The sequence below is a fragment of the Magnolia sinica genome, chromosome 11 (assembly GCF_029962835.1).
Source record: "Magnolia sinica isolate HGM2019 chromosome 11, MsV1, whole genome shotgun sequence".
NCBI lineage: Eukaryota > Viridiplantae > Streptophyta > Magnoliopsida > Magnoliales > Magnoliaceae > Magnolia > Magnolia sinica.
The window spans coordinates 82,516,494-82,660,672 of NC_080583.1; the positions used below are offsets into that span (position 1 = coordinate 82,516,494).

The 144,179-nt window shown below is 40.0% G+C and overlaps 3 protein-coding genes across 13 annotated transcripts; 2 read left to right on the forward strand and 1 right to left on the reverse strand.

Moving 5' to 3' along the window:
* Positions 1–8,973: 8,973 nt before the first annotated feature.
* Positions 8,974–72,519, forward strand: LOC131219523 (phosphatidylinositol 4-kinase alpha 1-like). 7 transcript variants are annotated; one of them, XR_009158245.1, is made up of 15 exons: positions 8,974–9,481; positions 12,907–13,266; positions 24,276–24,481; positions 36,248–36,488; positions 36,685–36,812; positions 36,963–37,116; positions 42,916–43,182; positions 43,661–43,738; positions 43,824–43,886; positions 48,844–49,019; positions 49,101–49,296; positions 66,004–66,144; positions 67,043–67,259; positions 67,622–67,791; positions 71,961–72,098. XR_009158245.1 is itself a non-coding variant. In XM_058214713.1 (15 exons), the coding sequence occupies exons 1-15, from the start codon at positions 9,332–9,334 to the stop codon at positions 70,618–70,620; spliced, it is 2,655 nt and encodes an 884-aa protein (XP_058070696.1). In that variant the 5' UTR covers positions 8,976–9,331; the 3' UTR covers positions 70,621–71,432. The 7 variants fall into 7 exon arrangements, 3 of the variants coding, with proteins under 3 accessions (XP_058070696.1, XP_058070695.1, XP_058070697.1); XR_009158244.1 differs by lacking the exon at positions 71,961–72,098 and adding an exon at positions 70,497–70,555 and having other exon boundaries at positions 8,975–9,481; positions 67,051–67,259; XR_009158243.1 differs by lacking the exon at positions 71,961–72,098 and adding an exon at positions 70,497–70,555 and having other exon boundaries at positions 8,976–9,481; positions 67,630–67,791.
* Positions 72,520–75,724: 3,205 nt separating this feature from the next.
* LOC131219524 (transcription termination factor MTERF9, chloroplastic) lies at positions 75,725–86,799 on the reverse strand. 2 transcript variants are annotated; one of them, XM_058214715.1, is made up of 5 exons: positions 86,162–86,793; positions 84,756–84,852; positions 84,497–84,681; positions 83,210–83,902; positions 75,725–77,086 (listed from the first exon to the last, which is right to left on the reverse strand). In XM_058214715.1, exons 1-5 carry the CDS (start codon positions 86,423–86,425, stop codon positions 76,769–76,771), a joined length of 1,557 nt encoding a protein of 518 aa, XP_058070698.1. In that variant the 5' UTR covers positions 86,426–86,793; the 3' UTR covers positions 75,725–76,768. The 2 variants fall into 2 exon arrangements, with proteins under 2 accessions (XP_058070698.1, XP_058070699.1); XM_058214716.1 differs by lacking the exons at positions 84,497–84,681; positions 84,756–84,852 and having other exon boundaries at positions 86,162–86,799.
* A 27,107-nt stretch (positions 86,800–113,906) lies between these two features.
* On the forward strand, positions 113,907–134,516 carry LOC131219525 (uncharacterized). 4 transcript variants are annotated; one of them, XR_009158247.1, is made up of 6 exons: positions 113,909–114,246; positions 114,663–114,712; positions 122,144–122,225; positions 122,394–122,435; positions 133,952–134,114; positions 134,194–134,516. XR_009158247.1 is itself a non-coding variant. In XM_058214717.1 (5 exons), the coding sequence occupies exons 1-5, from the start codon at positions 114,018–114,020 to the stop codon at positions 132,328–132,330; spliced, it is 438 nt and encodes a 145-aa protein (XP_058070700.1). In that variant the 5' UTR covers positions 113,907–114,017; the 3' UTR covers positions 132,331–132,753. The 4 variants fall into 4 exon arrangements, 1 of the variants encoding a protein (XP_058070700.1); XR_009158246.1 differs by having other exon boundaries at positions 133,952–134,095; XM_058214717.1 differs by lacking the exons at positions 133,952–134,114; positions 134,194–134,516 and adding an exon at positions 132,296–132,753 and having other exon boundaries at positions 113,907–114,246.
* The last annotated feature ends 9,663 nt before the right edge of the window (positions 134,517–144,179 follow it).

Sequence of the window (144,179 nt, forward strand, 5' to 3'; positions counted from 1 at the left end):
ACAAGTAGTGTACAAAGGAGGGAAGAACGTCATAGTATACATCACTTGTCTTAATGATGCCACTCCTGCTATCCTCCATCTCGTTCTCCAGCATCTTTAAAATTTGAAGATTTGCTTATCCATACAAGAAGCTTCGAACAAGTGTAGCTAGACAAATGCATTCAAAAAGTTCTATCTGAATACAACTTCAAGGCTAACCAAACAACCCCAAGATAAACATGAATTTCGTATAAGTGCTACATATGCATGCCACAAAAGCACTTATACATGCATGTGCACACATAAAGACACTAGCATGTTGCATCTACGAAAACTTACTATAGTCTGTCATCGTTCAATACTTTCAGTACTTACAAGGAACGAATGCTATCCTTAATTTCCTATAGATGATTATCATCCTTCCAATGAGCTGTTGCATCAAGTCACAGATGACCAAATATTAGAAGGTATATGAAAAAACTAAGAGATCATCTTGACCTGATTCAGAATGCCAGCTTCCAACAATCCAAAAGAAAATCGACACAGGATAAGGCCACCAAGTATTACTACATAAAAGAGGAGAGTCAGGGGTCCACCTTAGATTACGTAATTTACTATGGTGTGGCCCACCTTAGATTTGGATCTGCCTCATTTTCGGATTCAAGCTTGAAAATGAGTTGAAAAGATGAATGGTGGGCTTGAATAAAATACATTCATTATGTGAGGAAAATTTTGGCCCGCTCAGTTTTACATTTCTTAGCTTAGTAATTCCTTAGTTTCTAGGCAAAATAAAAAATAAATCAGTTCTTGGTTGGTTTTTACATTTCCCATGAATTCCTTTTGGTCATAAATCTTGCCCCAACTTCTAGGCGGGGAGTGAAAAATATGGGGAATTAAAACATGATCTTAGACTCTTCTAAGGTTTTCCCAGACTTTCATGAATATAGTGGCACAAGTGTATGTATAGATAAAATAAAATAAAATAAAATAAAAGGCAGGTTAGATGGAAAATCTCCTAGTTTTGGTTCGTTGGGACTTTCTAACCTAGTCTTTATCCGTGCTTTGCTATTCTTGATCGTTGTCGCTGCCATCGGCATCATCATTATCTTATTCCTTCTCATAGTGATTTGGGATTGGCCCTTAAATGGCAGATTGTCGAAAGGGTGAGGGCAAGCAAGCAAAGTAGGATCATGGAACAGCAGTTGCCAAACAAACGGCCAACCACAAAACACCCACACACAAGATATGCCATGCTTAGTAGTTGGTAGCACAAAATAGCACAGAACCCACCGATGCATTATTGCCAACTCACATGCAAACACAATTAAGCCCACATTTGATTACCAACTCAACTCACATGCAAACATGATCAGCCCCACACCATTATTACATGATCATCCAATTTTTAGGTTCGCCACAAATCTGAACAGTCCTCTCGTCCCTATACTTGGACTGCTTCGAATCCCTATGTCGAACAATCACTGTCCCGCGTGGCACCCCAGAAATCCTCTTAATGTCAGTCACCTTAAAGGGTATCAGGGAATTTTCGAATGCTAGGTCAAAGGTCAGTGACTTTATGTTTGGATTTCAAATTGAAGTGTAGAAATGCCGCACAGTCTCAGTGTCAGCATTGTTGTAGGTTCCCTCGCTCAATTTCTAGCTTTCCTCGCTCAAATCCTAGATTGTCTCGCTCAATTTCCAGTTTGGCCTGCTAGAATTCTAGTTTGTCCCGCTCATTTCCATGTTTGCCCGCTCAATTTCCAGTTTATCCCGCTCATTTTCCAGTTTGGCTCGTCAAATTCTAGTTTTGGTTTCAGTTGATTGTGGCCCTTTTTAGGTCTTTTCTTATTTTTATATTTTTAGAGATTCAATTGTGTTTTTAATAGCTATTGGTTGAGCTAATATAGTATGCCATGTTTTGGTTTTTGAAGTGTTTGTTAAAGCTTATACAACATGCCATTCAGGATTTAAGGAGTTCTACATGTGGGGGCCATTGTTCAGTTATCCAAACTGCTGATAGTTGCCTTTAGGACCCACGAAAGTGCTTAAGATTCCTTAATTACCAGTTTGGCCCGCTCATTTTTCAGTTTGTCCCGCTTATTTTTCAGTTTGGCCTGCTCATTTTCCAGTTTTTCCAGCCTCGCTCAATTTTCAGTTTGGCCCGCTGAAATTCTAGTTTGTTCCGCTCATTTCCATGTTTGCCCGCTCAATTTTCAATTTATCCCACTCAATTTCCAATTTATCCCGCTCAATTTTCAGTTTGTCCCGCTCAAATTTCAGTTTGGCCCACTCAAATTTCAGTTTGGCCCGCTCAATTTCCAGTTTGTCTCGCTCAATTTCTAGTTTGTCCCGCTCAATTTTCAGTTTGTCCTGCTCATTTCCATGTTTGCCCACTCGATTTCCAATTTGGCCCGCTGAAATTCTAGTTTGTCCCGCTCATTTTCATGTTTGCCCGCTCAATTTCCAATTTGTCCCGCTCAATTTCCAGTTTATCCCGCTCAATTTTCAGTTTGGCCCGCTCATTTTTCAGTTTGGCCCGCTCATTTTCCAGTTTGTCCCGCTCAATTTCCAGTTTGTCCCGCTCAAATTTCAATTTGGCCCGCTCAATTTCCAGTTTGTCCCGCTCAATTTTCAGTTTGTCCCGCTCATTTCCATGTTTGCCCGCTCAATTTCCAGTTTGGCCCGCTGAAATTCTAGTTTGTCCCGCTCATTTCCATGTTTGCCCACTCAATTTCCAGTTTGGCCCGCTTAATTTCCAGTTTGGCCCACTCAATTTTCAGTTTGGCCCGCTCAATTTCTAGTTTGTCCCGCTCAATTTCCAGTTTGTCACTTCATGGTCATTTCCATGCATTTCACGGGCAATCGATTCCGTTTCATTTCACGGTCATTTCCATGCATTTCATGGTCAATCCCGACGATTCCGTTTCATTTCACGGTCAATCCTGGCGATTCCGTTTCATTTCACGGTCATTTCCATGCATTTCATGGTCAATCCCGACGATTCCGTTTCATTTCCATGCATTTCATGATCATTTCCCTTAACTTCACGATCATTTCCATGCATTTCACAATCAATCCTGATGATTCCATTTCATTTCACGGTCATTTCCATGCATTTCATGGTCATTTTCATGCATTTCCTGGCAATTCCCGAGACCTCAACCCAAGCCCAACCCAAGTTTTATCGAGTTGTTGTCATTTTCATGCATTTCATGGTCACTCTTTTCTAATCTTGCTGGCTAAAAGATAGTCTCTTCTTTGTTTGGTTGAGTTATCAGTGCTAGCAACAAAGAGGTTCATTTTTTTTACTGGATTTCATGATTTTGTTCATCATCCACATGATTTAGTGATTATGTTGTTGTGGTACGATGCAATTAATAGAGAAGGTGAAACTCTCATGGCATAAAGCATCAACATGTCTATTTTTACGCAAACAAGCAAATGGTTTTAGTGGAGGTTAAACACATTAAACCAGATTTCCTAAACCTAAACCTTAACCTAAAACCTAAACCTAAACCTATAACCTAAACATATAACCTAAAACCTAAACCTAAATCTAAAACCTAAATGTATTCTTAAATCCCTAAACGTAAACCTACACCTACTCTTAATCTCAACTCCCTAACCTAAACCTAAACCTAAACTTGAAAACTCAAACCTAAACCCGATCCCGAACCCGAACTTGATTGATGTAATAATGTAGCCCAATCACATGGCAACAAACAAAAAAATCTTGCTTTGTTGGCAAGCATACTCGAACTCAAGCATCACAATGCATCAATTTCCATCTCCACTATCTCTTATAGCATAGTTTATTTGAGATTTTGGATTTATCTCATTTTTAGAGTCATGTCCTAACACAATATGATAATATTAATAGGCAAGGTGGATTTGTCACCAACATTATTCCAAGACCCATATAACTTCTCCTTATAAGAAGTTGGGTAAGGCACATGCAGCTTGAACCATCAAAGGAGATAAGGATCACCTCTCATATGTTCTCTCTCTTTTCATTTATTTTTTCCATAGGATTGTATGTATGTATATATATACACATACTCACCATAGGATGCACCTGGCCATATGCGAGTGCACACAGACTCACCAAGATTTGTATTTTCATCAGTATTGTAATTGTACTTGTAATTGATTGAATGAAGGATTGTAATTGATTCATTATTAAACGAATGATTATAATTGTAAGTTTTAGTCTGAATGAAGGATTGTAATTGATTCATTATTGAATGAATGATTGTCATTGAATGTATATATAATTATGCAGGTGGTAATTAAATGAATGAATGATTATAATGTTTTTAAATGTAGGAAATTGCCTGCTAGTCACATGTGGGATTAACTTTTTATAAATATGTGTTAAGAGAAAATATAGGTAGAATAAAATTCTCCATCTAAAAGAAACGAAAAAAAAAATCAGGGTATAGTTATAGCTACGGTTATAAACCGTAGCCATAGATCGGGGAACCTCACAGCGAGTTGGGGTGGAATCGCCAAATCCGCGATTGATCTCCGATCATCACAGCGACTTGCGGTGGAATCCCAAGATCCGCGATTAATCCATTTTTTTGACATGGAGAATTTTATTCGTATCCATTTCTTTGACATGGAGAATTTTATTCCACCTACACATAGTTATAATCAATATGTATATATAAATATATAAACAAAATTTTATCTCTTTTTTCTCCATTTCTTTCTTTAACCATATAACAAGAATATCCTCTAAACCAAAATTAGTTACTTGATGTATCATATAGGATTTTATGGCTGAAAGTTGGGCGGGACAAACTAGAAAATGAGCGGGCCAAATTGAAATTTGAGTGGGACAAACTGAAATTTGAGCGGGACAAACTGGAAATTAAGCGAGCCAAACTGAAAATTGAGCGGGACAAACTGGAAAATGAGTGGGACAAACTGAAAATTGAGCGGGCCAAACTAGAAATTGAGTGGGACAAACTGAAAATTGAGCGGGCAAACATAGAAATGAACGGGCCAAACTGGAAATTGAACGGGCCAAACTAGAATTTCAGCCAGCTAAACTGGAAATTGAGCGGGCCAAACTGGAAATTGAGCGGACCCAACTGGAAATTGAGCGGGCCTAACTAGAATTTGAGCAGGACAAACTGGAAAATGAGCGGGCCAAACAGGAAATTGAGCGGGACAAACTGGAAATTGAGCGGGCCATCCACCTCCAGAGCCATGAACAGACCTGAACAATGCATGGAAATTACCGTGAAAAGATACGAAATCGCCGTAATTGACCGTGAAATGCATGGTAATGACTATGAAGTAAAGACATCATTCACAACAATATACAGCTCCTACAAAATTAACATCAAACCTAAGACAACTCGGATTGAAAGGCCAACTCGAGGCGAGTAAAGTTGAGTTCAAGCCGAGTTCGACCATGGTGTATTGCAACTCGACTCGACTCGAACTCGACTTGACTCAGCATGGACGAGTCAAGCCGAGCTTGGCCCACCTCGACACGAGTCGAACTCGACTTAATCCATCCATCATGAAGGAAAGAAAATTTAATAAGAGGTCCCAACTTAATGACTCCAAAAACCCACTCAGCTACTTCTTCTATGTACAACGGCATGGGCTTGGATATGTGTATGGTTGTATGAAACCCTCCCATACTCTATGGTTTTTTGCATAAACCCAACAATAAGGCTACCAGTTCTGGATATGTGGGACCAATTCCAATCAATGGAATTTGATTGGATATGTGGGCCTCAAATTAGACCTTAAATCATGTCCTGAGTCTACCACTAGCCAGCCATGGGACCAAGTCCTTCATTACATAGACAACATTCTAATGGCTATGTTGCTGAAACTGCTTAGTAGGAAATCTTCATCCTTCCCTATTGTCATTTCAGGGCTTTTTCCTAAAAATATGAGGGATATAAATCTTAGATGTACCACAATACAGGAAAACAATAGTGATTGGATATCCATCATTTAAATCCTCCCGAGGCCAATTGTACTGTTTATCTGAAATCCAATATGTTTATTATATCATAAAGACCCAGATGAAGGCTAAAAACAAAGATCAGCTTGATCCAATACTTTTATGGCCACCAAAAGGTTTTTAATGGTCGATGTTCATTAAACATTGTTTCCTATAATGTGGTCCAATTGAGATCAGGATATACCACATTTTTTTGTATAATATCATAAAACGATATATAAAAAAGACGGACAGCATGGTTGAAACACATACATCATGATGGGGCCCACAGAGCACCGAACACCAGCCATTAGCTGGTGGTAGGGGGAGTAGTCAATCCGTTTCATGTAGTATATCAATGCCATCGATCTGTTTTTCTATCTGATTAAGGGGTTGAGCCCCAAATTGAAGCATATCAAAATATCAAGTGGATCATACCATAGGAAACAGTGGGCATAATGATTTTCTAGTTTGCCCCGCTGATTTCATGTTTCCCCTGCTCATTTTCCAGTTTGTCCCGCTCATTTTCCCGTTTGTCCCGCTCATTTTTCAGTTTGTCCCGCTCATTTTCTAGTTTGTCCCGCTCATTTTCCAGTTAGGCCAGTTTGGCCTGCTTAATTTCCAGTTTGGCTCGCTCAATTTCTAGTTTGGCCCGCTCATTTTCCTGTTTGGCCCGCTCAATTTCCAGTTTGTCCCGCTCAATTTCCAGTTTGGCCCGCTCATTTTCCAGTTTGTCCTGCTTAATTTCCAGTTCGGCCCGCTCAATTCCCGGTCAATTCGCTTCACTTCACGGTCATTTCCATGCATTTCACGGTCATGCCCGGTGATTCCGTGTTGATTCACGATCATTTCCATGCATTTCACGGTCAATCACGGGGATTCCATGTTGATTCACGGTCATTTCCATGCACTTCACGGTCATTTCCCTCACTTCACGGTCATTTCCATGCCTCGCTGAATTTCTAGCTTCCCTCACTCACGGTCAATTCGCTTCACTTCACGGTCATTTTCATGCATTTAACGGTCAATCCTGGCGATTCCGTTTTGATTCACGGTCATTTCCATGCATTTCATGGTCAATTTCCTTCACTTCACGGTCATTTCTATGCATTTCACGGTCAATCCTGGCGATTCCGTTTTGATTCACGGTCATTTGCATGCATTTCACGGTCAATTTCCTTCACTTCACGGTCATTTCCATGCATTTCACGGGCAATCCCGGCGATTCCGTTTCATTTCACGGTCATTTCCATGCATTTCGCGGTCAATCCCGGCGATTTCGTTTCATTTCATGGTCATTTTCATGCATTTCACGATCAATCCCGGCGATTCCGTTTCATTTCACGGTCATTTCCATGCATTTCACGGTCATTTCCTTTCACTTCATGGTCATTTTCATGCATTTCACGGTCAATCCTAGCGATTCCATTTCATTTCACGGTCATTTCCATGCATTTCATGGTCATTTCCCTTTATTTCACGGTCATTTCCATACATTTCATGGTCATTTACATGCATTTCATGGTCATTTTCCTTCATTTCACGGTCATTTCTATGCATTTCCTGGCAATTTCCAAGACTTCAACCCAAGCCCAACCCAAGTTTTATTGAGTTGTTGTTTGTATGGCCCAACCCCAAGACCAAACTCGATACATCTTGACCAAGCCCAACCCAATGTCAGGTCAGTCACAAGTTGGTCGGGTTGAGCCCGCCCAACTTTCAGCCCTAAAATTATATATGGTACGTTAAGTAACTAATTTGGGTTTAGAAAATATTCTTATTATATGAATAAAGAAAGAAATGAAAAAAAAAAAGAGATTTTTTTTTATATTCTTATATTTACATATTTATATAAATATGTGTTAGAAAAAAATGTAGGTAGAATAAAATTCTCCATGTAAAAAAAAAAAAAAAAAAAAAAAAAAAGTGTCTTGGGATACGGCTATAGCTACGGTTATAGCAACGGTTATAATCCGTAGCCATAGATCGGGTGGATTTGCAAGGTTTACGATTAATCGCCAATAGGGACAGCAACTTGTGGTGGGATACGGCTATAGCTACGGTTATAATCCGTAGCTATAGATCGGGGGGTGGAATCGCAAGGTTCACGATTAATCGCCGATAGGGACAGCAACTTGCGGTGGAATCCTGGAATCTACGATTGATCGCCGACTTACTGCTATAGCTACAGATTATAACCGTAGCTATATCCTTATCGCTGTCCACACGCCATTACCATTCTACTTGAACGTCTACCGTTGAAACCCTTTTAGGGGCCACACAAGTTTTGGATCATTATGAAAATCGTTTTTCCTCTTCATCCAGGTCTCTGTGGCCTTATGGATAGATTGGATGGAAAATAAATGTTATGGTGGGCCCTACAAAAGTTTTAACGATGAAAATCAATTTTCCGCTGCTCTGTGTGGTGTGGCCCAGTTGATCATTGGATATGATTTTCTTTTTTTGAATAATGCTCCGAAATGATCTCGAAATATGGATGAACGTTGTGGATATAATAAATACATAGCTGTGGGGCCATGTAACTTTGATCTCTTTTAAGCCGCTCGCACAACTGTCAGTTGGAGGAGCGTCAGCGCTCGTCTTCGCAGTGAAAGTGAAAAGGAGGGGTAGTTTCGTCCTCAACGTCGCTGTCCGCACGTGCTAGTCTAAGTTGGTAACTTAAGTTTGTATTCCAACATAAAAACCGCTGGGTAAAAGGTTTTGTCTACAGTGGTCATTTTCTCGTGGGTTCGCTACTGAATACTTCCGTAGTACCCAATCCGGCAATCCGCGCGCCCTAGGAAATAATCCTGAAAACGTGGCATATCGAAAACTCAAGTGGGCCACACCACGATAAACAACGGTTACTAACTGCCCCACCATTAAAACCTTCGTGGCCCACAGAAGTTTAGATCAGACTGATATCTGTGTTTTCCCTTCATCCTGATGGGGAATTACCTTATAAACGGCTTGGATTTAACATAAAACATCACGGTGAGCCCGAGAAGATTTCAACGGTGTCCACATCCATCCCCACCGTTTCCTACAGTGTGTCCCACCTTAGTTCTGGATCTACCTCCTTTTTCACGTCGTTGCGGAACTGATGGACGGTGTGGAATTCACAGGAACGTTTCGGTGGGCCCCACAAAGCTTCCGTCTGCAGGGACTCCCTGTAGGCCGGAGGTTAACTGGAAATTCGCGTCCCGCGCTGCGAAATTCCCGCAAGCATTTTCGATTTCCTTCGATTGAGAAAATCCTCAACGAACGAATGTTGGAAAACGGTGAGGGGGATGTTTGTAATAAAATAAAAAAACAGGGAGGGAGGCAGAGAGATTCTCGTAGCAGCGATTCCTCGTCGACGAGGACGACGACGACTCTGCAATGGCAGAGGCTTCTGATGCGAATCGGATCGTCGAATGTGGTCGTCTTCTCCAGCGGTTTTTGGACACTGCCGAGAAAGGCGGAGCGGTCGACGAGGGTTCGTTTCGCGAAACCTGTTCTGAGGCAATCTCATTGCTTCTCTCGAATCAGGTGAAAAAAAATAATTCGAAATTTCATCTTTTGTTGTCTGCGCGTTTGATGTTTGCTTTTTTTACCAAGTAAGAACTATTTGGAGGAAAGAACCTTAAGAAGCCTGAAATTATTTTTAAAAGGCCATGATTATTTTGAATTTTTAAAAGGATCCTCTGCCTGTTCGGATCGATGGCAGAATGACCAAAATGCCCTTTGTATTTTTTAATTAATTTTTTTAAATTTTTTTTTCAAGTGATGTGGTGGATCTGTGTGGGACCGTCCAAAGGGTGAATCCAGGCCTTGATGATCAGATACTCCCAAAAATTGGGCTGATCCAAATTGGAAAATTTGGGAAGTGTTTGTTGTTTTCTATGATGTGGCCCACCTGATAATTGGATCAATCTGTTTTTTTTTTGGTTTTATGATAATCGTGATGGGGTCCGCATGTTTCATGGGTTGGATGTCATGAACACATCACATGGGCCCCGCCCACAATGATAGGTCTTGCCATTTTCCTTAAAAGAAAATAAATGAAGTATATTTTGGTTAATTTACCCTCCGTCACTCATCATTTTGAAAACTATAAATGGTCAATGCCCTTTTTTCCCACATAAATTCATGTTTTTTGAGTTTTTTAAATAAAAATTCCTTGATTTCGTTATACATCCAATTTTTATTTATGTACCAGGCGGTGCAGGTAGTACCACAAGAAACTGTGGGGCCCAGGTGCTGTTTGTATAATATCCAAACCATCTAATTGCTTTGTCCCATCGAGATGTATGCAGAACGCAAAAATCAGGCCAATCCAATCATCAATTCAACCACGCCTTAGAAAACAATGTACAATCGCCCATCATCATTGGCATCACCATCCAAACCTTATTCCAGCTAAGTGGGGTGAGCGACATGGATCCTGCTCCCCAATTCCACTTAGGGGTTGTTTGGATGTCTGTAAAATTTTCTAGTTTTAGAGGCATTACAAAATAGTGTTTTGGATGTGAAAATTTGGGTGTTTTAAGTGTGTTTATAAATTGTAAATATGAAGTTCAAACACTTTCCAGGTAAACATTCAATTTGTTTTTACCCAGCCAAAAAAACCCATGTTTCATATTACTGGATTGCACCTGCAAAGACATCATACATAGCAGAGCATGATGGTTGATATGCATGCACTGTTTGTGGAGCCTTCTGTAATGTGTATGTCACATCCAATCCATCCATCATGTGTGTCCCTTGATGCTCCCCTATGGCCCAGGAAAACAGGCTGATTGATTCACCAGGTGGGTCACACAAAAGGAACAGTTGGGATGGAATGCCCACCATTAAAAAGCTTCCAGATTGTGTGTGGGGTGTCCCCCACCCAAGAAAAAAAAATCGATTTGAAGATTTTGGTGGGATTTACCGCTCCAAGTTCTGTTTGATGTGAATATAAACTTTCTACATGGTAAACAATACTTGTTAAACTCTTTAATGGTTCACTAGGCAAGTAAATAGTTTACCTTTGTGGTGTATAAGTGTTTGTAACTAAAACATTTACAAGCATCCAAACAACCCTTTAGCGGTCATTTGGATGCTTGTAAAGGGCTTAAGTAGGAATCTGTTGACATGTAATCAGATTATAGGGGCAGTTTGGATAGGTATATCTGCCTGTAATAAGATCGCAGGCTATAATCGATTACAACTTTTAGCTGTAATCTGAAACATGAGAAAAAGTCACGTTTCATATTACATATAAAGGGATTTCAGGCAACAACTATAATTTTTGAAAAATTTCAAAGTAGGGAGAGTTGCCGATCATCTTCCAATGGTTACAAGGACCCAAAACGAAAGAAGTGGATGGAGAAGAAGAAAAAGAAGACAAACCTCTCCCCCTCTCTCTGTTACTGTTGCTAGGGTTGAAACTTCTCATACATTGGGATGTTATCAAACCTCAGCGTTGTGTTTGAATTAGTGGGTCCACTTCTGTGGCCCACCAAATGATTTGTTTATCATAAAAATCGGCCATAGGCTTTATTGATTTGGGCTTATCCCAATAATCTATCTTACATAAAAACTTTATATGTCCTTTTAACTATGTTTAAAGGATTTACCACTCCAAGCTGTGTTGTGAATAGTGTTTGAAGTATTGGTATTGCTACAAGTTTCGCTGGCCAGGGATATAGAAACAATATCGATATCGCTGAGAATATTGTTGATAACAAAAAATGCAGAAAAACAGGGGGAAAAATAGTGGAATTTTCAATGAAACTCCAGGACATGTTAAAATGTATATATTTGCATATTTATAAATAAAAAAAAATTACAAAAAGAATGCATTCATAACAAGTTTTCATTCAATGGGGCCTTAAAAGCATGTGCCTTTGTAAGAAATCAGTCCAACCATCCCATCCAACCTTTCATCTGAACATCCATCGATATTGCGAAAATCTCAACAACACATGATATTTCACCAAGAAATCATCAACAATTGGAAAGGAAATGAAAGATTGTGTTCTCAATATCGTGCATGTTGCGATATCAATAATATCGAGATATTATTAATATTATCAATGACAAATTGAACACTACATACAACCATGTGCCCATGAAAAAAAAATTGAAATAAATTTTTTTCTAATAAACAAAATTCTGATGATATCAATAGGTTGGCAATGTTATTGAAATATCGTCGATACACTTATGATACAAGCATTACCTAAAATTTACATAGTCGAAAATATTGGTGATACATTGTTGATATTTATGCATTGGCAATACAAGCGACACTAAAATTTACGTAGTTGAAAATATTGACGATTAGATTAGCGATATTGATACATTGGCGATACTTAGCGATACATGGCTAATACCTGGAATTTCTGATACTATCAGCCTTATCGGTATCGCTACCAGTATTATAGGTATCACTGAGCTGGAGGTAAAGATAATATTGGAGGTATTTCGATAATATTGGAGATAATTCGAACATTGGTTGTGAGTGAATACCTAAATACAGGTTTTAAACAGATTTCAAGTTATCCAAGCACAGACTGCATGCAAACAAAACTGCTTGCAAACACTTTACACCTGTAATCAGAGTAATCGCATTACAACTTAATGACTTTACAGGCATTCAAACGACCCCTTATTGGTTCATATCCGAGTTCAAGGTGTGGGTCCCACATGCTGTGCATGGAATGCAACCTGTCCAGCAGTTGTTCATTGCAGTGATGACAGGACTTCCTAAAATCAGGCCATCCAGATCATCTGGTGGGCTCACCACTTCAATTCTGAGACCTTCACGGGGTATTTTGTTGTTTTCTATGGTGTTGCCCACCTGTGTTCGATATTTGCTTTTCTACCATGTTTTCCTAATAGGAAAGATTTTGTCATACATCAATTTTATTTTTATTTTTATTTTATTTTTTAAAATTTCTGAATCCAGAGCTGTAATGCTTGTTCAGGGCTCTGATTCCAAATCAAATAGAGAAGGCTTGTCACAGCTGTTGCATCTTCTTTGCTGGTGTCCTGCTTACATTTTAACACCAGAAGCAATGGAAACTGGAGTATTTAATTGGACTTCGATTCTTTCTGCAGCACCTCAGTTGGGGTCTGATCTCCTTCAAGAGCTTGTTGGTGCATGGCTGTGGACTATAAAAAAAAGACGTGGTTTATTTGCATGTGGAATGAGATATTCTGGGCCTGCTGGGAAATTGAGACCTCATGTTACACATGGGGAGCCACAAACACCACCTGAAAAGGATCCCGTAGATGGCATAATGGCTCATAGATTATGGCTTGGGTTTATCATTGATCATTTCAAGGTTAGAACAATAAAACCTTCTTCTCATGTTAGTATATTTTTTTAACCTGTCACTTGTGTCATCTAAAATCATTATCTATTTATGCATGCATGTGAATGTATGTATTTACTTTGTAAGGTTGTTAAACTCGATAAAGATTTATATATCATACTGAACACCATTATTCTAAGTCATTTTTCAAAAGATAATGATAATTTATTTAATAAAGGGAGCCAAACAAAAACATGTAATTTACAACAACCGGGGCCTAATGTAAGGGAGCAAGATCACAATCAGCTAAGGACTCAATACATGAGGCCCAACCCAACACATACACCTTAGACCATGTAAACACTTACAACACCGACCTTATTGTAAGTTGTACCTATTATTCCTGAATTTTGAGGCCTTATGAAGGTAGTGTCAGAGGTTGTGTATATCTCAGACCATGACAAGTCCTCAATGTGCACAATTTTTGGTTGCTAGTTGGTAGTTTAACAATTATGGAGGCATCTAATAGTTATCTAGTGCGTGGTGGAGTCTATAGTGTATTGCCACAGAATATTTAAGGTGGTGATAGGAATCTAGGAGCACGTGAGTTTTATGCTATCAAAAGTGCACTCGTATGGATATTCAATAATGGTGAGAAACATGAGTTTGCTATTGTTTATCTAGCATACTATCTGTTGCTCCCTTTTAATCCTTCATTTTTTTAAAGCATTAACAAAGACAATTTATTGCAAAAGGCAAAATGCTAAAAGATATTAATACAAATACAAACCAAACAACTACCTAACAAGACGTAAAAATTGGGACAGCATCAAACAACAGAGAGATCCCCAATGCCTTACATCCTTTCTCACTTTTAAAATGACCTTTGAAGCTTCCAAAGAGGTGTTCCGAAAATAATGATTATTTCGTTCACCCCACAACTCCCAAAGACCCAACAAAAGGGCCATTTTCCACTCAACATGCTCATTTTTGCCAAATCCTCCTTCACTCCACGCGCACATGAAGCTTTGCATAGATCCAAGGCTCACCCATTTCATCCCAAAACTATGAAGGAAGCTATTCCCACATCGTCCTAGCAAAAGGACAATGGATAAAAAGATGGTCCATTGTTTCCTCATTGCACAAGCATAATGAACACATATTGACATGAGACATGCCTCTTTTCCGTAAATTGTTGATCGTGAGCACCTTCTTCCAAGCAACCAACCATGCAAAAATTGCAACTTTTGCAGGAGCTTCACAGTGCCAACAAAAATAAGTGTGCTCATGAGTGGGATTTGAAGGTAATCCTTCGGATAGGTTATAAAAGGATTGCACCGAGGAAGTTCCTTTTTTATGAACGAGCCAAATGATGGAGTCCTTAGCCAATAACGAAGAACTTATTCTTGAAAGCCACTTTAGCAAAGGATAGAAATTCCTCCTGCAAATTCCTTCTACACTGCGGGGTCCACACCCCATTGGTCTCCAAAGACGACCAATATCAGTCCACTGTGACCTCTCCATTGATGGCAATACTTGCATACCGTAGGAAATTCTCCCTAAGGCTTCAGTTCCCCACTTAAACATCTTCTCAAAATCTAATCCGTCTACCATCCCTAAGAGCAAAACCAATGGCTTCCTTAAACCACCCCCCTATACTCATTATGCTCTTCGACGAACCTTTCGTTCACCAACCCCTCATCTAAACGATATTTTTTAACTATGACTTCCCTCCAAAGACTATCATTTTCAATGCCAACCCTCCATAGCCATTTCCCAGGATGTGCTACATATATGGTAACCAAATTTTTTCTTGTGTTTCTCTTCCGCACCCTGCCATAGAAGATCCCTTCTTAGCTGATCTAATATTTTCACAACGGATTTGGGACATATTGAATATGGATAGAAAATAGATCGGTAAGTTTGATAGAGCTGCTTTAATAAGGGTTAGGGCCTGCTTGTTAACGCTGAATTTTTGCACTTAATGCGGAATTAGGAAAATGTTCCGTGTTTAGTGGTGTTTGTTAATGCGTCGTTAACGCGGAAGAAGGAAAGCGCTAAGAGGTTTTTCACTATTCTTTCTGTAATAGGAGTCTGGCTTAATGGTGAACGCATAATGCACTAAGTAAATTTTTCATTAAACAAAATTTTTTGCTTCTAAAATTACCCCTTTTCAAGTTACTATGGCAATTTTTTCTCTTTAAATTGTTTATGCAATACAAAATCAACTTTTAACCCGTGAAACTTCATTATGCCCCACCATAATGCATGTGTTTCATCCATTCCATTCATCCATTTTTAAAGATCATTTTAGGGCTTGATACAAAAAATGAGAGGAATATAAATCTCAGGAGGACCATACCACAAGAAAACAATAGTGATTGGATATCGACCATTAAAATTCTCCTAAGGCCCAATGTACTGTTTATTTGACATCCAATCTGTTGATTAGGTCATATAGACCTAGATGAATGGAAAAAATGAAGATCAACTTGATCCAAAATTTTTATGGCTCCCAAAAAGTTTTTAATGGTCGACGTTCATTCAACACTGTTTTCCTATAATGTGGTCCACTTGAGATTGAGATATACCTCATTTTTGGTCTCATACCATAAAATGATCTATAAACATAGATGGACAGCATGGATGAAACACACATCATGATGGGGCCCACATAACACCGACCATCAGCCATTGGTTGGTGGCAGGGGAGTAGCCAATCTGTTTTTGCGGACGCGGATTGGATACTGACAGGTTGAGTAGCGAGACTCGCTACCGAAGTTACGTGGGCCCCATCATGATGTATCTTTTGTATCCACGCCATCCATCCATTTGGAAATATAATTTTAGGTAAAGATCCAAAGAATAAGTCAAATCCAAACCTCCAGTGGACCTCACCACAAAAAACAGTGGGGAGAGTGACGCCCACCATTAAAAACTTAAATAGGCCACAAAAGTTTTTGATCAAGCTGATATTTGTTTTTTCCCTTCTTTCATGTCCGTGTTAACTTGTGAAAAGGTTGGATTTGGATTTCAAATAAAAATCACGGTGAGCCTTAGGAAGGTTTCAACGGTAGGCATCAATCTCGCCAATGTTTTTTGTGGGGTCAACTACATATTTGGATCTGCCTCATTCTTTAACTCATGCTCTAAAATTAAATCTCCAAATAGATGGACGGTGTAGACAAAGCACATACATCATAGTGGGCCCATGGAACTTGATGACGTCACTTCGGTAGCGAATCTTGCTATTCAACCTGTAAGTAGCTAATCCATGTCCAAGTAGGATGCGGTTTGGTTGGTGCACCTCACACCAGCTATATAGCTGCTGCATTGATGTCAACAAGTTTTGTGGGTCCCATCATGAGGTATGTGTTATATCCAAACCATCCGTCCATTTGGCGAGCTTGTATTAAAGCTTGAGACGAAAAATAAGCTGCAAAAAGCGGCGGGGGATTGAACGTCTACCATTGAAACTTTTTTTGGGGTCACAAAAGTTTTAGATCAATATGATTTTTATTTTTATTCCTCTTCATACAGGTATTTGTGACCTTATGAACATATTGGATAGAAAATAAACTTAAATAGGCCACGGAAGTTTTGGATCAATATGTTTTCACTTCATCCAATTGGGAATGACCTTATAAACGGTTTGGATAGCATATAAATATAAGGTGGGCTTATTTGAAGGTTTTGTTGCTACTGGTGTTCAATCCTATACAACACATAGTGACAATCTTCCCGCTAAGAGGAATTGAGGGCCTTATGATGATATTTTAGTTTTTTATTAAGTATTTCAGTTTATTTAAATTAAATATAATGATTTTATTTTCATTTAATAAAAAATAATTTCTTTATAATGTAAAACATTTCCAAATGAGAGATAGGGACAAATGTGTCAAATTAACATATTTCAGACATTTAAGATGTTTGTTAACAAACAGTTTGTTTAAGATTCAGTACTTAATTTTTGGACTTCAGCCATAATTATCAAAGAAGTTTTTTTACTTCAGATTTCAGATTTCAAATTCAGCCTCTAGACTTCAGATTTAACAAACGGGGCTTTAGTCTACCCCCCAACCATAAATGACGCCGCTTCCATGATAATTGCTTCCTTTCTACTTTTTCAACCACTTTGTCCCACATATGGAAAGTAGGCTTCCCAATACAAAGCGGCAACCCCAGATAAGTTGAAGGAAAGGATTCCTCTTTGCAATCGAAAACCTTTGCAAGTCTACAGGTTTTGCCAAGGAGATGCCCATTCCCAACATTTTGCATTTATTTACATTCACCTTCAAGCTTGAGACTATTTCAAAACAGAAAACAATCTTCCTCAAGTTGTTAACTTGGTGACTGTCCACCTTACAAAAAAAGGACAATGTCATCTGCGCATTTATCCATCATCATGCTAAATACCTCCATAACTGCCAACAAAAAGAAAAGGTGAAAGCAGATCCTCCCTGCCTTAACCCCTTAGATGATTTGCAAAAAAAACTTGTGGAGAAACGTTGACTAAAACTGAGAAATTTTCTGATCAAGTGCATTCTTTGATCCACTCCCTCCATTTCTCACCATAAACTAACCTTTTCAACATATAGTTTAGAAAGTCCTACTCTACGTGGTCATTAGCCTTCTATATGTCAAGCTTGCAAACTAAACCTGGCTTACCTTCTTTAGCTCAGACATTGATACATTTATGGGCAATGAAGGCACTAACTAAAATTTGAGGACCTTCCACAATGGCCCCTTGAACCTTGGAAATCACATACCCTAATGAGGCTCGAAACCTTGTAGCTAGAATTTTTGCTACAATTTTATAAGGCGAACCGAACCTATCAAGCTAATAGGTCTAAAATTATTGAGATTCTCAGCAATTGCTCTTTTTGGGATCAAGACAATCAAAGTCGGACCCAGCCTAGAAACTAACTGATTACTTATGAAGAAGTTGAATACAAAGGCCTTTACATCCTCTTTAACCAAATCCCAAAAACCTAGAAAAAGGCCAAGGGATTAACCACCCGAGCCTGGCACTTTATCTCTACCAAGCGCATCAATTGCCTCTTTAGTTTTGACTTGGAGGCTAACTTTTCAATATCTTCCGCTACCCCCTTTGGAATCCTTTTGAAGGAGAGATTGTCTAGCCTAGGCCTCCACACTTCATCCAATAACAGTTTGTAAAATGTAACCTTCTCATCTCATACTTGAGATTTTTCCCCCACCTTTTCCCATTCACCTCAAGGGATTGGATCCTATTTGCCCTTGTCCTCACACTCAATGTTTTCATATCATTATCGCGTAATGTATCACACCCTTGGGATACAGATACATATCAGTTATCACATGGGATATACGGTTGTATTGTGTAATGTATTGATGTTGTTTGGAAACATGAGGAAACATTGGGAAATTGGTCGAATTTTTCAATAGAACTTTATGGATTGTTAAAAAAGACATCAACACACACTTAGAAATCAAAACATCACAAAAAACAAGTGCACATAATATGTTTCCTTTGTATGGGTCCTAATCTATGTGTTGTCTGATAATGCAAGTATATTCAAAATTAATTCATATAATTTATAAATGTAAGAAGACATGTATGAAAACACAAGCAATACATTCAAAAGTAAAAGAAGTGTAAAACTAGAAATATGCCCATGAATAATGTGCGTGGTTGTGGCTCAGACCCACATAGAGCTACACAGTGGCTCTAAATAATCATCAACATCTCGACGGGGTGCTGCTCTACAAACTGACGGTATCAGCCCAGGTCATTGTAGAATGATATCAATGAAGATACTCTCTAACATAACGCAAGTACTCATCCTCTCCAATTTGAGAAAATTAGGGGAAATTTCAAAATTTCCCCAATTTTTTGTAAATTGGCCCTTTTATTTGAAATCCCTAAATTAGAGTGTATTTGACAATGATTTCATCAAACACTCTTAAATAATCTAAAATATGGGGCCAATTAACCGTTGATCGAAGGGGTTTGGATTTTTATTTTTTTCAATTTTCTGCCTGTAGATCTGGACTTCCCACACATTCATGCAAAATATCTATCGATATCGATAAATATCGTTGATACAAAGTTTTTTTTTTTTTTTTTAAATATTATTTATTATTTATTTAATGATTGGTTGTGATATTTCGTGATATCTGCGATACCATGCGTTATATCCTACGATACAAAAAATTTTAGACACTACCTATGCGTTTCATTTCACATGGGTGGGATACAAGATATATCATGAAATATATCAGCCGATATCATCGATACTAAAAACATTGCTTGCACTTGCCATGCTATGAAAGAATTTCGTGTTCTTGTCCCCCTCCAACCATACTTCCCTAGACCACTGCTTCCATTTTTATTTTTTTTCCTCCTTTAGCACTGCACCTTTTACAAATGAGTAGGTGTAGGATCCATAGACCCTTCTATTAGATGTATCACTTCCGGTTAGATGTAGCGGACCCACAAAAAGATGAAGAACTTTCATATTACATTCTAAAATGGGTGACTTCTAGTGAATGTTTCATTGTTGATTTAAGAGACAATTATTATGTCTATTTTGATTCAAGATGCATATAGTTACATGAATGTAGTGAACCCAACTATTTTGGATGGTTAAAAGCTTTGAAGGAGCCTATGAAACCATATAGGGATGTTACTTATGGAATCCATTTCAAAGCTTGTTTGCATTTTTTGGTATGAGGTGATTGCTTGAAGCAGTGTGATTGGTTGTCATTGGCATGATTGTCCATATCCAATAGTAGTGTGCTTGCTCTTTACGTGAAGCATGACCCAAAATTATTAATGACACGAACTTGGCTAAAACTCTCTTGGTTGGATTAAGGGAGGTTAGTAGTTTCATAGGCTTTCCTAATCATGGGACTTGAGTCCTTTAAATCTTAGATTACAATCTCATGTCTAGCAAATGCTTTGATTCTAGAATTAAGAGTGGCAATGCAGGGCATTCTTTGCAATTTTGATATGGAAAAGGCTTATAATCACATGGCTTATGATTTTCTTGGTTATTCATGAAAGAGGATGGGTGCTGCAACAACTTGAAGAACCAGAAGTAAATTGCATTAAATATAAAAATACATACAAAATCAGGGCTTCTAATATTCTCTAAACTGCCATAATTGAAATTTGATTACTCTGCTATTAGTGAATAAACAATGCATTTTTCCATGCAGCTGCCTACCTTTTCGACTATGGACTGAAATCCTCCTGCTTTAAAACTATTTCTCAAAACCCGCCTGCCCATTTCATTTACGTCTTGCAGCCGCTTACACTAGTGGATGCTTAACGGATGGAGAGCCGCTAACTACAAAAATGTCAGTTTTACTCCTTGTTGATTGTAGATATTACTATCTGACCCCTCTTTTGGTTTTACCCTTGCCAAATGATGGCACATCCCTCCTTTTTGCCCCATCTCAGCTGGTATGAATGTCATTCCATGAGGATGGGTGGGGTCCACATGATAGGGCCCATCATAATGTTTATTTGCACGAGGACGCATGCCAATCAACGTGCAAGCATGAGTTTGGTGGACATTTTTCTAACGCGGAGGGGAGGGTTGCTTGACCATAGGTGGGGCCCATCATGACTTTTGTGACAAATCCAATCTGTCCATTTGTTTTGCCAACCTCATTTTAGGCCATTGGCCCAAAACTGAGGCCAATATAAATCTCAAGTGGGCAAAACGAACATGAAACAATGGGAAGTAAACGCCTGTCATTGAAACATTTGTGTGGCCACATGATGTTTGTGACAAATCCACTGCATCCATCTATTTCTCCAAATCATTTTTGGCATGGGCCCAAAAATGAGCCCGATATCAAGCTCTAGTGGGCCACACAACAGGAAAGAGTGGGATGGAACGCCATTGTTGAAACATCTTGGGGCCATCTGGGCCCACTTTGAGCTTTGGATTTGCCTTATTTTTAGGCCTAAGCCCTAAAATGATATAAAAAACATATGTACGGGGTGGATTTCTCACAAACATCAAAGTGGGCCCCATGTACAATCAAGTTAGGTTAGCATGGCAATCAACGTCCATCAATGCGCGAATAAGAGGATTGATGGACATTTAAATCTAGAGGGCGAGGGTTGTCCGACTTAGGTGGGACCCGCCATGATGTTTGTGACAAATCCACTCTGTCCATTTGTTTTGCCACCTCATTTTAGGTCATGGGACCAAATATGAGGCTGATCCAAAGCTCAAGTGGGCCAAATCAACATGAAACAGTGGGGATTAAACGCCAGCCGTTGAAAGATTCGTGTGGCCACAAGCAGTGTTTTAAATATCAACGATATCGGCCGATATATCCCATGATATATCTTGTATCCCAACTGTGCGATACGAAACACACAAGTAGTGGGATATATCTCACATGTTCGATCCGGCAAACATTTTTTTTTATTTTCGATCATTTTTTAAATGTAAATCATGTTAAATCAATGCCAAATTGTTAAAAATCCATGACTTTTCATCTTTTGCATGAAAAATCATGGATTGGGAAGCTTTGATTTCAAGATTTGGAGAAGGACCGAGTTGCGGAAAATTGAATAAAAATTTCTCGCAAATTGGTTACAATCTATGTCCGAACATAAAATCAAACATGTATGTAACCTAATCTAGTGATTCTTATTTTGCTTTTGAATGTATTGCTTGTGTTTCCACACGTCTTCTTACAAATTATATGAATATACTTGCATCAATTCAATTAGACAATGCATAGATTAGGACCCCATACAAAGAAAACCTATTATGTGCACTTTTTATATATATATATATAATTTTTTGATTTGTAAGTGTGTATTGATGTTTTTTTTAACAATCACAGAAATTTCATTGAAAAATTCGACCAATTTCCACTGTTTCCATAACAGTGATACATTACGCGATATAACCGATATATCCCATGTGATAACCGATACGTATCCATATCCCAAGGGTGCGATACGTAACGCGATACCAATATTTCGAACACTAGCCACAAGATGGTTGTGACAAATCCACCCTGTCCATCTATTTCGCTGGATCATTTTGTGCATGGGCCTAAAAATGATGCCAATACCAAGTTCCAATGGGCCAAACAACTAGAAACAGTGGGGATTGAACCCCATGGTTAAAACGTCTTTAGGCCATTGTGAGGCCTATTTTGAGATTTGGATCTACCTCATTTTGGGGTGCTTACCCTAAATGAGCTGGAAAAAACAGATGGATGGGGTGGATTTCTCACAAACAACAAGTGGGCCCCACGTACAATCGGGGTTAGGGTGGCACACCCATGGTTCCAACGTAATGGGGAGATTGCCAAGTGTAGTAAAGTGAGGGCAATCTAGTTAATACCAAAAATACAGAAACCTATGTTCAGGGAACTAACAACAGGCGGTTTTATGTATAACAATGAAAACTATGGGCGGAATTTGGGAAATAGTTTAAAAGCAGAAGGTTTTCAGTGTGTAGCCGAAAAGGCAGGCAGCGATAAGGAAAAATCCCAATAATCAATAACGATAAAGGAGAAGGATTGAAAAGTTGAACCACTTCACTCAAACTCAATGGCATGTGAAGGGCTCTAAAGGCATCCCACAAGTAGATTATTGAATCCCATAACAGGAAACAACAAAGCAGCCTAGAATAAGCTCATTTAACTCAAACCAACTAATTGACCAACCCCAGTTAGTTGGGATGAGGCCTTGTTGATGATGATGTTCAATCAATAAGCATCAACAATTCATAAATGATGAGTCTTTAAATGTTTATAAACTTCTCCTCAAAAGGAAAAAAGAAACCTTGAAATAATCCTAAATAACCATCCAAGACTTCTAATCTTAACGATATATTTCAATAATAAAAGAAAAAGACTAAGCATACTTGAATCTTGTCACAACCATGCATACTCTCTTTAAATCGGTTGTAAATCACTTGGCTGATATCAAATTTCTATAATCTTAGGCTCGTTTGAAAGCTAACTCAATAGGCTTTGAAAGAGACCAATTTCATGAAATTGAGACATTGTTTGATACCCACATAAGTGGCCCACAGCATAAATGATGTAAATTCTAAAGGGAAACTCGTTTAACAAATAAATGTATCTCTATCAACTAATTAAATAAGAGGTCTCAAGTCCAACTGGTTAAACCACAGTTAACAGTCCACCCAGTGGATTACTTCCAACCTGTTAACTGCTTGTGACAACCAATCCTCCTAATCGGTTGGCCCCACCATGAGGATCACCTAGTGCAAAAATCAGCCCTATCCAATCATCAAGTGAGCCACACCATACAAAACAGTGTATAGCCATTGATAAATAGCAAAATACAAGTGTGGTCCACTTGGTGAGTAGATGGAGCTGATTTTTGCATGAAGTGTTCCTCATGGTGGGGCCAATCTATTGAACGGGTTGGATGTCCCATGCACTTAGCAAGTTAGAAGTTATCCGCTGGGTGGACCATAACCTTTGGTCCAACCTGTTGGACTTGAAACCTTCTCATTAAATAATTAACCCTATAGACTTGTAGATAGCTTAGTCCAACTTGGCCATTGATTTAGGCTTAGATCTCTCATAATAGCATGGATCTGATACTGGTTTCTCATTAGGCCAATCTGGACCCTTTATGATTCCCAAATCTTCAGTTTGGACAAGTGTATGGTCTAGGTACTCAATTGGATGGTTGAATTTTAACCAAGAGTCTTGAATGGGACTGTTCATGGCTGCTCTTCAATCTGATCCTCTGACCTTTGATCGACCTGCTTTTGGGGTCCATCTGTAACCAATCTGATAGATGGGTGGCCTGGATGCATCAATGCTCATGGCTTGAAAATATTGTCCTCACATTGGAAGAAGGTATTGATCCAATGTGCACATTTACCTTTATGCCGCGTTTTCTTCTGCTTTAGCGGCTGTTGATGATACAATTCCATGTGCCAATTGACATCTCTTGGGTAGGATGGCATCGTAGATCACACCACTTCTTCTCAAATTAACTTCTGTTTCTTTATCTTTTCCCTTCTATTGTGTAGGTGGTTCAAAATGATACTTTTGAGTTGCTTCTGAAAATGCTAAAAGAAACTATGGAACCCACAGATCATTTCTCACGACATCCTGCTGCTGCCGGTACCTTTTTCACTGTCATGCTTCTTGGACTTGAGATCTGCTCATGCCAACATCTGAAAAATTTGCAGAACTGGGGAACTGAACTTCATTTGCTAGAGAACCTCATCTATCGGTTGATCACATTCTCTTTTTTCCTTCTCAATTGATTTTGATTTTTCAGATAGGCTATTTGATCTACGTGTGATTTATGTTAACCTTATTAGAATTTCTTACTGAAAATTTTCTGCTGGAATAACTTTTTTCCTCTTGGTTTGAAATACACACACACACACACATACACACACACACATATTGTTGTTCCTTCAAGATATACGTATATAATTGGATGCATGCTGATGCAGGACAATTAACCACTTGCTCTAAAAGCTCGAACTGATAGAGCATGGTGAATTAATCCCTTTTATCTCATAGCCTAGGCCCCACATTGCATGGGTTAGGACCTCAGTTGAACCACCCTCGTGGGCCCCACATCACATAAGTTCCGCCTCACACGAGCCACCCACCTCACACAGGCCGCCCACCTCGAGTGTGCCCCTGCATCCCATAGGCAACCCCACTCGAGCCCGGTGTGAAAATGCCCCTGTATTAATCACCCACGGTGAGGAGTCTCGAACATGAGACCTCCCGCTTTGATACAACTTTGATGCAGGATAATTAACCATTTGCTCTAAAAACTTGAACTGATAGAGCATGACGAATTAATCACTTTTATCTCATAGCCTAGGCCTCATATCGCATGGGTTAGGACCTCAGCCGAACTCCCCTCATGGGCCCCAGATCACATGGGTTCCGCCTCACACGGGCCGCCCATCCCAAGTGTGCCCCTGCATCCCACAGGCAACCCCACTCGAGCCCAGTGTGAAAATGCCTCTACATTATATGCTTAATGAATCTTGTTATTCATGGTCGAATTGACAGCTGAATCTTGTACTCATGTTTATATTTAAATATGCAGACATTTTAATGCATGAGCATCTATGTACAATCTATTTATCATATTGATTTTAAAGTGATAGGGCTCTAATGGGATTGAGACAATTGATTGAAACATAGAGATAAGAGTAAGAATCAACACCTGGTTGAGGGTTCGAGTACCCATAGGTGGTGAAATCCCACCATGGCGTGAGTGTGTGGTGGTGTGCTAAAAAAAGAAAGAAAAAAAGAGTAAGAATCAACACATGGTTTTTGTAGATCTTTAGAAAGCATACAATGGAGCTATTACGTAGGTTATGTGGTGGGTGATGAGGAGGAAAGGATCCAAGGAGTATATGCAATGCAACAAAGGAAATGTACAGGGATGTTGTGTGAAGTGATGAGGAGGAAAGGATCCAAGGAGGATATATCAATGCAACAAAAGAAACATACCGGGATGTTGTGTGAAGTGATGTGCCTTTGGAGTGTTGTGTGACAGCTGCATACCACAAAATTTATAAGACACCTATTTGATTGGCTACACTATTGTATGGGGTGTTGAGCCAAGTGTTGCAAAGATGGTCGTGTTGAGATCGCTTTGTGGGAAGACTGGGAAGAGTAGAAATAAGAATGCGGTCATCTAAATCATTGGAGTTGTCCCAATAAAGAGATAAAATGATGGCAAGCATATTGATATGGTTTGATCATGACATGGCTTTGGTAAATAGGGGAATATTGATTAGGGTTGAAGGTCCTGAAAAAAAGATTAGCCAAAGACATAAAAGGTCTTGGATTGGTGGTGAGGGGGGAATATTAAAGCTTGTGTACTTACAAACAATGTTCGAAGTATCAGTATTGCTACAAGTTTCGCTAGCTCGGGATACGGAAACAATATCGATATCACCAATAATATCGCCGATAACCGGAAATGCGATGTGGGAAAACATGGGGAAAACGGTGGAAATTTTCAATGAAACTTTAGGAGATGCTAAAATACATATATTTACATATTTAGGAATAAAAAATTTGCAAAAAGAATGCACATATAATAAGTTTCCATTTAATGGGGGTCTTAAAAACATGTGTTGTTGTAAGAAATTTGTCCAACCATCCCATCAATCTCATCTATCCATCCAATCATCCTAGCTTCCATCCAAACATCCATCAATATTTCAGAATATAGACAACACACGATATTGCACTGAGAAATCGTCACAAATGAAAAGGAGACGAAAGAATGTGGTTGCGATATCGCCCATATTGCGTTAATGATAATATCGTCGACAATTTGATCACTGCATACAACCATGCTCCCATAAAAAAATTGAAATAGATTTTTTTTTAATAAACAGATTTTTGGCGATATCGATACATTAGCGATATTGTCGAAATATTGCCGATACACTAGTGATACAAGTGATACCTAGAATTTACACAGTCGAAAATATTGGCGATACATTGTAGATACTGATACATTGGTAATATAAGCGACTCCTGGAATTTACACAGTAAAAAAAATATTGGTGATACGTTGGTGATATTGATACCTTGGTGATACTCTCCGATATCTAGAATTTCTGATACTACTAGTGTTATCAGTATCGTTGAGTTGGAGATGAAGATAATATCGAGGATATTTTGATAATATCGGGGATACTCCGAACAATGCTTACAAAGGATATGCCCTTAGGATTGATTGTAGAATCAAGATTTGTGAAGGCCAACCCAAGTAACAAGGACAGGGTTATGACGACAACAACGGAAGTCTAAACCTACTTGGCTCTTCATCTAATCCTAATATCTGTGCAACATGCAAATCTAATATTTGAATAATCACATTTAACTTATGTCCATCTCCATGATTTCCAAGATGTAACGTTCTGAAAAATGTTCAAGTTATGTTTCCACCCTAAATTCCTAACAAGCTGCAGCCAATAATAATACATGTATGTCAATCTATCCAGCTAGGGAACCCTAACTGTTCATGAATTTAACAAAAGGGTGAAAATATCAATTAGCCACGGTTTATTCTAGATCCTTAGAATATCACCTGAATGTGAAAAGGATAATCATCATCATCTAACCCTTATCCCAACTAGTTGGGTTCAGCTACACTATTCTTGTTCCAACATTCCACTTTGTCAAGGACAATATCCTCATTTAAACCATAGGTCATTAAGTATTTTCTTACTACCTTCAACCACATCCTTTTGGGCCTTCCCCTTGCCCTTTTAAAGCCTTTCACTCGAACCAATTCACTCCTTTTTAAATGGTGTAGTTCTTTGTTTTCGTTTCACATGGACAAACCGCCTTAGTCTACTTTCACCTTATTCCCTCATCTTATTACCTAGTGATGTTGTTCCTAAGTTCTCTTGAATACTTTATTTCTAATTATATCCTTCCTTGTCTTGCCACACATCCATCATGACATCCTCATTTCAGCTACACTCACCCTCATAAAAAATGGCTGGTCTTATAGTTATCCTACAAAAACTCCTCTTCAGTTGATTAGTATGTGGCAATCACATAGAAACCCAGAGGCACATTTCCACTCCATCCACCTAGCTTTAATTCTATGAGAAACACTCTTCTCAATCTATCCACTCTCATGAGTTATCAACCCAAGATATTGAAATGGTCATTTTGGGGTAGTTCTTGGTCAACAATCATAGCTACTTCATCTCTTGCATTCCTACTGTTACTAAAACTGTATTCCGCATACTCTGTTCTAGTTCAATTAATTTTAAAACCTTTACAGTCTAAAGCATCCTTCATAGTTTTAGCTCTGTGTTTACCTCCTCCCTCATCTTGTCAATCAAAACTATGTTATTTACAAACAACATGGCCATGGGACCTCTTCTTGTAAATGCCTTGTTAACTCATCCATAACCAATGCAAAAAGAGACAGGCTCAATGCTGACCTATGGTGTAAGTCTATATTAATTTGAAAGTCACTTTTTCTCCATAGTAGTCCTCATATTTGTTATGACTCCCCTATACAGATCCTTAATTATGACAATATATCCTCTTGAGACTCCATTCTTTCTCAACACCCAACATGTTGTAGACTATGACATAGCGCCTCTGGGAGTTTTGTGCCCTCATTGCAGTCCCATGCCTGAATAAAGGAGGGTTGTGTCATGTTGCCAGGTGGCACGAAACTTTTTCTATAACTTTCATCATGAATCCTAGCGAACCCCAATTAGTTACGATAAGGGTTGAATTTTGATGACGATGAGTTGTCTAATTATGAAATAACATCAACAGTTGACCGTCCCAGTATAAATCCAAATTGATTTTTGAGGCTTTCATTCCATGCCCTGATCTTTGTTCAATCATACTCTCCCGAAATTTCATAGTATGATTCATAAGTTTAATCCTATGATAATTACTGCAGCTCTATATGTTTCTTTTATTCTACCATTCTTCTTATTGTCTTCAATCTCACAATTCTGTTGAACAACTTTGTCAACCAAAATAAACTAATATCTCTTGTGCACTTCCAAGCCTCTATTGGTATACCACATGGTCCTAGGGCCTCTCGTATCTTCATTTTTTTTCTCAAAACTTCTTTCACTTCAGATATCATAATACTTTAAAAGTGTCTATGATCTCCAACATCATTTGGGTTTATGTAAAAAGGATAATTATCTAGTCTAAAAACTAAAATAACGTTCATACATATTCTCTGTTTTTTCTTTTTTATGAATATGCATATTTCCTTGACTTATCTGCAACATCCCTCACAATTGACCCAATTTGCGTTTTATATATGTAATGTCATTCCAGTTCACTTGCTCTTCTTATTTGAATCATTTTTATGTTGCATGTTGTAAGCCAATTCCAACAAACTTTTGGGGAGGTTTAAAAGGTAGTGTTGAGATAGCCAAAGGTAAGGCTGCTGGCTCGGATGGGTATGACGTCCTTCCAAGTGTTGAGACATTGTTAAAGTGGATCGAATGGAGTTTGTGTAGGAATCCCTTGGGAGGTCAAGGTTGAACAAGAGTTCAAATAGTACTTTCTGTACCCTGATTCCGTGAGTGTAAGAAGCTGTTGAAATCAAACATTTTAGGCTGATTAGTTTGATTTTGTGTATTTAAAATTTTGGCCAAAAACTTGCCTATGAGATTGAGGGAGGTTTTGGGTGGTGGGGTAGATCAACATCGAGAATGATGCAGGACAATTAACCACTTGCTCTAAAAGGTTGAACTGTTAGAGCATGGCGAATTAATCCGTTTATCTCATAGCCCAGGCCCCAAGTCCATGGGTTAGGTCCTCTGCCGAACCCTCCTTGTGAGCCCCAAATCAATGAGTTCCGCCTAACACGAGCCACCTGCCTTACACGGGCCCCAAATTCATGGGTTCTACGGGCCACCCACCCAAAGTGTGCCCCTGCATCCCACAGGCCACCCCACTCGAGTCCAGTGTGAAAATGCCCCCGCATTAATCACCCCCGGTGAGGAGTCTCGAACACGAGACCTCCCGCTCTGATACCAATTTGATGCAGGACAATTAACCATTTGCTCTAAAAGCTCGAATTGTTAGAGCATGGCGAATTTATCCCTTTATCTCATAGCCCAGGCCCCAAATCCGTGGGTTAGGTCCTTAGCCGAACCCTCCTCGTGAGCCCTAAATCCATGGGTTCCGCCTAACACGAGCCACCCGCCTCACATGGGCCCCAACTCCATGGGTTCTGCGGACCACCCACCCTGAGTGTGCCCTTGCATCCCACAGACCACCCCACTTGAGCCCGGTGTGAAAATGCTCCCGCATTAGAGAAGCTTTCATAAAGGATTGACAAATTTGAAACGGGTGCTTGTATCTAATGAATGCATTGACTTCGTAGAAAAACCAGAATTTTGTGCAAAATTGACATGGAAAACCCATATGATTATGTTGACTGGGATTTGCTCCATCTTCTTGATTGAATGAGTTTTGGGAACAAGTGTATTGGGTGGACAAGGGAGTGTGTTTCAATGGCTTCCTTCTCAATTCTGGTTGATGGGTCTCTAATTGTTTTCTTTAAGAGTCCCATTGATGGCATAAAGGGGATATGTTGTTGCCCTTCCTCTTTTCCAATGTTGTAGAAAGTCTTCGTTGGGCTTATTTCCTTGGCCTTGGACTATGATCTTTTTAAAAGATTCTTGGTGGGAAGTTTAGAAATCCTTGTTTCTCATTTCCAATTCACAGATAATACCCATGTCCTATGTGATGCATCTTTAAAGGATGTGAAAAATATTATTGGCTTCCTTTGGTATTTCATAGCAATGTCCAGCCTTATAGTGACTGTCAATAGGAATGCGATGTTAGGGATAGTGGCAAGGATGTAGATATTTAAGCATTGTAAGGCAGATAAAATACGGCAAGTTTTTGGAACCTGGTGGTAGAGTGGATGGAAAAGAAATTGGCGACATGGAAGAGAAGATATCTCTCTTTGGGGGCACTTCTTAATTTGACTTCATTAAACCTCCCAGTATATTTTCTTTCCCTTAAAAGTGTTGGTTAAGGTCTTGTTTGTTTTATGGACCTCCGTGGTAATGTAATGTAAATGAGCCATCATTACTATTTCACAATATTTGTTTAAATATGTATTACGATACATATTTTGAGGGTCAAATGCAAATGTAATAGGACAAGTAAAAAATTGTAATCATTACAAATTTACATTGTATTGCAGTGGAAATTCCAATCAAAACACTAACATCAGTTTATTTTGTTATTGATTTGATATTGAAGTAATGCCAAATTGCCATCATTACATTTTTACCATGATAAACCAAACATTGTAATTGGTGTCATTATTGCAGTCAAATTCAGCTGATGCCACCAGACAAATAATTTGTAATCATTGCTCATTTCCACTATTGTTGTAATGGGTAAAACAAATAGGCTTAAGGTGGTGAGAAAAAGGAGTGCATCCAAAGAAACTTTTTATGAGATGTAGGTTGAGAGGAGGTTAGGCGGGCAAGTTCTATCTTATGAAATGGTCAAATGTTCAACTAACAAAAGGGAGGTGTTAGTGCCTCGATTTGTCAACGACGTGTGCTAGGGTGTCTTGAGTTGGTTAAGCCCCCATTGGAAGACATTGAAGACCGAAGACTCGAAGAATTGAAACATTAAGGCCTGAAGACAACAGGTAAATTGAGGTGCGTTGGTAATCCTAGCCTAGACCCCTTGAAGTTCCAAAACAACCTACCTCTGGATAATCCCTCACCCATAAGTAAATCCTTGTTTGATCTTCCTAAACCTTAGCCTTAAAATGAACATTATTAGCTAGGCTCTTAGAGGTTCAAAACTGCTGGAAACCAAAAAACATAAACAACAGATTTCTGGAGACTGTCAATCGAGTCGACAGTCCATTGATTCAACTCAATCGATCGATAGAAGGGTCTGGTCAAAGACAACCGAAACTGTCCAGCAAGTAATTTGGACATTTTAGTGAAACTTCGATCGATCGAAGCAGCCATTTTATGCCCGTTTTATAGTCATTGCAAATTTGTTTTCTACATAATGGGCATCTAGACCTCTTTGCAATTGATGAAATTTGGTGATTCAGAAGCCCTAGTGTATCCCACTCCTCCCCATTACTCCTAGGCTATATCCCAAAGAGATCCAAGACATCTTCCTTGTGATTTATCACTCCGATGAGCATTCCAAGCTCCATTTGAAGATGAACTTGTTCTCTTGCATTCTCTAGAGGTCAAACACCATTCTCATAGGTAAATCCTTATGTCTATTATCCTCTAGAATACCCATCTACGTGAATCCCCAAATTGGAACCAACTAAACCATTACTTATAGGAGATTCAACCAATCCATCTCTCTCATTACCTTGGCACTTCATAGGTACATCATCAAGTAGCCGATTGTTTGAAGCTGAAGAAGATTGACATCAAAGTTCAGGGGAGCAAAATAGAAGCTGATTCAAGTGCAGAGAAGCATTGATCAAGCATCTCAAGAAGGCCCATCAACGAGGCTCAATCCAACTAGTAAGAGTTCACATTTGAGACCATTGAGTTTGAAATCCAAACTTGAATGGGTCCTTGTGTAAAACAGTCTTCAGCGGGAGTGTACATAGATCTTTGTGTAGGACCTCATAGGTTCTTGGTTAGCCTATAGAAAACTTAGTAAGTCTCTGTGGGAGCCACCGACATGGGTGTGTATGTGTAGGTTATTGGTTAGCCTATAGAAAACATTTGTAATCTCCAAGGGAGCCACCAACACGAGTGTAAACATGTTCTACCAACACAGGTGAGTACTTGTAGGTCTTTGTGTAGGACCGTCACTGACACGAGTGTGTACGTGTAGTTCCTTGCGTAGGGCTGTAAAGGTTTGTGGTGAACCTATCAAAAATCATCGAGATAGTGAAATCCGGTACACTCAAGTTTGAGTGCATCCACCGGAAGTAGAGTAGGTATTTAACCGAACCACCATACATCATCGCATTTGTGATTGCTCATGTGGATGAATTTCTATTCTTGCTTGTGATTGAATTTGTTTAATTCATATGGATGTATGACTAGAGCGTATTCTAGGCACTTAATTTGTAGCACACACAATCGATATTTTATATCTCACCCCTGAGACTACCTTGCTCGTATAATTGTATCTTTGTAGTCTATAATATTGGATTCACTTAATTGAATTAATTGGTAACTAATTTTAAGTGGTCCTATTCACCCTCCCCCCCACCAAAAAAAAAGGACTTTGCCATGATTCTAAGCTCCGTAAGCTTCTGCGTGTCGTGGTATCATGTTATATAATCCACGCAATTTCAGGAGGGTGGTTATTGCTCGCCAATTTAATTTTATTGTTGTCATGTTTGCATCCTCAGGAGTATTATGTTGTCTAATTAAACTTACTAGTATTTATTTAGCGTATGCTCCTTATCTCCAACTATAGCAAGTATATTACTCATTTACTTGAACTTCACTAAATGTGATAATATCATTTAGCTCCCAGTCTTTTCCATTTCCATACACTAGGAGGTATGGCACATGCAATGCACATGGAGAGGGGATGTAGAAGAGAAATTGGGGAGAGGGAGGGATGGGCCTAGAGTTTTGGAATGAAAAGAGGAAATATATGATACTCTGGTTGCGTATGACGCTTGATGCCGGTGCAACCCGGTTATTGAATCAATGAGATATCAACACTGAATTGCAAAGAAGTAGACATGAATTACACTCACAAGAATATTTGAATAGAGAGGGAGAAATAACTTTATTGATATTGAATTGCTTCTTACAATGCTTAAGAAGTCTCTTAGAATTTTTTTTGTGAATGAAACTCCTACCCCTGCACCCCGTTTAGACACTAAATGAATCTTTAATGAAAATCCCCTCAATTAGGAGATTGATTTCAAACTAATCTAATCTACCTGAGATGTTAAAAGCCTAATAATAGTAAAAGTAAACACATAAAGTAATCCTAATTACATCTCTAAATCCCATATCTTCAATCACATCAATTCATCCCCCCATCATATCTTCAATCACATCCTTCAATCAACCCCCATATCTTCCAAAAATAGTAAATTGCAATCCTTGATTTAAGCTCCCAATTCTATAAATAAACAATAAAAAAATCAACGCATATTGGGCCCTTAGATGGGTTGTGGGCCCACGCTATTGTTGGGCCCTACGATGGGCCTAATTAGGCCGTGGGCCTACATCAATTCTCACCAGCTTCAAAAGCACTCATCCTCGAGTTGAAAACCAATCTCAACCTTTGGACTTGCAATACCTCTATGATGAATTGTGTTATTCTTTAGTGGAAATTGAAGGTGTAACCTAAGCATTGGGTTGACACCTTTGTTGAAGTTCACTGTTGATGATGTCTTTTTCGCCTGCACTTTTGTAGGTAGCAACTTGTTTGTTATTACTTTAAAGTTCTTTGTGGATCCCGAAACATTTACCCCATTTTTTGTGCCACAATCATCTTTTGCAAAAGTGTTTTAGTTTGAGTATTAAGACCTACTTGCAAGTCTATCAATGTGACTGTCACGATCAATGGATCCATCAATTGATCCATTGGTGAAGTCAAGTGTCGGTCCAATGTTAATCCATTTATCACTTCAGATGTCAACTTTTCCTTTGACTCCATCCATATATTCGTTGTTTTTGGAGTTTCTGCTTTAATTTCGGATTGTTTGTCACATTCCAACAATTGAAAGATTCAGTCATTCGTATCTTCGTAAGCCGAGGTCTCCTGTTGTTGGTTAGGACCTTGGTGGGGACCGTCTTCAATGTGTCCACGTGCTCCAACTTCAGTCTCCGAATTCCCTCAACGCCAGAGCTCCCCCACTTGATTAGTGAGATTTACTGCATGCGTAAGTTGATCTATCCACTCTATCAGTGCATCGATTAATTAGATTATTTGCTCAAACTCTTCTTGTGCCACCCCCTTCAAAGCCATTAGGAGATGATGTAGAGTCGGTAGTTCCCAAATGACCACTCGCTTTGATACTAAAATGGTAGAATCAATGAGATATCGACACCGAATCGCAAAGAAGTCAACAGGAATTACACTCACCAGAATATTTGAATAGAGAGGGAGAAATAACTTTATTGATATCGAAATTTTCTTACAATGCTTAAGAAAAGAACTCACATTTAGAATTTTTTTGGAATGAACAACTCCTAACCCCCAAATTAATCTTTAATGAAAATCTTCCCAACTAAGATATTGATTTCAAATTAATCATAATTTATTTCAAACCAATCTAATCTACCTAAGATGGTAAAAGCTTAATAATAGTAAAAGCTAACAGAGAAAGTAATCCTAATTACACCTCTAAATCAGCCTCATATATTTAATCACATCAATCACATTCCTCTTCATATCTTCAATCACATCTTAAATCAGCCCCTACATCTTCTAAAACTAGGAAACTGCAATCCTTGATTTAAGCTCCCAAATTTATAAATAAAACGGTCCAAAAACCAGCACATGTTGGGCCCTTTTGATAGGCCGTGGGCCTACATTATTGCCAGGCCCTACAGTGGGCTGTCGGCCTGCATCCGATACCCAAGAACTTGAAATGGTACACATGGAATATATTAACTCAAATTAAACCTATTAAATTGTGGAATCTATTGTCACTAAGCCAGAGTTTGAAAATCATATTGTTTGGACAATCCTAACCTCTGATCCATGGACACTTGTTTTTCTTTTTAAATAAGACCATTGGATCTTTTTCATTTTTGACTGTCCAATAAATGTCCAACAATTAATAATTAGATAAACAAGTAGGTTTTGGTTCATGATACATCTAAGCTGGTACCTGTAGTTTGGATGGTTTGTTTTGAATTAATTACTTGTAGGCACGTATGCAATTTCTCAGTTGTTTGGACAATCCTAACCTCTGATCCGTGGACCCTTGTTTTTCTTTTTAAATGAGACCATTGGATCTTTTTCATTTTTGACTGTCCAATAAATGTCCAACAATCTAATAATTAGATAAACAAGTAGGTTTTGGTTCATGATACATCTAAGCTGGTACCTGTAGTTTGGATGGTTTGTTTTTAATTAATTACTCGTAGGCACGTATGCAATTTCTCAGTAATTTCTAATTACCTGTATATCATCCATTACACTCTGCCTGAGTATGAGAGCGTTTCTTGACAGAAAAAGGCAGGTGTTCAAGAGGCTTTTTTCTGGTAAAGTGCAACCTGTTGTCTGGCTTGTTGCGGGTGAAATCTGAGCCTTCCGAGGGACAGCAGCCACATTTTTAAGTTCCTGAAATACCTTAAATTTTGTTAAAAGATCTTTCATGTCCTTTGAATTTTCAATGTTGGGTGCCCTCCAAAAACTAATTGTGCGGGCAAAATGTCCAACACTACTTGTGTTACATACAGTACAGATACTTTGCATTTTATGAGTTTGGTCTCCCGTGCAACTTTTAGATATGCTTCTTTTTCTTTTTTCATTTATCTAATCAATTGATCATTTGTGCGTGATCTAGAGCCTCTTTGGGTTGGTTTGCTTATGAACCAGAATGGTATGACAACAATGATAAGACTTTTGCTCAGAACGAGGCTCAGTCTGTTTCCATATTTGTCCAACATCTCTCGGGGGTGTCCTCCATGACGGAAAACTTTGACCCTATCCCTTTATCCTGCTTCTGTGCTCCATCTTGTCTTATGAATCAAAGAGTGGCTTTACCTCAAAAGAATTCTCCTGAGGAAGAACCGGCACGTGAAAATGTAGGTTCTTGACTAATGTGGTAGGTTTGTTGCTTTGGAACAGAGGATTTAGTAATCACCAGTTAATCATCTTTGTGCTTTGCTGGTACATGAAAAATGTTTTACGTTATATACTGTTCTTTCCATGGTTGGAGTCTTTCTTTCTTTTTTTCTTAAATCTCTTGGCTGAATACGTATTTACTTGGTGATGGATCAGCATAAGCCCGTCGGCGGCGAAATTCAGGACTCTTCCGTGGAACAAGAAAAACAGAAACAATTACTGTTGATGTTATGCCAGCACGAGGTTGACAGGCTTAATGTGTGGGCACAACCTGTACATTCCAAGTATTTTTCATCAAGTTGCTTATGTGAATCTTTTATTTGGCAGTTTACTTTGTAATGCTCTTGATAATGTTCTTGGTAAATCTTTTCTGGGTTGCCGCTTTCGTGATGCTCCAGGGAATTTCCTATCTAAATTCATTGTCCTTATTACAGGAAAAGTACATTCTCTCATTCTAAAATTAACTCAGAGAAGTGGATTGAATATGCCGGGACTGCATTTTCTGTGGATCCGCGGATTGCTTTGTCCCTGCCCTCAAGGTTCCCAGCAAATTCTTCTTTGAGGGTTGAAGTAACTCGGTTAGTTCAAGTATGTCTCTCTTCTTAATTTCCATTTAGGTGCATTGGACGGCTTTAGTTATGACCTGTCTTTTGAGCATTTGAAAATCCTTCTATTTTTGAAGGATCATTTGAAAATCCTTGTTGCTTCTCATAGATCAAATATGGGAATTATGTCATAGATATTGTTATTGATATACCAAACCAATGTTTTGAATCTTACTGTTGAAACCTAATCTTATGAGAAGCAATTTGACTCTCATGCTTGAATCATATTCTTTAAAGATTGTCACTTAATCATACAAATTTTGGTTGAATCTTACTATTCATGATTTGAATCTTACAGTCATCATTCAAATTATTCGATTCAATAAAATCCAAGATCATGATTGAACATTGGTCTATAAAATTGGAATTTCATTAACCTTGTTTTTTTTTTTTTTTTTCTGAAAGTTATTTGGATCCTTGGAAGCACCAAATAACATCTTTCTAACTTGCATTAATGACTTGCTGGTTAAATTTTCAGGTTTTGATTTATTTTTTTCCAAAAACAATAATGATGCAAAATTGGAGGTCGGTGAGATTTGAAAGGAGGCAATGATAACTTGAAGGTTTCAAGTAACATTCACTCAAGAGTCCAGAGCCTTCAAAATTAGTTAAACGAAGACAGAGTATTTGGATCGCAACTTCTATAGGGATTGACATAGATGCAATCACACAGTCACAACTCCCCATTGTGAAATATACACAAAACCAAGACTTAAAACAGGCACGATACGTAAAATACCACCTTACCAGTATTGTTTTCATATCCCAACAGGTTCCACAAATAATGTTCACACCAGAAAACCAAGCTAAGAACTCTTTAATATGCAAGGAACTACACAGATTCCATTGTCCTTTCTTTCCAACAAGGGTTACACATTTATAGACGGAAAACTAGAATCTAGACACTTTAAACAATGAACCTAGACACTTTCTTTTCAACAATGAACCTGGGCGCTTTATTTTAAACGATGATTCTAGACACTTTGTAATGGACCTAGACACTTTATTTTAAACAATGAATCTAGACACTTTACAATGAACCTAGACACTTAAAACATTAATTACACAATAAGATACCTAAAACAAATTCCTAAAATGTCTTCCTTGAATAATGATCCAATCATGGGTAAGCTTTTGGGTCCCCCACTAAATCATCCATTAATCCAGCCGTACAATCTCATATCATACTCTTTCAAGCCTTCTTGTTACTCTCAAAATGATCCAAGAACCCCTCCTAATGCTATCACTCAGTGTATCTCCTCATCATGCAAGGCTTTAGTTAAAATTGACGAATCGGAGATTCCTTAATGCAAGGTTTCAGAAGACAAAAATTGGATGATATTTGGCCTTGTATTACCCAATACAGGCTCATGGAATTAGAGCTAGGTGGATGAAGTGGAAATGTGTCTCTAGAGTTTTATGTAATCACTTCATACTAATCAAATTGAAGGGAAGATTTTATATAGGACATCTATAAGACGCACCATGCTTTATGGGGCGGAATGTTTGGAAGTCCAAGAATATAATGTTCCACAAAATGAGTGTAGCTGAAATGAGGATGTTGAGATGGATTAGTGGCGAGATGGGGAGGGAAGGGATAGAACTGTAAATGAATGCATTCAAGAAAGCTTTGTAGCCCCAATATGCACTTAGATCGTTTAGCCATGTGCAACAGTGACCAAAGAGTACTTGGGTTAGGAGTGAGTTGGTTCAAGTTGATGGCTCTACAAAGGCTAGGGGAAGGACCAAAAGGATGTGGGTGGAGATAGTAAGAAAAGATTTGGTGGCCTATGGTTTTGCTGTAGGCCCACAGTGCACAATAGGCCCCAGCATGTGCTTATTTGGACCGTTTATTTATAGATTTGAGGCCTAAATATCAAGAGCTACAATTCACTATTTGTGAGAGATGTTGATTTGGGGACTGATTTAAAGATGTGATTGAAAATTTTGAGGATTATTTCCTAGATTTTCTTTTCCTATTATTAGGCTTTTACTGTCTTAGGTAGATTAGATTGATTTGAAATCAACTATAATTGATTTCAAATCAATCTATTAGTTAAGGGGATTCTCATTATTCATTTGGGAGGTAAAGTTTTTCTCTCTACTTAAATATTTTTATGTGTAATTCTTGTCCACTTCTTTGCAATTCGGGTGTTGATGTTGATATCTTATTAATTCGATAACTAGGTTGCACCAGTTTTAACTTAGGATATGGTCCTTGGAGTGGAACTGTGGAACATGATTTGTGTAGATCCCAATTAGTTGGGATAAGGCTTAGATGATGATGTTGATGATCCATTAGACTCGTTATGCCGTATGGGGTAGAACATTGGGCAAATAAAGAGGCAACATGAGTAGATGAATGTTGTAGAGATGTGGATGTTAAGAGGATGTATGCGAAATCTAGAAAGATTAGAAATAAGAATAAGGTCACTCAAAGCAATCTAAGAGTAGCCCTTGTTAGAGATAAAATGATGAAAAGTCGATTGAGATGGTCCGGCCAAAACTAGAGATGCCCATAAAGGGAACTTATAAGGTTGAAGGTTCTAAAAGGAGGATAAGATGAAGACCTGGAAGGACTCGGATGGAGGTGTTGAAGGGATATGATTTAGGAAGGCTTTTTTTCCATTTCCTAAAGATAGGGTAGGGCTGCGATAATGATTATGATAATGAATACCGAATCTCTGATTCATGAAAGAATCTTAAGATCTCTTTTTTCATTCAACAACTATCGTCTCTTTCTCTAGGTTTTCACATCAATAGAGGTTTGTTTTGACATACCTTGCAGGGGTTTTTTTATGGCAATGATTGAAGCTGTAATTCTTTGAAAGCCAAACCCTTGCATTATTTTGTTTATTTCTTTATAATCATCTTTCTCTAAGGAAAAAGATGATAAAAGAAGTGAATGTTACTTGCAAGAAGTGTTCAAAGTATCGGTATTGCTACAAGTTTCGCTGGCTAGGGATACGGAAACAATATCGATATCACTGATAAAATCGTTGATAACCGGAAATGCGGGGAAACATGGGGAAAACGGTTGAATTTTCAACAAAACTTCAGGAGATGTTAAAATGTACATATTTGCATATTTCGAAATTTAAAAAAAAAAAAAATTGCAAAAAGAATGCATATATAACAAGTTTCCATTTAATGGGGCCTTAAAAGCATGTGCTATTGTAAGAACTTAGTCTAAAATTGCAAAAAGAATGCATATATAACAAGTTTCCATTTAATGGGGCCTTAAAAGCATGTGTTGTTGTAAGAACTCAGTCTAACCATCCCACCCGGCCTATTTAACCATCCAACCTTCCATCCAAACATCCATCAATATTGCAAAATATCAACAACACATGATATTTCACCAAGAAATCATCAACAATTGGAAAGAAAACGAAAGATTGTGGTCTCAATGATCAACATCCATTGCATATTGTGATATCAATAATATCCAGATATTATCAATGACAAATTGAATACTACATACAACCATGTGCCCATGAAAAAAATTGAAATTTTATTTTTTTATTTTTTTGTAATAAACAAAATTTTGATGATATCAATACGTTGGCGAATTATTGAAATATCATCGATACACTTATGATACAATCATTACCTAGAATTTACATGGTCGAAAATATTGGCGATACATTGGCGATATTGATGCATTGGCAATACAAGCAACACCTAGAATTTACATAGTTGAAAATATTGGTGATTACATTAGCGATATTGATACGTTGGTGATACTTAGCGATACATTGCTAATACTTGAAATTTCTGATACTACCAGCATTATCGGTATCGCTACCAGTGTTTTCGGTATCGTTGAGATAGAGATAAAGATAATATCGGAGATATTTTGATAATATTGGAGATAATTCGAACATTGCTTGCAAGCACCACACTACTAAATATTAAAATGAAAGAAAGAAATTTCGGGTTTAGGTTCGATGCAACTTATTCCAGGGAGAATGACTAGTGTGATACCATTTAGGATGATGTTGATGTTTACCAACAAGATGTTTCTTATTTATAAACTTGGTTTTTTAATAAAGAAACTCTGATCCAATTTCCATGGATGGATCGATTTAATGATCAATTTTCATGGATGGATTGTTTTGATAACTTACACAATAAGTTAATTGAATTCTATTTAAATGATGTATGTGGATGAGAAATATCTTAATATACACCCCTTTTTCAGTTTTTTTTTCCTTGAATTTTTCATATTCCTTTTTTTGTCAATATTCTAGAGTATTTTGAACACATCTCCTGATGATTTACAATTTGATTTGACCCTACAATCTGATTTTGATTTTCAGAACACTAACTACGGCAACCACTTTTAAAAAAGTTGCTTTATTGTAGACTAAAATTCTGCAGTCCGTTCCCATCATTTTAGTCTATTATTCTTAAATGTTGATGATGTCTTTTGGCATTAAAATATTTTTATATCTAATGGGATGGAAGTACTTATGGATGAAGCTAATGTATTAATTCTCTCTGCTAGCCTTCAACATTTAGTTGTAGTTGCTATCCGGTGATTTTTACAATGCAATTGATCTCCATTTGCTTCCAGCCATCTGATTAGACATGTCCTTGACTAAATCTTATCATGTTATCCCTACTGTTGGGATTTCCGCTTGTGATTTTAGTTTCCAAAATGCTATTGGTTTAACACTTCACGAGGTGGTATTATTCATTGGACATGAGCCCGAGACTTGCAATTAGAAAAGCAGCAGCTGTACACAATGGTGCACATATGACTGTTTGGTTCTGCATGAATCTTATTTTGGTCCATAAAGTGATTGTTTAAGGCTGTTATTCTGAACATTTCCCCCATGCCCTATTAAACAAGGTACAGAAAAGGGGATGGTGACTCCAATTCTGGTGGTTCACAGGTACCTCCATAGATGAAGCTGAATTATTGGAGTGTGCATCAAAGGAATGCATATTATTACCATACTTTGGTAGCTTATTTATTTATTTTGTATGGCTTATATGCTAAACAAGGTTTAATGATGCATTACTTAGGTCCAATGTTTTAAATAGCTATGCTATGTAGCATGTAGCGTACACTATGTAGCGTAACTTAGCTTTAACGCTATGTAGCTCATGAAAATAGCTAAAGTCGCATGCAGGCTATGCTACATGATAATTTGCATATTTTACACACTACATGGCTCACATTGCAAGTTATTTTTCAGTAAAACATTAAAATTAACTGTTTTCAATTATTTGTTACATTTTTTCTATTTTCGATAAAAACTAGTTAATCATTTCAATGCTTTTAGTAAAAAAAACATTAGTATTAAATCAGTTTCGTTGCTCTTTACTTAATCATTGCCCTTCTCCTATTACTTTAGGTTGCATTTGGTTGCACCGAATATCATGAAATTTTGTTAAATTTCATTATCAATCAGTCAAATTTGGTGCAGAATATCATGAAATTTTGTTAAATTTCATTATTAAATCAGTCAAATTTGGTGTAGAATATCATGAAATTGGTGCAACCAAGCACGATCATGATTAAAAATCTAGAAGTAGCACATAGCTTATGCTACAAGTTATGTAGCTTACGCCTCACGCTTCAGAGGAATGAATGCTACATTATGCGCTATTCACTATTTAAAACACTGCTTAGGTCTTGACTTCTATTTTACCATTCGGATTCTTGAGAGCATCCATATTCATAGGCAATAATCACTATTTCCAATTTCTTATCTATTAAACCCTTGTATCATATGTTTTGGTCACTAAGTGAGTGTTGTATGCAATGCAGCTTGACAAATTAAAACTCTGTAAAGTACCTGAAGCGTTGCCTTTCCTTATTACTCCAGAGACTGTTGATGAAAACTCAGTATTATTACAGCAATTGTCAGATTGGGATCCTTGTTCAATTACACAGGCTCTTAAGTTCCTTGCTCCTCCATATAAGGGTCATTCAAGTATCATGGGTTATGTTCTTGGAGTTTTAAAGTCATATCCTCCTGAGATGGTCAATTTTTTTATGCTGCAGCTTGTACAGGCTCTCCGATATGATGAGGGGGTGAGCTTTCATTTTTCACAATAGATAAACAATCTTTTCGTTCATTTCCTTGAGTCAGTTACTTTTTATGTAATGAATGTGTCGTCATCATCATCTAAGCCTTATCCTGATCAATTTGGGGGTCTACTTACTACATAATCATGTTCTGCCATTCCACTCTATCAAGGGCCATAACTTCAGTGAGACCATGAGTCATCAAGTGTTTTTTTACTACCTTTAACCATGTCCTTTTGGGCCTTCCCCCTGCCTTTTTAGAGCCTTCAACTTGTACCAACACACTTCTAACTGCTGCAGATCTTTGTGCCCATTTCATATGACCAAACCATCTTAAGTCTACTTTCCATCATCTTATTACCTGCTGGTGCTACTCCAAAGTTCCTTCAAATGCATTCATTTCTAATTTTTAGTGGATGTGTATGACTAAAAAATCAAAATTTTCATACTTCCTAGATGTGATATTTCTCTTGATTCTGTGCAGAAGTTACTAGAAAATTATTTGCTTGAAGTAGCTCAAAGTAGTGAGATATTTGCGCATAGCTTGATATGGCATCTTCAGGTTTTTCCTCCTCCTGCCCCCTCTTTGGTTTTCCTTTTCACAAATCCATGAAACTAAGGTTCTGCTTTTCTTGTTGAATGAACAGGGTTCTGATCTCCAGCAGAAAGATAAAGGAAAGAAAAAACGAGGTTCTACTTTGACATCAAAAGTAATTAAATGTGTACTTGAATGGCTTTTATCCAAACACATGATAAAAAATTTGAAAAAAGAAATACATGCATTCTTTCAGTAGAGGCTGTTTTGCATTTTCAGCCTTTTGTACATGAATTATTTGGGTCTTGATGGCTGACAATTGTTGATTTATTATATGAAAAATATGCATCTTGAGCTTCCTTAACTGGTTACAAGATACAAGGCTACATGGGCCCACAACCTTCCTTGAAATCCATCGTAAAATCAACATAGAGCTTTCTTCAATGATTAATTTTCCCGAATAAACAATTAATCAAACTAAGTCCTCTAAGTGCTAATAACTTTTCCTTGATCTGCTCTACTTACCTTCTCATTTCTCAAAATGCCACCAATTCTGGAAGGGCTAGTGCTACCCTGAGGCCTGAGCACACCCCTCTGAACTTCACAAAACCTTCTAGAGACTGATTCAACCAAACCACCGCCGCGCCCCCCCCCCAAAAAAAAAAAATCCTTCCATGAATCATCCAGCCCCAACCCTGAAGAATATCCTGAAGTCCATGGCAAACCCAAACCATAAATCTCGGCCCTTCGGAGAGGTTTCGGTATTGTCTCATTATGGGGTATTGGATCTCTGATCATTGAAGGGGAAGAAGTTGAATTTGCCCTGTATATCTAAGATCAGGAACCCTTATGTGGCTAGTAGCTTTTCATTTTCAATTGTCTGAAGGGAGAATCATGAGATAGCAGACACTATTGAAAAAGAGTTTTAGGGGGCCATCGATTATCATCTCATCATTACTGCTCGCTTATTCTACTTTGTATGTTTTTGCTTCCATCGGGATTTTGGTATCCATTAATGAAAAGGAAATTGAGACCAGAGCAAGCATGGATTCATCAACTTCATTCTCTGTTAAAGAATGTTTCCTCATTTGCTTCCCTTTGAACATGAGAAATAAATTGCCAACCTCTGCTGCCTTCAAGGTTTATCCTCTTAGTTAGCCCATCTTATAATGTTTGAGGGAGTCCTAAGGCCTAGGACTTGTTTCTTCCATTTTTTTGGTAATTTATTTAAATTATTTAGATTTTCTCTCTGATCAACAAATTTGATTGAAAATCAAGAGTATAGTACAATATTCATCAAGATAATGGGCAAGACAAGCTAATGCGAAGATCTGTTAACTTGTTTTCCCATCGTGGAATACATGAAATGAGAACCTCTAGCGAGGAAGCTACAAATTTGATTTTATTTCGCAAGCAAGTAAATCACCACCATACAACTCCTGGATGCACACAAACTGGTGTTTAGATCCGTTAATTTCACCTCCATGGTTTCTAATTACATCCAATCCCCACATTCCCTGGGTTACTTCTTCAGCTACTTCTGTGTTAAGCTTCTAGGAGTCTAAAAAGGCAAACCTCGAGGCACTCTTTTTTATATTTATTTCCATGAGTTTTGTATTCCCTTTCCAGATCTGCAATTGACACACTACAGAAGTCCATTACATTTACAGCAAGAGTCTACCCCACTAGGGAATGCTTGATGGATTAGCAACTACTCCAATAAGAGAAATATTATGCAGTTTTTGTCTCCTTCCAGGTGCCCCACAATAGCATAATGGAGCATGTTGAGCTGTTGACAAAGACCTACCTTGAGGTGCCATATTGATGATAAGTCCTTAGTTGCATGATCCTTCTTAGTGTCGCTCCCGCTTCGAGTTGCGCTTTGGACTCCCACCCGCTCCTGTCTGGGGAATGAAATATGGGATCCTACAGCCTGCTCAAATCAACAACAAATAAGAAGATGGATTTCTTCACCCTCTCAATTCAATGACAAGGATGGTTCATGAGTGAATATAGCTTCAAGTAATACAGCTACATATCCCACATGTTTCCTTTTTTTTCTTTTCATTCCTCCCTTTTCTCTCCTCTTCTCTTTCTTTTCTTCGCTTCTTTCTCCTCCTTTCTCTTGCTGTGTAAAATTGCTGGTGATGGAGAGAAGTGAGAGGGAGAGGTTTTTATGGGAGAGAGTGTGAGTTGAAGTTGGTGGGGGTAGGTGGGACCTCATGTTAGCATGGGTCCCACTTAGGGTTGTCTTGCGATGATTTTTGCTGCAACAATACGGTTTCGTGGGCCCTAGTTCTTATTCTTGCTGCAACTAATGAAACAGACACTTCCCTGCTCCTTCACCTGAATCTCTTGCCACTTCGCTTCACGCTTTGTGCAACTATAGATTAAGCTGATTTGTATTGGAGAAATAGGTAGTTGATTGATTCGTTTGCAATGCAACACATAAAACAAGTGTTTTTAAGTGCAAGGTTCGAGTGTTGGAGAGGATACAAAGTTATAATTTTGTTGGTCTTAGCCATCCAACAAGAAGCTGCCATCCTAAGCTGGATGATAAGGTGTTAACCAATGTTTAGAGTATCGGTATCGTTACATGCATCGAGGATTGGGGATACGAAAACATGCATCGATATTGATGATACTGATATTTGGAAGAAAAAAATATCGCTGAGGGAAACATTGAGAAAAAGGTGGAATTTTGTAGTGAAACTTCAGGATATGTTAAAAGACACATCTTTACACATTTATGAATCAAAATATTGCCAAAGAAAAAACCACTAAACATAAATAAGTTCCATTTTATAGGGGCCTAAACCATGTGCTGTTGAAAATAAGCAGTGCAATTAAAACCAAATAAAGTCATATCATTCAAATACCATACAATGCAAGTAATAAAGTGTAAGCAATGCATGCAAAAACTAAAGAGAGTGAAAAAACATGTCTTTGCCTCAAACCCACGTGGAGTTACAAGTCAGCTCAAAGTTGTCATCTTTGTCCCATTACATACATGATACCATCCATCCATCCACACATATATACATACATGACATACCCATGCATCCATCCATACGTACAACTACACACACACACACACACACACACACACACACACACACACACACTGCATGCATTATGAATCCATACATGCATAACACATCCATCCACACATAGATGCATACGTAATTAGGAAACAACATAATTATTATTTTTAAATAAATGGATTTGTAATTTATCTTTCAAAAGTTTTAATCATTCAGAAATTTATCTTTTAGAAGTTTTAATCAAAGGTAAATATGGGTCTTCTTTGGGGGGATGGTGGACAAAAGACTCCTCAGCATATAGAGCGTCATACATTTGGAAAGGAATACTGCAAGCCGAAAATATTGTCGTTCAGAACACAGGTTTCGAACTGGGAAATGGAGAGGCTATCCGATTTTGAGAAGACATCTGGATGGGGGAATTGAGCTTAAAGGACAGATTCCCTTCCATCTACCGCATCGCTGTCAGCAAGGACTCCCCTATAGTCAATTTCTACTCCGTTACCGACTCAAGCATCGTTTAGAACATCCCTTGTTGCAAGAACCTCTATGATTGGGAGATAAGCGACTATTCAAACCTCCTCGACTGTCTTTCGAACGCTTCTCCGAATCAGTCTCAGCCAGATAAAACAATCTGGCCCAGCGACAAATCTAGCCGATTCTCCGTCACATCCTTATATGCGCTCCTAACCCCTCCTTCCCCTCATTCCCGAGCTACCGCTTTTATTTGGCATTACCCAACTCCCCCTAAATTCATCTGCTTTGCTTGGCTCGCGTCTAAGAATCGGATTCTCACGATAGATAACCTGAAGAAAAAAGGGATGCAACTCCCCAACATTTGTCTCTGCTGCATGGAAAATGAGGAATCAGTGGATCACCTTCTTGTCCACTGTCCCTTTATCTCCCACATTCGAGAGGATTTTATGTCAAGATTCAATGTCATAGGGTGTATGCCGACCTCAGCTGCTCTCTTATTGGAATATTGGAATGGCTTCAATTTGGGCAAAAACAGAGCCACGGTTTGGAGAATGGCCATTGTAGCTATTTGGTGGGCGGCGTGGAAAGAAAGAAATGAGAGATGTTTCAACAGCTCTCATTCCTCCTTCCTGGCTGTGGGTGCCCAGGCGAAAAACCTTTTGATTGAATGCGCTGCCAATATGCTGGTGCTTAAGGGCTTTGATTTGCTGTTTTTAGGATGCTAGTTTCCTCTCTTTCCCTTTGTTGTTTTCTGCTCTGCTATCTCAGCAGGCCCTTTGTTTTTTGTTTCTTTTTCTGTTCTTAGTTCTTAATACAAGCCCGTTACTTCTTAAAAGATAAAAAATAAAAAAAAATTAATCATTCAATGATATCCTCTATATCAGCGATAATATCAACAATATCGCCGATACAGGTAAATATTTGTACTGGCGGGTCAGCAATATACCGGTGATTCGGTGATATCAATAATAGGCTATATTTTGCGATGTGGGCTGTATTGTCGCTGATAAATGAAAAAAAAAAAAAACCTAGTATCTGTATCGGCTACCTGACGATACCAATAATATCATTGATATTGTTGATAATATTGGTGATATTTGGAACACTAGTATCAACACACAAGACATTTGCTGAAACCAAGGCTTTGAAGAAAATGTTTGTAAAGAATGTACCACCAAGAACAATGAGACACATTGTTTCATCCCTCTCCATCAAAGGGATTCACACCTCTTTTAAAGCACACAAAACGAGCCCAAAGAGTTCAGCCTTAAAATCCAACAGGATTCTTCTAATGATCATGTTCCAATCACTCTTCCTCCAGTAGCCTCAACGATCTTTGACAAGGATGTTCTTTGTAGATTGGCTTATAGATTCTAGGAGATCCCATGGTAAGCAGAAGCTTCACTCCATATCTCCACCCAAAAGATCCTCTTGTGAACTCACCTTTTCACCATTGTGGGCAGTGGTGACACATTTTTTTCAGTATTTCATCTGTCATGTTTACATTGCTTTATCAAAATAGTACGATATTATTACTTATACAACTGAATGGTTCTTATATCTATACTGATATCCTTGCTTGTTGTTGCGGCTTTATTGCTGTCATTTTTTCAGGATTCCTCTTTTGAAGCATTGTTACCTAATCTCAGGCAAAGGATCATTGATAGCTTCTCATCTAAGGCTACCCAGGACTTGTTTCAACATGAGGCTGAGTTTTTTGACAAAGTCACATCTATTTCTGGTGTTCTCGTTCCACTACCAAAGGAAGCACGTCGAGCTGGCATTCAGAGGTATTTTTTGACATTTAGGATTTGTACACAGCGTTATGCATATCAATTGAGGTAGCTGTTTCATTTGCTTGCTATTTGCAGTGAATTGGAGAAAATAAAATTGGAAAGGAGTGACATATATCTACCTACTGCTACAAACAAACTTGTACATGGCATTCAGTTGGATAGTGGGATCCCTTTACAATCTGCCGAAAAAGTTCCAATTATGATCACATTTGATGTGGTGGACAGGGATGGAAATCACGATGATGTAAAGCCACAAGCCTGCATCTTCAAGGTAAGATTTTTCTGGTATTCATATGTATTATCTTGCTGGTTGGATAGGCCCAAAGTTTAAATTTGTGACATCTTTCACAGCTATTGGCTTTGTCATTGCAGGAAAGTATCTGTAAATTATTTTCTTTAGCCACCACTTTGAAACCTAATACAAATTTGTATTTTCATCTTGGAAGTAACTTTGAAGATGATATAAGAGTTCTATTTTCATGTTTCTTCTGCAAGTGGGATTGTTGAATCATAGTATTGACTGCTGTGACTGTACATTATTCGTCTAAGTCTTTGACAATCTATGTACCATCTACTAATCGGTACTGTTCAACGGGCATTTTCATAGATTTTTCACGTAGCAGATTGAACTGATGCTGCCAGAGTGAGTTGATACTTCCATATATAAATCATATGAATCATTCTAAATGAAATTAATTACTTCCACCGTATTTTACAACTGGTTTTTCCATAACATTTTAATTTGAAGATGTAAACTATTCTGCATCACAATATGATGAGTACCGACTTTGGTGCCCTTTACCATCATCTTAAGTTAACTAGTGTATACAATTAGAGTTTGGATATTTAACATCTTAACTGAAACTTTCCTAAAGAAAATTGAGAGAGTAAAATGAAAAGAAACAGAAAATTTTGTATACGAACTTGTATAGATTCTCATTAATGTTAATGGTTATCCTGTAGTTCCTAATAATAGGAAATAGGACTCTATTTATGTACTCATTCCTCTCTAGAAAAATACAATGAAAATCAATTCATTCTTTCTTCCAATCTTCTCTCTTCTTTTGTTGTGTAATCCATATCAAACAACACCTTCAACCAACAGGCTCCTCCACTCCTCGAGACATAGCCACAATAGTTACACATGGACTCCTCTCAAGTCGTTGTCCATGTTGTCACACAATGTTCCTCCTATTTTCTGACATTTTAGGCTACCTGTCAATGATAGAAGACAATAAGAATGTTAGAAATAGCAAAATATGGGGTTTTAAATTTTTTTAGTTTTTAATTTATTTTAACTAATTAAATATTATTATGAAACGGACAACATACTCGACCACAATCCTCATTGTATATGAGGATGACATCGCTCTCTCAAGAAGCAGCAATGCCGAGATTGAAAGTGTAAAGTCCTTAGTTAGTGTATCTGACATCAAGGACTTGGGGCTAATGGGGACATCTTGCGCACATGCCCCACGTACGCAAGGAGGAGGAGGGACGTATAAGGAGGGCCTCCTAATTAGAGGGCTGCGTTTTAGTTCATTGGAGTGGACTCGATAGTCATATGAATCTCACCATCGGTTCTCATGATCGTGGCCCACTATTCTAATTAATCTAGTATTTTGGGTTTTGCTTATTATTGTTATTAGGAATATCATGGACGGTTTAGATTGCTTTGATTAGTTATTATTTTTTATTACTTTGTCGTCAACTAATAGGTTGTGCACATGACACGAGTTTTTGGGTATAGGGTTTTATTATAAATAGGCACCCCTTATAGTCTTTTTTTCTCAATGAAGATTAATAAAATTGCTGCGTTTTTCTGCTCCTCTAAATTTCTAAGTTGTGGAGATTTAATTGGGTGTGAAACCCTCCCTTCCTCGAAGGGCTAACTACCGTGGTGCAAAGCCACACCTATCCCGATTCGCTCCCACCTTCTTCCATCCATATTTCTCTTCTCCTACAAACATTCCATCTGCAAATCCATCAATATTTGTAGCCGTTTTTCTCTCTACAGCAGATTTTCAGAATATGGCCCTGCAGGAGGACTGAAACTTCGGCGGAGCACCACGCACAAACCGTGCATCCGATTAAGCTGAGATTTTGGAGTTTTGGAGTCCATCCCTAGCCGACCAGGGCCAAAGTGGCCTTTTTCTGAATAGTGAGCCCCACACACGTGCGGCCGGGATCACATGCACGTGCGTCCGGGCCATTATTGTTGTACACACATGCGGTACTTCTCTGGTTCGTCTATCTCCTCTCTTTCACTCATCTTTCACCCAAAATCCCTAAACCTAACCCTAAATTACTTAAATCCCCAATCTTATACCCTTTCTTCAACCTTAGGGTTTCCCGAATTGAATTTTCTGAATCCTTTGGATTGAAGGAATTATTTTTGAGCATGTGTGGATGAATTTACCCTCCTTTGATTCTTGTTTAGTCTATAATTTTGATTGATCCGGCCCTAGCATATGTAGGCCTGAACCTGCATAAGATTCCCCTTGATTGAGTGTTTGAACTTTTGTGTAGGATGTAGAATTGTGTAATTGTTTCTAAACTAGTGTGATCTAAAGCCTAAAATCTTGCACATCATACTTGAATTTTATGTCCCGCATCAAATTTGGTATCAGAGATTAGGGTTCTTGTAGGGGAATGCATTGCATGTTTAGGGTTTAATTTATTTGTGTCCATTATGCATGAAGTAACATCATATAGAGTTGTTTAGAGGTCCATAATTTCTGATATAGGTTGCTGAATTTTCTGCTATCAAAAAATCTGCATATCTCTTTGCTGGATTTTCTGTTGACAGATATTTTGAATAGATAGGTTGTTGGAAATTGAGTAGTATTGTGTCGTTTTCTCCATATAGAGAGCATTGAGCCCTATCTAGGCGCATATAGTCGTAGTAAAAGGTTCTTAGATTGAGTTAAGAGTTGTATGCCCACACGTACAGGTCGAGGTTTTGGCTTGCACCCAACACTAAACATGGAGCAATTGCAAGAGTCAATGAACAAGCTAACCCAGTAGTTTGAGTCTTTGGGTAGGCACTTGGAACAACGTATAGACCAATGCCTTGAACAACTTGATGTGCGCATTACCCAACTAGAGACCTCCACCAGGGCAAACCCCACCATTAGGGAAGATGTCCAATCTCACGCAGGTGGTCAAGAGGATAGACCAAGGAATGGAGGTGGTCAAAGAATCGGTTATGGGCGCGCACCTGTGCACCCATCCCGTGAGGTACATCAAAACCACTATAACTCCGATGCGCAACTTTTCAAAGGAGTTAGTAGATGCCCCCACGTTTGATGGCCACTTGGACCCTAAAGTTTTTCATGATTGGTTGGCAGACATGGACTACCTTTTTAAGTGATACGACATGTATGGCCTTGTGGCTAGAGAGAGTGCACCAGAGGCTAGTGTAGAGTTACCCACTGTGGTCATTCCGGTTGTGGATGAGTTTCGTGATATCTTTCCTGATGATCTACCGGATGAGTTTCATCCTATGAGGAATATACAGCACTCCAGGACGTGGGACACCATACTACCTATAGCCGAGTTTGCGTTTAATAGTTCTGTTGATAAGTCCACGGGTATAAGTCCTTTTGAAATCGTTACTGGTTATAAACCTAGGAAACCTATTGATCTTGTCCCTATGTCACTGTCCCATATGTCGTTAGAGTCTGCAGAGTTTTTTGTGCATCACATTCATTCATGGCATCAAGAAATCAGGCAGAAGATCATGACTAGTAATGAACATTACACACTTTCTGCAGACCAACATAAACGTTTCAAGGAATTCAATGTAAGGGACTCTGTGATGGTCCACATCAGGCTAGATCGGTACCCTCAGGGAGCCATTCGTAAATTACACGTGCGTAACGCTGGACCATTCAAAATTATAAAACGAAACGGTCTCAATGCGTATGTGGTAAATCTTCCACCTTCCATGGGAATTAGTTCCACATTCAATGTGGAGGATCTAGTTGCATTTTAGGGAACTACTGATACATTATCCAGCCCATCACCTAATCATCCTGATTCTTCAAACCTTTCCCTTAATCCATGGCCCCCACCCGACCCATCTTCGTAACCTCTACCTTCCATACTTACCCTTTCTACACCCAGAGAGGAGATAGATGATATTATGGACCATTAGATAATATCCACGTCGGATGGCTGGTTTCAGAAGTTCTTGGTCAAGTGGAAGTCATGCCTAGCTTCAGACAGTACATGGCTTGCTAAGGAGGAGCTTCAGAGACTTGATCCTTTCATCTCAGAGCGGTCCAGGAGTTTTGTTTCACCAGTGACGAAACCTTCGCAGCCGGGGAGAATTGATGGGGACATCTCGCGCACATGCACCCCTCCCGCCCCACGTACGTACGCACGAAGGAGGGCCCCACCATCGATCGATGACGACGTCCAAGGAGGCCCTCCTAGTTAGAGGCCTGCGTTTTGGTTCATTGAAGTAGACCCGATAGTCATGTGAATCCCACCATGGGTTCTCATGATCGTGGCGCACTATTCTAATTAACCTAGTACTTTAGGTTTTGCTTATTATTGTTATTAGGAATGTCATTGACAGTTTAGATTGCTTTGATTAGTTGTCATTTTTTATTACTTCGTCACCAAGTAATAGGTTACGCACATGGCGCGAGTTTTGGGATATAGGGTTTTATTATAAATAGGCACCCCTTGTAGTCTTTTTTTCTCAATAAAGATTAATAAAATTGTTGTGTTTTTTTGCTCCTCTAAATTTCTTAGTTGTAGAGATTCAATCGGGTGCGAAACCTTCCTTTCCTCGAAAGGCTAACTACCGTGGTACGAAGCCATACCTATCCCGATTCGCCCCCACCTTCTTCCATCCATATTTCTTTTCTCTTGCAAGCATTCCATCTACAAATCCATCAATATTTGTAGCCGTTTTTCTCTCTACAGCATATTTCCAGAATCTTGCCCTACAAGAGGGCTGAAACTTCGGCGGAGCACCACGCATAAACCGTGCATCGGATCGAGCTGAGATTTTGGAGTTTTGGAGTCCATCCTCGGCCAACAAGGGCCAAGGTGACCTTTTTCTGAATAGTGGGCCCCACACGTACGGCCAGGATCACACGCACGTGCGTTTGGGCCATTGTTGCTGTCCACATATGCGATACTTCTCTGGTTCGTCTCTATCCTCTCTTTCACTCCTCTTTCACCCAAAATCCCTAAATCTAACCCTCAATTACTCAAATCCTTCATTTTCCTCCATTTTATGCCCTTTCTTCAACCTTAGGGTTCCCCGAATTGAAATTTCTGAATCCCTTGGATTGGGGGAATTATTTTTGTGCATGTGTGGATGAATTTACCCTCCTTTGATTCTTGTTTGGTCTATAATTTTGATTGATCCGGCCCTAGCAAGTATAGGCCTGGACCCGCATAAGATTCCCCTTGATTGAGTGTTTGAACTTTTGTGTGGGATGTGGAATTTTGTGTAATTGTTTCTAAACTAGTGTGATCTAAAGCCTGAAATCTTGCTCATCATACTTGAATTTCATGTCCTGTATCAGGGGCCTTTGAAATACTTTCGTGACATTGAAGCTACTAGGTTTAAGCATGACAATTTCATGTACCAATGGAAGTATGTCCTTGATCTTCTCATAAGGTCATCTGATACATCTATTGAAGTTAATCACCATCTCCACACTAAGTAGTTTAAGGCCCTCAGTGATCCTAATGTATATCATTGTTTGGTTGACAAGCTCATTTATTTGACTATAACTCATCTAGATATTATATGTGCAATGAGTTTGACAAGCTAGTTCATGTATGCTCTGTGCTTTCATCATCTCAAGGCAATTTATCATGTTCTTACATATTTAAAGCCTGGTCCTGGAAAAGGCCTGTTGTATTCTGGTTATGTTAACTCAATGTGAGTGGGTATTGTGTTGCATACTGGGTGGGTTCTTCAAATGATCGAAGGTCTACAAGTAGCTATTGTATCTTTGTGGGGGTAATCTCATCAGTTGGAAAAGCAAGAAACAAACAGTGGTCACCCATTTGTCTGTAGAAGCCGAATACCACGCTATGGCTTTTGCCCCATGTGAGATTATTTGACTTAAATATCTTCTTCTAGAAATGGGATTTAATGTTCCTACACATATTCCTCTACATTGCAATAATAAAGTTGCACTGCACATTGCCTCCAATCCAGTCTTCCATGAGGGAACAAACACATAGAAGTTGCTTGTTTGAGAAAAAGATCGCTGCCAAGCTCCTATGTACTCTGTTTATTTGTTCAAACCATAAGCTCGCGGATGTTCTCACCAAGGCAACAAATTCTTCTTAGTTCCACTGTATGTAACGCCCTGAAAATCGGGGGTCAAGCATAGACTCGACTCCCGAGTTCCAACGCATCACTTATGCAACATAGATAATGATGATTAAATGTTGTCCGTATTAGTGCCTTAAACATGGTAAGGATTATACCAAAACAACATATCATACTCCAGAGACAAGTGAATTTTGCAAGCGGAAGACTGTATTAGATGTATAAGATATATGAACTGTAGTAAGTCTCCGAAGTATGATCAGGTTACTAGGTTAAACATGTACATGTATACTTTCAAAATGTACAAAATGAGTATACATGTGTGCTTCAAAATACAATCATAACGAGTGTAGTGATATCTAGTCAGCATCCCTGTAAGCCCCATTGATCAGAACACGGTCTACATAGACACGCCTGATAGCTGCATATAGGAGAAACCCTCCTCATCATCCTCAAAGTCCGGCTCCGCCTCATAAGCATCGCCATCACCTGCAATTAAGACAGAGTCTGGTTGGTGTTTAAAACACCGTCCCCTAACGTGGAAGTGAGTGATCAACTCAGTGGAACCATAGAGCAAAGGTTAACATGTTATCAATTCAGTCAAGCAGTAATGATAAAGCAGACATATCAGACATTCCTAGATACTCTTATTAATGCAATAATGAAATGTAAGTATGATGCATGCCCTCGCCTACACTCCTTCGTGCAACACCATCTTACGGTTGCGGCATGCTTTCTTCCCTCTGTGCTCTTCAACCTGGGGCACATGCAGTGCGATGTAATGAGCATGATTACCGAGTTATTATTAGTCCCTTTCATACAGCAGGATTGGGAATCTAAGGTACCTCCCTTATATCAATTCCCAAATAATTATCCATTCTAGGGTCGTCAGTCCTAGTAAATCTCATACGATGATACAGTTCTTGGTCGCTGCAAAGGGCTCGTCACCTTATCAGTGCAGGCCTAGTGTACTCTTGTTGTTACGTAAGGGCTCGTCGCCTCTACGCAGTCTTAGTGTACGCTCGAGGTCACTACAAAGGGCTCGTCACCTTATCAGTGTAGGCCAACAGCTTGAATACAGTGTCTCATACCACCGTATTCGGCTCACGAGTCTGGGTTGCTCACTGGTCACTACGGGAAGGCTCGTCACCTCAGCGTAGGCCGACAGCTCGACCACAGTGTCCCATACCACCATGCCCGGCTCATTAGTCTTAGCGGATCGAGGTACCAAGGTTTAAAAGGGTTTTCACTGGTGAGTTTGGTACCTTAGATTCAAGCAGTAGCGTCCATACATGGTAAACATACATCGGGTCAATCGGGTTACTTGACGAGCTCGATTAGTACGAGCGCACATTGAGTTAATCGACATGAAGTGCGTAAGCACTTCGTGTGGCTTAACCACTACCGACATCCCAAGTACAGTTCGGATTCATCAATCACGTCCTGTGTGGCGAAACAACCTCAGCCACCTATTCGAAGCCTGTTACCGATTGCCTGGACTATTCCCCAGTCCCAAACACATTCAATTATAACAGATAATCATACAAGCTGATCAGAACAGTAATGGATCAACAATTCCAATCATATAAGCATGTGAGCATTTGATGGATTTCAACTTAAACATGAATTCACACATAGGCAGTGTCACGCCCCAAACTCGGAAACAGGGCTCACAAAATTCTCGATCGCCGAATCCGGCGCCGACAGCCTCCGTAGTACCCCATTCTTGGCTCCCGGCATCTATACACCAGATTCCGATCCTGGGATCCTACAAGGAGGATTTCAAGCATGATTTTGATTCAGTATAAGCATAACCAAGCATAATCCACGAACAATAGCCACAAGAACACCATCACAAAATCCACTATGATAAAAAACTTTTAAGTACAAGGCTATGAAAGGGAAATATAATATAATGAAAATAACCAAAAACTCCAGGAGCTCGGCTACACGCTCCAACTCTGACGAGGCTATGGCTGCGTCCTGGCGTCACCTGCGCGCATCTATCGTGCATTAACTTGTAGAAAGCTTAGAGGGTGGTGTAAGTGTGTGCACAAGGTGAGTGTCAAGCATTCAACGCAATGCCATAATCATATAATGTCGAAATAGGCGCAAGATCATGAATTATACGATATCAGAGTAAGCGAAAATACTGACAAGTCCATGAGTCAAACAATATCAGCATACGTCATATAGATCAGCTATGCAAATAAGGAGTCATAAAGAGTCAAATATCAAATGCTGAATATGCAATGCAATATACAAATTCCTGATGAGTTCACAAATAACGTCAACCATACATAGACCATATAAATGCAGAAACACAGTGACCCAAAATGTCATATGCCGCAGATGTAATGCAATATACGGTGCGAATGGAGTGACCATGCTAGAGTGTGAAGTCGGGGTGATAGTACGTAATATCGCAGGCTATGAGGCCCATCACAAGGGACTTCTATCCAAACCAGTCTCATACCTAATTTGGATAGTCAGACTCAATGTGGTAAACTCCTGATCTCAGGTTAGTCGCGCCCCCTAACCGAAATCCTGGCTATTGCGAATGTACACCTAACCAATAGTTGCATACCACCAACCCGAGTGGATAGTGAATGAATGGATGAATAAGTATGCAACCCCTGCCCAATAAGTCCACATGTTAGTAAAGTTCATCTCTAGGATCATCACCGGAGTCTAGTACACTCTACACCAACTTGCCGTCCCATCAAGCGCACAACTGGGTAAGTGGAAAAGACCTCACTATCCGCCTGGCCAGTAGTTGGCCAATATCTACCCGGCATGTCGATAGCGAACCCATTCACGAGCTGGTCAAACTTAGCCTAGCTATGTCTACTCCCTCAGGCGGGTAGGGCCACACCCCCTCCCAACCGACCACGACACAGTGGAAGACGCGGCCTACTGGTATACGACCCTCATGAGCTCATACATATCCACTCGGTCTCGACGTTGGGGCGTCCTCTGGTACCAAGAGGGTTTAGGAATTTTCACCCAGGGCCATCTATGGCAGCCTGATGCTAGAACAAATTTTCGGTATCCCGTCTGGCCATCCACGATATGCCTGTGGAGGCTACAGCCCTGATGTCGATAGGGCTACAACACACAATGCAAGATGCATGAGTCATACAATCCAGTCATGCATCAATCCTGCGCATGCCGTGCGCTCATGTGAGATAACCTTCGCCTATCAGGGAGTCTCATATCAACTTGCCCAATGATATATGTAATGGTTAATCACATCTCATAACAAACATGCAGATGATGCGTATGGGCATGTATCATGATGTTATGTTGTCACGTACTCATAATCGGTATCAATAACCGGTATCGACAATCAAACTCAGCAATGTGGACATTTAACTAATATTGCCCCCAAGGAATGGGCCACATAAAGCCTAACATATAATGGGCCCATGGCCTCATACAAGGGCCAAATATACAACACCATGGGCCTCACTCAAGAGCTTAATACAAATCACGATGGGCCTTTCACGTGGTCCATACATTACAATGGGCTCTATCGCCTGCCCCTCAATGCATCACATTGGGCCTCTTCTCATAGGCCTCATATACATCACATTGGGCCTTAAACATGGGCTGAATGTACATCACAATGGGCCTCAAATATGGGCCGTATATACATCACATTAAGCCTCGACAATCGGCCTCAATATCTTGCCTCGACAATCGGAATCGGCAATCAGAATCAGCCACGATCACTAATCAGCAATCGGCCACGACAATCGGAATTGATCAATAATCGGCCTTGGTGATCGAAATCGGCAGTCGGCTACGATAATCGGAATCAATCGGTAATCGGCCTCGATAATTGGCCGATCAAGGCCTAAGGGAAGGTCACAATGTGGACATTCAACCATCATCGCCCATCAATGTGGACATTTAACCAACATTGCTCCCAAGGAGTGGCCCACATAGAGGTGAACATAAAGTGGGCCCATGGCCTCGCACAAGGGCCTGATACACATCACTATGGGCCGCATCAATGGGCCTTGTATATATCAAAGTGGGCCTTAACAACTGGCCATAGATACATCAAGATGGGTCTAATCACATGGGCTTGATATATATCAAAGTGGGCCTCAACCACGGGCCACAAATACATCAAGATGGGCCTAATCACATGGGCCAATCAAATGGGCCGAGTCAAATGGGCCCCCAAATACATCAAATCGGGTTTCATCAAGTGAGCCCCAAATACATCAAATCAGCCTCATCAAGTGAGCCCCAAATACATCAAATCAGCCTCATCAAGTGAGCCCCAAATACATCAAATCAGCCTCATCAAGTGAGCCCCAAATACCTAAAATGGGTCATGCCAATGGGCCGATTCAAAATCATTCATCCATTGTTATAATTCATTAAAGGACTTATAAAAAAATGACTATTCATAAGGCCATAATGACCTGAACAGTGAGGAGGAACAAATATCATATTGATTCAAAACTCCTTTAACTCAAAAAGGGTTTCAATGGTAGACTTTTAATCCTCACTTTACTGTAGTGTGGTCCACCTGATACCAAGATCTGCCTCATTTTATTTTTTATTTTTTTTGTCTCAAGCCGTGAGATGGGCTTTCAAAATAGTTGGATGGTTTGGATGCAACGCATGCATCATGGTGGGTCCCATGTGGGGCTAACCATAATGTTTATTTTCCATCCAACCTGTTGACAAGGTCACACATCCATGGGGGCCCACCATAATGTTTGTTTTCCGTCCAACCCATTGATAAGGTCACACGTGACCTGGGGCCCACCATAATGTTTATTTTCATCCAATCTGTTCAAAGGTCATACGGACCCAGGTGAAGTGGAAAAACAAATTTCATATTGATTTAAAACTTCTGACCCAAAAGGATTTCAATGGCAGACGTGCAATCCTCCTTCTTTCTTGTAGTGTGGGCCACCTGAGTTGTATATGGCTGATTTTTGGGAGGGGAGACCCACTGCACCAAGGGGCCCTCCAAATGCACGGTGTGGATATCCACACCCATCACGGTGGGGCCCACGGCTGGGACCCGCAGTCCCTGCCCGCACCCATCCTCGCCGCAACAGCGCTGATGCCGCTGGCGTCATCTGTCAGCAGCAGCAGCAGCTGCCGCTGTTATGCAAATTTTTTTTTTTTGAAAATTTTGATTTTTGGGGTTTTCTCATGTGTGGGGCCCGCATCGGTCAGATCCACACCAGCCATTGGATCCTACGGCTCATTACATGCTAAATGAGCCCAATATCCGAGGTATTTTGGCGTATGGAAAACTTCAAAGTGCATTTTAATGGTGAGAACCCCTATTCTCTACACTATGGGCCGCCAAATAATCTGAATGGCTTCATTTTTCGGCTCAACACCTAAAGTTAGCTGAAGAATGGAATGGACAGTGTGGATTTAATTTTTGCATCAAGGTAGGGCCTACCTAAGTAGCCCACCCAAAAAGCTCCCTTTTTTTTTTGTTAGCTTGTAAGTACACACCCTTGTCAGTACATGCACTCCATGTTAGACCCCTGCCTCACGTCTAGCATCCAGAGACGCTGGACGGCTTGGATAAACACAGAATCATGGTGGGTCCCACATGTACGTGGCCCACCTATTTGGATCTCCTGATGTTTGTGTTTTTCCTTCCGTCCAGGCCCACTAATAGGCTGGATTGCGTAGTTCCAACACATTCATCAGGTGGGTCCCACATGAAGGTAAATGGATAAAATATATGCTCCATGGTGGGACACACACACTAGATGAGCCACCCACCCCTTCATCATCATCATCCTATAGAGATAGAGAGAGAGAGAAAGAAAGAGAGAGACGGTGATAGAGGGACCCCGCCACTATGGGCCCCTCATAAATACATTATATACATCAAAATGGGTCCCACCAACAAGTGGGCCCTAAAACAAGAATTAACAGTGGATCACCCACCTGTTGACCTCCTCCTTGACCCCCTTGCACTCCTATGCTCCTTGCCTTCACTATTGATGGTGGTTGATGGGGTTTTGATGGTGGGGATGGGAGATGAGAGGGTGGGCCACACTTGGCTTGGGAGAGAGAAGCTTGGACGTATGGAATGTTGTTGCTTGAGAGTGAAGAGATGGAATGAGAGAGAGAATAATAAAAAGGATGATTGGAGTGGTGGGTGAAAGGAAGTGTGATGGGAGGTATGGCCTTAGTTGAAAATGGTGTGAAAGAGGGATGGTTAGGGGAGGGAAGTGTTGACTTATGGTAAAGGAATGAGTGGTCATGTGTACTTGTTGTTGGGTGAGGTGGCATTGAGGTAAGGTGGTGTACTTGACTTAATTTGATGGGACATATTGCAGAGAATCCCTCGAAATTCGTAACGCGCGGCATTTTTCTCGAAATGAACGCAGGCCCACATCTCCTCACCTGAGTATCGGTTCGGTGCGAGAGTCGCGGCGTTGGAACCGCGGCGACAGCGCGGTCGCTAGGGTATAAGTTTCGGATTGAGCCGACTTCGGTATACAGGACCCGTCTTAAGATCACGTGCAAACGTCGGATATAGGTCGAGGGTTGCCGAAATTTGACAGGGAGGACCGCGGAAGCATACGGAACGGTATGAACTAGGATATGGGTCTTACAGGCAGTGTCTAAGTAAAACAGACAAAGAATATAAGTTACATGGAGGATATCATACACATCGTTAAGATAGTTGAGAATCTCTTCTCAACACCTATATAAAGTACAATTTATTACACACTTGTTCATTCAGACATTTTTACAAACACTTAGACTACATATTTCAACATACATGACGTATGTTGGTGATAGCACATATTAGGGCAAATCCTTTCGCCAAGGAGTTGTTACACATACAACTAGCATAAATATACGACAATTAATCATGGCAAGCACACGTTCAAATTCCATACGTATACGATACTTTCTACCTATACATGGAATACTCTAAACTCAATATAGTTCATATATATCAGAAACGCGATACAAACATCGCATTTGGCATGTGAAATTGCACCCACATCAGTAATAAACCATTAACCGACATTGAAAGCCTTGAAAACCATAACCTATATGTTTATAGTCCGCACCTTTCACCGGTAGACTCGTAACGAATTCAGTTTTAAAGCTAAGTCTTTGTCTACGACAGATTGGCAACCTATAGCATAAATTAGGTTAGCTATTTCATAACTTACACTATCTGAAACTCTAAAATAGATTAGGGTTAGGTTTTCTTACCTAAGAACGGGATTGGTATCGCCCATATAGCGACACAGGAGTGGTGGCTAAGCACGTGGAGCGTCAGGGAAAGATCCCAACATCTATCTCTCACACACTCTCTCTCTCTTCCTCACTTTCTTCTTCTCTTTTCTCTCTTCTTTCCCTTAGGGTTTGCAAAATTCGTATGGCATATGAGAGGGAGTGTTTAAGGTCCTTATATAGGCCCAGGTTTGATGAGAATGGCCCCAGGGCCAAGGTATACTTAGGTTATATCCAAATACGGACCGTTCCGGTCCAACGGAGCACTTCTGGTGGCCCCTTTTCCACGTGCGGTCGAACTTAAACTCCCTGACCATGGATCTAGGTCAGGCTGAGTTTTCGGTCCAATCGGATTTACAGATCGACCGTGGCAGACCAGTTTCAGTTTAACGGTCACCGGCACTCGATCAGGACCACAAGTTCACTACCATGTATGGGAAATTTCTCCTAATCCGAGGGTGTATTTGGGTCAGATTCTGACGGTCTGAATCCTTATATTTAGCCCGCAAGCGACACGACTCAATTTACTTAAGTTTGAATTTTTATTTCTAAAACATTCACATTTCTCACACACTTTGCTCCAGGCTCAAGTTGTGCATTTCTAGACACAATCAAGACTTGATTTCCGAGGGGGTTGTCAAGTCCAGTAATGCGGTCATATCCATATAGTTTCGAGGTAATCGGACTTTCGACGTGCGGTCCAGGTCCGATACGGAGTTTCGGTGTGCTCCCGAGGTTTTGAGATGGATCCTAAGTTTCAAGATAATGTAGCGTTAATGATTCTACTCATTTTGAGTCTTGTAGTTCGTATTTAAAGTAGTTCGAGCTAATTCTATTGATTGTTCAGTTTAGCACTTAACTAAATCGTGCCCTAATTACGATAGAATAAGGTCCTAGGGCAGTTCTACGCCCCTTTCTGGCACTTTTAGTTGGTATATTATTTTAATTATTTTTTTAATAGTTCATCATTAAGTCCACTTCATTTCTACCAAATTTCATTAGATTTCGTGTTGTAGAAAAATTTTAAAAATTCCTGAAGCAGCAGCTGTCCAAACTAATGATTTTCGGATAGTTGTCACAACGACCTATATTTAACTACATTAAGTATTTTATTATATTTTTCACTTATTTTTATATGACATTAGACTTATCAAGCTTCAATCTGGCTTTTGAATCACCTAAATCGGAGTTATAACGAGGGAGATATGATTTTTCAAAGTCGAATATACATTGCAGAATTTTTCTGCCGAAAACGGGCCGTCGGCCCACTTGGCGGCCCCTCACCGGTCGCTGGACTTTGGGGCGATGGCTCGCCCCAGGGGTGATGTCCCCCCCCGGGGGGTGCCGGATACATGCGAGACCCACCTCGAGTCCCCCCGAATTGTGTCGTTTGGGCCCCCGAGTCCGTCGAGGCATTATCGGGTCTCATTTGTAAACCAGAATGAGTTATTTGACTGCAATATATGATTTTGGGGTAGGAGAAGCTAATCTATCTAAATAATCTATTTATTTCGTAAGATTCCAAAAATGTTAATAGTCAAAAGCCCATTTTATTTACGTATTTACCATTTAGAGTAAGTTTTAGTTTAAGTATTGTTCTTCATCATTTAAACTTTAGGATTAGTATCTAATATGAAAGTACGTAGAAAAATTTGAAGAATAAGGTGGTGAAAGGTGAGATTTTTGAAGGAAATGGGAGATTTTGACGGAAATGGGTTGAAAGGGGATTTGAGACTTTGGGATTGAGTTTTTGAGAAGTAATTAAGGTGTTAAGATCGACCCATTGCCTAAGTACGTCTAACTCCAAGTTGGCAAAAATCCGGGGTGTTACACTGTATGAGGACAAGCTGGGAATGCCAGCTTGAGGAGAGTGTAGAGATTGTGTGCATCATATTATTTTTACTCGAGAGTACCATATTTTGTTAGTTTAGAGGGCAGAGAATTGATCTCTCTTGCCACTTTCTTTTCCTCCTCTTTTTCTTTTTTTCTTTCTTCTTTTGAAGGACATCTTCTCTTCTCATTTCCCTCTTGGAAAGCATATTCTTCAGTTAGTATATGGCACTCTTTCTTATGTCCTTCACATTTGCTCAAGTCTGCCAATTGGGCTACAGATCACCTCTGCCTATTGTGTATGTCTTGGCTGAATTCCTGTTTCTTTGTGTGCTAAGAAACCACCCATCTGTCATGTGCTAGTGTTGAAGTTGAGTATTGTGTCATGGTATGGTTGCTGCCTGCTGCTGAGTTCACTTGGCTACAATGTTTACTTCGGGATGAATTGTCTGACTCCTATATTCTTTGTTGTGATAACGCTAGTGTTACATATATGGCAGCAAATGTCGACTTTCATGCACTCACAAAAAACATCAATCTTGACTACAAATTTTTCGTGAAAAAGATGCGTCGGAGTATATTCAAGCCATGACTGCTCCTCAGCGTTTGTGGATGGTTGTACTAGGGTGCTTCCTCAATATCGTCAACACTGGATATGTAGCAAATTGGGTGTTCAACCTTTGGTTGTACACTTTTTTTGAGGGGATATGCTAACAAATTGTGGTGTAATTTCTGAGGGTGTTCCTGTGATCTCTATGTACTTTGAAAGTTCTCTTGTAATTTATGTAAATCTTTTAGATAAGCCTAAGAAGATCTCTAGGATCTCTCTAGAAAAGCTTGAGAAGATTTCTAAAATCTTCTTAGATATACTTGAGAAGCCTATAAATACCACACCTTTGTATGCATTCAATTCATTCAACAAAGAAATCATCCCTATGCTTGAAGGTTCTTTTCAAAACAGGAGTTTGATATGAGTAGATAATATTGTAGATACTGAAATGCTTAGGCAACCTTATATATCTATTAGTGATGGCTATGAAGTAAGAAACCGTTGATAACATGTAACCATGGATTTGTAAATATGAGCTTAGGATTGATATCCAGAATTTATTTTGCTCTCTTAACATGGTTAGCTGTGCTAATGAAAAGGTCTGTGCCAGTCTCCGTGTCTCCTTGTGTGCATGTGTGTATATGCCTCTTAACAATTTTTTTTTTCCTTTTTCGTTTTTGTAGAAAATCAAGAAGGGAATCATTCGGAAAATCATCTTCGCAAATTTCTGTTTCTCAATTGATTAGATTTTCTAGAATTCAACAGGGAATTACAAACAAATATCTCATTGGAGGGGAAAAAATCATTATTTCCTAAGGAACAAGACTAATAAATTTTATGGAGTGTGCTATAGAATGCATGTTGTCCCTTCTGATGTTGGTTGACTCAACACTTAATAATTCTCTTGTACTTTTTCAACTTTTTAATCATTGTTTTTTTTCAACATTGTTTTTCTCAGTCTTGGTCATTAATCTTTGTAGATATATCTGCCTTGTTAAATTGGACAGCATAAATTAGAGTTCTTCCTATTCTAGGTTGGTGATGATTGTCGACAGGATGCTCTTGCTCTTCAAGTGATTTCACTCCTTAGAGACATTTTCGAAGCAGTTGGACTTAGTCTCTATCTATTTCCATTTGGCGTTATTCCAACTGGTCCCGGGAGCGGCATAATCGAGGTGAATGTGATTCCTTTTTTTTTCTTTTCTCTCTTTTTGAAGATTATTAACATCTTTATTCAGAGAATCATTTTTTTTTCTTTTCATTTTGAAGCATTGGCAGCAAATATAATCTCATTAGGAGCAAGCCATGATGCAAGAATCTTGTCGACTGGATGATCCTAACCCTTTGAATGTGGCCAGTGTTTTACAACCATCCATTGTTTGCAAGCCATAGATCTCATGGTTAGAAGCATTGAACCATAATGCTGCTTCGGAATAATAAGCAACAGCTGTTTCAAAATGATCCTTGGACCTATTTTATTTCTTCAATCAATCTTAACAGTCCATTTTCCATGCTATTGATTAGATGTTTACGATCATCCAGTTGGCATGATTTTTGCACCATGGCTTGCTCCTAGTTTTATGAAGATTGATGATAGGTCATCCCATATGTCATTCAAAAGCTTTTGGACATTGCTAACTTCCCATGCTAATGTCCCTAAGAAGGTGCACAAATTTTTATTATTATTATCTTGCATCATTTGTGATGAGACCCGAATCAATTCGTAGGATTTATATGACACAGTGTTAGAAATTTTAACTGGACCACCAACAAGATTAATTTGTGGAGATTTTAATGCACTAACTCTTGTCAAAATGGGACACGCACTTGGTCGGATTTATTCATGCATCCAATAACATGGTGTATAGACTTTTTCTTTCTTTTGCTTAACTTGTGTACTTAAAAAGGATTTTTCAAAACGTCAAGGGAACACACTTGGTGGGATTTATTCGTACATCCAATAACATGGTATAGATTTTTACTTTTATTATTTATTTATTTTTTGCTTAACTTACAAGCTTAGAAAGGATTTTCCAAATCATTGAGTCTCTTCATTTCTTTTAAACTCATTAGCTCTTCAGGTGGTCCCTAATGCGCGGAGCAGGAACCAGATGGGCAAAACCGCACATGCTGGTCTGTATGAAATTTTTCAGCAGGAATACGGTGCAGTTGGTTCTGCCGGTTTTGAGGCTGCCCGTAATAACTTCATCAGCAGCAGTGCCGGTTATGCCATTGCCAGCCTTTTGCTTCAAATTAAGGACCGAAACAGTGGCAATCTCCTTTTTGACAAGTATGCTTTACTATCATTTCCTTGATTATCTGAGTTGTACTAAACGTTTGTGCACCCTTTCCACACATACCTCTACGTTTGGCCATAGGTACCAACCTGGCAATAGTTTGGACCAACAATTTAGACTATCTGGCCCAAAAATCAGGCTGGCCGCATGTATACATTTGAATGCGGACAATTGACAATCTGTCTTTTTTTTTTTTAGATCTTTTTTTACATACATGTGTGGTGGTCAACCTGATGATTTGGTTGCTGGCTTTGATTTTTGGGCCAAATCATCTAGACAGCAGTGTGCACCAAATGCACAGCTCTTATGTTCTCAGGTAGAGGCACATAATCCAGTGACTAACTTCATTTTCTAGCTTCACAGTGTGGGAAGGCTTGTCCACATTGATTTCGGATTTCTCTTGGGGACATCACCCGCCAATAACATGGGCATTGAACGTGCACACTTTAAGCTTAGTCGCGGCATGACTAAATTGCTTGATCCATCTGGAGTGATGAAAAGCGACACCTGGATCCAATTTGTTAGGTAAGTTTGTCTTCTTTATTGAATGGTTTTGATCACATAAATTGATGCAACCAGTAAAGCTGGGCTGATCGGGTTGTGAATTTGTATATCGGAGTCAGAAAAATGGTGCCAAAGTGGGGGGGGGGGGGGGGGCGCGGCGGGCGAAAAGAAAAGAATATCAAGATTGCAACGGTGATCCCAAAAAAATCCACTAGTTTTAAAAATAGTAATCACCCCCCACTTTCTTCCATCAAAAGAACCAAGAAAACCTACAAATCTGTTTTGCACATGTGCGCGCGTGTGTTTGTGTTTGTGTGTGTGTGTGTGTGTGTTTTCAGAATAGCATAACAATGAGTCTATAGACTTGACATTGTAAAGAAATCTATAATCTAAAGGAAATTCCAAAATGCCTTGTGGATTAATTCTAATCTGCCCATGTGTAAGGGCATTTTGGTCAATTCAATTATTAAAAACAACGTAAGAATCAATTGGTCAAGGATAGTATTTAACAAAACTTCATTGTATTTTTTTATTTATTTTTAAATGGTCTTGTTGTATTTATTATTAGAAATATTAAAAATAAATTAAACCTCTTTTTTTTTTCTTTTCTAAAATGACTATCAAATCAGAATTTCCATTGGTATTATTTATTTACATATAAGGTGTTTTTTTTTTTTTTTAATTGTTATTGGAAATAAGGTTGTGAACTTAAGCCTAAGTGGCCATGTGTGCACGTGCACAGTAGTGCATCTCAAAGTTACCTAAACTGTCCAACGCAAAATGTCTTCTGTTCTGAATCCCATGATCCAAACAATGGATCATTTACAATCTGGATTGCTATTTTGACTGGCCCAGTGATTTACATTATTATTGTTGATTAGGTTGTTATTAGACATTTAAATTTAGAATGTAGTGATTTGTTGGTGTAATATCAGGCATGTGTAACATATAATACCAGGCATCCAGGATTCATAATAATAGCATTCATCATTTCATATATAAAATTCACATATAACTATATCATGTGTACTTAGTAGTATGTATTGGAGCGACCCATGTGATCCTAACCCTAGCATACCATGTATTGGATGAAGTAGCGTACTGTGTATCAGTTCCCATACCACATACCGGAATAACCCATGCTCCGGGTAATCTTTGTGCAACTGCATGTATTTATAAGACTCCATTTTGATGAAAGAAGATTGGACGAAGTCTGATTTCTTATTCGCTGATTCGTCGTGGTTCCAATTTATCTATCTTTATTTTTTTCATCGTCCTCTAGGAACTAAACCAAATGAGCCACAATTCTTTGGTCACCATTTTCTCCAAAAAAAAAAAAAAAAAGGTTTTACTTTGTATAGGGCATAAAATTTCAGTAGACATTGAATAGAGGATTCATAGAATCTTTTTTCAATTAATAAGTGTATAGTCTTGATGCACCATTGTCAAGCTGACTGATTGGCATGCTACTGAGGCTTTGGAAGTGGGAGTACTTCCTAACTGGTTAATCCTGCGTTTTTTTTTTTTTTTTTGAAAGGCAGTTTATCCTGTGACTGATGGTTTTGATCAACAAAATATGAATTGAAATTCTCATTGTACGCTTTGAATGTAAACCTTGGGTCAAATTAAATATTTGAGGATTGGCTCTTCATGACAGATGGCTTCCTACAGATTTTCCTACAAACAAATTCAAACAGAAAAAAGTGGTACCTATAGTTCTGTGATCTAGATCAGTGATCTGATAGGCCCCTCAAGGGATGGGGGTATGCTAGAGGAGATCCTATCCCTTGGATTTGTGGACTAGGAATAGACAGTTAAGTAAAAATCCAGCAATGGTCAAGAGAAATGGCAAAAGACTGGATGTCTAGGATATACCAATCTGGAAGATTTTCGGGGCATCCCCCATCTATGGTGGGCTCATATGATCAGCATCTGTATCACTGAACCATGCATCCAACTTGGACTTGGGACATGTCCTGTGCATCAAGGTCCTGTACTTAACTGTTAAAATTTCTTATTATGCTGAGCTGTCGGAACCAGGAAGTGTTTTCTCTATATTTTGCCCCTATTTGGTTGCCACCTAAAAATGATTTCATCTCATTTTAGTTAAGAGTAATTTTGCTATTGGAGATTTTGATGAGGATTAAAGATGATCTCGATAACCCATGATTTATGAACTGCACTAGCCTGACTCGTGTAAGCATGTGGACTGCCTGACTTGTGCCAGCTGAGCGCTATGTGGGACAAACATGCATCAGATCCACCCTGTCTGTCCATTAGGTATGCAGCTACATATTCACCATCGATCCTAAATATCTGTCCAGTTCAATACTTAGGTGGGCTAGACCAAGGGAACAATATAAAATCACGACTAAAACCTCTAAATTCATGTGGTGTGACCATTGTTCAGAGTATCGCCGATATTATCCGTATCTCCAGCTCGAAGATACCGACAACACCGGTAGCGATACCAATAACACTGGTAATCTTAAAAATTTCAGGTATCAACAATGTATCACTGAGTATTGCCAATATTTTTCGATTGTGTAAATTACAGGTGTCGCTGGAATCGCCAGTATATCGATCTCGCTAATATTTTCAACTGTGAAAATTCCAGGCGTCACTTGTATCGCCAATGTATCAACGATATTTTGATAATATCGCTAATGCATCAATATTTTAAAAAATCACTTTATTAAAAAAATTCCATTTCAATTTTTTTATAGGTGCATGGTTGTATACAATGTTCAAATTGTCAACGATAATATCAATCTTATTGCAATATTATGTTATCACAACATGGGTGATATCAAGACCACAATCTTTCGTTTTCTTTCCCATTGTCAATGATTTCTTGGCGAAATAGTCTTGTCGATATTCTGAAATATCGACGGATGTTTGGATGGAAAGTTGGATGGTTGGATTGATTTCTTACAACAACACATGCTTTTAGTTGGCCATTAAATGAAAACTTATTTTGCATGTTTTTTTTTTTTTTGCAACTTTTTTATCCCTGAATATGCAAATATGTGTATTTTAGCATCTCCTGAGTTTCACTTAAAAATTCCACCATTTTCCCTCAAAAAGTTTCCCCTCATTTCTAGTTATCGGCATTTATAATGGTGATATCGATATTGTTTCTGTATCCCCGGCCAGAGAAACTTGTAGTGATACTGATACTTCGAACACTAGGTGCGTGACCCACACGAGTCTATGAATGTGCTGATTTTTGGGAATCTGTTTCTCCTGGTGTAGCACTTTAGATGAGTGGATTGGATGAGAAATACACACCATGGTTTTTTGAACCCCCCACAATTTGGATGATTTTAATGGGGGGACTTCCCATCTTAATTGTTTCCATGCGTAGCCCACCCAGGCGTTGAATTGGCCTGATTTTTATGCCCCTGTCCAAATAAAGGGTTTGTCACCTGATGGACCAGGTGGATTCATCTACATGAAGTCATTCTAGCCATGTCAGCGAAAGCCACAACCCACATCTGCCTGCAAAAATCACACAAACCTTTCCCATAATTTCTCTAAACTATGATCTCTAATACATAACCACTGTTAACTAAAATGGCATGAAATCATTTCTAAGTGGGCCTAGGGACAAGTAACTTAAAACCTTTTTTTTTTTTTTTGAAAGATTCCTGAAAATGTGTAACTGAAATTTCTAAAGCTCTGCTGAATCAAACCCAGAAGTTTGAAAACCAAGTTCTATCCTTGAATACACACACACACACACACACACACGGAAACGCTCACCTGCGAACCAGTTCGTACGTACTACGTACGAACTTTTTTGAGAACCCATCCTACGTGATGTGGATCCAAAATCTGAACCGTTCATGTGAAGCAGCACCTTCTGAAACCCCCCAGGCCTAAGTTTTGCCTTGATCTAAAACTTTGATGGGCCATGAAAAATGAAAACAGTTCCCTTGATTTGCATTTCTCTTTGCTATGGCCCACCAGAATATTAGATCGGGGTGAAATTTCGTCACATGGGGTTTTATGGGATTCCGCATCACATGGACCGTTCAGATTAGACATCCATGGCACGTGTGAAAAGGTGCGCACGTGCGTAGGTGCGCAAGATATATAGAGAGAGAGAGAGAGAGAGAGAGAGAGAGAGAGAGAGAGCTGTGTAAGATCTTGATTGGTTTTCACTTTGCCTGCAACAACCAATGCAGCCTATGTGTAAAGGGATACCTTGCAGCCCGCCGGTACATGGACGAGATAATCAGCCCCGTGTTGCTAATGGTCGACAGCGGGCTCCCTTGCTTTAGGAGGGGCGACACTGTAAAAAATCTTCGCAAGCGGTTCCATCCTGAGATGAGCGAACGCCGGGCAGCAAAGTTCATGATCCGTGCATGCACTGAGGCCTACAACAACTGGACCACTGGTGCCTACGACGTAATGCAGAATTTGCAGCGTGGCATTAAGGGATGACATAAGGCCTATCGGATCAGAAGAAGCATGTACCAGTTCATCACACATCAGGACTGATTTTAATCCCACGAATCATGCAGGTGAATCTCTAGCCATGAGTTTTTTGGAAGATGGTTTTGTTTTAATTTCAGTTCTTTTGTTTGAGAATATGCAGTTATGATTTTCTAAATGTTCAGCCACAGTTGTAATCCTTCCTCTTGAGATAAGGAAAGATGCACTGGTTGTATCTATCATTTCACATAACCAAATGAAAAGATGATTCCTCATCATCACAGCCAGTTGTATGGCTTTTGGTTCTTATAGTCTCTTCTGTTGGATAAATTTTCATTGCCACCTGAAAAAATAAAAATAAAAATAAAAATAAAAAAATCACATTACGTCTATGTTGCGATAACTCAAGCCCGGTGTGAAAAGCCCCTACATTAATCACTCCCGTGAAGAGTCTCAAACACGAGACCACCCACTTTGAAACCACTTTATGCGGGACAATTAACCACATGATCTAAAAGCTCAAATTGATAAATCATGGCGAATTAATCCCTTAATCTCATAGCCCAGGCCTCACATCGCATGGATTAGGACCTCAGCCGAACCCCCTTTGTGGGCCCACTTCACATGGATACCGCTTCACACAGATGGGGCCCATCTCACACGGGCCAACCACCCCGAGTGTGCCCACGCAGCCTGCAAGCAACCCCACTGTGTGAAAATGCCTCTGCATTACTTATACTCACTTATATGCAATTATACAAAGTTCTACACTCTTATACACAATTAGAATCACTTACACGTAGTCAATCAGGGTTAGTCTACAAGTTGCTTATTGTTATACAAAGTTAATAATAATTATAATTTCAACTGTACGTCGGTTTTAAAAAATGTGGCCCACCTGATTATTGGACCAGAGTATTGAAATAGCGACTCCCTTCTAATCAATGGATTGGATCTCGTATTCATGTTGCCAAGCAAGCATGTGGGTTAATATGGGAATTAGAAAAAAAAGGTTCATTAGAGAAGACTATTTACTCTGGTAGTGTGATGGATGGTACACAGGTATATGGACAGTCCAACCCATTGATCCAGACCGTTCATTAGGTCCAGCATCTGTTTCATGGGTTGCCATGCAAACATCACTTCTCTGACGAATATGGTGATATGATAAATAGCCTTTAATATGGACGATCAAGATCATTCGCACAAGTAGGTTTACTCATCAATTTGATCCATATAGTACCCATATCTTGGCTAACCGGGTCCAGGTCTAGTTCTTGAAGACCCAGATCCAGATCCGCTCGGGTGCATTTACTCATTGGGTACCCATCAACTCTAGGTTTTATGTTGAGTTTGGAACGCATAAGAGCATCTACGTGGTTCAGTCAACCCAATGGATGGATTAGATTGTATGCACATGTGCAACTTTAATAGATGTAGATGTGTAAATGGGCTCTCTTGCATACGTGTGGCTTAAGAAACCTCATTTCTTTTATTAGAATAATTAATATTATATTAAAATATATACTTGACCTAAACCGAATCAAACTAGACCCGATTTTAACCGGGTCCAAAATCTGAGACCTGAACCCCAACCTACTGTAAGTGACGGACCCGTTAAAATCAGGTACCCTCGGGTCTGGGTATCCATTGGCAGTCGTACTTTGAACATTTTGTATTATAATCTAAATGGGAAGTGGTAAGCAGTCTAACTTCCAATAAATGTTTGCCAATCTAGGGTTGTGATTTCCTGATCAATTTGATTTTAAGAATGATGGCGACAATGCCATCGAACGTGGATTCCACCATTTGGATGGTTCGGATGTGAGATAATGCCATGCATTCCACCATTTGGATGGTTTGGATTTGAGATACATGCCATATGCTAAGGAGGCTCCAGCATTGTATTTGTGGTATAATGGCCAGAACCATCTTGTTACTTCAAAAATCTTTTGTCGGGCCTGACGTGTTGCGGCGGGTGAGTTGAGAAGGCGATTCGTGATACCGAGCTAGATCGGGTACCTACCACTCAATCAGAGTCAGAGTAGCATATGATGATTTTAGCCTTGAATCAAGCAGAAACCGTGGGACGAACTTTCATTAGATAACCAGGTGGGCCATAACTCGTGAACTTAAGAGGTTAGGTTTAGGTATAATTCCCATGGGTGGCCCACCTGAGTGTTGAATCAGTCAATTAAAAGTAGGGCCGAAAGTCAGGTGGATTGGGTCAGGTCGCTGCTCAACCCTAGCTCAACCCAAGGTTCCTATACCTCAACCTTAACCCAACCCAACCCAAGCAAGCTCAGTTGGGTTGGTCGGGTGGATATATGCTAATATTTTCTTTATTACTTTAGTCTATTATATGTTTAGAAAAACAGTTCATTTTTTTCTAAACAAAAAAGCTAAAATACAGGACAACTATTCCTTTAAAAGTCATGTTGTGTAGCACACAATCTATTTGGGAGAGAAATCTGACATATCTTGTTGGCTCAAGTCATTGGAAATGACATGGAGCAATGAAACCCGACAACATTGGAATTTCCTTGAGCCTTCAACATAGACGATCCGAAGTCAATTATAATTTATAAGGAACTTATATGTCGATCGGGTTCGGGTTTGGGTTGGGTTGGGTCGGGCAACCTGAGCCCGACCCAAGTTTTATCGGGTTGGTGTTTGTATAGCCCAAGTCAGACCCCGAACCCGATACATCATGCCCAAGCCCAACCCAATGTCAAGTCGATCAGGGGTCGGTAGGGTTGAACCTGCCCGATTTTCGGCCCTAAATAAAAGTCATATTCACATCCCTCTCACAAACACTAGGTGAGGGCATGGTATCGCTTGAATACGGGCCATGTTTCAATGATCATAACCACTTATATGATGGGCCTCACGGTGGATGAGGGATGCCTGGAAAGAAATATACCAACACTTTGATCATTTATCCCTCTTGATTTGAATATGGTTGTGGGCCGTCTATCCAATCTTTCAACCTTAAAGATTGTTTTGGGTATCACCCATCCAAGGGGAGGGAAGCAAGAGTGGCATATCAAGATGAGATCAACATCAGTGAAGTAAACATTAAAGAACATAATCATCAAAGGTGAGTCAAAATCAGAAATGGAGAATTTCTTTGAGAGGTGGTAACAAAGGACATGGACCAAGGGCCTGAAAAAGAGGATGAGAAGAAGGCTTGTTCTCTTATAGAGTAGAGGACCTTTGAAACAAGATCGGCAAGGCCAACCCCCAATAGCTAGAACAAGGCCATGATGATGGTGATGGTGGTGGTGGCGGTGATGATACATGTAATTATTTTCTTTTAATAGCCATTAAATCATTCATAAGACCCTTCAACAGATTATATTGATAAAGCTAGTGTTGAATTTTCCAGCCATCACTAATTGCTGTGTCTGCGGATATTTTACTGAAGAATTGTGGCTGCGGCCATATACACAACAAACTGCCAAAACACCCACAAACCAAACAAAAAAAAACAATAACAAAAGCAGAAAAGATGGAAAGGTAAATACTAACACATTGAGGCTTACAAACTTACAGTACTTGTATGAACCCGAAAGTCCGAATGGGCAGTTCATGAACAGCTTTAAAGACAACCAAAACGGCCGCAGAAGTTGATGGAGGGCTTTCAACTGCTCTTCCGAAACATGGGTGAATCGGCGTGGCAGTCAACGGCTCATCCTTTCTTTTCATAGTTCTTCAGAACTCAAAGAATATTTAAGTCTGCCCAAACATCTAATGCTTCTCCAAACTAGCCCTGGCCCGCAGCCGATGACAACACTCATCAGTAAAAAGAGCTCAGATCCAGCCCCTTGTGTCTTTCGTGCAAATGAGAAACCAAACTGCGACAAGGTCAAAGACTCCACTCTACAGACTACGTTAATTAAGGACGTGATGTATTTTGTCACAGAGACCTGCTCGCAGATGTGGGGTTCAGTGATGAGTTCACACAATCCAACCCATCCATGAGATGGGTCATCTCAGAACACCTCCAGAGCGAAAAAATCAAACCGATCCAAAACTCAGATGGGCCACAACACAGGGAACATATTGAGAAGGAAAACCCATAGTTGATTAGCATGGGGTGCTCACCATGTTGTGTATATATATAATCAAGATTGTTCAGACCCTTCATCCTGTTCAGGTGAAAGATTATGCCAAGATTCAAACTTGTTTACTACTCAGGTGGGGACCCACCCTGTGTAATTCAAGGGTGGGGCATTCCTTCACAGCTCGTTCCCTTTGCTGCGGCCAACATTATTTTTCGGATCAGGCAGAGTTTTGGGTGGTGGGGGTTTTCAGAGATGACGCATCTGAAAGACCGGTTGGATGGTGAGAATACATCATGTGGACCCGACAGGTACCAGTACCACTGGAACTGCAACTCTGTTTTGTTGGGTTCTTCCCTGACACAACCAAAGAAAACCATGCCAATACCCATTGAGAAATATACTGTTATCTTCAAGATCACCGAACAAGCCATGCCAACCAACACAAAACTGAAAAAGAGGCGGGATCTTGGCTTCCAACACTACAAAACTGGCTATCTTTTTCTCCCATACTTCGTTGCAAAATCAGAGAGCAGAAGAGTTTGTCTAAATGCCTGATACTTCTCTACACTGGTTCCCGCCCACTGCTGGCAGAAGGATTCATCGGTTGGAACGAGGGAGCTCAGAGGGAATGGACCTTTCGGAGCTTTCTTTAAGGAAACCAAGAATCTGTGACGAGGCCGGATTCTCTGGTCTAGAGACAAGCTCAAATACATGGGGTATTTTGTCAAGGAATGCACCTCGTTGTGGAGTTCATTGATCAAGTATAGATACTTGGGCTTTAGATTCTCCTCCAACGACAGCGACAATACCTGTAGAAAAATTGTGGTTATCTTCCAATACAACAGAATAAATAATGTTAACAATCCAAGGGGTGTGCTCCAGTGCCGGGCATAAGTGGGCCCACGTGATGTATTCACTACATCTGACTCGTAGGTGATTCATTTCACTTTATCCAAAAACCAGCCCAAATGGAAACTCAGGTGGATCACAGAACAAGGGATAGCCTGAGGGGATGCCAACCCTTGATTTGCATGGGGGCCCTGCCATGTTTATACAGAATCCAGCATCGTCCATACCCTTTATCTGCCGTGGATGAAGGGTCGGAACAAAAACCAGGCTGTTCTGTGACTAGGTGGGCCCCAGTGAGAATCAAGGGTGAGCGTCTCCTCCCACCTTGCTCCTGTTCTGTAGCCCACCACAGTTTTGGATCGAATGATTTTTAGTCCCTAAAGGTAACATGAGGGGACGCATCCAATGAATGGGTTGGATGTGATACATACACCATGTGGGCTGCACCTTTGCCTGGTACCAGCATAATCCATGTGAGGGCACCTAAATCCCAATCCTTGAGATTTCACTTTTCAAGATAAATATATAGGTAAGGGCACCTAAATGCCTATAGAGGGATTTCCCCTAGTTTTTCGTGATAAAAATCAAGATAAGGGCAATTAAGTGCCTATCATGAGTCATTTTGAGCATTTTCAATGTAAAAATCTTGGTAAGGGAACAATAATGCATATTCTCGAGACATATTGCGTGCTTTCAAGCCAGAAATCCATGTAAAGGCACAAAAAAGGCCCATTCATGAGGCAGTTTGCCCACATTTTAAGCTAAAAATTCAGTATGGGCACCTGATGCCTATCATTGAGGCATTTGGCCCTTCCCTTCAAGTTAAAAATCATGTTAAGGGCATGCGACGATGCCGATCCTTTAGGCATTTTCCCCAGCTTTCATATTAAAAATATCATCAAGTGCACTTAAATGACAATCCTTCGGGAATTTTGAGCACTTTTTAAGTGGTTTAAAAACAAAAACAAAACCAAAAAAAAAAAAAAAACACACACTATATATGAGCACCAAAATGCCTATCCTAGACCCTCTATTGTCTCTTTCTAAGTGAAATATTCTGGTGAATGACCCATATGCCTATCCTTGAATCATTTTGACCACTGTTTAGGTTAAAAATATGCAACAAAGCACCTAAATGCTTACCATGAGGCATTTTGCACACTTTTAAAGCTAAAAATCCAAGTGCACCTAAATGCCTATCCTAGAGGTATTTTCTCTACTTCTCAAATTAAAAATCCATGAGAGGGCACCTAAATATCAATCCTTTAGGCACTTTCCCACTTTCAAGTTGAAAATATAGGGAAGGCACCTAAATATCCATCCTTTAGGCATTTTGCAGAGTTTTCAAGTTAAAAATCTCGTGAAGGGCGCTCAAAAGACTATACTTGAGGCTTTTTGGGCAATTCCAAGTAAAGCATCTTGGTGTGGGCACCAAAATGCCTATACTAAATCCATTTTGCCCTCTTTCAACATTAAATATCCTTGTGAGTGACCTAAATGCCTGTGTTTGAGTCATTGTGGCCACCTATTAAGTTAAAAATATGCAAAAGTCCACCTCCATGCCCACCCTAGAGGCATTTCGCCCACTCTCAAAGCTAAAAATCCAAGTGCACCTAAATGCCTCTAAATGCCTATCCTAGAGGCATTTTGCCTAATTCTCGAGTTAAAAATCCATGTGAAGGCACCTAAATGCCAATCCCTTAGGCATTTTCCCACTTTCAAGTTAAAAATATGGGGAATGCACCTAAATGCTTATCCTCAACACATTGTGTGTTGGGGTTGTGCCCTAGAAAACCAATGTTCATACTCTAAAGACATCACTTATTAATGAGACATTTCTTCATTAGTCATATTAATGTGTGTGGAACATCATAATCATACAATGAATCGGTTAAAGAGAGGGACTACTCTCATTGTCCTTGGAAACTGGAGATTAGACACAACAACAATTGTCCAAGGGAGAGTTGTGGGCCATAGATCTCAGTACTATAATTGTCCATGACCATTTAGCAAGTTGTAAGACAAACCGGTGGTTGTGGGCCATGGATCTCAATACTATATTTGTCCATGACCATTTAGCAGGTTAAAAGACGAAACAGTGGTTATGCTTATTTTTTTATCATCTTGTGTGATGGGACTGATGAGGAGTCAGGATAGAAGGTTTCCACCATCGAGCACAACAACAAGTCGCCATGCCTTTACCTTACTCCACATAAGAGTGTGAGTGTGTCATGGATATATGCTTTTGGTATTAGACTTTTTAGACACTTAGACCAGGAGGCCCATCATGCTTAGACTAGATTGACTTATGGATGTACTAGTTTGACTAATTCCGAGACCCGAGGATGTATGAGTTCAAGGTCTTGATGACAAGTGCTTTGGCTCACTTTACGTGGTCATATTACGGCCAACAAAAGTGAGTGTGACTGGGTGCATACATCAAGGCCTAGTTGTGAACTTCGCATGATTCAACAAGTGATCCCCTTAGTAGTGATGTAGAACAAGGAACAAGGAGTAAAGGACTTCATAGACAGTCCAGATTGAAAGGAGGGTCGAGAAGTTTGATCCAAGGAAAAAATAGACTGGTGCACACTATGGGTTCCAATGGATAAAACTTTCACTCTGATCTATAATTTTCACCTAGAACATATTGTTGGAAAGGTCTCGACGAGCTCTACAGGGTAGCAACTGATTTTGTGTCAGTATATTTATTTTGGGATTTTTATTCAAATTCTAGGATCCTAACGGTTTTTACTATTTTCAACAAATTTTTATTTTTAAAAATTTGTTTGGTCTAATTGAATTAGGGTTTTGGGCCTATGTTGCCTATTTAAAGACATTGTATGTGCTTTGTAAAGACATTCTATTTAATAAAATATCTGCTTTTAGTTTGCGGAAATGGGAATTCTCTCCTTGTGGATTCAAGGATACTTGTTAAGGAAGAAGATGGTGATCTCTTTCCTTTTCTCTGCACACTGATACGCTATTTGGTATCGGAGTGAAGTTTTTCTTCAGACCAATAGCTTCCATCTACAGAATGGGCAGCCACAACCTTGTGAACAGCAATCCGGGGGAACAATCGTTAAGAGCCAAATTCAAAACCTTCCAACAAAAAACCAACAAGAGGTGCAGGAGATGAAGGCAATGATCGCTCAATTGACTACGGCCTTGATAGGCAATTAGATTGGTTTGCAGCCAATGAAGGGGTGGTCAACCGCTTCGTGCTCCCACTGGTCCAACACATGCACCAAATCATAGACTACAACCGCATGCTGATAATTATAGTGATGAAGAAGTAGACGAGGCATCAGGCAAGATCGGGACTATCGACTTAAGGTTGATTTCCCTCCCTTCAACAACCAACTTTATATCAAAGACTCCCTGAAGTGGCTCACTTGAGGTAGATCAGTTCTTCGATTATATGGAGGTCCCCGAGGAGAAAAAGGTAAAGTTTGTGGCCAATAAGCTTAAGCGCACAGCTTCGGCACAGTAGAAACAACTTTGACTCTCACGAATAAGGCAATCGAAAGCATTGGTACAAACCTGACAAAGGATGAAGCAATTAATGCGAGCACGATTGCTACTAGCAGACTATGACCAAGTATTATTCCAAGTAAGCTATATGGTGAAAGATTATGCGGAGTAGTTTTATAGCTTATCCTCACGTAATGACTTGGCGGAGACCGACTCACAGCAGGTAGCAAGGTTCACAGTCAGATTGTGCTTGGAAATATAAGATCGAGTTATGATGTAACCCATCTATACCCTTAACGACACGATCGAGATGGTGACCAGAGTGGAGATGCTACTGAATCGGTCGACTTTGAGAAGCCAACTAGGAGGTAGTACTACTATTGTGGAACCATGGGCCACAATGCAAGCTCAAGGCAAGGCTCCTACCTAGGAACGTTCCCAACCGCACGTTGTGGTGAATCAAAATCCAGGGAGTGGGCGAGCTAACAGTAGGGGGACCTTCCAACTCCAAGGTTGCACTTAAGACCTTATGCTCAACCCGCCCTGGAAGTGTTACAAATGTAGCCTACCCGGTCATCAGTCGAATCAGTGTCCTGATACACAGACAACTAATTTGACCACTAATTCGTGGGAGGATGAAGATTTCCCATCAAAACCTAAAGAAAAAGAATGAGATAAAGATGTGCAACACAAAGATATCAATGACGAGTGGACATACAAAGATCAAGGGCAGTGTCTTGTTGTGAGAAAATTATTGTACACCTCAAAACAAGATCCAAAGTTGCAGCGACACAACATCTTCAAGACCCGATTTACAATCAATGGAATGGTTTGTGATGTGATCATAGGCGGAGGTAGCAGTAAGAACATCGTGTCCAAGACCATGGTGGACAAACTATAGTTGAAGATAGAAAGGCACCCTTTTCCATATACATTTGGGTTGATTAAAGAGTTCAACGAAACCAAGGTAGCTCGAATATGCCAGATTTCATTTTTCATTGGCAGATATTATGAGGATGAACTGAAGTAGTTTGTGACGTGGTACATATGGAAGGCTCTTATCTATTAATGGGCAGACTATGACAGTATAATGTGGACTTTACTTGTAGAGGCAAGGACAATGTTTGCATCTTCAAACATGGTAGAAATAACACCCTTGCCCCTTTTGAAAGGGAAGAACCAGCGTCAAGTTTCCCAAGTGAAGGGGCATTCATTCCTGCTTATGAAGGATTTCAAAAAAGAGTCCAAGGAAATGGGAGAGATGCATAACTTGGTCATCAAGGGTGGAGGAGGAGGGAGGAAGAGGAGTCTGATGTGATCCCAGAGACTTTAACACTTGTAATGAGGGAATTCGAGGCGATTATCCTAGAAGCTCTCCCTGATGGATTTCCCCCTGTGAGGGACATCCAACATCATATTAACCTTGTTTTAGATTGCCCAATTTACCACAATACTCAAAGATGAACCTTATGCCTATTTTGAAGAAAATACCTATTATGGGGGAACATCATAATTTTTTCTTTTTTCTGCACATCGCTACACTATTTTTTTGTCCACTTTTCAAGTGAAAGACCTCACTAAGAGCACTTCGATGATTATCCTTAATGCATTTTGTGCATGTTTGAACTACGAATCTTGGTATGGCTGCCTAAATGCCTATTTTAGAGGCATATTGCCGTCATTAAGTTAAAAATCCCAGTGAATGCACCTAGATGCATATCAAGGCATTTTGGCCACTTTTTAGGTTAACAATATAGGAAAAGGCACCTAAATGCGTATCCTTGAGGCATTTTACCCACTTTTCTACTTGAAAATCAAGAAAAGTGCACCTACGTGCCTATCCTTGAGGTATCTTGCCCACTTCTCAAGTATTAAACTTAGTAAGGGCACCACAATGCGTATACTTGAGGCATTTTGCCATTTACTAAGCAAAAAATCCAAGCAAGGACACTTGTAATGGAAAGACATTGAAATCCATCTAAATTCAATGGGATGTATGCCTATCCATGAGGGATTTTCCCAACTATCAAGTTAAAAAATCCACATAAGGGTACCTAAATGCCTATCCTTGAGGTACTTTACCCACTTTTCAAATTAAAAATCTAAATAAGAGCACATGAATTTTTTTCTCTTAGGAATTTTTATTTTTTATTTTTTAAGATGCTGCACTTTTATTAGGGTCAATAGCCAACTTAAATGCCTATCGTTGAGGCATTTTTCCTTCTTTTCAAGCTAAAAAACAGGTAAGAGTACCTAAATGCTCATCGTTAAGGCATTATGCCCACTTTTCAAGTTAAAATCTCAGTAAGGCCACCTAAATGCTTATCCTTGAGGTGAAGGCACCTGAATGCCCATCTCATTTTCCAGTATATATAAAGAATTAAAATAATTATTAAAAAAAAAAAAAAACACTCATTATATCCTGTGGGCCAGAGTTTCCATTTTATGTTTCATTACAGTCATAACCATTATATAATGGTAACACCACTCGATTGTTACAGGATCATAACATGGTTTCTAAACCTTGAAAATGCAAACTGGAGTCTAGTTCAAGTGAGAAAATAGGACAGCAGAAATTTGACAAAAATAGGAGGATTTCATAAACTCACCTGAGTGAGGCTCGTCAATACTTTCAAGATATCGGAATTGCACATCCCTATGCTCCTTAGGAAATTGATCCTTGGGAGTATTCCATCCTCAATGCTGTAATGTAGAAGCTGGGGATGTTTCGCGACCATCTTCACTATGTTATCTCTAGGTGCCCCCAATTCCTCTGAAAGAAAGCAGAAGCGAGTGGTCCATGAATTGTCAATCCGCTGAACCAGAATCTGAGGGCTCAACTGCACAACTTTGCTCACATCGCTTCTTTTAATACCGACTTCTTCAACCAAATAACTGATTGTGGGCTTCAAAGAATGTTCCACACTATAAGAAAATAGTGATGGAGTAGCAGTAATTATCTGCCCTATTCGGGAATCTGGGATGCCTAAACTCGTTAGAAATGCAACGTGAGACTTCAGATTGTTTTCCACGGTGTACTCTAGAATTTGTGGCTGCCTCAGAAGTATCTTTCTGATGTCTCTATGTTTGACGCCAACACTCAGCAAGAACTCCAATCTCTCCTGGGCAGATGCCACGTTTATCTGAAGGCAAGGCATGTGCCTCTCATAGATTTGGATGAAATGAGATTCCTTCAGTCCAAAAGTGCTCAAGTAATCAATAAGAGGAAACCATTTCTCATCAAAATCTAAATCTTCTGATAGTTGGCGGAACCTGCTCTCCATAGAGCCTCCATTCTTCACCTACAACAAACAGAAAAATGTGAAGCTCGGATACCGAAAAAATTTAACAGACGGAGCCAGTCTTAGGCTGCATATGGTCCCAATTCTTGTGGGTGGATTCTTATAAGGCGTGTTTGGATACATGGAATCCAAGGGGAAAAAAAAAAAAACAATAATTATCCAATTATGATCTCCATAAGAACTATCGAAAAATGGATGGATTCCAATTTTGAGTTATTGTTTGGGTAGCAAGTGGAAATCGCATGTTCCTCTCACAAGACTCACCTAGTTTCTTGTGCCAAGATTCCAAACAATGGAAAAGCATAATAATTGCTTGGTGGAATCCATCCTCTCCTTTGCTATCCAAACAACAGAAATCGTCACACCAAAGGAAAACCTTTTCCCTCTCTGCTGTTTGGCATGGAATCCATGGTTTCCAAACATGTCCTCACTGGAAAATCAATATTGGTAATGTTCAGGTCAAACATTGTGGAAATTGATTTGGGACAGAAAATGTTAACGGGATCCTGCATTACATGGTTACCGAAATCATCACTGCCCAAAAACCCCCACTTAGAACATCCAAATGCACATCTCTAATAAGATACAAAATACCTTTCCTCTGACATCCATATCGTCGGAGTGCATTTTCCCTGATCTGTTCGTAGCAAGATAAACATCTTGAGAATTTCTAGAGTTCTTCCCATGTTTTAAACCCAGAGAACTGTGTGTGCTAAGACCTCGCACAGTTTTTGATGGTTTTCCCTTGCGCAGTCCCTTGTTTGGTAGTCTCCAAGTACCTGCATTAAAAGTAGGATTAACTTTTTTTTATTGAACCTTCTTGAAAACGTTTCATAAATGCTTCAAGGAATACCTTGTTTTATAGGAGTTTCTTTCTCTGACAGAAAGTTTAATGGCTTTTGGTTAGGACGCAGATCACCATTTAATTCTTTCATTTCTGTAGATTCATCCTGGGAAGAATGAATATAATCAAACAGACAATCACACTGACCAGAAAGGGCGATGTTTTCTATATGCTACGACACTAGAGATCAATTTGCAAAATTGAAGTGCCAAAAAGTTTTCACATGTGACAGCCATTTTAGACCCAAAAAAGGACACAAACAATAAACTGAATTGCGATGATAGCATGCTAAAATGCAACGTTTTAAAACCTGGACCAAACATTTCAGTGGGCAGGTTGGTCAAAACTAATCCAACCTCTGGATGAATAGAATGCCAACCCATATCAATGGATCCTAGCTATAGAATATTCACCTTTTTCAGCTGAACACGAACTCTTGCTGTATTTTCTTCCTCAACGCGTACACCCGCGCACATGCACACAAATATGGGCATGCATGCATGCACACGAAGTAACAGGACCAAACTATTGTTACGCACACACGCACGCACAGAGTACCAGGACCGAGCTATTGTGGGCCCACATTGTATGTGCATGACCTGCCCAACGGAGGTTAACCCAGCACTAAAATCAGGCTAATTTATAGTTGCACAAAGCGGTAACAGATTCGGCTGCGGGAGCAGTAAGGCGTCTGTTTCAAAACATTAGAAAGTATAAATGGGGCTGGGAAGCAGGGTGGGAACACGACTCGGAGCAGGAGCGAAACCTGATTGGAAGGATCTTGCAACTAAGGGCCAATTGAATAATCATGCGGACCACAGCAAAGAAAACAATGTACAACCACCCAAAAACCTCCAAATTCAAAGGGTGAGGACCATTTCATACCCGTCAAACAAAGCCACCCACCATGTTGAAGGGGCACCCTAAAAATCAGGTCAATCCAATCATCAGGTAGGCCCCACCACTTGAGTTTAGAGGGATTGGCCAATTTCAATTCGTTTTCTATGGTGGGGCCCCACCACTTGATTTTGGAGGCTTTAGAGGATTGCATATTGTTGTCGATGGTGTGGCCCACCCGATGGTTGGATCGGCCAGATTTTTGGGCAATCGACCATCGTGGTGCGGCAAACCAGTTGGACGGATTGGATGTCATACACACACCATGAGGGTCCCACAATAGCAGCATTACCATGTTACTTCATCCCAAACAGTACGCCGAGCCAGCGAAATAAGACAAAGTATAGTTTAGAACAGTACAAGCATAAACCCTAAACCCTAAAGCTGACTACAACATGGAATCCAACAAAACCGCAATCTCCAAGAATTAAAACCCGAATCAAATTCCCAAAACAGAAAAACGAAAAACACAAAAATCTAGAAACGGAAATGCTGCAGAAAGAGAGAGCGGAACTCACATCCGAAGACAGAGATTCATCCTCTTCCTCATCTTCATCATCCTCGTCCTGTTCTTCGTCTTCGTCGTACACAGAGAGCTGCTGCCCGTACCGGGATCTTCGATTCGGTTTGAGAATTTTAGGGTTTGAATGCGTCGAAAAAACAACGAAATCCCTGCCGCTACCTCTGATGGTTTTGTAGAAAGCGTCGGCATTGAAATGTGAATGAGAAGAAGGAAAGAGGAAGAGACGATTTGAATTGAGATATAGCGAGAGAATCGCCATTCAAGAGAGAGAGAGAGAAGAGGGAGGGAGAGAGTTCAAAAAACACTAGATGGACGGTCCTGATTGAAAGATCGAGGCCTTTGATTGGGATATCAGCCCCTGGAAAACAAAGGACCCTCAATGGACGGTCCTGATTGGAAGATGAACAGTCCTGATTGGAATATGAGTGGCTGGAAATTTCTGCTTTTATCTGCGTTTTCCACTCTCTCCAGAACGAGAATTGAAAGATGAAGCCGTTGTAATTGCAGAAATGCGAAAAATATCTTCCCGTATTTAAGAATTTCTCGCGCGGTTTTGCCATGTACTGAAAACCCTCAGTCTTATCCACATCTGCGGCCTGGCCCACCCGATAGCGATCATGACCGTTGATAGGTATCTACCGAAATTGAAGGGTGGGATTAGCTCTAACCCGAGATTCAGTAGAGCCGGCATCGAAAACGAATATGGTAGATGTAACGCTCCAATTTTCAAGACCCGAGTATATGACCCGTGTCCCAAAAACCCGAGTGTTAGCTTTAAAGGATGGTTGAATTCGAGTATGCATTTTTTTTTCCTTCATCAGAATAAGCAAATGAGCGTAGTGTGGACAAATCGACATAAAGGAAAATTTTATTATCATTCAAATTTACAAGAAGCTGTCCATAATGACTTATACAAACCAATGTCTCTGAATTTAACAAGTACAAGATTTACGAGAGTTTAATACATGAAGAATAACGGAAAGCATATAAATATAAGCCGCAAGATCACGCAACTCCTCCAGGTAAATACAGTCATGCATCCCTGGCAATCGTACCATGCTCCTCATCAAGTCTAAACATACATATCACTAAAGCCACCTGAACTACCTGTACGGTTGTATATTTGATGGATGAGTGGCTAACTCAGTGTGAATTCCCCTCAAGATTACACACCGCCACATTAGGTAAGAGATAGTATAAAACATCCAGACAACCAAAACAGAGTAAATGCAGTCTTATTAGGTGCATGAATGCATGAATGCAATCATCGACCCGGGTAAATCATCCGGACGGTCGGTGCCCCAGGAAAAACATCCAGACAGGCAATGGGGTCGTCACCCAAAGATGTTAGTGGTCATCAGCGCAACACGTAGCGTAATCGTATGGGCATGAGTGATCCAAGTCATCATCATAAATCGATCGGCTGGTCATTAGCGCAACTCGCAGCGTAATCGTATAGGCATAATGATCCAAGCCGTCGTAGTATGCTATGCGTGCATGATTTGTCAGTCCATTATTAGTCCAATTGCAATCAGCCATTTTAGAATAAGCTCACGGTCACTACAGGGAGCGCAGGGCCCAGCGTAGGCCGATGGCTCGGGCATAGTGTCCCATTACCACCATCCCCAGCCCATGAGGCTACCATCTAAGGATGTTTAATGGAAACCCGTCGACTAGTAGCCAATCATATTACAGTATATGGGGCTTACCATCGCATAGTTGCATGGTATAAAACATCAAACCCATATAGGGAAAATACCAAAACAAAGCCGCATAGGGCGATATCAAACAAGCTACATAGGGTAATTATCAAAATAGGCCTTATGGGGCAAGTATCAAAACCATGCGATAAAAGACCATCCTTGAAAACTATTGGACACAACAACCCTGGATGGTAGGCCCACATTAATGATTCATTTAGACCACCACTCAATAACCACTAAGTCGAAGGTCCATTTTAATCACAACCAGTGGGGTTACATTCTAAGTATGGGTGTACATTTATAGGTGAGGGTTTCCCACTAATGTACTAGTTTAAAGTTTATAAGCAATACACAAATAATCCAAAAGCATGAACAAATATACAGGATGAACATTAAGCAGGTAACATGACAATTCAATTTCCACTAGCTAACACATGTGATTATAAGAGAGAGATATCAATTATAATTTTCAATAAAAACTATAACTTAAGCTAATGGGAAGATGGAAAGCTCAAGGGGAAGAATCATCACCTTATACTTGGAATCACCTACTAGTGTCGCAAGGTGCTTGCGCCTATAGAATTGAATCCTAACACAATTCATGAATTTGTACCATTAGATCCAAGTTCCACGCACTACCTAGGTTTAAGATCATATCCTAGGGTTTGAGTTATCTATCTTAGGGTTTTAATGTGGAATTAGGGTTTCGTCCTAGGGTTTAGTTAAATGCTTAGATCCTAGGATTTGAATCCAAGATTATTATTAATATTAATATTATTAATATTATTGTACCGTGGGCCAAATACTATTCATGATAGGAGTTTTAATTCATCCATATTTTCATAAGTTCATATTTGCACGTACCGACATTATCTAATATTTTTATAATGACTAATAATCTCTAGGATAATATATGTAATATTAGTAGAATATACAATAAGAACTAATTACATTGACAAGTATTATACTAATCCCATGATAAGTATTTTCAAATGCTAATATATAGTCAATAATAGTGAATCTAGCCATGATACTAGACACTGTGATCTACCATGAGTTATGAAGTTCTATAATTAACTTAAACCTAACACACTATCTATGTCTAGGGTATTGACCTAGAGTTTAGATTACTTAGCTTTAGGATTTTATCCTAAAGTTTAGGTCTATGCTAGGTTTCTTAGAATTTGAACCCTGCTTGGTGTATTATTAATTTTAGAGTTAATCTAACAATTATGAAATATTTATCAATATTCATATTATAATTAGTATTTGTTAATAATCATTATGATGACATCATTTAGTGCAATCCGCTATCATTTATAAAGGTTTAAGAATGATAAATGAAACACTATGATTTACTAATTGAAATTTGTTTATCATAACTAGTTTTATCCTAAATATCTTACTAGCGGTTAATCGTTGGTAATATTAACAACACTAATAATAACATTGTTAGCGATGATAATGATGCATTGAAACAAATCTGGATTGAGGAAACAAATGGACTCACCTAGTTGACTCGGTTCGAGTCGAGTTGACTCGACTCAACACAACCACCATCTACACACTCTCTCTCTCTTTCATTCCTTCTCCCTTCTCTCTCTCTTTTCTTCCTTCTTTTATGCTAGAGAACTCCGGCAAGAATCTGGACTACACCAGATCTGCCCAACTCGCACGGCCAGCTCCAGCGAGTTCTAGCCGAGTTCAGGTGAGTCGAGTTGGCTCTCTCTTTCTCTCCTTCGTTCACTCCCTTTTCTTCTTCTATTTCCTTCTCCTTTCCTCAAACTCATCCAGCAGGGGCCTGGATCGAGTTGACTCAGACGCAACTCGTCAGCAGCCTAAACAAGGCCCAGCAACTCGGTCAGTTGGATATGGTGCCGTCAGCCGCACCTCGCCATCACCTTCTTTCTCCTTTCTTTCTCTACTCCCTATCCCATTCTTCTTCCTGTCTCCCTTTCTTTCCCCTTCACTCGTCAGTGTTGACGAGAACTCGGCCAGCAGTGCGACTCGGGTCGCGGCTCGGTTTGGGTCGGGTCGGGTTGCACAACAGCCGCACTCTCTCCCTTCTTCCTCTCCTATTTTCGCTTCTCTCTTCTTCTTCCTTTTCTTCTTCCATCTCTGTTGCAAGTCCAGCGCAGTCACTGGACTGCCGGATTCGACCCGAATCAACTCGGTTTGGCGCCACTTGAACGAGGAAGAAGCTCCGCCGTTAATGGCAGATTCTTTCCCTCAGCTTCTTCCTTCAATCCGACAGCATGGGGTGGTTCGCATGGACCCTAGGGAGCTTATGGGAGAGTTCATTCGAAGCTTTAGGGTCGTTTGGGCGGTGGGTTCGGGAGGAGAATAAAATGGCTATTTCTTCGGTTGCGGCTGTGAAAATGGAGGAGTGCCCTATCTCTCGATCCTTGCGCCATTTTTATACATCCCCTAACCCTTCCTAAACCATTGGATCAATAGCAAACGGTCCGGATCTTCTCTGGCCGAAACCACCTTTGAATACCATGGGTAGGAAAAACCGGTCGTGGTTTTGTTTGCAAGACCTAAACCACCAACATCGGACGGCTGAGAGCCCCTTAAACGGACGAGCGAGATCAGCTGAAGACCCTTCACACGGATCGCCAAGTTGGCGGCAGCAGGGGCAGTTTCCATTTTTGGAAACATGGTTTTTCGCGGTCTATAAGCGCCTGGATTCGTGGCCACACGTGGGTACATATTTGCATGAAATAACTGGGTTTTTGGTGAGGCACAAGCCCCAGACACGATGGACGGATTAGATCTTCCATCTGATCTGAAATGGTGGGCCCCAACGTGTCCCAAACGGACGTTGTCCGTCGGCTGGCGCAACGAGAGAGAGAGAGATCTCTTTCTACGTAAGGAAATAGCGGGTCAGCGCCCGGTTTGAATGCTCGAGCGGACTGGTGCACGTCCTGCACGCTGGCTGTGGTGCATGCGCACCCTTGTGTGGGCCCCATCATGAAGTCTGCGGGAGATCTGATCCGACCATCTCGCTTGATGGGCCTACTTAATATCTCTGACCAAAGAACAGGTTGACCCAAGTCTCAGGTGAGCCATACATGCGGATTTTGTCTCTAAATTGGGGATTTTCATTGATCTGACGGTCAGATCATCCCGAAGTTTGACGTCAACGGTTAAAAGGTCTTAATGGGCCATTTGTAAGGCTTTTGTCATATATTACTAACTGATACTAATATTAATATAATTTTTTATTATTTTTGTATCTTACCTATAATTACAATATTTAAAATCTCTTACATATATATATATATATATATATATATATATATATATATATATATATATATATAATTTTAATATTAACATACCACTAATTACATGCTGTTGTTCACACATTCATTAATATAAATAATTCTTAATATACAATATTATATTTAATTAAAATTATATTTGTATTTAATAATATTGTTAAATATAAAATTTCATTAAAATATCTAATGATTTTTGTATACATTCGAATATAAAAATATTCACTGCTACATTATTATTTAAAATTTGATTTTATGTTGTGAAATTATTTTTCATTGTGTTTGTTTAATATAATATTATTTTCATAATGTCTTGTATATATTAAACACATATGTATCATTTTAGCATGAAATTTTAAATCTTTACAAAGTATATACACTTCATAGTGTATATATATTTAGGTTGTATTATTCTTTGTATTTATATTAAATTAAATTAAATGGTAACACCCGAGTACTGGAAAGTACGGGGTGTTACAGTAGACCCTCTATCTCACAACAAGTAGGAGGTTGTGTGTCGTTTGTGGGTGAAATTTCCTGCCAAAGCCTTTCGCATGAATTTCCTGCACATGGATCCTGGGTGGGCCCCAAAAAGATTTTCTTGAGAAATCTATCCCGTCCATCCGTTTTTTAAGCTCATTTCAGGATGCAAGACCAAAAATTAGGTGCATCCAACACTCAAGTGTGCCACACGAGAGGAAACAGTGTGAATTCAGTGAGCACCGTTGAAGAATTCTTACAGCCATAAAAGTTTTGTATCAGGCTGTGTTTGGGATGTTTTAACTTCATCCCACTGGGATGGGAATGGGACCTTATAAACGGTTTGGATATCATATAAACATCAAGGTGGAGCCCAGGAAGGTTTCAACGGTAGGATTTTTTTTTCCCCAATTTTCCCTATGGTGTGACTCACTTGAGTTTCGTATCATCCGAATTTTTAGTCTCAACTGCTAAAATGAGCTTGAAAAACGGATGGACGGAATGGATTTCTCACATACGTTTCAGTAGGCCCCACCCAGCATACTTGCGTAGGAGCTTCCTGGCATAGGCTTTCACGGGAAATCCGCGTCCGAGGCTAGAGGAGTTAGAAGTCAAAGGATCTGAGGGGCCCACTGTGATGTGTGTGTCAAATCCACTCGGTCCGTCAAGCGCAACAGCTCATGTTAAGATGTGTGGCCTTGATTAAGGCCGATCCAATGGTCAGGTGGGCCACGCCACAGGGAAAAGTGTTAATGGGGACGATCACCATTGAAACACGTGGGGCCCACAGAAAATTTCGAACTTGGTAGTATTGATTCGCCTTATGAACGGATTAGATGGCACATGAACATACGGTGGGTCCAGTAAGGTTGCAACTTGCAATGGTGGGTATCTCGTGCCCACTGCTCCCTGTAGTGTGGCCCACTTGAAGTTTGGATCCACCTGATTTTTGGGTTGTGATCCTAACCTAATCCAGTTCAAATGATGGACGGATTGGATTTTGGACACGCATCACTGTGGGTCCCACTGAACTTTTTGTTGCACAGGCTCCCTGCATATATTGTTGCGTCATGGGAGGGTGGTCATGTTTCAAGAGTAACCTCGGTTTTCCTCACTCCCTCTGCCTGAATTTAGACCGTTTACCTTTTCATCGATGCCGTGGCTTTCAGGGACACTGATCAGATGGCTAGGATAGTCTGATCTACGCGTCTTTGAAGCATTTTTCCATCTACAGTACAACCAACTAGATGAACGGTCCTGAACGATAGATTAATGGTTGGCTCCGCCGTGTCAACGGCCCTAACCTGGGGTTGGCTTGGCCCGGATTTTGAACGGTTTGCACCGTCCCTGGCCCATTTGAATTTTTTTATTTTGCCTGGCTCAAGCCCCACTCGTTGACAGCCCTACATCCTGCCTGTATTGAGCTCCACCTGCCTTTTATTATCAGGTGGACCGCAGTGTCAGGCTGATCCACTCCACACGTTGGCCATGATGACGTGTAGTGAAATGTCTAGATGGATTTGAATGGGATATTATTCACAGCACAACGTCTTAGGATTTGATTGAATAGCAGACCACACAAAGCATGTTTTTAAGTTATTTGGCCAGGTAAGAGTGCTCGACGGGCCCACATATGATGAGTTTATCATCCAATCAAATCTCGACACATTGTGCTTACGATGAGTGGGACAATACCCAATTCCAATTATGTGTTTAGAAACCTAAGTCGGTTTATTGGTGAAATGAAAATCTAATGGTTAATGTCTTCATCTGATTATTGTTTCTGATTGGTTGATCAATGATTGTAAGAATGGACGGTCCATGTTGAGTATGATGAAGAAGTTTTGATCATTTATCTAAACTGTCAACCATGTTGGGCCCATCTCTGATTGCTCGTCCCTCATTAAGTTAGTTCGATTAGATGATCCTAACCATTCAATCAATGGAATTTAAGATGAACGTTCCATACTGATTACAGTAGAGATCTAATTGTTGAATTGGGCCATCCATCACGTGGGGCTAAGCTTTGATTCCTATCCTTCTGAAAACTTATTATAACATAATAATCAAATTATACTATAAAAATGACCTATATGTGATATGAACCCTCCATGTCACCTTGGCTAGATGTCACGGCCATGAGACCCAGGAAATTAAAATTGAGTATTTTGTAAATGGTGAGGTTGATGGATGGCCCAGATGAGTGGGTGATCCGACCGTCAACACGATCTTGATACTTTTACATAGACTTGAAGATGGATGATCTGTGTCCAGTGGTCTGCCTAACCAATGTGGGAGAAAAGAGGATCTCATTATCAGGTGAGATGGTCCTGGATTACAATCAATGGCTTAGATCAGCTAGACTTATACTTGATGGTCTAACGGCTATGATTACTCGTCTTCTCTGGATATTCTCTCATTTTTTAATCAATAGAATGAGGAGAGGGTTTGAATTCATTGGGTTTGCCTTCGAGATCAACTCATGTGCCATACAATCACATTTCCAGAGGTGTGCACAAGTTGAATTGAGTCAAGCTTGGCACAGCTCGGCTTGGCTCGGCCACTTGCCGACCCCAGCTTGAACTACGCTTGGCTCGTTCCTTGAGGTTGATTGGCCAGCTCAGCTCGTTTCAATAAATAGCTTGGGCCAGTTTGAGCCGAGTTCGAGCCAACTTCGCCTTTACGGCATTTTCATAAACATATGGACTGCATCTCAAATTCTCATTATTTGTAAAATAGCAGCAACGATTTTCATAGATATTTCATCAAACACCTCATGGGCAACATGAAAATAAAAAAAAGGGAGTACTTGTTTCACATACATACCTTCCTTGCCACCAACAGACACTTGGTTGGGTCATTTCATCAAATAGTTGGTGAGCAACATTAATATCAAAGTAACTAAGTCACCAAATTGGTTCGATCCGAGTCCGATTTGAGCTAGGTTTGATCCGAGTTGAGTCAAATATGACCAAGCTTAAACTCGGTTTGAAATTTTTTTCGAGCTCAAAAAATCAGCTCAAACTCAATTTCGAACCAAGTCAAATCGAGCTTTTTCGAGTCGAGTCAAGCGAGCTAACTGAGCTAACTCTGCTTGTATACAGCCCCGCACATTTCTCCCTTTATATCACATGATAAGTGGAATCCAGGGCTCTTTTTTTTTTTTTTCTACGCTCCTGTCTAGAGTATTATCACGTATATAAAGATGAGTTAAGGTTTCAGGAGTATACCAGGTACGGTGCTCTATTATCTTATGAATTTCTTCATTGTCCTATTGTGAAGAAAGATTTTTAAAATACATTTTTGTTGTAAATATTCATCGTCCTGTCCTTCAATTGTCATGGTCAATCATTGAAGATTTACATCGCAGGCTGATTATATCTTGGACCATGAAATCATTGCAATTGAAAATATTTAAACAATTACAAATGAGCCATCAACAGTTTAAATCTTTTAAAAGATCATTTAAAAACCTTTCTAGTAATGAACCCAACAATAAAACTACCTGATAAGTCTTAATCCAACTAAATATAACCACACATGTTTCGTAGATACACCCAATGAATTCATCGTTCACCTGTGCAAAAATCAAAGACTCCATGTGTATTTATTAGTTACATGGTAACCTCACAATAAGGACGGAAGTTGACGAATCAAGATAGTAGCTTTTATATTTTATTAGGTCCAAGTATCAATAATCTTTCACACAACATCAAGTTGTTGATTATTATGCTCATATAGGCTGGGCTAATGTCCCCCTGACTATTGACTTTATTTAAATCTTATTAGTAAAACTGTTCAAAAATCTCACCCTTAACTTTATATCCATGCCATCATATATGTACTTCCGTGTGGGATAAAGAAAAAAAGAACAACACTATGTTAGTCCCAATGGTGGAATCAACCCCTTGCAAAGGATGATCGTATTCCACAAGTGAGCCTCAAATACTTATAATAGTTATGATATATCAGAGTATCGAAATTCACGGATCACAACTTTTCTCCGCCAACTACTACATGTCTAATCTCGAGTTCTCAATGATATCTCGATGAATCAATTCTTTATTAAACCCATACTCATGCATTTAAAGGGATTCATTAATTAATTAAGACAATATAACTTATCAATCAATAACATTTGGTCATCACAATCCGCCATATGGATTGTCTATGTCACATTCTCATAGCTAGCAGATTTATGACTTGTATTAAATTTTCTAAGTAGTCAAAGAACCTTTTGCTTTGGTAGCTTTGAAGGATTTTACTTGCATAGCGTAGAATGCATTACCGACTTTAATAATGTGTATACCTAGCAAAACCTTATATGCTTACATACAGTGTGTTTTATCCACATCTTTTCAAAGCATCAGCCAAAAAATGAAGATGATCCTGAATGGACCGGGGATAATGACGTCACCATATTATGTGGGCCCCACCATGATGGATGTGTTATATTTACACCATCCATCCATATAGAAAATTCTTTTTAGGGCATAATCAAAGAACAAAGCTCAAGTGGACCTTGCCATAGAAAACAGGAAGGATTGAAAGCCTATCATTGAAAACTTATTTGTGTCATGTAAGTTTTAGATCAAGCTGATATTAATGTTTTTCCTCATTCCATGTTTGTGTTAACTTATAAATAAGTTGGATTTCAAATAAACACTATGGTGGGCTCTTTAAAGGTTTTAACTGTGGGCATCATTGTCCTCACCACTGTTTGTTGTGGTGGGCTCACTTGAACTTTGGATTTGTCTCATTCTTTGGCTCATGCCCTAAAATGATCAATATAAATGGATGGGAGGTGTGGATACAACACATACATTCGGCCCAAAAAATGTTGTGACGTCACTTTAATACAGAGGTGTCGCTACTGTCAAGTTCAGTACTACGCAAAATCTTCCTCCCGACTTGCCACACCCTTGATGAGGCCCCGATTAGCTACTCACAACGTCAGGAGCCAAATTCACTAATGAAGTGATGTCACCGAGTTCCATGGACCCACCATGATGAATGCATTGTGTCAACAACATCCAAATATCATTGCATGAGATGCAAACCTCAAGTGAACCCCAACACAAAAAACCGTGATGTCCACCTGTAACATCTTGAATTTTTACTGTTTTGGATTTTCAAAAATCCATTAATTTTTTTTAAAATTTAATTAACCTAAATATTACTTAATAACCATTAGCACTTAATGTTAGTATATACAAGGGTGGTACCAGTAAAGAACCGCACCAGTCTGATTAATCAGCTGTAGGAAGCCAATGAATCTGCCCGATCACTTGAACATCAGGTATAGTGTAACGACCCGCCGAACCAGAACAATGTCTTAAAGCGTCCACGAAGGATTTGCCAAAGGACCGTTCGTTTAAGCCACTCGTAGTGAGGTATCACAAATAAATTGGACCAAGATTAGCCCAATTGATTAGGCCAGACGGGTCCTGATGGAACCTGGTGCGGGCCTCCAAGCTAGATGACTGTTTACACCTAGCGACAGCCCGTGCGGGCTATACCGCGACACGGGAAGGTTAAAAAATTATAAAAATTTAGAAAACCATAGAGCTCACTGGACTTGTGGACTATCACGGACCACGGACCCAGTGGACACCCAGAAGTGGGATCTGGCACTGACTAAATGCACCCCACTTATGCCAGGACCGAAATCTGGTGCTCGCAATGAAGCTGAGATACAAGGCTATCCAACCGTCAGATCTCTTCTACATTTTTAGGGGAGGTATAATGAATTTTTCTATACCCGTCCACAAACTCTGGGACCCGATCGTGGAACGGTGACTGTTGATCGCAAATCAGGCCCGTGCGACCAAACTCCAGATCCGATCATCTCCAAATTTTACGTGGCCCTTCATCGGGCCATGGAGCAACTATCCTATGAATTTCATAACCAGAGGGCCACCAGAACTACTCTAATCACCAAAATGGACCCCACAGGGCCATTTGAAGATCGGAACCGTTTACTCAAACCCCATAACCGTTCATCCATTTGTTTCCAAATTTTATATGGCCCCTCATTGGGCCATAAGGCACTTACACACCAAATTTGGTGGCCAAGGGGGTGTTGGGTCCGCTCCAAAGCCAATGAGGAATCCTAGAGGGCCATTGTGGAAATTCATTGAAACTAAAGGCCAGAGGGCCCAAATCTAACCGACCCTTCGCTAACTAATCAAGGCAAGCATGACTAAATTAAAGATTTAACCGGGGCAGAGTCAAATAAGGCCTGGATCTTGAATAATAAAGCAAATCAACCCCATTACTCTTTTAGTCTAAAACCGACGGTTTAGAGTGATCATGACCAAATATCCACTTCCACTAGTTATAAATAGGTCACCCTATAAATATAGTTAATCCAAACCCTGGTCATTGCTCACGAGAAATCTCAATACCTAATTCATTCCAGAAACGCCCCAATTTTTCGAACAAGCTCTAGACCGCTCGTTGGTGGGCCATTAGTTCCAAAATTATAGGGTAATATTCATCTTACTGGGCTCGACGTCCATCGCGGGAGTCAGACCTGGGTAGTGTCCAGAACCGCTCAACTTGAGCCGAAGGACGAGTGTATGAGAAGCGCAAATACCCTAAAGAAAGGAGCTGGAACTTAAGTGAATTAAGTCATCCACTCTTATGCAAAGTTGAGGATTTTGGACCGTCGGTTTGTGACCAAACTTCACACGTGGAGTAAAGATATTTTCCTGCTCATATCCGTATAGTCGTGGCCCCGATCGACCATCGGTGACCGTTGAACAGACTTCTAATCGTATCTGTCGATCGGCACATCCAAATGGCTGGCCGATCATGTTCATACGTGGATCATCATAAGGGCTAACTATCCTACAGTGTATATCAATATGTATACCCTATAGTGGGCCCTAGATCTTGAAAAGACCCTCCCATAGGTCTAGTATAGTAAAAACCCAATACTTGGGGCCATTTCCACCAAGTCTGTCATTAGAAAAGGGCCTCATTTGGGCACCCTCTCTCCCCATACGATTTTGCCCTAAAGAAGAAAAGAGAGAAGAGAGAAAAAGGAGAAGAGAAAGAGGAGAAAGGAGGAGAAAGAGAGAGGAAGAAGAGAGTGAAGGAGGGTGTTGTTGATGGTGGGGCCCAAGGGAACTCAACCTTGCAACTCTCCACCTCTTCTCCAAGAAAACCCTCCACCACAACCACACATTCGCTCCGTTGGTCATCTAGGTAAAACCCCTCACCCCTTTTTCTTAAAATCCATGTATTGAGAAGAGATTAACATGGATTCTAACATACAAATGCTTGCTTTAGGGATTCCGGCCGTTCAACCCTAACAATCCATCTTCCTAGGTCGTCTTTCAAGCCTTCAACAATCCGGAGGTGCGGACTATTGTTCTTAGGTGGCCTAGCACCAATTCTAATATGAGATTAATGATTTTGGTTGCTTAAATGTCATATTTGGAGAATTTAGAGAAACCCTAGGAATTGTAGGTTTGTTGAAATCATGTGGAATTGTTGCTTGACTCTTATGATGATTGATTTTGCCTCTCACATGACTTGATGTATAGTTGACAGTATGCCCATGGTTGCTTGATTCTTTTACTCACATGTGGTGTTGTTTTGTGTGTATGATTTATAACCTTGTGCACATGATTTCTTGAGATGGAGGGAGTGTTTAACTTCCTCACACACTCACACACTCACACGCACCTTAGTTATTAACAATGTATATTTGCTTGCAAGGATGTCCGTATTGTATGGATGGATTGCATAAGTATAGGATACTATTATGCTTGATGATTTTTTTTGATAGTTGGTATGCTATGGATCCCCTCCCCTCCTTGGGTTGGTCAGGAACTTGAGAAGCGACGGTAGTCCCATCGGTTGGACTATGCTATAGCTAAACCCATGCGTTTGGGCGGGTTTGTTCGCGTGGCTGTAGTTTGACTATATGAGTCCCTTGTGCCCGATGTCACTCGCCTCATGCTCGCTCGATTCAAGTGGTCTAGCCTACTGTCTGACCAACCTTGATTGTTAACCCTGCTTGTTCACACTTGTATGGAACCTGGGACACCCTACAACCATTGTAACTCATCAATAACCCACTTAAAATTGGTCCACAGCCTCGTGAGCCGGGCATGGAGGAATGAGACACTGTGTCCGAGCTGTCGGCTTATGTTGGAGTACCGCGCCTCCCTGTAGTGACCGCGAGCGATTCCTTTCTCATGGCACTCCTCATGCGCTTGAAGTCGGGGATGAGGAATCCGACGGGATCACGGACCGCGGGGTCTCGGCCTTACTCATTGGGGGGTCTTGACCTCGCAACCCGCTTAGGGCATTGATACGTGGGGTGTACCAGATTCCCAAATCTACTGGATGAATGGACTTAACTAATCACACGGCTAACACGATCATTGCATCGCACTAGTTAGGGTGGCGACTCGGCAGTCGAGGTCGCACTGAGGGAGTGTTGGCATTGGCGATCGTTAGATGGTGTCGCATGAGGGAGCGTTGTGGTGAGGGCATGCATCATATCATCCCGCATACATGCGCATTAATAAGATTAGTTTGACGTTTATGCTTGACTAATTTTCATTGATGTCATATTATAATTGATGCCTGTGATAACTTGAGGTTAATAGCACCCACTGAGTTGATCACTCACTCCCACTCTGGGACGGTGTTTTAAAACACCAACCAGACTCATTCATAGATGCAGGTGACTCAGGGCTTGAGGAGCCTGGTGAGGTGAGCTTCGAGGAGGAGGGCGAGCTGTCCTACTTCCAGTTGATGGGCGGTTCTCCGCCTGCTTGAGAGGTGGGATTGGATCGCTAAGCAGGGGGCTCAGTTTTATTCCTTTTTGGACTTACTATTCTTTTACGATTTTGTTGGGTAGCATCTTATGCGACCCATGTATTCTTTTGGTCATGTGTATATATATATGTATTCGGTCTCTTTCATTTCAGTGGACTTGTGTGGATGTACTTCATGTTCCAGGAGATTCCACGCTGCGCATTTAGACTGGATCGCATATTAATGAAAATTGGCTATAAGTGACCCCGGGAACTCGGGAGTCGAGTATATGCACGACCCCCGATTTCCAGGGCGTTACACCACCATTGAAACCTTCCTGGCCCCACTGCCTTGTTTATTTGAATCCAACCTGTTCATAAGTTAACCCATATATGGACGAAGGGAAAACACAAATATCAGATTGATCGAAAACTTCCATGGCCCCTATCAAATTGCTAATGGTAGGCATTCAATCCCCACTGTTTTCTATGGTGGGGTTCACTTTGAGCTTTGGATCTGCCTCATTCTTTGACATATGCCCTAAAGCGATTTATCCAAGTGAATGGGCAGTGTGGATACAACATATACATCATGGTGGGACCCACATAAATTGGTGATGTCACTTCAGTAGCAATTTTGCTATTAATAGAGCTGGGCATTGGATGACTCAACTTGACTCGACCCGACCCGAACCAAGGATTCGAGTATCCATAGGTGGTGAAAGCCCATTAAGGCATGTGTGTGGGGGTGTGTGTGCATGTGTAAAAAAAAAATAATAATAATAATAAATAAATTTTTTAAAAAAATTGCTATTGATAGAGCTGGGCATTAGACGACTCGACCCGAACCAAGTGGGTGAGTCGATCCGAATCGAGTTGACTTCATCTAATCCAAACTCAAACCGAGTTGAGTTTGTTTGAGTCATCTAGTAACTCGACTCAGCTCAACCCGAAATCTAACTCGGTATTGGCTCGACTTAATCTAAAACTCAACTCATATATATATTGAAAAAACTTAGATCTAATGTTTCAGATTTGAGATGCCATGTAGCTGATGAAGAGGATGTAATTATGGCAAGTGGATCTAGGCTTTGAGTGATGATTTCAGTACATGAATACCCGTTCGACTTGACTCGGTGCTGGCTCGACCCAAATTGGTACTTGTGACCGGGTGGGACTTGGTCCAAATTAGTCCAGGCTAGACCAGAACTCAGAACGAGTTAGGCATGTTGGACTCGGTACCGAGTGGGTTCGAGTTCGGGTAGCGTATTTCAAAACCAGATCGAGTCGATTAGCCCTAACTCGACTGGACTCAACATGCTCTAATGCATCGATTCCACTACGACATGAGAGAAGATACATGTAGTCACCATATCCAAGCGAACCTATTTTTGCAGAGGACACATGGCAGGCGATGCACTGTAACATCCTGGATTTTCACTGTTTTGAATTCCACGGAAAAAAAAAATCTTGAAATTTTTTCACTATAATTAGCTTGCATTGTCACTGACTGACCCTCAATACTGGCAATACCAATAAAGAACCGTACAAATTTGATTAATCAACATAGGGAGCCAACGAATTCAACCAGTCACTTAAACTTCGAGCTTAGCCACGTGATTTATTCACATTGAGCCTACATCTAGCTGACCTACAACTGACTAATCAAGCCAACCGCAACTAAATAAAGACTCACCTAAAATCGAGACAACTAGGGGTTGGATTTTAATTAACAAACTAAACTGATCAAGTATTCTTTTATCATAAAAACCAGTGATGTAGAATAACCATGACCGAATCACCATTTTCGTTAATTTCGAATAGGCCACACTATAAACTTAGTTAATGCAAACCCTAATGACTACGCCTAAGAAATCTCTCTATCCAATTCATTCAAAAAATGCCCTAATTATCAAAACAAGCTCTAGACCCCTCGTTAGTGGCCCACTAGTTCTGAAACTATACAATAATATCTGTCTCACTGGGCTTGACGTCCATCACGGGTGGATAATCAAGATATTACTCAGAACGACTCAACTTGGGCCGGAAGCTAAGTGCTTGCAATGTGCGAATCCCCAAGACTGAAATCTGAAACTTAAGTGAAATAAGTCTTCCGCTCTTTCGTAAAGTTGTGGCTTTCTGACCGTTAGATCACAACCAAACTCGATGCATGAGTTAATAATATCTCTCTGCTCATATTCGTATAGCCGTGGCCCTGATCGACCATCGATGACCGTTGATCAGACTTCTGATCATACCTGTCAATCAGCGCATCCAAATGACGGGCCGATCATGTCCATACGTAGATCATCATTATGACTAACTATCATACGGTATATGTCAACCCCTACACCCCATAGTGAGCCCCAAATGTTAGAAACAACTTCCTCAAGGGTTAATGACTAGAGGGCCATTAGGGCCATATGCACCAAATCTGGTGCTATAAATAGGGCATTTGGGGGCCTCCTTTGCTCCCATGCGAATTTCACACCTCATGAGAGAAAGAGAGAAAGGAAGGGAGAGAGAAAGAAAAAAAGAAAAAGAGAGTGAGGTCCATGATGCTTGCTTGAACCAGAATTCATTCAACAAAACCTAGGCCATTACCCTTTTTTTCCGTCAAATCTACCTCTACGCACGATCGAAGGTAAGAAATGCTTCCCACCACATAGTTAAACCATCTCATGTTTGATTTTATGAATCTTACCTACATTTTCTTTGATTTGATTGAGAATTGATATTTTTCCCAAAACCCCAACCCTATAGACGCAAAGTCGAACAAATCATTACAAATGTGTGGACTATTGACCCTAGCCTACCGTTTATCAACCCCCGACGGCCCAAATAATGATCATGGGTCGCGATCTACGCTTAAGAATTTGTTGTACGATTTATTTAAAATGATTTGCAGATGATCTATTTTATGGAATTTATTGTAGTCCATGTGTTCGATGAAATATCTAATCATCCATGTTTTAGTTTTCGCTGTTGATTGTAAGTTCGATGAAATGCTTAAGTAAGGCTAACATAACATACGCTACTCATAGGTTAAACTGTTACCTAAGTGAAGTTAAGACGCTAAATGCTATGCATGTGTTAATTGTTAGGATTATATAAATCTATAGCTCCACTAATGCTCATGTGATTGATAAAATGCCTGGGTGAACTTGAAAGCAATAACATGCCAATGTAATGTGGCGATTGTTGAGTCGCAAAGACGTATGATTTCTCCCCACCTCGGGAATGTCGACTAACCGCTTGAATTAAGAAACGGCTCGGTCCAAGCCAGCCGTATTTGGCTTATCCGATTGACCCGGGTTGAACTTGGAAGACCGACGGTAGCTGTGATACATGGCACGCTTGTACCAATGTCAGTTGAGCCAAAGTGCCCCAGGTCGACCGAACTAGCTCGAAAGCCGACAAATTGTTTGAAGACTTTGGATTGAGTAACCTTGAAAGGAACCTAGAGTATCCACATTACTACTGGATGAGTCCACTTTGAATCGCAACCAGGAAAGAATTCGCCAGACTCAGGAGTCGAGTATGGTGATATGGGACACTGTGTCCGAGCTGTCAGCCTACGCTGAGGTGACGAGTCTTCCCGTAGTGACCATTGAGCAACCAAAGAAGCTGTGAATCAGATATTCTTAACCGCAATAATATTGCGACCGTCTCGCGGGTGCATATGAGTGACGACTCTTATGTAGATCGTGAATGCCCTCTACTCATCAATGAGCTGTCTAACCCTATGTATCCAGACCATGTCATCCGGGTCCATAGTGATCGGTCGGGCCGGTTGGTCGGGCCAGTGTTAGCTTCCTATCGATAGAGGAATCAATGAGCCGTCTAATCTTGTGCGTCCGAACTGTGTCATCCGGGTCCATAGTGATCGGTATGGCCAGTGTTAGCTCATTGTCGATAGGGAAATTGTTGCACGGGTCACGAACTTGATACCGGATTTTGAGAAGCAGATGAGGAGTGTTTCCACCACTCCTAGCCCGCAAACCAATTGAGACCAAGATAAGATGGGGGTACTTTAGTTTCCCAAACCCACGGGGTGAATGGAATTGACGAAATGCTTGATTACTGATTTGAATTTCTTGCATTGCACTAGTTAGGAAAATGTTCATGTCACGACTTTATATTCCTTAGATTGATAAAGATTCATTTAAAATTGTTGTTTCATTTGATATCCTTACCTGTGCTGATTGGATTGATAACATGCGTAACTCATTATTAATGGTACGACTGAGTTGATTACTCACTCTCACTTTGGGACGATGTTTTAAAACAACAACCAGACATATTAATGATACAGGTACTAGTGAGACTTCAAATAGGTAGACTTATATCGGGTTGTGCCACTGCCATTATGTTTTGAAGAATTGGGCATAAACTGAAAGTTTTACACTTTAACTGTCTTTAGTATGTGGTATACTGTGGCTTGTATAATCCCACTGTGGGCGATCACTAATATAGAAATTGTATTTTTGACGGTTAGCCCTATTATTCTAAATCTTTCGTTATCTCTATCACGTTTTGGATTCGCTAATTTGAATTGCGCTACTCTGATTATCTGTGGGTGAAATGAATATGAATCTTAATAAGGTCACACGTGCGTTCTCATTGGGTTAACACCCAAGAACTCGGGATGGGTGTCTCTGTACTCGATGCCAATTTTCAAGGTGTTACATGCATTAGTCGCATCCGTCCATCCAGTTCTAGATATCAGCGATGGCTTATGATTCAAAAACCACACATATTAGACTATCCAACTCTCCACTTTTATCACTCTCCAACGTCTTGAATGTGACCGTTGATTATTTCATGCTAACCACCATCTGCATGAAGTATACTCATCAGATGCATAGCTGATCCGACAGATATAAAATTTTAAAATATTTACCATCCACAGCATGGAAAACTAGATGGACGGTACCGATCTACAAATAAACTTGCCACCTACGCTGGGGAGAGACGTCTCACTGTTCGACCAGCTCTGCCCCATCACCTCCTCAACCGGTTCCATAAATACCGGCAAGATCGCACCTATATACCGTGTGCGCATTTTAGATTACCCCCTTCGGCATTTGCTAGCATACGCCGAAAAGGACCCTCTTACAACTAACCAATCAGAGCCACCCGATGCGAATGGTTCTCGGCATGGCGCGTCGTTCGTATCTAGTGGAAGAAGGGCAACAAAGAGGGGTGGGGATTGCGTGCTGTGTGACTCAATACGCTAAGCGTACTGAGTAAACTCTATGGGGCCCACTGTTATTTATTTAATCCGCTCCGTCCATCCACTTTATCAGATAATTTTATGGTTTAACAAAAAACATGAAATATAAAAAATCAAGTGGACCACACCACAGGAAACAATGTGAATTGAATGTCTATCGCTAAAAAATTCTCAGGTCCTACAGAAGTTTTAGATCAAGCTGATATTTGTTTTTTCCTTTCATCCTTGTCTGTGTGATCTTATGAACAGGTTCGATGACAAATAACCATTACTTTGGGCCCTAGGAAGGTTTCAACGGTGGAAATCATTATTCACACTGTTTCCTGTGATATGGTCCATTTGAGCTTTGGATATGCTTCAATTTCTGAGCCAACCCCTAAAATGATATGTAAAAAAGGATGGACGGTGTGGATAAAACAAATAATTGACAGCGGGCTCAACAGAATTTACACAGTACGATAAAAGGGTACTGATTAACCGCAATTTGCGACTGTACGACCCATTTATGGCCCATTTACGAGACCAAGCCCACCTTATTTTCCCTTGCGAGAATACGGCCCAGTTGTACGGATGGGTTGCCAAAGGTCGAAAATGCCCCTGCTTGCTCATTCAAGCGGATCGGCCGCTGCTCGAAGACGAGCGCTGACGCTCCTCGAACTCCGGGTTATACGAACGGTTCAAAAGAGATCAACGTGACATGGCCCCACAGTTATGTATTTATTATATCCACAACGTCCATCCATATTTCGAGATCATTTCGGAGCATTATCCAAGCAAAAAAAATCATATACAAAGAGCAACTGGACCACACCACAAAGAGCAGCAGAAAATTGATTTTCACCGTAGAAACTTTTGTAGGGCCTACCATAACAGTTATTTTCCATCCAATCTATTCATAATGTCACAAAGACCTGGATGAAGAGGAAAAACAAATTTTGTAATGATCCAAAACTTCTGGGACCCCTAAAAGGGTTTCAATGGTAGACATTCAATCTTCCACTGCCTTTTACAATGTGGTCCACTTGATAGCTAAATCTATCTTATTTTTCTTCCCAAGCGTTAATACGAGTTTACCAAATAGATGGACGGTTTGGATATAACACATACCTCATAAAAGGACCCACAAAGGCAGTGGGAATTACAACAGGGAAAAAAAAAAGCCCGTATCTATGGCGACGGATTGTAACCGTAGAGATAGCCGCAGCCAATGCTTTTTCGATATATCCTCTACCATGCATCGAAGGTCTTTCGATATGTACTTCGATTTATCAAATATCTTTCGATTAATCGAAAAAGGTCCAAAACTGTCCAACAACTTTGCATAAAAAATCCTGCAATTTTCGATTAATCGAAGTGTATTCGATATGTATCGAAGATATAGCTATAGATTATAGTCGTAGCCATAACTGCAGTCCGTAAAAGTCTATGCAAATTTTTTTATTCTTTTATTTTTTATTTTTACATGGAGAACTTTATTCTACCTACAATTTTCTCGAATACATATTTATATAAATATGTATATATAAGCATATAAAAAAAAATTCCCTCTTTTTTTCATTTATTTCTCTATTCATTTAATAAGAATATCTTCTAAACCAAAATTAGTTACTTGATGTACCCTATATGATTTTGGGGTAGGAGAAGCTACTTTAGCCAACTAACCTAGTTATTTTCCAAGATTCCATCAGGTCGATGGTTGAAAATCCATTTCATTCACTTTGCGGTCAATTTCAATCAGTTCGTGGTCATTTCCATGCATTTCACCGTCAATTTCCTCCACTTCACGGACAATTCCATGCATTTCACGGTCATCCCAAACTATTCCGCGTTGATTCATGGTCATTTCGAGGCATTTCACGGTCAATTCCCTTCACTTCACGGTCATTTGCATGCATTTCACGGTCAATTCGTGTCAATTCATGATCATTCTCGTGCACTTCACGGTCATCCCAAACAATTTTGTGTTGATTCACGGTTGTTTCGAGGCATTTCGCGGTTAATTCCCTTCACTTCACGGTCAGTTGCCATGAATCAACATGGAATTGTTTGGGATGACCGTGAAGTGCATGGGAATGATCATGGTTTGAAGTGAATTGACCGCGAAATGCATGCAAATGACCGTAAAGTGAAGGGAATTGACCGCGAAATGCCTCGAAACGACAATGAATTAACACGGAATTGTTTGGGACGACCATGAAGTGCATGAGAATGATTATGGTTTGAAGAGAATTGACCGCGAAATGCATGCAACTGACCGTGAAGTAAAGGGAATTGACCGCGAAATGCTTCGAAACGACCATGAATCAACACGAAATTTTTTGGGATGATCGTGAAATGCATGGGAATGATCATGGTTTGAAGCGATTGGACCGCGAAATGCATGCAAATGATCGTGAAGTGAAGGGAATTGACCGCGAAATGCCTCAAAACGACCGTGAATCAACACGGAATTGTTTGGGACGACTGTGAAATGCATGGGAATGATCATGGTTTGAAGCGATTGGACCGCGAAATGCATGCAAATGATCGTGAAGTGAAGGGAATTGACCGCGAAATGCCTCGAAACGACAATGAATTAACACGGAATTGTTTGGGACGACCATGAAGTGCATGAGAATGATTATGGTTTGAAGAGAATTGACCGCGAAATGCATGCAACTGACCGTGAAGTAAAGGGAATTGACCGCGAAATGCTTCGAAACGACCATGAATCAACACGAAATTTTTTGGGATGATCGTGAAATGCATGGGAATGATCATGGTTTGAAGCGATTGGACCGCGAAATGCATGCAAATGATCGTGAAGTGAAGGGAATTGACCGCGAAATGCCTCGAAACGACCGTGAATCAACACAGAATTGTTTAGGACGAATGTGAAATGCATGGGAATGATCATGGTTTGAAGCGATTGGACCGCGAAATGCATGCAAATGATCGTGAAGTGAAGGGAATTGACCGCGAAATGCCTCGAAACGACCGTGAATCAACACAGAATTGTTTAGGACGAACGTGAAATGCATGGGAATGATCATGGTTTGAAGCGAATTGAACGCGAAATGCATGCAAATGACCGTGAAGTGAAGGGAATTGACCGCGAAATGCCTCGAAACGACCGTGAATCAACACGGAATTGTTTCGGACGACCGTGAAGTACATGGGAATGATCATGGTTTGAAGCGAATTGACCGCGAAATGCATCCAACTGACCGTGAATCAACACGGAATTGTTTAGGACGACCGTAAAATGCATGGGAATGATCATGGTTTGAAGCAATTTGACCGCGAAATGCATGCAAATGACCGTGGAGTGAAGGGAATTGACCGGGAAATGCCTCAAAACGACCGTGAATCAACATGGAATTGTTTGGGACGACCTTGAAATGCATGGGAATGATCATGGTTTGAATCGAATTGATCGCGAAATGCATGCAACTGACCGTGAAGGGAAGGGACTTGACCGCGAAATGCCTCAAAACGACCGTGAATCAATACGGAATTGTTTGGGACGACCGTGAAATGCATGAGAATGATCATGGTTTGAAATGAATTGACCGCGAAATGCATGCAACTGACCGTGAAGTGAAGGGAATTGACTGCGAAATGCCTCGAAACGACCGTGAATCAACACAGAATTGTTTGGGACGACCGTGAAGTGCATGAGAATGATCATGGTTTGAAGTGAATGACCGCGAAATGCATGCAACTGACCGTGAAGTGAAGGGAATTGACTGCGAAATGCCTCAAAACAACCGTGAATCAATACGGAATTGTTTGGGACAACCGTGAAATGCATGGGAATGATCATGGTTTGAAACAATTTGACCGCGAAATGCATGCAAATGACCGTGGAGTGAAGGGAATTGACCGCGAAATGCCTCAAAACGGTCATGAATCAACACGGAATTGTTTGGGACGACCGTGAAATGCATGGGAATGATCATTGTTTGAAGCGAATTGACCGCAAAATGCATGCAACTGACCGTGAAGTGAAGGGAATTGACCGCGAAATGGCTCGAAACGACGGTGAATCAACACGGAATTGTTTGGGACGACCGTGAAATGCATGGGAATGATCATGGTTTGAAACGAATTGACCGCAAAATGCATGCAAATGACCGCGAAGTGAAGGGAATTGACCACGAAATGCCTCGAAACGACCGTGAATCAACATGGAATTATTTGGGACAACCGTGAAATGCCTAAGAATGATCATGGTTTGAAGCAATTTGACCGCGAAATGCATGCAAATGACCGTGGAGTGAAGGAAATTGACCGCGAAATGCCTCGAAACGACTGTGAATTAACACGAAATTGTTTGGGACGACCATGAAATGCATGGGAATGATCATGGTTTGAAGCAATTTGACCGTGAAATGCATGCAAATGACCGTGGAGTGAAGGGAATTGACCGCGAAATGCCTTAAAACGACCATGAATCAACACGGAATTGTTTGGGACGACCGTGAAATGCATGGGAATGATCATAGTTTGAAGTGATTTGACTGCGAAATGCATGCAACTGACCGTGAAGTGAAAGGAATTGACCACGAAATGGCTCGAAACGACCGTGAATCAATACGGAATTGTTTGGGACAACCGTGAAATGCATGAGAATGATCATGGTTTGAAGCAATTTGACCGCGAAATGCATGCAAATGACCGTAGAGTGAAGGGAATTGACCGCGAAATGCCTCGAAATGACCGTGAATCAACACGGAATTGTTTGGGACAACCGTGAAATGCATGGGAATGATCATGGTTTGAAGCGAATTGACCACAAAATGCATGCAACTGACCGTGAAGTGAAGGAAATTGACCGCAAAATGCCTCGAAACGACCCTGAATCAACACGGAATTGTTTGGGATGATCGTGAAATGCATGGGAATGATCATGGTTTGAAGCGAATTGACCGCGAAATGCATGCAACTGACCGTGAAGTGAAGGGAATTGACCGCGAAATGCCTCGAAACGACCGTGAATCAACACGGAATTGTTTGGGACGACTGTGAAATGCATGGGAATGATCATGGTTTGAAGCGAATTGACCGCGAAATGCATGCATCTGACCATGAAGTGAAGGGAATTGACCGCGAAATGCCTCGAAACGACCATGAATCAACACGGAATTGTTTGGGACGACCGTGAAATGCATGAGAATGATCATGGTTTGAAGTGAATTGACCGCAGAATGCATGTAACTGACCGTGAAGTGAAGGGAATTGACCGCGAAATGCCTCGAAACGACCATGAATCAACACGAAATTGTTTGGGATGACCGTTAAATACATGGGAATGATCATGGTTTGAAGTGAATTGACTGCGAAATGCATGCAACTGACCGTGAAGTGAGGGGAATTGACCGTGAAATGCCTCGAAATGACCGTGAATCAACACGAAATAGTTTGGGATGACGGTGAAATGCATGGGAATGATCATGAATTGAAGCGAATTGACCGTGAAATGCATGCGAATGATCGTGAAGTGAAGGGAATTGACCGTGAAATGCCTCGAAATGACCGTGAATCAACACAAAATAGTTTGGGATGACCGTGAAATGCATGAGAATAATCATGAATTGAAGCGAATTGACCGTGAAATGCATGCAAATGATCGTGAAGTGAAGGGAATTGACCGTGAAATGCCTCAAAATGACCGTAAATCAACACGGAATAGTTTGGGATGACCGTGAAATGCATGAGAATGATCATGAATTGAAGCGAATTGACCATGAAATGCATGCAAATGACCGTGAAGTGAAGGGAATTGACCGTGAAATACATGAAAATGGCCGTGAATCAAAACAGAATCGCTGGGATTGACCGTGAAATGCATGGAATTGATCGCGAAGTAAATGAAATGAATGAAATTAACCGCGAACTGATTGAAATTGACCGCGAAGTGAATGAAATGGATTTTCGACCATAGATCTAATGGAATCTTGAAAAATAACCAGGTTGGTTAGCTAAAGTAGCTTCTCCTACCCCAAAATCATATAAGGTACGTCAAGTAACTAATTTTGGTTTAGGAGATATTCTCGTTAAATGAATGAAGAAATTAATGAAAAAAAAGAGAGAAATTTTTTTATATGCTTATATATACATATTTATATAAATATGTATTAGAGAAAATTGTAGGTAGAATAAATTTATCCATGTAAAAAAATAAAAAATAAAAAAAATAATTTTTTTTTTCATAAACTGCCACAGACTACGGTTATGGCTACGGTTATAATCTGTAGCTATTGGTCATTTCACCTTCGATACATATCGAATACTCTTCGGTATGTATCGAAAATTGTAGGATTTTTGAAGCAAATTCGCTGGACAGTTCTGGACCTTTTTCGATTAATCGAAAGACCTTTGATACATATAAAAGGATATATCGAAACAGCAGGAGCTACGACTATAGCTACGGTTATAATCCGTAGCTATAGAAAACACCGTAGCCATAAGTTCCTGGCCTATTTATTTATTATTATTTTATTTTTTTACTATTATAATCTCCACCGCTTTTTGTGGGTCTTATTATGAGATATGTGTTATATCCAAACCGTCCATATATTTGACGAACTTGTATTAAGGCTTGAGTTGAAAAATAAGATTTGACGACAAATCTAGCTATCAAGTGTACCACACTGTAAAAGGCCATGGAGGATTGAACGTTTACCATTGAAACCCTTTTAGGGGTCACGGGAGTTTTGGAACATTATGAAATTTTTTTTCCCTCTTCGTCCAGGCTTTTGTGATCTTATAAACAGATTGGATGGAAAATAAATATAATGGTGGGCCCTACAAAATTTTTAACTGTGAAAATTAATTTTTCAGTTGATCTTTAAATATAATTTTTTTTTTTGATAATGCTCCCAAGTGATCTCGAAATATGGATGAATCGTTGCGGGTATAATAAATAAGTATCTGTGGGGCATGTAACTTTAATATCTTTTAAACAGTTCGTACAATTCGGAGTTCGAGGAGTGTCAGCGCTCGTCTTCGAGCACTCCCTGTCCGCTTGAAGTGACAAGCAGCGGCATTTTCGACCTTTGGCAAGCCATCCGTACAGCTGGGGCGTATTCTCGCAAGGGAAAATAAGGTGGGCTTGGTCTCGTAAATAGGGCCATAAATGGGTCGTACAGTCGCAAATTTCCCTTAACCAATACGCAATCCAAACGATCAGATACAGCTGCTGTATTGTAAGTAAAATACATCCGTTTTGCCTGCCAAGGTATCATTTATGCAGCGTATCATATCCGTACAAAACGTGGATACGATCGTGATTATCATCTGACATGAAAAAACATTTTGATGCAGGCATCGATTCGGGCACAAAATCGATATCTATCGATAGCCGATGGTATGAATAAGTGTACAGCTGTGGTCCACTCTACGATTAGATCAGCTTGATTTTCATCACAAGTGATTATCATGTTGTTCCTCACATTTTTAACAATACGATATTCTTCACATATGAATATTGACGGGAAATAATGGTTGTACCATAACTTTACGATACAACCGCTGTATCTGATTATCGAGCTTTACTAAGTCTACACACGTGTGTAAAAGTCAGCTAACGTACAAGCCACCAAATACGCCAGCATGGTTGGCAGGTGCATTATCCAAACCATCCATTATAATGGTACGTCATTTTCCATCTACTAATCTAATAATAAGATCAGTCCATAATTCTAGTGGGCCACGATTAACTGAAGAAATTTACGGTAGCAGAAGAACCATCAGAAGTTTTCTAAACCGTAAACTTTTTTCCAATATCATGCCACGCCTACTGAACGGACGGCATTTATCCTTAGAGTGTAGCGGTGAGTTCATCTGATGGATGGCTTGGATGTTTTACCTGCCTGCCACGCGGACATATGTGGTGGCGTGTGCTTGCACACGCGTGCGAGCTCAACCAAGCTGCTGATCATTTATCTGTTCCAACATCCAAGAGGAAATATTTGATACTCTTGCAGAGCATGATGGATGACACGCAGGCACATATGAGAATCAGATGAGTGGACATTTATTGGATGGTTGAAGATGAGAAATATCCAACGGTCCTATTTCCACAAAAAAGTGTCCACGAATCATAAGTTAGGATTGTACAACCAATCTGATATTGGGATTGTGACTTTTAGACAGTGCTACTCACAATCTAGACGGTTTTATTTCAATTAGTACATGTGACGTGTACACTGTCTGAGTACCTGCGTATCAAGCGTGCTACGCAGCCGAGTATCAACATATTAACTGCTGATCCAATTCCAACGGCTCCCAGAAGGCGCCAAATCCTTCCGGCGCATATTAGCCTCCCCCGCCCAGATAAAAGCACCCGCTTCGTCCGGCATTCTTTCAGCAGACAACGGAAAAAGGCATGGAATCTCCCATTCTTTCATCCGTTTCCATTTCTCGAAGCTCCAAGACCCTCTTCAAAGGGGGAGTTTCCGCAAACCCTAACCGTAATCTTTTCAGCAGAGATCGAAGGAAGCATCTGACTGGAAATGGCAGATTGTCGACAGGGATCCCTGCAGCAGCTGAAGCTGCATCCGCCATCGATCCGGCCCAGGCCGAGATCACCTGGCAGATTGTCGTTGGCGCTTTAGGTAATATTCAATTCCCCTGTCTATCCAATTCATCGATCTGCTCTAATTTCTCGGATTCTCGGGCTAGATAGCATCTACACCATGTGGGATCCAGTTCAATCACAGCGGGCCCCTGGACATAGCCCATGATGCCATAAACCCTCTGAGCAAACTGTGAAGTGGGACCCACCGTGGCCTACAAAGGGTGGTCTGCGGGTCACACTAGGGGAAAATTGATTAGTTGGACTGCTAAGGTTGTCTGGTCAATGTGGTTTTACATCGTGTGCGTGGGCCACGCTCGGTCAGTAGTGTGGACAGTTCGGACTGCCAAGTACAATGGAGGCCCAGGGGACTGTAATTGCGGTTCCCTGCCTCAGCAGCTGGACTGTTCTTGTTCTGTAACCTGAGTGATCTAATTTGGACTTCTGTTTGTTCAGCTGGTATCACACCGTTCGTCGTTGCAGGGATTGAATTCAGCAAACGCATTGTGAGTCTTTTATTAGACATTTCTCCATGGACAGTTTGAATTTTTTGAAACAATATCTGCTGTATTCAATACTGCTTCATGATCCATATGATCCTATTGTTGAACTTGAGGTGGAATGTCACTGGTGCCTGATAGACTGTATATGGACTACCATAGTCTATACACCTTATCATTCATCAAATAAAAGTAAGAAATTTGTATATAAGATGTGTAATTTGCTGTTCAGAACTTTCAGATGCTGGTTATTATATTCACTCATGCGATATAAAGAAAGTGGCTATAGTGTAATTTCTGAATTTAGTAAAAATTTCAAGTTCGTCATAGTACATGTAGATCCTTCATAAGATATAAAAGTCATCAAAGAATGGATTTGTCATTCACCTTAACAGAAATAGTTATTTTAACTCATACCAAAGATTTATTCTTTCTTTATTATTTGAGGTCAGCAACATTTTTGAACTTGGAAGGCTGCTGCTATATGTTTAAATCCTTAAACTAATCTAAATGTTTCAATGCTCTTTCGATGGAGAATGGAAGAACATGAGAAAGTGAAAGACAATAAACTAGGAGGAAGATGAAAGTGAATGACAAAGGGGGTGTTTAATCAAAAGAGAAGTTTTACTTGAAAAGAAGAAGAAGATAGTTTTTCAATGCTGCCAGAGACCCTCCCATCATCTTCATTTATACAAGAATTTCTCCCCCCATCTCAACCATTGGTGACATCAACTGTTAACTCTTATTACAACTTCCGATTACTCTATTGCATGATTTTATCGGAACACTAAATCACAACCTTTCAGGAAGACTGCAACTTCGAAGAGCGCATGCATATTCTAAGTGCACAGGAAGGCCTCGGTGGTAGACTCACAAGAGTTTCAACAAAAGGTCATGTACCCGTCGTGGTGAAATCCCACCATGGTGTGAGTGTGTTTGGGGGTGTGAGTGCGTGGGTAAAGATTAAAAAGTGCATGGGAAGGCTAATTCAATGACTACATTGAAATTCAAATTCAAAAGGCATATTGACTTTTGGAATTCCAATTTGCCATCAAATGGAGCCCTGCCACTAGGCCAGGCACAAATGAGACTACCATCCCAATTTATTGCTGCCACATAGCTACATTATCCCTCCATGGGCTGGAGAGAACTTGCCCTTGAGTTTGAACTTTTCTTGGCCTTTGGACATGATGCACCTTCATACCGTCTCTTCTTCGACTTTGGTTGAACTGGATGATGTACTCAATGCATGATTGACTTCATTTTCATAGGATGATGTTATAGATCAATGTTTCATTGGATCTTCCACATCTTCTTAACATCATTCCTCAAGCAGATGACAGGCACAAATTTGCTCAGGACAATAGCAACAAAAGATGGACTACAAGAAAATGACGCAATCAGATACTTTTGTATTGTGATGCACATGTTTTGTTCATCGTTGAGTTTTGCTCTGACTAATATGATTTTGTTGTTGTGATTGCTTCTTGCTAGGCTCTACGAATTGGATTGTTGAATTGTCCACCATATATCCCTAGTTGTCACAACCACACATCCATTAGTGATTGTTGTTTGATCTGGCCATTGATCCATCTATGGATCCGCCAATTAGTCCAATGGTAGATTCATCGAGGATCATGATTTCTTCAAGATTGCCTTCTTGCTGACATCTATTAAACCATACCTTTCATTTACCACATGGCCACGGATAGTACAATTGCTGAAATAATCAATGCTAGCCAAACCAACCAACCCTCTGTTGTCCTTTCTCCCAAAAAAAAATAAAAATAAAAATAAAAATCTGACTTGAAGAATTCTAAAAACCAACCAACCCTCTGTTGTCCTTTCTCCCAAAAAAAATAAAAATAAAAATAAAAATCTGACTTGAAGAATTCTAAAAAAAAGAAACTTGAAATGGGCCATTTCCAAAAAATACCATGGGGGCTCGAAACACCCCTTAAACGTGCTTAGAAAATTTTACAAAAATCACCATAAACCTTCTAAAATTAAGATCTATTAAGCCATACCTGTCATTTACCACATGGCTAGATGGATTGTATAATTGCTGACGTTAGCAAACTATGGTGGCTAAGAACAAAACAACCCCAAGAGTCTTGGCTTTGATACCAAGTAGAAGTAGATTTAAAGGTAAAAGAGAAAGTGTGTGTGTGTGTGTGTGTGTGTGGAAAAGGTTCTATGCGGTTGAGCTCATGGGAAGTTCCTATGAGGTCGAGCTGTGTGGGCCCCACCATTATGCGTGTTGAACATCAACATCGTGCATTTGATGGGTCCCCTTAAAATTATGGGATACCCCAAAAATCAGCCGTATACGGAACTCAGGTGGGACATACCATCTAAAATCATGTGAATACATGCCTAAAACATATAAAAGCACTTGGTGGGCTCACCTGAAATTTGGATGCATCTGAAACTTGGTCTGAACCCCTCATCCAAGTGGGACACACATAATGGATGGGCTGGATTTGTGAACCACATCTCGGCGGGCCCAACAAAGATTATGAATGTTTTAATGGAGGGTAGCCCCTCTCAACTTTGGTATGTGTGGCCCATACAAGTCACAAATTGACTTGTTTTTAATCCCTAGGCCCACCATGGAATGGTGCATTTGACTGATGGGGTAGATGTTTGACACACATAATGGTGGGGCCCACACAGCCCGACCTCATGGGAAGTTCCCATGAGCTCGACCGCATATAACCTTTTCCCATATGTGTGTGTGTGGAGAGAGAGAGAGAGAGAGAGAGAGAGAGAGAGAGAGAGAGATGGTTCTATGCGGTCGAGCTCATGGGAAGTTCCCATGAGGTCAAGCTGTGTGGGTCCCACCATGTTGCGTGTCGAACATCCACGCCATCAGTCAGATGCACCATTCCATGGTGGGCCTCGGGATTAAAAATCAAGTCAATCCATGACTTGTGTGGGCCACACCACATACAAAAGTTGAGAGGGGTCACCCTCCCATTAAAACATTCATAATCATTTGTTGGGCCCACCGAGATGTGGTTCACAAATCCAGCCCATCCATTATGTGTATCCCACTTGGATGAGGGGTCAGACCAAGTTTCAGACGCATCCAAATTTTAGGTGGGCCCCACCAAGTGCTTTTATATGTTTTGGGCATGTATTCACATGATTTTAGATGTTATGTCCCACCTGAGTTCCGTATAGGGCTGATTTTTGGGATATCCCATAATTTAAAGGGGACCCATCAAATGCATGGCGTTGATGTTCGACACACATCATGGTGGGGCCCACAGAGCTCGACCTCATGGGAACTTCCCATGAGCTCGACCACATAGAACCATTTCCCATATATATATATATATAGAGAGAGAGAGAGAGAGAGAGAGAGAGAGAGAGAGAGAGAGAGAGGGCTGTGGCAACTGCTTGTGTGTCTTGCCCCACACAACACTCATAACATTAGAATAAAAGCACAAATGGTGCTTCAACAGAGTATACAAGGAACACACAGAAAAATAAAATAAAATAAAAATAATAACACGCACACATTCTCAATGGTACTTAATAGGGCCACGCCTTTGTCTCTGGCCTATGGGAGTTTTGGAGTTTTGTAAATCTATCCTTTTTGTGGAAAGTTTGGTTAAGCAAAGCACAAAGCTTTAATTGAGAATTGGCTTGACGGTTTGATTCTGGGAGGATTGTTGGGCAGTGAGGGTCCACAGTGCAAGTCACTTGAGACTCTTTACAGATCATCTTCATGCAAAGAAGACCTTTACAATCGGATTAGCAACTAGCTCATTTTGTCTCTTACATTCAAGATGGATATAATGGAGGTAGAGATGACAGATTTGGTCAGATTATTAGTAAGACAGGAGAATTTTTATTTTTATTTATTTATTTATTTATTTATTTTTTTTTTGGGGGAGCGGCGGGGGTGGTTTACTTTTGTGTGACTCACTCTTAGGAAAGATGGAGGAAGAGGGTGGTATTGCACCACGTGGTTTTGGAGTGTTTCTTGCCTCCTAGAGTTACAACTTTTGGTGGCTGGTGGGTTGTGATAAAGTGACAATGATTAACCACATCTGAACCAGACAAATGATAATTGTAAATGGATGCCGAATGTAAGGGATAAGAAAGAGTGAACCATCTATTCTGTTGTTGCTCATTTGTGTGAATTTGTGGTGGTGGTGTTATAATTAATTCTGTGTGGCATGTTCAATGCAGGATATAATGATCAAGGTTTTGGAGGTCTGGCCTAGTTGGGTTTAGGAGCAAGGGCTTGGCACTTTGGAAATTGTGCTTCTTAGCAATTCTTTGGGTGGTATGGAAGGGAAGGTATAATAGGATTTCAATAATAAAAGCGAGACGGTCCACCAATTTGTTGAGAGAGAGAGAGATGCTGTGCTAGTGCATGGGGAGGCGTCTAGGGCTCCAAAGGATTACTTGAGCTATAGTAGAAAGATTTTAATAGGCAGTGGCTGGACATCTTGATGTAAAGTGAGGTAAAGGGTGTCTTGTTCCCCTTGTTGGTTGTAATCTTGGCCCCTATTGGCCTTTGGGCTACTTCTTTTAATAAATTATTTGCCAATCAAATGAAAAAATTTGCAATGATGCAGATGACACTGATTGTCATACATTTCTCTTTTATTGATATTGTTGTTGATGAAGATAAAAGGGTGGATCCCTTGATCTGCATGACCAATGAGAAGGTCCTGTCATGTGTTCGTTTAATGGATCAAATTGTTCCATAAACTTGTTTCTTCAATTGGGGCCCTATGATCAGATTATTCAATTTTTTGTGGGCCCTCAAATTTTCCAATCATTTCAAGCATCCCACACATTTGGATTTCTTAATCCGATTGGCACTTTGATAGTCAGTAGTCCTAATTAGTAACAGAACTGTCCTGTGTGAATGCTAATTGAGTTAGCCTTCAAACGAGATGGAGATCATGCAATTCCGTTAAAATTTTGGTATGTTATGGTTGTTTTATAAAAGGCTTGTATGCTTGTGATAGGATTTGAGACAGTCTAGTACTTTTTTAAAAAATATTTTATTAAGATGAATGGTCGGGGTTGGATTAGGGTGTCTTTTCTTGCAGAAAGAGTATACATATTACGGAATCTTTTATGGGCAGGGTAAAAAATTCAAGTTTTTATGAGATGCTCTTGCTTTGGGGATTTAGTCCTCAAAATCTAATGGGTGTGATGCTATGCTTATACAAGTGATTCTTTCTATATGGTTGGTTTGATGCTAAACCTATAAAGTAATTGATGCAGGCAACATCTAGGTCGAATTTTCATCCACCATTGATTTCAACATGGCCCATAATCAAATTATTTAAAGGCTCGTATTTTCAGTCCCTCACAAAGGGGCCATTGTCATTGACCCATGGGCAAAGGCCGAGATGTTTGCTGCTTAGCTGTATGATTCACGTTTTTTCCCCCGGAGAGTCATACTATCATATGGACAGATTTGATAGTTTGGATTATTCCAATTTTCTGGACCACTTGGATTCCGAAAATGAAGTTCATCAATGAGGTGGTTCACGGCCCCAAACATACTGGGATTACATTTCAGCTCCAATGAACCCTAAATCAGATTGGTGGATCCTACTACCCAATTATCTGTCCAGTTCATATGCATTAACTTGTGGCCCACTTTTGGGTGACCAAATGAGTATTTGAAAGCTAATTGACTTAGCTTTTCAATGAGTCCAAGAACACATACTTCCAAGTTCCAATATCATATGAATGAGATACGTCCGATTTAGTGGACAGCTGTTAGAAGCAAGAGTAAATCTGAATAGAAGTGCTGCACCTAGTCTCCTCACATGCTTACACCAAATTTTTATTTACACCGACTCTGGGCGGTTGCTCTCCTTGCTCTCTTCAACCCAGGGCGCATTTTTGACAATTTTCCATTCTCATACATGCTAGTTGCCACATGGAGAATGATTTGGAGAATTTTGTGGGCCCCACAAAGATCACAAGAAGCCCAAAGTTGTTGTTTAGGTTGTTCCTAAGTAGGTGAAGTGATAGCAACAGCTGCTCCCAAAGTGTTGATATGGAGACACCTTAGCTAAACATGGGACAAGATCTTATTCATCCCCATTTTTTAAATGATGGGAACTCATCCTTCCACATGGCATGCATGTACAGCTATCCAGAATACCCAAATTGTCAGGCAAGTTATGGCTGATCCAGCAACCCTAACCGTCCAATTGGTGGGTATTAAATGGATGGTTGAGTTAAAGAGTGAATGGCATAAATTCAACAGAAAAAAAGGTTACTATGAGTTACTTTAGTGCGAGTTTTTTGGGTTTTGCTTCAATCCGCAATCCAATCAACATTTTTGAAGGTTTAAATTTCTGTACAATTATGCTATGAGTGCAATGGATGAGTCACCACCATTTAAAACTATCACAGGAGTCTAGCCCAAAAATCTGCCAAGGAATTTGCTTTTCTTGACACATCTAGAAGAAACTTGACCAAAAAGAGACCATAACCTTATTACTGCTCACAATGAATTCCTGCCTCCAAGGGGCTATACACTTTCTTCTTGCCCAGGCTAACACATCTAGAGATGCTTTTCAAACGGGAGCCCTGCCGATAGAGTCTACGAAAAGGTTCACAACCACCTTGACAGCCAACAATTTTGCTCCAGTAGGATCACCATTGCCCACTTGCCATTATAAGACCAATTTAACCACACATTTAACCGATGGAGTACCTGCAGGGGAACCCTTCCATCTTTTGACCATCCTCGTGTTCTGGCTCCAAGAACTTTGCCATTTTGTATAGCTCTTGTTAAAGATCTATCACTAATATCTCAGTATTCATTTCATGCTAAAGGCCATGAGATAGTATACCCCCTTACTCTTTTCCTTACAAGTCTCTAAGTGCAAACACTCCTTGTTCATGAAAATACGCATTAACTGGAGCTGTCAATACCCAGGATTTTCATTGGGCTTTTCACCTAGATGAGTTCTTTGATTGAGTCAACCATTAAACAATGCTTGGTTTATGCAATAAACAAGAAGTAATGCCCCACCTTTTTTTAGTGAATCAAATTAATCACATAGATATTGCCTCTGTTTATAAAATTTTGGACATTTGACCAAGTAACCTAATTCTGCATCAGTATCAGCTGCATTGTCAAGCAAGGAGTGTGAGCTTGAATTATTCCCTTCCTCAGACTTGTGATGGATCTGAGTATTTGATAATCATCTTCCCAGCGAGGCTTTCACCCTTGCCCGAGTAACGTAGATCTAGTGATATATGCTCTAGGAAAACCCTTTTTCAAATCTCTGTACCCACCTTCGATTGTTCAGAACTATGGTTACTGATTTTGATCTTTGATTCCTTTCCTGATTTGGTGTGGCTTATTTAAATTACCTTAACCTTTAAAGAAAATAAATAAAATTTACCTCACAAAGGATTTTCTTGATTTTTGCATAGGTGGCACAAAGGAGATGTGGAGTTTGTGGAGGCTCAGGACTTGTTCTAAGGGATGAAGACTATTTCCGTTGCCCTGGCTGTGGTATGTTTAACGAATTATTGATCATTCTGAAGTCCTAGCTCTATGAGGTTTGATCACAATAACACCACTAGAGTCTAGAACATTGTTATTGAGAGTTTCAACTGCTGAATATCTTGTTGATTTGGGTTAGCAATAGCATATTCAGTCTGATGCATTGTTACCCTGCAGGTGGATTTCTCCCATGGCAGTCGTGGAAAAGGTTCTTTTCAGGTTAAAATCTTATTGCTGTAAATTGTCTTGGATGTTATATAATATTATTCAAAATTTAAGTCAGTAACAGATTTTATTTTTTTTTCATTTTTGCATAGCATATAAATGCTATGAATAATTTGTATATATGTTTGATTTGCATTCTGCAGACGGAAAAAGTTAGCTAAAATTCAACATGATGACAAAATCTATACAGATGTACTCCTAGAAGAGTTCCTTTAAAATAGGACAGGTCCTATAAAAATAGAATAATGGATGTCTTTCATTGTTGTTGCACGAAATAGGAGCAGAAGCAGCGGTTTGAAAAAAAAAAACAAGAAAAAAAAGCCTTGCCCTTTCAGTTGTATACCATATCTGATGTAGGACAATTAACCATTTGTTATAACAGCTCGAATTGTTAGAGCATGGCGAATTAATTTCTTTATCTTATAGCTCAGGCCTCACATCCCATGGGTTAGGACCTTGGTCGAACCCCCATCGTGGGCCCCAAATCACATAGGTGCTGCCTCACGCAAACCACCCACCTCACACGGGCTCCCTACCCTGGTGTGAAAATACACTGGCATTAATCACCCCTAGTGAGGAGTCTCGAACACGAGACCTTTCACTCTAATACCAATTTGATACAGGACAATTAACCATTTGCTTTAAAAGCTCGAACTGTTAGAGCATGGCAAATTAATTCATTTATCTTATAGCCCAGGCCCCACATCCCATGGGTTAGGACCTTGGTTGAACCCCCCTCGTGGGCTCCAAATTGAACAGGTACCGCCTCACGCGAGCCACCTGCCTCACCGGGGGGGGGGGGCAACCCCTTTTGAGCCCAGTGTGAAAATGCCCTTGCATTAATATCCTTACTACTAAAAAAGGCTTGCTCATCATATGTACATACGGTCATCATAATTTGCCTACATGTGGAGATTATCCAACTATCCAATGGGTGGAGCCTGTAGATGTCAGCCAAATATAAGGCCGGTTTTCCTATCAAGTGGGCAACACTTTTGGGGAAATGGATGGTTAAAAGAGCATCTGCCAAAACTCCACATTTAACATGCATGGATAGTTCACATAATTAGTGCACCAGCCTGATTTTCTGGCCTGGTCATTTAAATGGTGGGGCCCACCTGTTGGTGGCTTGGATATTATCCCTTGTGTGCCAAGCTGGCTGTGTGCTTGCATTTTGATGTTTGTGTATATGCATGTGTGGGATTAGCTAACCTCTTACTAAATACTGGTTAAACCTTTCAGGGATTTTGTTTATTAGCAGCGAAACTTTGTTGAATGTTTCGATGGCATAACTGTCCAAATTATTCTGTTTTTAAAAAATTAATATATTTCTGAATTACACTTGGAAAAACAGAGGTGGTGATGTAATTGGATGTATAATATTGATGATCATTAGTGGGTGTGAAGAGACAAAAGTGAGGTTGAGAGCGGGAGCAATTCCCTGGGTAGGAATTTTTGGCGTTGAGTTTATTTATACTGTAAGCCATAGGATCTGTGTGTGAAACTATGGATGGTGAAGTGTAGAAAAGCAAACTCACTCTTCTAATGAACTTCTGCTTTCTTGTTTATCAATTTCACCTATTGTTTTGTATACAAGAACCTTATTGATCTTTATAGTTATCCACTCTAAAGTAGCAACATTTATAGAGTATAGCTGTAATTGGCTTGTATGTACAATTGTACATTGCTTTCCCTTTTGACATTGATAATGTCACCAAGTACTTGATGACAACAGAAAACCTGTAATTGATTGAAGACCATTATGTGGGCTAACCTGTAGTAAACAGTTGTGGCCTTCCATGCTTTTTGAGCACATCTTTTAATCTATGCACTGAAATACTTGTTTCTCTTCCATGATTAATTCGATTACATGAACTCACCAGGCATACCTTGTTTATGGGGATCTTAGTGTCGTACTCCAAGAGTGGTCCCCAATCAATGAATCAGCTCCACATTCTATCTGGTAGGTGAAGTGGACCTCACATGGTGGTCCAGTTGATCTGCTTGTGTGGTCCGTCCAATTAGCGGGCCCATACGGTCGATACGGTTGGATTTTTCCATATAGTATTTATTTTCACAAAGGAACATATTAAAGGGTTACTGATGCAACATTTAGAAGCATCCCCAAATTAACACTTGATCCAGCAAGGCAACTTACATTTGTATTGTCCGAGTGTTTGTGGCGTTGGAAAAAAAAAACTGAATGGACTGACAACTCTCTTTGCTAGGAAAAACTATGCTCATGTCCAATTTTTGGAAAACAAGCTTGCAACGGTTACACAAGGGTCAGTGACAATCAGCCAATATTTCATGAAAGCAAAAACCCCCTTTGTAACTTGATCTAGATTTGCGAGTCAATGAGGTTAGGATTGTAAGAAGAGAAGAACAAAATACAAAACTCTTATGTATACAAAATTAAAAATATACAACTTTTATGCATACAAATGACAACTACAATGCACACTTACAACTCACATACACTTACAATTATAATACTTACAACTTACTCACGGCTATTTCATTTCACAACTACCACTTGTGCACTTATAACTACAATACATACTCCTATTTATAGTTTTTACAAGTTAAGGTCGGTTAAAAACAAAAGGTAACAAAGCCCCTACATGGACTCTCTTGAATTGTACATCAAGTCAATTAAAAGGATAACCTACACTGTTATTCTTTTAGCCTTTTACTAAGGTTGGTGATTGCTAAGGTATTGACTTTACCATACTCCCCCTGAACACATACTTTCTTTGATTGTGGATTTCTTAATCATGCCAAGCACTTCTTGGTGCTATGTGAATGACAACTTGGTCTTTTGTTCTGATCGGTGATAGTGTTACATCTTTTTTGTAGGACTTTTTCTCAAATATAGTGATCATGTACTTTAACGTGTTTGGTCCTTGCATGAGAGACATGATTCTCGGCTAACTTGATAGCCGATAAGTTGTCAAAATAGAGTGACACTGGTTTCTCTACTGGTTGATGTAGGTTTTCTAGCAAGCGTGGTAGCCAAATGAATTCTTGAGCAACCATTGCTGCAGATTTGTACTCTGCTTCAATGGTTGATAATGAGATTGTTGGTTGTCTTTCGCTAACTGAGGATAAAGAAATATCCGGTAGTGGATCGGCGAGTTGTGAGATCTCTAACAAAGTCAACATTACAATATCAAGTTAGCTTGCACTTGCCCTTCTTGTATAGAAGGCCATAGTCAACATTGCCTTTGATGTATCATATGATTCTTTGAATAACGTCCAAATGAGATTTCTTGGTTCTTGCATGAACCGATTGACTAATCCAGCTGTATGTGAAATGTTGGGTCAAGTTAAGTGTCAAATAGATCAGACTCCCGACAAGTTGCTTATACAGTGTTGAATTCTTGAGGACATCTCCTTCACCCACACTTGTTCTCGTATTTGTCTCCATCGATATCGGCTTACAGTCAATCATGCCAAACTTTTATAGAAAGTCTCTTGTATATTTCTGTTGACACAAGAAGCGACCTTCTTTGACTCGATCAATTTTGAGTAATATAAAATGCTTGAATTCCCCAAACTCCTTCATTTGAAATTGTATTAGTAAGTTTTCTTTCACTTGGGTGATTTCTTTAAGGTCATCTCCAATGATGATTAGATCATTGATGTAGATGAGAATGATGGGTAACCTGCCAGCTTTTATAAATAAGCTAGAGTCTGCAGGTGTAGCCGAATATCCATTTTGTAGCAATAATTCATCAATCTTGCCATACCATGCTCTCGGCTTGTTTTAATCCGTCTTGAGCCTTCCGTAGTTTGCAGACGTAATTTGGTTTTTTCCTTATTCTCATACCCTTTTGGTTGTTCTATATAGATGTCCTGATTAACTTCTCCATGAAGAAATACATTCTTTACATCCATTTGCCATAGCTTCCATGACTTGCTTGCTAGCTAAGGCTAGCAATATACATACTGTCATTATTTTTGCCATGGGACTGAAGGTATCATCATAGTCAATCCCGTACTGCTGTGAGAATCCTTGGGCACCTAATGTAGCTTTGTATCTCTCGATTGATCCATCAACACAGGTCTTTAATTTATATGGCCATTTACATAAAATGGGTTTCACTTCTTTTGGCTTGGGAACTAGCTCCCACATCCAGTTTGCTTTTAGTGCTGAGATTTCTTTGTCCATAGCTTTCCCCCATTCTTTGTTATATTGTGCTTCTTCATATGAAGCTGGTTCATATATATTATCCATCTTCGCTAGAGCAACATCTATGTACTTCAGATATGGCTTCCTTGCTCTGCTAGATTGTCACAATTGCCTTGGTTTGTCATCAATCTCAAACTGACTTGGCCTGGCTTCCTCTTATGTCATCTTTCCATGTGCTTGTAGAGCTTTTTAGCAAGGATGGTATATTCGGCCAAGGCAGGCCCTCTTGATTGGGTTGTTCTTTATTTGTCTGGTCATCATCATTCTTGATGGGTTCCTCCATCTTTAATTTTTGTTGTAGATCATCTTCCAAGTCTTGGAAACTTGGTAACACTACCGTTTCTGGTGGTCACACAGATGATGTCTGATTGAATATATGACGTCTTAAGATGTGTAACATCGATTGGTGGTGGGGTTGCAATACCTCCGTCCCTTACAATACACTTGATTCAGCAAGGTGACTTACATTTGAATTGTCGTGTGTTTGCGGCATTGGCAAAAGCAAAAATTCAATGGAGTGGTTATCCCTTTTTCCATTTTTCTTACTCGAAGTAAAACTTGAAACAAACAAAATGTCATTTTGGCGGAAAAGCATTGTGCCTGTGATTCATGATGTACTTCTAGACGTAACCCCAACATCGCTAGTTATTCTTTCTTTTCTTGTGTGAGTGAAATCCACATGCATCTAGCCTAGAGCATTTTTTTCTTTTCTTTTTGGCCTTTCTTTTCTCTTGGCAAGAGATTACACCATTAGTTTCCTTTGGAAGTTATACTTTGTGTCACGCCCCAAACTCGAAAACCGGGCTCACAAAATTTTCGATCGCCGAATCCGGCTCTAGCAGCCTCTATAGTACCCCATTCTCGGCTCCCGGCACCCATACACCAGGTTTCGATTCTGCGATCCTACAAGGAGGATTTCAAACATGATTTGCTTCGTCATGAGCATAATCATAAGCATAACCCACGAACGATAACCACAAGAATACCATCACAAAATCCACTATGATAAAAAATTTTGAGTACAATGCGTATGAAAGGAAAATACAAGATAATGAAAATAACAGAAACTCTAGAAGCTTGACTGCACGCTCCAACTGCGGCGAGGCTATAGCTGCGTCCTGGCGTCAGCTGCACGCATCAATCGTGCATAAACTTATAGAAAGCTTAGAGAGTGGTATAAGTGTGCGTAGTATGAACGTGCTCAGAATGCAATGCTAGAGTAATGCGGAATCATGCTGATGGGTGCATGAATGCAATCAGACGTACCAAGGCTATGCGGTGCAAGCCTAAGTGGATAATGAATGAGTAAATGAATGAGTAAAATGTTGAGTATGCAACTCATGCTAAATAAGTCCACATATTAATAATGTACATCTCTGGGATCATCATAGGGATCTATTACACTCTATGTCAGCTTGTCGCCCCTGTCCGAGTGCACAACTGGGTAAGTAGAAGAGATCTCATTATTCACCTGCTAATATCGGGCCCGGCTCGTCGATAGCGGACCCATTCCTCAAGCTGGTCAAACTCAACCTAGAAATTGCCCCCTCACTCAGGCGGGTAAGGTCACACCCCTTTCCAACTGACCACGACACAGTGGGAGACGCGGCATACTGGTATATGGCCCTCGTGTGCTTATGTATCCACTCAGTCTCGACGTTGGAGTCATCCTCTGGTACCATCGGGTTTATGGATTTTCACCCAGGGACATCTATGACGCCCCATGCTAGAAACAGTATTTTCGGTATCCAATCCAGCCATCCGCGATGTGTCTATGGAGGCTATGACCCTGATGTCGCTAAGGAATACAGTTATCACAATCATACAAATGCAAAGTGCATGAGTCACACTACCAGTCATGTAACAATCCTGCGCGTACCGCGTGCTCATGAAGGGCAACTCCGCCTATCAAGGAGCCCATAAAAAATCTGCCCAAAGGCACATGCTATGATCAGTCACTCATATCAAGCATACATATAATGCGTATGAGCATGGATCATAGAACTACACTAAACATGTTATGTGGTGATGGACCTTGTTCATAACGAAGAGGGGCCTAGACGGCCTACACACTACAAATATGTGCCTATCAATGGGCCCTAGGGAGAGTTACAATGCGGACATTTAACCATCATTGTTCTTACAATGTGGACGTCAATCCATCATTGCTCCCAAGGCATGACCGTTAAAACATCATTACATGCATCATGGTGGAATCTCATATCGCATTTGGCCCACACGAAGGCCTCACACACGTCTCATTGGGCCTCATATAAATCAAATGGGCTGATCAAATGGGCGGAATTGAATGGGCCGATTAAATGGGCGGAATCGAATGGGCCGATTCAAATGTGTCGGTTGAATGGGCCAGGTCGAATGGGCCGATCAAATGGGCCGATTCAAATATACCGTTCATCCATAGTTAGGGATCATTTTAGAGCATTATATAAAAAAATGAATCATATCCAAAGGATCATCTAGACTTTACCACAAAAACAGTGGTGATAATGACCAAAATATCATTTGAACCGCATCACAAATAGCAGTGGAGATAGTGATTTTCATTGTTTAGAAAATTACATGGGGGCCACCATAACATATATTTTCTATCGAGACTATTCATATGGTCATAAAGACCTGAATAGGAGGGAGGACAAATTTCATATTGGTCCAAAACTTCTGTGACCCAAAAGGCTATAGTGTTGGACGCTCAATCCCGACCGTTATGGCAGTGTGGTCCACTTGATAGTTAGATCAATCTTATTTTTTCTTCTCAAACCCAGGGACGAGCCCACCAAATGTATGGACGGTTTGGATGAAAAGTATCCATCGTGGTGGGGCGCTGACCGTCCAGCAGATGGACGGTCAGATATAGTTAAGTGGATAGACGGTTTGGATGGAAGATATCCATCATGGTGGGGTGCACATGGCACTGTCCATTTGAAACACATACACTATGGTGGACCCCACCAGATAGATGAACAGCGTGGGTATACAAATACATACACCAGGGTGGGTCCCACGTAGGTGGGCCACTCACTCCTCTCTCTATATATTATAATAAATTATATATATTAATTATTATATTACATTTTTTTTTTTTTGAAATGGATCACTGTCCAGACCCATGTCTGGATGGACGGTGTGGATTTAACGACTCAGTAGCATTTGCTGCAAGGGGCCCACGTCCTAACTTTCTACGAACGGTCTGGATGTAGATCCAATGCATCAGGGGCCACTGTCCAGATGACCCATCTAGATGGTGATGGTTTACATAGTAAAGGTGGGCCCCACGTGATTTGGATGGATGGCGTGGACAACATGCCTGTTGCACCGTCTAGCAACTGGACAGTGCAGATGTAACCGTACATCATGGTGTGGTCCATGTGGTGTGGCCCATCAAAGATGCTGCGTACAGCAGCTACTGGCTGCTGACCAGCGTTACACGAGCCACCCTATTTCTCAAAATAGGTGGGTCCCACATGGGGCCCACACGTACAACAATATGGCTGCATGCAAATGTACGTGCCTTTTATATATATATATATATATATATATATATATTGTTACATCATATTATATAATATATATCATCACATACACGTACCATCTATATACATATATATACATATATGTAATATATCCACTGTCCAGCCACTATCCAGCAAGCTGGACGGTGCTGGATGATGCACATACATCATGATGGTCCCACGTAGTGGGCCACTAGATTTGGATCAAACTGATATTTATCTTTCCCTTTCATTTGGGCCTGTGTGACCGTCCGGTCATGCGGACCCGAATCGGGATCAAGGTGGCCCACTAGTTGGCCGGCATGGATAAAATACACACATCATAGGTGGGCCATTCATCATAGAGAAAGAGAGAAAGAGAGAAAGAGAGGAGAGAGATCGGCGATGACGGAGGGCCACCGCCACTATAGGCCCCTCTTGTATACAAGCATACATCAAGGTGGGTCCCAACATATGTGGGCCCTTACATTACAAAAATTAAAGAAATGAAGATCCAAGATCACCCACTGTCTTCTTCTTATTCCCTTGGCTTCCTTTGCTCCTTAGCTTCGATTCCAATGGAAGATGATGGGGTTTTGATGGTGGGGATGAGAGATGAGAGGGTGGAAAAGTGGGCCACACTTGATGATTTGAGAGAGTTTGGGAAGGCTTGGACGTGGGGTGTTGTTTGGGAGAGTTTTTTTGAGAAATGAGAGAGAGGGAAATGATGGATTAAAGGGATGGATGGAGTGATGGTTGTAAGGAAAGGAGATGGATAGGTAAGGTTTGGTTTGAAATTTTGTAAAAGAGGGATGGGTAGGGGAGAGAGAGAGTTGACTTGGGAAAAAGAGGGATGGATTGCTTGTCCTTCAAGTATGGGGTGTACTTGACTTGATTGATTGATTGATTGATGAGACATGTTGTAGAGATTCCTTCAAAATTCGCAATGCGGGGCGTTTTCCTCGAAATGAACGCGGGCCCACATCTTCTGGCACGGGTATCGGTTCGGTGCGTGAGTCGCGGCGTTGGAACCGCGGCGACGGCACGGTCGCTAGGGTACAAGTTTCGGGTCGAGCCGACTTTGGTATGCAGGACTTAGCTTAGGATCCCGCGCAAACGTCGGATATGGGTCGAGGATTGCCGGAATTCGACGGGAAGGACTGCGGAAGCCTATGGAACGGTACGGTCTAGGATACGGGCCTTACACTTTACCTTCTAAAACCAAATGAAATTTCTTGTAAGCTTGGGTTGCAATTCAAAACCCTTACTTTCGAGAGGGTGTAGCTTTGTGCCCAGGGTGTATTTTGACATCAATTTATATCTGCGGATATCATGTAGAATTGCTTGTTAGTTGGACCACTTCTCAGACTTCTAGCATTTTCAGCATTCTTTATTTTATTTATTTGTTCTATTTCAGAGATGTAATTTGCAGCATATGGTGATTTCCATATGTTAGGGCCGAGTTTACTAATTTCTTTGCAATTGTTTCAGATAGTAACCTAAATTTGTTGGGACTAGGATTTGGAGCTTTGATAAACATATGTATGGAGTATAAACGTATGTATGGAGTATGTAATGGGCACATTTTTTAAAACAATATATATATATATATATATATATATATATATATATATATATATATATATATATATATATATATATTTTAATTGAAGAAACCCTTTTAAGGCGGTTTGGGGTGTTTCCTCCACTAAAGTCCACAAATAGAGGAGATTTAGGTTCATGACATGCCCTGCTTTATTTGGCACTGGAGTAGATTGATTCTTTGTTGTGCCATTCTCCATCAATTAGGTCATATTTCATGCATGGGTTTTGATGCATTTGGAAGGAACACAAACAAATGAATCTTCTTAGACCATGTGTCACACGTCACTTGCGTGAAACAGAGTTGAGATTCTTCTTATGAGATGGGTTCTCATCTCACCGATCTTTAAGTGGTGAACTGTTCCTCTTTCTCACATGGCTGGGATTTGGTCATTGGTGACAAATGCAAGCCAACAAATGAAGTTGATGTTTGGGCTCCTCCCCACAGGTGGGTGGTTGAATCTAAAATTTTGGTGGTAGTGCCCTGGGAGTACTCAAGGGAAATCTTTATATGATTTCTATCTGACCATCTATGTTATCTGGTGCAGAGTTTTGGGCAAGCAGAAATCAAGAAGGAACATAAGCAGAAATGAGCATTGCATAGGTGAGGATGCTGAGATGGATACATGGAAAGACTAGGAGGAAATACAACTAAGAACAAGGACAGTCGATGCAACTTAGGAGTAGCCCTGATGTGAGACAATGATGGAAAGCCTGTAGAGATGGTTTGATCATCTGCTATGAAATAGATGGCCCTGATAGGGAGGGGAACACTGGTTAGTGTTGAATCACTTGGAAGGAGGAAGACCTAAAAGGACTTGGGTTGAGTCAGTGAGGAGGGATATGATAGGGCCCTTAGGTATTATCTGTTTGGCCAAACAGAATAAGCGAAGCCGACCTCAAATAGTTGGGACTAGGCTATGATGATATTTTATTATCGAGATCTCTTCCTTGGAGATCTATTTTATCCACATTCAGGGAGGCTAATTCCCTCGATGATACTTCAGCCATTGAATGTGTTGCTTTGTAATGGTTACTTCCATCCATTATCTTGATCGAAATGGTACCCTTTTTATTCATTTTTCAAAGAATAGGTTCTGTTTTTGTGATTATAACAAAAGTTTTGGGGTTTTATTCTAGAATACAATTGCATACACAATCCATAGATCCTCTCTCTCTCTCTCTCTCTCTCTCTCAGAATGATGTTAAACATGACGCATATGCATGCATCATGCTGGTATAAAAGCAGAAACTTCTCTGTTTCTCCCCACCATTAAGACTACTTTTATTGGATGTCCAGTATCCATCCCACCTCAGAATGATGTTAAACATGATGCATATATGCATGCATCATACTGGTACAAAAGCAGAAACTTCTCTGTTTCTCCCCACCATTAAGTCTACTTTTATTGGATGTCCAGTATCCATTGTCTACCCAGAAGTCCTGAAAACATGCAGACTGTAGACTGTAGTCATTGGTCGGAGAGTATTTGCAGGACCACATTTTGAATTTACAAAAACTACCCATAAGAAGGGAATCACACGTCTATTTCCAATCTGTTTGGTAGCCATGTGAGCATTAAGCACCCCCAACATGTAGAAATCAGATTTTCGAAATTTACGTGTGGTCCTGTATCCATCTTCTGACACTTCAACCTCTTACCCTCTGGTGTGCTGAAAATTCCTAACCATAATTTTCAACGCTTTGTCTCTGCATTTAATGACTATTCCACCGTCCATCTTTCAACATCAAAACCCCCTCTCCCCCCGCCAAATTTAAAAAAAAAAAGAAGAAGAAAGAAAAAAAGGCGCTCTTCGTCGTGTGAATTCCATCAGTCAAAGACAGTCATGTTCCTTGTGTGTGTTTTCATTTCTCACTGTAAGTTCTTTCAGAATCGTATATTGAAACTACAGGCTTCTTCATGAGGAAGGAAATTACAGACCTGGATTGCAATAATAAGTACAAGATTTATGCGTGGTCTAAATCCATCTCCCGATGGTAAAATTGTGTTAAACTCATTTGGAAATAACTGATAAAGATAGGAAACCTACTCTACTACAAGCTACAAATACCACGTACACCACATACAAACATCAATTTACATCAATTCAGCTTTGAATATGTATGTGTGGTCTGATGTCTGTCCTCTGCTATTAAAACCCATCTACCCCATGTACATCACGTGGCTTGTCTCATTTTGCAGGTAGTTTGGAGTTTTAATTCCCCTATCCGAATGTGTGGACTATTGCTCATGCTTTTTCCACATAATCCAAAGGGGGTAGCTTGAAGAGGTATGTGAAAAGGTTGAAATATTCCAGACTGATGTAGACCTGAAGATCCAGCTGAGGTTTCAATCCAACTCATAGGTTTTAATGCCCTCAACTTCTTATAAAGCTTCATCAATTTCCTGCAGTCAACTCATAGGATTCCGTTCTGTGCATACAGGATTTCATTGTTCAGTGGTCCCTGCCGTGATTGGATGAGCCTCAGTGTGGTTGGCTGATGCCCCAAGTCCTAACAAACTGGAGGATCCTAATCCTTCAATCTTTGCCTTATTTTTCGTCGAATGTGGACTGTTGCTGTATTTTATTTTAAACCATCTGTTTGTAGTTCAGTCATCAAAGGTCTTGGATCGTCCTATCTGGGAGATTCCTGGGCCATCCCTAGATGTAGGGAGGTTGGCATTGACTTTCATAACAAACACCAAACCTATGGGCTGGACTTCACAACAAACATATAATATAAATAGCCATTTAATCCTTCTTTTATGCATGGTAAAGGTCCCCCCCACAAAGTATATACTTTCATTTTTAATAAAGTCCACGTATTGAAGACCCTTGTCTTAAATTTGCGAAATCTCAAGGAGAGAGATGATTCATGTGAACAATCTAATCCATTTCACGGATATATGGGAAGATTGAATACTTTGTAAATGAAAACATATTCGGAGGAATTCATTTATTTCCTATGGAAATCATTTCTCATTTTCAAGATTTTAATTTGAGAAAAAAAAAATGCTTCTCTTGAAAAGACATGTTAATGTTGAATTTTCCACTGGGATATTTAAGTGCTTGTAAATGGGAAATGAAATTAGAGGTAAATGAATTGAGAGTAAATGGCTTACTAAGTGTGTTTGGATAGGAGTAAATCAAATCCATTTGAAATCCAAATATTATGTTTGGATGGGAGTAACTGAGAAGAATTGGAATGCATTGATTTTTTATTTTTTTAAAATATATTCATTGTTACACCTGTGATCTCCCTGTTCAACTTTAGTATCTCGAATTATTGTACATATATGATATTTAATAGAATGATTGTAATAAGTCCATTGAAACATAAACATTTGCCAAAAATGAGGAAATTTCGAGCCTCGATTGGGCCACAAACAAAATGATCACAAACAAGAAACTAGCTAATATTTTTTAACCGTCCATTTAGATGGCCAACGACAGTTTTGATCATTCTATTAGTGTGATTTTGGTGATGTAGCTGACAATTAGATTGTTTCGGAATATCATCAATATGCCACATGTATGATGAATTTGTTCACCCCTGCGACTTTCCAAGGGAGTTCAGAAAGGTATTTCACCCCCGTTTACTTCAAAAAGGCATTTCAATTACATGCCCACGTACTCTCATTTTATTTCATTTCATTTTCATATGCATTTACTCCCATCTAAACATGCATCAAGTGCCATTTATCTTCATGTATTCTCAATTCTCCTAATTTACCACCATTTACTCCCAGTATTTCATTTTTCATTTTCAAGGTTTTAAAAAAAATGTGGACAGGGATTTCTCTTGAAAAAAGTGTTAAATTTAGATTTTTCTTAGGTGGCAAGGAGATTTCCGTCACTTTTTAACCATTAACCATTCAACATTTTAGGAAAAGCTTGTTCAAACCAAGTTATTTTTGTATGGAATTGCAATGATTCAATTCAATACAAAAGAACTGACCAAGTGGGGTGTGGCCCCATGTTAATTCATGATATGAACCAAAACCCTAATTGCAAGTCCATGTGTTTCAAGTAGGACCTGAAATGATGGCAGTTGCAGGTGGGGTTTCTATCCCTCAGTAAAATTAGCTAAAGCCCTACTTAGGTCATTTCCCTGTCAGTGTTATTTATTGTAGCTCTATTTAAAGAGAAATGCTCACACATAACTAGTTGTATCTCAAACTGGTTGGCGTGTGGGGTCCACCATGATGTTTGTATGACTTTTCGCCTGTTGGGTAAGGTTGTCCCACTGCAAAAATGCGATGCTCCAAAAATGAGGCCGATCTAACTATCAGATGGGCCACATTATAGAAAACCATGAACAACCACACCAAAAATCACACATTCACGTGGGGCATCCAATTTTCATGGTTGGATTGACCTGATTTTTGGGGCATCCAATTTTCACGGATGGGATTGACCTGATTTTTGGGGCATCCAATTTTCACGGTTGGATTGACCTGCTTTTTGGGGCATCCAATTTTCATGGTTGGATTGACCTGATTTTTGAGGCATTTGGTTTTCATGGTGGGACAACCATGCTTGATGGACTAGATATCATAAGATATCATGGTGGGACCCACATATTAACTTGATGGACATATGCTGGAAGGGCTAGATGTCATACAAACATCATAGTGGGCCCCACACGCTAACTAGTTGGAAATATAACTAGCGGTGGGTGAGCATTTCTCCTATTTAATAATAAGCAGAAATACAATATGGGTTGCTAATTTCAAATTCTACTAATGCTATTTTCAACGGTAGGGAGTGGAAGCATCATTGAATAGCTTGAAGGCAGTGATTAGCGTTTTGTCATAGCCTTACATCAGCTAATTCTATTTGTGATTTTTCTTTATGGTGCATGTGTGCGAGATCCAATCCATCCATCAGATTGGTTTGACCATTTACATGTTTTCCCAAAAAAAAAGAAAGATGAATCTGGTCCGTTCATCATTTGGACCCTAATATTGGAAACATTTGAACTTCAGCCATTGAAACTGTGGCCCACCATACCTGCCTATATGAGCTTTATTGCCCGTGCAATCTGGCTTCGAGAAGCTCTACTTTATGAATCTTATTTCATCAATCATTCCTATCTAATGCCCAACTCTTATTTAGTAGGGTTTTTTCAATATGAAAGCGACTGCCCTATCTGTTGGAGATGTTTTCTACCATGATTCTGAGGTCTAGCTCAGCACATTGACTTAAATCCTTTTAACCCTATTCGATCTTCTCTTTATGAAGCATCTCCAACTTTTATGGCACATGGTCAAATAATCCCACCGCAATTGGTGAGCAATTAGAATAATCTCAACCATATAATGCGAGTAGCTATGGACAATTTTACCCGCACAATTAGTCTTTGGAGAGAAAGAATTTTGGGTTTTATAAGCACATTGGAAGGTATTTAGAAAATAGAAATGCTCTAGTGTCCTCAAAGCATTACAAGTTATAGCACTCTTAGTTGCACTGAAATAGTTAACAGTCTCATACTTCTTCTTCTTCCTCTTTTTAATTTTAATTTTTTTTAAAAAAAATTTATGCACACCCACACCACAACATATGTACACTCACATATGACATGAGCACTTAATCCCATGATCTCAGTGTTGAAACATGACCTATTTACTATTGAGGCATGGAGCCAGACACCAAGTTAATGGTCCCATTCATTAGGTCGGGCTACCATGAAAACTTCACACCAGGATGATGAAAATTAACCACTTGATCAATGGTCTTTGATGTGGACGGTCAAGATTAGTTTAAAATTTTAGGTCTCATCAATTAGTAGGGTCCATCGTGGATTGCTTAATATTCCTTACAATCACTTTTGTTAGGCACTTGTAACCATCCCATCCATGGCTAAAAAAGGACGGCTGTCGACAATAAAACCAAAGTAAGTATTGACTGAATCATCTGGGTGGGATTTTGTCTTGATAGCCCATGAAGTGTGTTTTGGAATTAAAGGACAGTTTAAATTGACTGATTGGATTGTTGATGTAACTAAGAGCACAATTAACTTACGGTGCCTGGAGAGCCCCAGAGCATTTATTCTTTTAGGTCTCGTTTGATTAGCCATGAATGTATGTAAATGGTGATAAATAAGCCATTATGAAAAGTAGTTTGGTTTTAAAATGTATTTCACCTTGAAAAACTTAACCTTGTAATAGGTGGGCCTCACTATGATGTATATATTATATTCACGCCGTTCATTCATTTTTTCAGATCATTTTAAGGCAAGAGCTCAAAAAAGAGGCAAATCCGAAGCTCAAGTACACCAAATTGAATGCCCATTATTGAAAACTTCTCAGGGACTAAGAAAGTGTTGGGTCTACTTTTTTTTTTTTGGCTCATGACCAAAAATAATATGACAAAGCAAATGGACTGCATGAATGAAATACATACACTATGGCAGGGCCCACACATAGGTTATTAACATAATTAAGTCTCTTTTTAAGAATCATATCTAACATTAAGCCATCATTATTTACTTACCACTAAATTTATGTGCATTTATAACTTAACTAAAATAGGGATGAGCTTTTTTTATATAATTTATAATGTGTCCAACTTAAAGTATTTCTACATTTTAATTTTTTAATGCAAGTGGCCCACCAACATAAATTTTTTAATAAGAATATCATAAACTTCACTCCCTGGGTGCTTACTCTCTCCCCCAACCATTTAAAATTGCACACGAGATAATATATTAATGATCTAAATCATTCATACAACTAAGAAGCAAGCCATGTTACAAGAATCATACCAAATGGATGATCTAACCCTTTGAATGCGGCCAATTTGTTAGTATGTTCATTGTTTATGAGCCATAAATCACACGGTTGGAATCATCAAATCAAAGTATTACTTTAACATAGGATAAATACATATCAGGATGTTTATGGGCCATAAATCACATGATTAACCAATTTTGTTTTTCCAATCAATTTTGATTATCCATTTTCATACGATTGATCGGAAGCTTAAGATCATATGCTTAGTATGATTTTTTGTATCATGACTTTATTTTAGTTTTATGAATGAATAAATGGTTCAGATCGATAATAGATTATCCCACGTGCCATTTAAAAGGTTTAGAGACGTTACAAATCATCACACCTTTTCTTAGTTGGACTTGAGATGACCTCCATTTTTAAGTGCTCGTGTATGAACCGTCTCACTCAGCCGCAGTATTAAAGTTTTTTTCAAAGAAAGAAATGGATGGATGTGAGAGTTTTTAACATACAACTGCTCTATGTCATTATTTATCAATACAGCTGGAATTTAAAGCTGACTTTGGCAAAATCATGTTGGATTCTTGTGTCATTATAGACAAGGAGGCTGCATGGTGACCCCAACACCATCAATATCACTGTTGACTGGACTCTGTGGGGCCCACCGTAATGTATGTGTTTTATCCAAGATGTCAATCAGCTCATTTTAGGGCATCAACACAGGATTGATGGCAAATAAACATCATGGTGGGCCTAAGAAAGTTTCAACGGTGGATGTCATTATCCCAACGGTCTACTGTGGTGTGGTCCACTTGAGCTTTGGATATGCTTTAATTTTGGGCTCATGCACTAAAATGAGATGAAAAAATGGATGGACGGCTTGGATAAAACATATACATCAGGTGGGCCCTACACAGTCCGGTCACCAGGCATGTTCACCATACCATCCGCTTCCGTATTATAAGAAGAGCTGGGATAAGCTTAAGCCACTTCTCTGCATCACACGTGGCAGTCAATGCAACAATCTAAACCGTTCATCTGGTGGGATCTATTACGAATGCCCTATATGTTCAAAATCCACTAACCAATTTTATTTTCCACCGTTGATTAAAAGGCCACTAATCAGATGGGTAGGATGATCCATTCTAACTGTGTTTTTAAAGATCTAGAATCAACGGTAGGAGCAACTTGATGGACACTACCGAACGCGGTAGGTTATCCTGCCACGTGTAGTTTTTAGAAATGGCCCTACCGTGGGCTGCAGGTAAACGGATTGGCTACTCCCCCGCCACTATCCAATGGCTCAAACATGATGTACGTGTCTCATCCATGCCGTCCATCCATTTTTACAGATAATTTTATTCTATCAAAAAAAAACTGAGATAGATAAAAATCTCAAGTGGGCCACAAAGTATTGATTGAAATCTCACCGTTAAAAACTTCTTGGGTGTATAAAAGTTTTGGAGCAAGATGATATTTGCCAAGTAAACATGGCCCTAGGAGGTTTTTAATGGTAGACGTTCAATCACTACTGTTTTCCCATGGTGTGGTCCACTTGAGATTTTGATCTACCTTATTTATGGCATAAATTATTAAAATGATGTGTAAAAATGGATGGACGGTGTGGATAAAATACATAGATCATGATGGGCCCCACATAGCACCTACCACCTAATGGCAGCTTCTCACTAGCCAAACCGCGTCTGGGCTGCTGAGCTACCACTGACGTCATATGCTTCTGGAATTCGGCCAAAGGAGTCATGCTTTTCAAGCCTCCTTCCACGAAGGTTCACCAAGTCCACACGCAACCCCACATGCCGACATGGCACACGTGTAAGATATCGAACCTTTTCATCCGGTGGCCATACTATTTATAGATCATTTGGACTAAAAATACAAGGACTTCACTCGTCAGGTGGGCCAGATGAAGAAATTCAATTGATGAACAGAACAGATTGTTGTAACCGTCCGTTTGTTTTCTACGCTTTAGCCCATCTGAGGAGTGGAGAAACCTGATCTTTTAGACCTGAAGAGCTAACGGGTGTGGCCCACTTGACGATGGAACGGTTGGATCTCTCGCACGTATGACATTTGCATGTGTATGTGCAGACGCGTGTGGACTTAGCAAGCCTCTTGCTGCAAACGCGTTAGACTGTTATTCTTCCACCATTTAAAATCACGGTGGTGGCTCCTCATGTATGGCAGTGATGTACAGCTATCCGGACCATCCAAATTGTGGGTCCCACTGTGGATAGATCATATATTTCCTATCTCCCTGATCAAGCAATTCTAAATCAATGACTATCAAATGGATGGTTAAAAGTAAAATAGTTAGTGGTCCAGTTCAAAATGAAAATCAGACGTCTAATATTATCTTCTCAGTGAAAAATTTCGGTTATCCTCCATCCACGCTTGGACCAGAAAATTGAACGGCCTGGATTGGCGTATAACTATCACATGCGCATATTTGAATAGTCACCACCATTTTCTATGGGTCTAGTACCGTGCGTAATTCCAAGGACCCGGTCGTACATGGACGCACATTAAGTGCGACCCCGGTCCAGCCAGGTGGGTGGGGCCCACATATATGTACGTATTATATATCCACGCCGTCCATCAGTTTTTTCAGATCGTTTTATGGCATGTTACCGAAATTGAAGCGGATACAAATCTCAGGTGGACCACACAGTAGGGATTCAGATTCCACCATTAAAAATTCTTCTAAGCCACAAAATTTTAGGATCAAGCTTCTATTTTTTATTTCCCTTCATCTGGGTCTATCCGTCCCATAAATAGGTTGTATGGCAACTAAACATCGCGGTGGACCCTAGGAAGTTTTTAATGGTGGCCGTTTACTGAACACTGTTTCTTGTGGTGAGGTCCACCTGAGACTTGTACTACTTCATTTTTGCATACACGCTCTAAAATGAGCTGGAAAAAAGAATGGACGGCGTGGATATACAACACATACCTATAGGTGGGCCCCACGTTCAGGACCTTAACCACCTGGCTGGATACGCGGTCGCACTTAACCGCGTTCGTTGCACGTGGCCGAAAGGAAAAAAAAAAAGTGCATGAGGCATCCTTCTTGCAGCCGTGTGCATTCAGCACCGTACACGTGGCAAAGCAGTAGAATCGTATGAGATCGAGACCATTCACTCATGGCCGGTGGTGCATGTGCCTCATAAAAACACCCCATTCCACTCATCAGATGGCCCATCCATACACCATGAAAAACGGATGGACAGCCATCCGTCAACATTCAATGCACATGCTCTAGCCCTCCTGATAAGTATACAGAACTACTTTTCGGCTATAAGATATCCACTGTGGGGCCCACCATTATGAACGGCCGGATTCACCCACGTGCGTCGCTGCTGCACTTGTAGACGTGGCCACTCCAAACAAGCATGCCCCAAAAGAAGAATTATTTGAAAAAACAAAAAGGTGGGACCCACATGCTAGATCAAGACAAGAGGTGTAGGAGTAGGTGGGCCTTTGTCTGAGACATTTTAATCAGTCAATCCCCCAAATGCCCTACAGACGGTGTGTGGTCGGTGAAACCAACGGATGGAAAATGTCAAACATCATAATAGCTATCCTTGTCATCTGCACCCTTGAAATATGTGACCTTTGGACTTTTGACTACACCTTTTTTTTCTTCTCTCACCTGACATCCTTTTGTTTTGTACTTGTGCGTCCTTGATCCGACCGTACACGCGGGTTTGATCTGGGCCGTTCATCATGTATCCCAAACGTCCCATTGATTGGACTTGTCTGATAGCCAAGGGGGAGCTGGAAAAGCTCTGTGGGTCCCACCATGATGTATGTGTTTTATCCACGCCGTCCATCTATTTTTCCAGATCATTTTATGGCACGAGACTAAAAATGAGACAGATAGATATCTCAGGTGGACCACACCACAGGAAACATTGGTGATTAAACATGCGCCGTTAAAAACTTCCTAGGCCATACTGTGATGTTTATTGGCCATCCATCATGTTGATTATGTCACACAGACATAGATGAAATGATAACACAAATATCAAATCGATCAAAACTTATTAGCCGTTAGAAAATTTTAATGATGAGAGTTAAATTAAAACTTTTTCATGTGGTGTGGTCCACCTGATATTTAGATCTACCTAATTTTTGGATTCATACCCTAAAATGAGCTTTCAAAATGAATGGATGGTGTGGATCTACCTAATTTTTGGGCATGTCTGTGTTTTGGGTTCATGCCCTAAAACACAGACATGCCCAACATGGCCCACTGTATAAAGAATCTTGTGTCCTTGATCAACGTGTACACGTAAGCCACTTACCACGTAGGCCCTACTGGTAGGGAAAAACCTATACATGCTGAATCGAGATACCATATGCAGCATCTGAACCGTCCATCGCAAAGTTCCTACTCTCTACAGTCATGAACAATCCACACATATCACACGTTGATTTCTTGATTTTTTTCCAGACAGCATCATCATAGCGTGGTCCATTCAATAAACGGTCCAGATCATGTACGGATAGAAGATGTTGGAGCGTGCTAGACGAAAATCCATAAACCACCACATGAGAGTACACTCGCATTTTACACTAAAGAATAATGCTTTTTATTGAGAAATCCTCAAGCCCAGCTAGTTGTATTTATAAAAAAAATTGTGTGTGAGGCTCTACATGGTATTTTTACAAAATCCAACCCGTCTAACAAGTTAGTCTCATCATGAAAACAATATTCTCCAAAAATAATGTTGATCCAACTATCAAGTGGGCCACACCATAGAAAATAATCAGAAATCACACAAGAACCTCCACATTCATATAGATCTCATCTAATGGTTGGATCAATCTGATTTTTGGGACATCTCATTTCATGGAAGGGGTACCATGACGAAAGGGTGGGACAGCATACAAAAACTATGAGTGGGTCCCACACACTAACTTAGTTGGACGTACAACTAGTTGTGTATTAGCATTTCTCCTTTTTACACCGAACAAAGGTGCCAAACTCCAAGACTATTTTACTTCATTCGAGAGCATTTCCATTCCATGTTCTTTGTTCTTTCCAAAGTTTGATTTGTCAGCAACCAATATATTAAAGGATACTATATAAACACCTCCTCTAAGTTATAATAATTTTAAATGCCTCCCTACTTTAGATTATTGCAAATACCTACCTTTTGCTAAAGAAATTAGTAAAATTTGCACAAAATGACAAAAATATTATTATCTCATGAGTTTATTTTGCCATGTGGGGCTTGCTATTTGTATAGATAGTATCCCACCATCGAATTAAGGTCTTACACTATATGAAACAATGAACAACCACATAAAAAACTCCATATTCATATGGGTCCATCTAATGGTTGGATCAATTTGGTTTTTAGGACATTTCATTTCATTTAGGGCCCACCATGATAAAAGGATGGAACTGCATACAAACTCTAAGATTGGACCCCACACACTAACTAATTGTGTATGAGCATCATTCATTTTAATTTAGCATAGAAAGATGACTTACTTCAGGACTATTTTACTTCATTTTAAAGCATGTTCATCTCATGTTCTTTCCAAGTTTGAATTCAGGGCACCTAACTTTTTAAGGGTTAATCGCAAAAAACTCCTCTCCTTTATGACAATTTTAAATACCTCTCTACTTTAGATTATTACAAATACCTTCCTTTGGCCAGAGAAT

Excerpts from the sequence above, each read along its gene's own strand:
- LOC131219525 (XM_058214717.1), top strand. The coding sequence starts at position 114,018 with ATGGAATCTCCCATTCTTTCATCCGTTTCCATTTCTCGAAGCTCCAAG. Across the intron at positions 114,247-114,662 it reads GATTGTCGTTGGCGCTTTAG|CTGGTATCACACCGTTCGTC; the intron begins GTAATATTCAAT and ends CTGTTTGTTCAG. Across the intron at positions 114,713-122,143 it reads TTGAATTCAGCAAACGCATT|GTGGCACAAAGGAGATGTGG; the intron begins GTGAGTCTTTTA and ends ATTTTTGCATAG.
- LOC131219524 (XM_058214715.1), bottom strand. The coding sequence starts at position 86,425 with ATGGCGATTCTCTCGCTATATCTCAATTCAAATCGTCTCTTCCTCTTT. Across the intron at positions 84,682-84,755 it reads AGAAACTCCTATAAAACAAG|GTACTTGGAGACTACCAAAC; the intron begins GTATTCCTTGAA and ends CTTTTAATGCAG. Across the intron at positions 77,087-83,209 it reads TATTGACGAGCCTCACTCAG|GTATTGTCGCTGTCGTTGGA; the intron begins GTGAGTTTATGA and ends ATTTTTCTACAG.
- LOC131219523 (XM_058214712.1), top strand. The coding sequence starts at position 9,332 with ATGGCAGAGGCTTCTGATGCGAATCGGATCGTCGAATGTGGTCGTCTT. Across the intron at positions 36,813-36,962 it reads GCACAACCTGTACATTCCAA|GAAAAGTACATTCTCTCATT; the intron begins GTATTTTTCATC and ends TCCTTATTACAG. Across the intron at positions 43,887-48,843 it reads GTTCTACTTTGACATCAAAA|GATTCCTCTTTTGAAGCATT; the intron begins GTAATTAAATGT and ends TCATTTTTTCAG.